Below are 103,934 nucleotides of genomic sequence, written 5' to 3'. Positions count from 1 at the left end.
AACTTGGGATGACCCGTCTCTGGGATTTTTTCCCCAGCCCCGTCCTTCCCAAATACTTTGACCCTCCTTCAAGGTAGCTAACAGGTATGTGCCCTCAGGATATTTTTAATCTGGTGGCTTTTGGTACCACTCTCCATAATCCACTGAGATCCTCTGTGTAAGAATAAGAAGTGAAAGAGGCACCACTTTTGAAGCCTATGCAAGGGGTGGGGTAACTAGCTGAGGTAGAGATGGGGAGGGGCCAGCAGTATGAGTCTGGGTCTCACAGTGCCCAATTCCAGTTCCATGGAGCCCACACAGGAGATCACCCCGTATACTTTTGGCAAGGTTCCAGGCTAAAAGCAAAGTGTTGGAGTCAGGAAATGAGAGGTGAGGGGTGTACTGGGTGGCAGCAAGTGTCTGAGGCCTCCCACCACCGCCAGTCCATCTGCTGATGTAATTCCCTTGTGAGGGAGAGGTCCATTTCAGAACAGAGCTCCTGGATGCCTCAGCCCCTAGACTAAGGAAGAGAAGCTGGGGCCAGGATACTGGGTCCTTCAACAAAGGGGAACTTGCCGAGGTGCCGGCTGTGCCTTAGCTGTTCACTCTCCTAGGTCAACCTCTTCCAGCTCAGGATTGCCCTGCCCAGGGTGCTTCCAGTCCCACCTCGTCTTGCTGACTCAGTACTCCTAGTGCCCACAGGTGTCTGTCCAAAAGGACCTGCCCCGTGTCCTCTACGCCCATCTCTTGCACTGGCCCAACTTGCAGGGTAGTGAACTAAGACCAGGTTGGGGCTGGTGTTTGTAGCACCTGTGTGATCTTTACTACCTACAAAAATGTCAAGCAGATCTAGTGGTCAGGGGACCCTGAAGCCCCCTTGGGGGGGGGGGGGCGTTACTTTGTGGGTCCCAGTGAAGATGGGCAGTGAGGCAACCACTGGAGCTTAAGGCCCCTTCCCTTTCTGCCTTTTCTATATCCCTCCAACCAGTTGAAGAATTCCTCCCCAACAGTGGGCAAAGGAACTTCCCTATCAGCCATGGACCCTCCAGCTCCACTCACTGCTCATTGCAGTTCCCAGAGTCTCCTTGAGGCCTGTGCCCACTTCTGCCATCCTCGATCCTTCGTGAGTGTCCCGGGTAGAGCAGAATGGGACAAAGAGAGTCAGCCTGGCTCCCGGGTCAGCCTTTCACTCATTCAGCGACCGTATGCCAAGGGCTTGCCATACAGACGCGAACAAGGCATTGTTAGGCATTGGGAGTACAGAGAAGAGATTGATGAGCTAGAATATGAAAGTCAAGGGAAAGTTTAACAGAGAAGGGGGAAGAATATTCGAAGGAGAGGGAACGAATAAAAAGGTGCAGGGAAAGTGTGTTCAGTGGTCCTTCAAAGTAGGGTGGGAGACACAACTGACCAGATTGGGTAGCCTGGAGCCTAACTGTCTGCTAAAGACCTTGGGCTTTATGCTCTGGGTAGTGGGGAGTGATTGAGGACTTTAAGTAGCAGAGTGCCATGGGATGATTATTCAGAAGGGTGGTAGGAAGTGAAAACGGGCTAGAGGGAGGACCATGGAGACTGGGAAACTATTAGGTTAGTCTAAAACAAAACAGAGTTGGCCTGAACCTGGGCAGGCCACACCCTCAGCAGTTTCCTAGCTATCTGAAGTCTGGGATGCCTGTCAGCACAAGAGACAGGAGTCAGGGGTGGCCTGAGCAGTGGAGAAAGCACATGGCATATGCCTCTCCCTGGCCTGCTCTTGTTTGTCTCCCTAGTGTCCCCGTGTGGTGGCCCCATGATGCCTGATCTGCCACCCAACCCAGCCTCCACCACAGCTACCCACTCCCTATGACCTCATACCCTGGAAAGAGCTAAGCTTCCAGACAAGGGGCTGGCAGATGACAGGCCTTCAGCCCCCATAAGTCCAAATGGCAGCACTTTCCTCCCCTCCTCCAGGCCCCCTGCAGCCTTGTCAGGTAGTTTCAGCTAATACCCACCCACCAGCAGTGAACAGCACCCAGACCAGCACTGTAAATGGGGCAGGCCTAAGGGTTGGCTCCTAGAAGGGAGGCAAAGGGCCCAGAGAGGCTGGGACCTGGGAGGAGACCTGGCCTGGCCTCTGTGTCCCCTCTCCTCTTCCCGTGGGCTGTCCTGTCCATCCCACTGCAACCCCAGCCCTCCCACTACCTCTCGCGCTGATTCTGCAGGCAATGTTGTTAACGAAAGCTCGGCCTCTCTGTACACCGGTGCCAAATCCAATCTCGGAGACAGAGTTTTGGGTGAAATAAAAAAGACAGCTTTACTACTTTGCCAGGCAAAGGGGACACACTGGACTTCTGCCTCAAAAAACTATGTGTCCCAACCCGGGAGGATTTTATTAGGGTCTTATATGGTTCAGAGGTGGGGGGGTGGTCTCTGCCAAGATTAGGGTGTGAGCAGGACTGGCACTCCCTTAATCTCCTCTCAGGTGGTCGGTCTCCTAATCTTGATGAGCTTCTCTGGTCCCTTTAATCTTGCCTCAGGTGGTTTCTTGGCAGCTCCCCCCCCACCCCTTGATTAGCAACTGTTCAAATCTGGAACTCAGGGAAGGTCATGGAGGCTGAAGTCTTTTTTTTTTTTTTTTTTTTGCGGTACGCGGGCCTCTCACTGTTGTAGCCTCTCCCGTTGCGGAGCACAGGCTCCGGACGCGCAGGCTCAGCGGCCATGGCTCACGGGCCCAGCCGCTCCGCGGCATGTGGGATCTTCCCGGACGGGGGCACGAACCCGTGTCCCCTGCATCGGCAGGCGGACTCTCAACCACTGCGCCACCAGGGAAGCCCGAGGGTGAAGTCTTGCCTACAAGAAATGGGGGACGAAAGGGCCTCCGTGGCTGGGAGCCCCCACAGGGCCCCACTCGGTTTCAATGTGAGAAGGGCAAGGGTGCCCAAGCCTCCAGTTCCCTGGGTTCCGGGCACCTTTAAGGACTCACCTCCAGCTCTCTCCCTCCCCACAAATACACATATAGACACAGTTGTCACAGTGGAGGCATGAGAAATGGAATGTTTCCTGCCATATCAGTAAACAAATGATGTCACAGTCGTCAGCTTGCAGCCCTCCAACGTGAGCTGGTGAGCCCTGAGGAAACTCAGGGCTGAAAAGAATACCTGCCATCTAGCAGCCATCAGACTGCAGCCACTCCCTATGGTGAGCACGGAGGAAACTCAGGATGTGAAAATACAGGATACTGGCCCCAGATAGCTGAGGTGCATATCAAAGGAATGATTTCAATGAGCCCAGAACTCCTGCATCTTCCCATACATAGAAAAGCACTAAACTCCTTAACTTGGGTTATCTGGTTTTCTTTAACCATAATCTTTTGATGTTCCCAGCTACCTGCCCTTTGTTGCAAAATATCTTTATAACCTGGCTCCCCCCTTCGCCTCCGCTGAGCAGTTCTCTCAGGGTTACTTGAGATGCTGCCTCCCAGGCTTGAAGTCCTAAAAATTCCCGCTGAATAAAACATAACTCTCAACTTTTAGGTTGTGAATAATTTTTTAAGTCCATAGGCATATCATCTCGTTTTTGACCCTGGACCTTCCCCAGGCACCACCTCCAGCCTCTTATCAGGAAATCACATCTCCAGACTCCTTATGTTCTGTCTCCAAGTTTTAGCTGGTAGTGTTAGGGTTAGAGTAGGATAATCAAACAGTTAGCTCAGAAACCCCATTAGGGGATTGTAGATAGAGAGAAAACTTCGGGGGGCTTTGGCAGACCACAGTAAGATTAATGATCACTCAAGAAATGAATGGGAAAATCCTGCAACAATGTGGGCTTACTTGACTCATAAACCAGAGCAAATCATTTAGCATCAAAGCCAGATTGGCTCGCTTAACAAAACCAAGCTAACTTGATTAGCAACAAAAGCATACAACAGGAGAATGAGACATGCCTCAAAACAATTAAACAATGGTGACTTGAGACCCACATCCTTCCCAGTGAGCTCAGTAAGTTAATGACCCACAAGACATGCTCTTGGCCCCTAGGACATGCTCTTTGCACACAAAAAAACAATCATTATGGAAAGAGAAAGACCCTCATTGTACTGAGACCTGAAATAATTTTTCCAAAGTGCCATGGCAGTCCTGGCCTGACCATGTAGGGACAAAACTCCCCTGACAAAACTGGAGGAGGAGCTGATGATGGAAGCGTGACACCTACTCAAGAAAGACAAAGAAGGTCTTCTCCCTCTCCCCTCTCTTCCTTTGATTAGAAAAATGTAACCCACTAAGTACTAGGGGCAGCACAACGCTCGCCTGCCTGCTTGTTAGCCTCACAAGCATCCTATTCTAATAAATCACTTCTTATCACTTTGCCTCTCACTGAATTCTTTCTGCATTGAGACATAAAGGACCGGACCTCTTCAGAGCCCCCTGAAACACCACCTATCTGTTTCAGTAGTGCCAGTGGGAGAGATGTTGCAGGTGACCTCTGGCTGCCCTATTCTCCTGCCTGGGTGGTCTCTCTGACCTTACCACACCCATTCTAGTGACTTGGCCAGGCAGGATGACGGCGAGGGTGGAGACTGAGGCCCAGGATGGCTCTGGAACCTGTGATGGTGGCAGCAGTCTACCACCACTAATCCCCAGACAAGGGCCTCTTACTGTGTAGGGCAGGCAGGCCAGTAGACCTGGGGCAGCAATGGCTCCATGAGCCCTCTTTAAAGGATTCTCTTAATTCTCCATTTAGGCTTGATTTATTTAATTTCTTTACCCTTTAGTGTAAGGTGATTATCAATTTAAGATTTAAACACATCTTTGGTGTGATATTATGAGGTATAAGAAATATATATTAGGGGCTTCCCTGGTGGCACAGTGGATAAGAATCTGCCTGCCATTGCAAGGGACACAGGTTGGATCCCTGGTCCGGGAAGACCCCACATGCCGCGGAGCAACTAAGCCTGTGCGCCACAACTACTGAGCCCGCGAGCCACAACTACTGAAGCCCACGTGCCTAGAGCCAGTGCTCCGCAACAAGAGAAGCCACCACCCGCACACCACAACAAAGAGTAGCCCCTGCTCGCTGCAACTAGAGAAAGCCCACGCGCGGCAACAAAGACCCAACACAGCCAAAAATAAATAAATAAAAATTTAAAAAAAGGAAATATATATTTGGTCGTCGGCCCCAGTTCCTGGCACAGAACTCCTAAAACCCTTAGAGTTTCCTGTGATAAGAGCAATAAAGGTGTCTTTTGTTATGTTAATAAGGTGACTTTTGGAAAGCTCCAGGTAACCTAAGGGGGGAGGGGGGGTAGTTGCCAGGGGAATCGATCAAGTGGTTAGAGGGTTGGAAATTCCAGTCCCACCCACAAACCTCTGGGGTGGGCAGAGGGGCTGGAGATAGAGTTATGTTAATACGGTGGTTTGGACCTCACCAAAGGATGGGAGCTGCCAGGAGAGCCAACCTTGTGATTAGACGGATGGAATTTTCAATCCCACCCCCAATCTCCATGGAGGGGAGAGGGGCTGGAGGTTGAGTTCAATCGATGGCCAATGATTCATGCCTATGTAATGAAGACCTCACAAAAACCCAAAAGTGTTGTAGGAAGGGGGACCCCTTTCAGGGCAAGACAAGAGTGGGCTCTTGTCTTACACTGAGAAATGAATTGTCCAAGGAGACACAGGTGCTGACAAAGCAAGAGACTTTATAGGGAAAGGGTGCCCGGGCAGAGAGCAGCAGGGTAAGGGAACCCAGGAGAACTGCTCTGCCATGTGGCTCGCAGTCTCAGGTTTTATGGTGATGCGGTTAGTTTCCGGGTTGTCTCCGGCCAATCATTCCAACTCAGGGTCCTTCCTGGTGAGGCGCGTATCTCTCAGCCAAGATGGATTCCAGCGAGAAGGATTTTGAGAGGTTGGTAGGACATATGAACTGGAGTCTCCTCTCTCCTTTTGACCTTTCCTGAATTCTTCCCGTTGGTGGGTAGCTTGTTAGTTCCGCATTCCTTACCAGGACCTCCTGTTTAAGATAATTCATGCAAGTGGTTACTACAGTGCCTGGCCAGGGCGGCGGTTTCAGTCAGTCATTCCCCTAACAAAAGGACTGAGAGCTTACAGAGCCTCCTTGACCTTCCCTGAGTTCCAAAGTATAGATTCAAACAGTTGCTTATCAAGGAAGGGAGGGAATGCAGAAATGAAGAAGAAGCAGTCAAAAAACAATAGTGCAGCCATAGGGCAGGATTCTGGTTCCTCCTCAAGGGATATACATAACAAAATACCTTTGAGTTCTTCTGCTGGAACAAGGCCCCCACCCAGGTGGAGGATGGTGACTTCAGGCTGAACACAAGACTCCTGGAGCACCACCCTATCACCTCACCACCAACCAATCAGAAGAGAGTCTGCACACAGCAGAGGATAACAAAGACTCTGGACCCCTCCCCAGATGATTCTCCCTTTAAAAACTTCATGGTCAAAGCAGAATCCTCGGAGTCAATCTTTGGACATGAGTCCACCATTTCCCCAGGTTGCCGGCCTCCTGAATAAAGCAAGCTTTCCATTCCTACCAGCACTTGTCTCTCCAGTATTGGCTTTGGAGTGGCGAGCAGCCGAACCTGCGTTCAGTAACGCTAGGAGGGTGTCGTGGGAACCTCTGACTTATATCCAGTCTGTCAAAAGTACAGGTAACAACCTGGGCTAGTGATAGAGACTGGTGTCTGAAGTGGAAAGAGTGGGGGGATGGAGGGGCACTGGTGGCAGTCATAGGACGATCTTTAACCTGCTGTGGACAAAGAATGTCCTGCCTTTTCAGTAAACAAAGGATGTTGAGGCCATCAAGCCCTTAGCCACTGCAGCTGTGCGAGGGTGCACCCTGAGGGGATTCTGGATGGAGGAAAACAGGATACTGGCCCTATCCTTTGATAGTTAAGGGGTATATCAAAGGAATAATTTCAATAAGCCCAGACTCTTTCATCTTCCCATACACAGAAGAGCTCTAAATTCATTAACCTGAGATGTCTGTTTCTTTAATTAGCCATAATCTTTTGATGTTCCACTAAGTAGGGGTTTTTTGTTTGTTTGTTTTTGCAGAAACTCCTATATAGCCTGGTTCCTCCCTTACCTCTTCAGAACAGTCCCTCAGAGTTATCTGAGGAAGCTGTACCTCGGGCTTAAGTCCTCAGTAATGCCCCAAATAAAACATAATTCTCAACTTTTAGGTTGTGCTTTTTTTTGTTGTTGTTGTTGCGGTACGCGGGCCTCTCACTGTTGTGGCCTCTCCCGTTGCGGAGCACAGGCTCCGGACGCGCAGGCTCAGCAGCCATGGCTCACGGGCCCAGCCGCTCCGCGGCATGTGGGATCTTCCCGGACCGGGGCACGAACCCATGTCCCCTGCATCGGCAAGCGGACTCTCAACCACTGCGCCACCAGGGAAGCCCTAGGTTGTGCTTTTTGTTTCTCAATCAACACTGGAATCTGACGCAATCTCCAGTAGTGTCAGAATTGAGTTAAATTCTCCGACACCCTGCTGGTGTCTGAGAATTGCTTGTTTCAAGTGTGGGGAAACCCACACAGACATTGGCATTGGGTCAAAGAAACCGAAAGACATGGGGATAAGAGACACACACAGTGAAAAAACTTATCTGGAAGTCTTGGGTGAAATGAGTTCCCCCAAAGTGTTCTGAAGACTTACCCTTTAGATTTTGTGTGTGAAAGCACATCCTCTAAGGGAACTTAATTTCAGGGGGGACACCAGATCAGCAAATGGAGAAGAGAGAGGAGATGACGGAAAGCTAGACCAGAAAGATTCAAGAGGGGGACAGTCCTCCTCAGCCTCCACCTTCTGACCCCTTTGGGATAAGCAGGAGTCCTGGGGTCTGACCTGATCCTGGTCTGAGAATGAAGGATGTGGAGGCGGTGGATCCCAAGTACCAGTTAATAAAACAGCAGGGGGCTTCCCTGGTGGCGCAGTGGTTAAGACTCCGCACTCCCAATGCAGGGGACACGGGTACAATCCCTGATTAGGGAACTAGATCCCACATGCATGCCGCAACTAAAAGTTTGCATGCCACAACTAAGGAGCCCGCGAGCCACAACGAAGGAGCACACCTGCCGAAACGAAGACCCAGTGCAACCAAATAAATTAAATAAATTAATTAAATAAATATTAACCAAAAAATACAGCGGGAATCTCAGGCCTCCTGGCTGCCTGCCCCTTCCCCACTCCCACCCCTACTGCTGCCCTTTCAGCTCTGCCATTGAAGCATTGTAGGGCTCCCCAGACAAAGTTCTCACCTCCCAGAAATCAGGGTAGACCAGGCAATACCCATCCCTTAACCTGGACCTGACAGGCCCGAAGAAATCTGACTCTCAGGTCCCCCTCCATAGTTAAAGCTGCCACCAGACACCATTCTGTGCCCCACTCCAAACAGGAAGGACCTTCTGACAACCCTGAGCACCCCCCTGCCACGCTCGGGCTCCACGTGGGATGTCGGGGTGCTGCTAGCCTGCCAGGCAGAGGGCACAGTGTGGCTGTGTGCCTTCCCGCAACAGACCCCTCCCCCATCTCCTCTGCCTGCCTCCTCTTTTTTTTTTTTTTAAGTTTTTTTTTTTTAATTTATTTTATTTTTGGCTGGGTTGGGTCTTCATGCTGCACGCCGGCTTCCTCTAGTTGCGGCGAGCGGGGGCTACTCTTCGTTGCGGCGCGCGGGCTTCTCATTGCGGTGGTTTCTCTTGTTGCGGAACATGGGCACTAGCCACGTGGACTTCAGTGGTTGTGGCACGCAGGCTCAGTAGTTGTGGCTTGCGAGCTCTAGAGCACAGGCTCAGTAGTCGTGGTGCACAGGCTCATGTGGGATCTTCCCGGACCAGGGCTTGAACCCGTGTCCCTTGCCTTCGCAGGCAGATTCTTAACCACTGCACCACCAGGGAAGACCCTGCCTCTTCTTTATGAAAGTTGTAGTCTCCCAGGCCTCCCCTGGGTCACAAAATCCTAGCTCAAGAATTAATGAGTGAGGGAATTCCCTGGCGGTCCGGTGGTTAGAACTCTGCTTTCACTGCCGAAGACATGGGTTCAGTCCCTGTTGGGGGAACTAAGATCCCACAAGCCGCGTGGCAAGGCCAAGATAAATAAATAAATAAACAGTACAACTTTAAACATTAAAAAAAAAGAAGAAGAATTAATCAGTGAAAGGATGTGAACATGTAGGGACAAAAATAACAGTTGGTCCAGGAGAACTGGTAAGAATTTATACAGTACATCAGCCATATGCTGGTCACAGAATCTTTAGTTCCTCCCTGAAGTACCTAGATAAAAGTATCTGATGCACATTTCCTGAGCTGTTTTACAGATGCTAAAACCCCCACCAAATAGAAGAAGTTAACTACTTGCTGACCATGAGCTTGCAGTCCCCAGACCAGCTGGCGCACGAGGATTGAGAATGTTAACCCCTGTGACACCACCCTATTACCTCACCATCAACCAATCAGAGAGTTATGCGCATTCTGATCACATACCCTGTGACTCCCCTCCCTCACCTTTCCCTTAAAAACTCTTCCCTGAGACCCTTCGGGGAGTTAGGGTCTTTTGAGCATGAGCCAACCTGTTCTCCTTGCATGGCCCTTGCAATAAACCTCTCGCCGCTCCAAACAATGATGTTTCAGTTTGTTTGGCCTCACTGTGCATCAGGCACACAAACTTGGGTTTGACAACAGCGGTACTGCCTGAGCCAGTGCAGCGCTCAGCACAGCACAATGCAGAGGTTTCCCGTGGACATACTCCCAGACCCACCTTCAGGTAGCCAGCAAGGCGGGGGCAAGTCAACCTAAGCACTTAGAGTCGGTTGAATTGGCAGATGCGGAACACGTGGATACGGAGGGCCTACTGTAAAAGCGACTCCTTAATAGTTTGGACAGTAATTGCAGTGGAGCAAGAAAATCTTCTTGTTTGGTTTTTCTCCCAAGATAAAAACCTGCGCAGACTTGGAGGCACTTTTGCCAGTGTTACACAGATGGTTCAAAGTTTTTAAGGCTCTCAGAGTCCAGGTTTCTTTTCATTGCAAGTATGTGAATATATCTCTGTAGCTACAGTCTGTATTCAAACTACTGGAATAAAATATCTGCCAGTCAAAAAAAAAAAAGGGGGGGACCAAACTTCCCTGGTGGTCCAGTGGTTAAGAATCCGCCTTCCGATGCAGGGAACACGGGTTCGATTCCTGGTCAGGGAACTAAGATCCCACATGCAGCAGGGCAACTAAGGCCGCGCACTGCAACTAGAGAGAAGCCTGCATGCCACAATTACTGAGCCCGTGTGCCACAACTAGAGAAACCCTTGCGCTGAAACTAGAGAGAAGCCCGCGCGTCGCAATGAAGACCCAGGGCAGCCAAAAAAAACAGGGGTTGGGGAGCTCAGAGACAGAAGAGAGGGGGAGTTTTTATGACTTACATCTCCTTCAGCCTCTGCGGAAAAGCTAAGGACCAGAGGACTACTGCTATGTGATACTGGCACAAGCAGGGGGGGGGGGGTTTGCACTGAGTACCTTGTGCCATGATGCCTGGAATTTGATAAGTGTTTAGAGAATGAATAATTGAACCAGCACTGGCCTTCAACCTGTTATCCAACTTCAGGGTTTCTGGAAGAGCCTTGCCCAGTCTCCCTCACCGAGGTGTCCAAGGAATCAAGAAAAGATGGATTCTAGAGTCCCTTTCAGCACTAATTTTCTCTGAGCAGGGTTATTATGTAATCTGGCTGATACGTTAGTGTGCAGGCTGACCTGGAGGGTACAGAGACTAGAGGCAAGAAGATCAGTCAGGAGGCTGGTACAATGCCCTCTTGAGATATAAGAGCTAACTCAAAAAAAAAGCTAAGTCAATGTGATAAGGAGTGAAAAGGAAAGCATAAAAACAAAACACAGAGTGATTTTCTTCAGAGAATCAGCCTTTGAAGTAGGATTACTAGATAATATACTAAAAAATTATTTGTTGTTTATCTGAAATTCAAATTTACCTAGTGTCCCAGAGTTTTTTGTTTGCTCTGTTTTCTAAATTTGGCAACCCTACTTCAAACAGTTACCTGAAAGGGCTGTGGCCTAACTTGGGGGCTTCCTGTCTAGACACAGATCATAAACCTCTTTTCCAGCCAAGGCCAGCCCCTGTTCTCTGTCCCTGGCACAGGCCTCAAGGACTTGGCCCTTTTTCCTTTCCTCTTCAACATTCACACCGCTTTGCCCCGGGCTTCCTCTTCTGAAAGCCTGATTATGAAGCAGGCTGCCGTTGCCCTAGCTACCCCCCTTCCTTGCCACTTACTCCCCAAATAAGCCCCCAGCCTCTCCTGAGAGTTTTACCTCTAATCACTAGAGGGAAAGATAGAGGGAAACAAACACAGTAAACAACAAAAACTGTACAAGGCTTTAAAAGTTGCCACAGTTGGGGTCTCAGGTTTGCAGCTGCTGACCACCACTCTCCCACAGTGATTTAAACACCTTTATTCCTGAGGACGAAACTGTCAATGAAAAACTTAATCAGTAGTCAATCTAAGAAATGGAAATGGAAAAAGAAATAAAATGGAAAATTTTATTCAAACCAACCTGAGGAGATATATATATATATATATTTTAACATTTATTTATTTATTTGGCTGCACCGGGTCATCGTTGCAGCACACAGGCTCTTAGTTACGGTATGTGGGATCTGTTTCCCTCACCAGGGATTGAACCCAGGTCCCCTGCATTGGGACCGTGGAGTCTTAACCACTGGACCACCAGGGAAGTCTCCAACCTAAGCATTATAAGCTGGAGACAGTCTTTCAGAAACTCTGAGGACTGTTCCAAAGAGCTAAGGTGGGAGGCTAGGACTTTGTGCAATCAAGCTCACGTCTTGGTAGACGGTGACTGCTATTCTCCAGAAATAGAGATCTTAGTTCATGGTTTAGTGCTTTTCTAAGAATGGGAAGATGCAAGAAACTGAGATCATAACATTTTCTCCTGAAAACACATAACTGAGGGCCAGTTCTGCCAGTTTTCCCAGAGCACGAAGTGCCTCATCCTGATTCTAAATTCCCTTCAGGGTGTACTGCAGGTCATTGACCACAGTGGCTAATGACTTGATTCTTATAGAACTGGCTAGTGGGCAACATTCTTTATTTTACAATCCTCTACCTTTCAGTCTTTATTTCAACCAAGGTTTGGGAGGCATTTCATGGCCAGCTTATTTCATGGTGCTAGGAATGCTCATTCCCATGTCAGGAAAGGATTTCATTGATAGGCCAATGTGCTATTACCGGACTAGGCCCTGTCAACAGTAACCAAAAGCCTCTGGACTGTGTCTTACTTGTTTGTTACGGTCTGGATAATGATTCGCTCTTGTTGTTTCTTCCTGTATCTAGAGTTACGCTATTACAATCATTGATCTTATAGAACTATACATTTGGTCAATTGTTTCAAGTTGCCTAGTCATCATTATTTTTATTGGAGGTTCAGTCACACATTTGGTAATGCAAGAAACAATAATCTTGTAAAATAGGCAGAATACAAGTAACATAGTTAGTAACATTAATGAGGTAATAAGTAAACATTTAAGCTAAGAAATTCCATTAGGTATCTTCCCCAGGTCATTTGACCTAGTCTGTCCTGCAAGCAATCTCTGTCGTTAAGGGAAATGATATATTGGTATTGTACATAAAGTTTACCAAAGATATCTGCATGTACAAGGTGAGTGGTGGGTCATCCTGATGCCTTACAGGATTGAGAAAGGAATGTTATCTTCTAAGGAGTTACATGGTTGGCGTCAGAAGAAGAAAAATTTATCTTTATGGTTGAGCTGGTATTTCTGACATTGGAGAGATCTGGTTAATGCATAATGCAGACGCACACTGCACACTAGAGGGAAGAAAAGAGGCCCAAACAGGGAGAGCTTTTTTTTTTTTTTTTACTAGACCAGCAGGGAATTCCCAAGCAGAGAACATTTTCATGTTTAAATTTTTCTTGTTTGCCTTAAAATAGGAGCTTTATTTCATCAAAGCTCAAGGCTGAACATTCTGGTGCCCATTTATTGTGAATCACTGGAACACATTAGGGCTTAAAGGACAGAGGGCCGTGCCTCTTGTTGAGAATTCAACAAGAGATGTAAACGCTCTGGAAAGCCATGAAAAACAAAAGAAAAGTAGGGAAACTTTTGTTGGTTTTTTTTGCGATACGCGGTCCTCACACTGTTGTGGCCTCTGTCGTTGCGGAGCACAGGCTCTGGACACGCAGACTCAGTGGCCATGGCTCACGGGTCCAGCCGCTCCGCGGCATGTGGGATCTTGCCGGTCCGGGCCACGAACCCGTGTGCTCTACATCGGCAAGCGGACTCTCAACCACTGCACCACCAGGGAAGCCCCAACTTTAACCATTTTTAAGTGTACAGTTCAGTGGCATTAAGTAAACTCACATTATGTAACTATCACCACTAGTAGTCTCTAGAACTTTTAAATCATCCCATACTGAAACTCTGTATCCATTAAGCAACAAGTCCCCATTTCCCCTTCCCCCCAGCCGCTGGCAACACTGTTCTTTTTTTTTTTTTTTTCTGGAAAAGTTTTATTGTGCACAGAGGGGAAGGGCTCAGTCCTTCTTGGCTGCCGTCTTCCTCATGGCGGCCAGGACATTGCTCAGCTCCTCTCTCTTCCTCTTGGCACGGATGTGTGTCCCCACCCTTTTCTTGATGAACTTGAGGGCCCACTTGTCCTTGGCGACCTTGAGCAGCTCCATGGCCCGCCGCTCATAAAGGGCAAAGCCGCAAACCTCCCGGATCATGTCCCGCACGAACTTGGTGTGCTTGGTGAGGCGCCCGCGGCGGCGTTTGTGCCTCGGCTTGCTCACGTTCTTGGCCACCTTGTTGCCCGTGCTGAGGCATGGGGTAGCGCAGAGCCATGGCTGCCGCTCCTCAATGGCTGCCACGGCGGAAGGGGCAACACTGTTCTGATCAGGACATAGAACTACATTTTATCTCCATGAATTTGACTGTTCTACAAACCTCATACAAGCAGAATCATTAAATATTTGTCCTTCTGTGTCTGGCTTATTTCACTTAGCATAATGTCACGTTTAACGCATAGCATGTACCAGAATTTCATTCCTTCTTAAGGCTGAATAGTATTCAGATGCAGTTTTGCACATACTTCAGTCATTAAAAAATACACTTAAATTTAGAAATATACTATACTATGACTATCATCTGGCTTTCCCACAAAATTAACATGGGAAAGCTATGGACAACTAGGGACATAAGCATTTATTTTTCACCTTTGGAGAAAACAAAACGTACGCGTCCCCAAAATGGTTCCTTCTAGCCCTTGAAGTCTGGAGACTTTCAAAACCCGCCACTTCATGGCCTACAAAGAACTACAACTCCCGGTAGCTCTAGGGCCCGGCCCTTCGCCCCGCCCTGCTGGCTCCAGAAACTGCGTTTCCCAGAAACCCCAGGCCGGGGTCGGAGCTGGCACTCCCCGGGCGCCTCCTAGCGGCGCACTTCGGCGGGGTTTCAGTTCCCGGCGGCCCTCGCGGCAGGTTCCGGCCGTAAGGGCAGTTCGTGATGTCGGGGGCTGGTTCCGCCGCTGTGTCCGGGGCAGGAACCCCCGTGGCGGGGCCCGCAGGCCGCGACCTCTTCGCCGAGGGGCTCCTCGAGTTCCTGCGACCGGCTGTGCAGCAGCTTGACTCTCACGTCCACGCCGTCAGGTGCCCAAGAGGGAAGGTTGGGGCGGGACCTCTCCTCGATTTGGTTTTGTAGGGGCGGGGCCAAGAAAGGGCGGAGATAAGACGAGTTCGGTGTTCGGATGGGACTAAGAATTTGGGGAAACTGATTGGAGGCGGGGCAGACCGGCGGAGGGCCTGCCGGTGGGGGCAGAGGCTGGCTTTTCTGAGCACTTAGGTAACACATAGGGGACTAGGTTTTTGAGTTCCATTAACTGACCGTGTAAGCCTTGTACCTCTTTGCAGAGAGAGCCAAGTAGAGCTCCGGGAACAAATTGACAACCTAGCTACCGGTGAGTAAGCATCCCTGTATACCTGGGATCCTACAACTCACTACAGGACCTTATGTTTTGCCAACCTCTGGGGCTGGGTTTCTGTCACTTGCTTCCAGGGCTGCCGATGGACTCCTCTTAAGTTTCTAGTGACTGTGCCCATGTGGCACAAGAGTGCTTTCCATAGCATTTACTAGCTTACTTGTTCCAAGAACGAGAAGGCCATTAGGTGTTTAGTTGCATCTTCCTTCCATTTCCCAGAACTGTGCCGTATCAATGAGGATCAGAAAGTGGCCCTGGATCTCGACCCCTATGTGAAGAAGCTCCTTAATGCCCGGCGACGAGTCGTCTTGGTTAATAACATCCTACAGAATGCCCAGGTAAAGGAATTTCCTACCAACAGTAATTCTTTGTTCTTCTAAGTCCTTAAGGTATTCTCCGATTTTCAAGGGGTGGCATGAAGTCCCCAACACAGCGAAAGTCACCGTAATTTTTAGTCTTTTTGGGGAAAGGGAGTTGTCAACTAATGCCAGCCAAAATAGAACTTACTGTTCTTATCCTTAACCCCCAGTTACTCTCATTTATGTTCTTACATACCTTAGAAAACGTAACGTTGAGATGAAGCAAGCCTAAGATATTTTCCAGCCTCGTTGACAGCAAGCTCTAAATCCTTTCACAGAGCAGTTAATTTGATTCCCAATCTTGTTTTGTAGGAACGGCTGAGGCGGCTAAACCACAGTGTTGCCAAGGAAACAGCCCGAAGGAGGGCAATGCTGGATTCAGGAGTTTACCCCCCTGGTTCCCCAAGCAAGTAACAGGCCAGAAGATGGGCCCATAGTCACAGAATAGCACAAATACCATTCCCCGGCTGCCTGTTTCCTCCAGGACTCCCTGTAGGTGTTGGGACATCAAAAGGGCAGCCCTGTGGTTTGTTTGAAGCACTTCAGTCTTACCCATTTATGTGGGGCCCAAAGAAACCTGTGTAGAGCAGGACTCAGGATCCCAAAGGATTTATTATGGTTCTTGCTTCCAAGAATGAGCTGAGGCCTCTACATTTTTTTTTTTTTAAGCTCCATACTCCAGGCCCACCTCCTCTACCATCTCCGGGCCTCATTAACAAGGGAGGGGCTTCCTCTATTACGTGCGAGGTTGTTGGACCTGGGCAGAATGTCGTCTACCTGTGACTTCCAATATTCCTTTGTTTACACTAGAAAGGGCAGGCAAAGTCAAGGTGAATGACCACCTACCTTCTTTTGTTGACTGCACTGGCTTGACCACTGTAGCAGTGTTACTAAAACCATTTAATTCAATAAATGCTTAAATGGTATTCCAGTTTACTCTGGTATATGGAAAGGTTCCAATAGTCTTCTGCATTAATTCAAATATAGATTCAAATTGAGATCTAGTGTTCACAATGAAAAGACTCAAGTATCATTTTCAATGAAGAGTTCATAAAGCAAAAAAAAGGAAGCAAAACAGCTTGCCAGATACCAAGGAAAAACAAGACCAAGAGCCCTACTAGGAAGTACTTTAATCTTTTTTCTTAGTAAAAAAAAAAATTGCAAACACTAACAGTTCACAACATTTCAACAACAAAGTACTGGTTGAGAGAGGTTTCCAGAAGCTCGGGATTCTAGAGTATTAGGGATAAAAGTTGGTACCCTGCTTCACTATAGATGGATGGCATAGGTCATAAATGGGAGACTTCTGGCTACAAAGCCAGTTTCAGAATGCAGTGGAATGACAATTCCTTCTATAGTGTCCTCTGAATCTTCCTTCCTGTCTCCCCTATCCCTCAGAAATGCCACCACATAAAGCCCAGCAGCAGTTAGCTTAGGCTCCAGTCTTCTTGGGTAAGAAAGGGGGTGAAGAGACAGGGAGGTCATTCCTGAGTCTCCATGCTTTCCTCTTCCTCTCCTTGAGGTGGTTCTTCTGTATTCTCCTCCTCTTCCTCTCCTTCCTTCTTCTCTGGTGGCTTCTCATAAGCCTTTTCTGAAGGTGTCACTATCACTCCATCCCAGGTAGATATTTCAGAAGCAAGATCTAGAAGAGAAAAAAGGTGACTTCAGACAAGTAGCCCAACATAACAAGTCATGACCCACACAGTGGAAACAGTAAAACATGAGTAGTGTAGAGTTTCTTTGTAGATCACAGAGTACCGTAAAGAACCCCTGTCCCACAGTGGTCACTCACAGCTGGCATCACCCTCCTGGCCAAGGATCTTCCTAAAGCCACCATGTGAGAGGATTCGGACCAGAGTCTGAGCTGTGTAGCAGACCATATCCTGAGGGAGAGCACAGTAAGGGTAAGTTAGCAATGAAAATCAAAATACCTTATTTGACTAACATTCTCATGAAAAGTGAGATAAAAACAACTTCTAATTTCAAGACCAAAGTCTGTGAGAACCCCCAAATCCCTGACCACTAAAAACCACATTCCCTTTGCCTTCTGACCAGATATTCAAGAGTGGGGCACAACAGACCATTTCAGAGCTGTCCCAATACCTGCTGTTCCAGAGTCATGACTGTGTGTACTCTGAAGTTGCCACTCTCACAGGGGTCAGTGATACCCACCGACCCTGGCAGGAAGAGTCCTGCAGCCAGAATCTGCAAGCATCGTCTGAAACATGGAGAGGTATCAGAAGAACACACAAGACAGCTTACATCCAGCCCCAAACCCAAAGCAGCATGCTATACCTGTAGGCCACATTTAGGGCCAAAGGCTGTCTGGTGGGGTTGTTCATCACAGCATAGTGCCCCTAGAAGAAAGTGAATCTGGTAGGTGTGCCATAAAGTGGCAATTCTATCTTCAAACAAAACTTTAAACCATCAAGAAGAAAACTGGTTAATGTCTAGCTAAAATTTTAACGCTGAGAAGCAGTTCTGAAATGACTGCTCGTTCAGTAATTTCTCTCCGTTACCACATTAACGAAATGACAGCAGTAATGAGAAAAACAAAGGTGCAGTAATAACTACTCATTTAACTGAATACTCCAAAAGCCCAAAGAAATAATAAACATTGAATCTTTATTGGATTACTTGTCCACTAATGAGATTTCTTTGTTTTTCTTTCCCCTTTCCGCCCCTCCCCCCCATTTCTTTTTAATCTGTACCAAATTTCATATTCTGGTAGGTTTCAGAGGAACTACTGTAACATAGGGAGGATCAGGAATTCCAATTGCCCTTCATTACTTACAAGTAGGTCAAGTATCCAGGGAGTGAGGGGCTCAAAGCCAGGGAAACGAATCCTCAGGTCCTTCAGCAGCCTGATGAGCACTTTAACTCTGAAGGTAAGAGGAACCAGGATTAAAAGTAATAACGGATCATGAAACAAACTAGTGAATATAACAAAAAGGAAACAAACTCACAGATATAGAGAACAAACTAGTGGTTACCAGTGGGGAGACGGAAGAGGGGAGGGGCAAAATAGGAATAGGGGATTAAGAGGTACAAACTACTATGTATAAAATAAGCTACAAGGATATACTGTACAACATGGGGGATACAGCCAATATTTTATAATAACTATAGATGGAGTATAACCTTTAAAAATTGTGAATTACTATGTCGTATACCTGTAACATAATACTGTACATCAACTATAACTAAAAAAAAAATAAAGTAATAAGATTTTTTACTTCCACACCTAAGGTACAGAGATGAAGCTATTTCCAGAACTATACATTCCCTTCCCTCAACCTAAGTTTGCTTACTTAAGGTAAAAATCAAAATCCAGACAGAAGATCACAGCCAAAAATGTTCTGTGAGAGGAAATATTGGGGTGGGGGGGGTGGGGTATCCTGCTGTTCAATGTAGTTAGAAGGATTAGGATATATCTTCACTCAAACAGGGAGGGACTCACGTAGACTGAGAAGCATTTTCCTCAAACCAGCGGGCATGTCGGATGGCTGCTAAGGCACTCTGCAACACCTTGATATCCACTAGAAGACAAGCATGACATCCACCAAGATGAAACATTCCCATTACTGAGCAAGCAATTCAATCCCACTGCCACAGTCCAAGAATGTGAAAGGAGGACAGGATAACAGAGTAATTCCTTAAACCACCCCCCGTGTTCCCCAGATCAGCAAGTCACCTGTCCAAAAATCACTATTCCTCCCCCAAACCAAATCTGGAAGCATGAAAGAGCCCCAATTTTCTCTGAAAGCCTACCCCCTCCATAAATATTTCCTCAGTCCTTTTTCTTAAATCGTCAAACTGCTTTCTTGGCCATGCTGGCTTTGACAATTTCACTAGCAAGCTGGTAAAAACTGTTTCCAAATTACAGAGGAAGACAGCAAAGTTTGGGGGTAAACATAGTTTGTTGCTATTCCATATGTGACCTTTTGGGACCTAAGTAAACTCAACAACACTTTATACCATGTTTTGAATTTCCCCAAATTTAACAGCAACAGAATAAAAAGACTAACAGTGGAGTTCTGGGTCCAGTTTTCGGAGATTGGGTGGCACTGTTGTAATGAGAATCTTCACTGTAGCATCAGAAGAACTGATTTCAAAGCCAGTTTCATTGGTCAGCATGGTCAAAACTGCAAAAAGAAAAATCAAAAGCTGAAACTCATATTTCCATTAGATGACCAAAGGTAAATCCAGGATGAGGGTGGGGGAACAGATAGGGTTTTTAAAGTTTATTTACTTATTTATCTTTCTGGCCGCACTGTGCGGCATGTGGGATCTTAATTCCCCGACCAAGGATGGAACCCATGCCCCCTGCATTGGGAGCTGGGTATCTTAACCACTAGACCACCAGGGAAGTCCCCTAGATCGATTTTTAAAAACACCAACAGTCCAGAATCAGAACTGAGAATACAGAGTTTAAAAGTAACGGACATCAACTGGATTTTGAACGCTGGCGAACTCTGCCCAAAACTTCCCCAACCTAAAACTCTACATTCGCTCTTCCTTCTAGCCTGACCTGACTTTGTTAAAATGACATTATAATCATAGAACTGGCTCCTGTGACCACTAAATTACATGTTCAGCAACAAACTCAAACCTTCAGAAGGATCCTGTGCCCTTAGGCTCTCCACGACCTTGTTCCCTAGTGCAGCAACGGCTTCCACTAGATTGAAACAACAAGAGATAATGAAGATTACAATTATTTATGTAGATTTTTCTATACATCTCTGCACTCTGATTTCTGCTGGAGCAAGGACAAGCAGCTGAATGAAACTTTTACAAGGGGAAGCTAACACAGAGACAGAGAAACTGGAAGGCTCAGGGAACAGGACACCTCCTCCTATATACACACACCTTTTTCCACAGCAGGGTTTCTTGTCAGTGGGACTAATGCCATATTGGCCTGGATAATTCTTTGTTTGGGGTTGGGAGGTAGCATCTGTCTTGTGTACTGCAGAATGCTTAGCAGCAACCCTGGCCTCTACCCAAAAACATTAGCCCCAAAACATCTCCAGACAATGCCAAATATCCCCTGGGGAGCAAAATCACCCCCAGTTGAGAAACACTGCCTTATAGTAACTGGCCATATTCTTTCAGATACAACACACATTTAAAAACTAAATTTCCCATTTGTCTTCCAAACAGCCTTTCTCACAAGAAATTTGGGCTTTAAAGATCCCTATGCCTCAAATCCAACTGCTGTCTTCTGCTCCTAAGGCCAGAGAGAGGTACACTCACATGTTGGCAAAATCTTTAGGATCACCACCAGGTCAGCCACATTGTGTCCTGTAGTCATCGTTCCCTTTTTATACGATCCGACTTGTCGGACTTCTTCAATTTGCTGTTGGAAAAGGGATTTCAAGAAGAAAACTCAGAAGTGAGAAGACTGCCTAGTTCCCCTCAGAACTCAGTTACAACACAGCTTATTACCCGGATTTGGAAGTAGCAGAGTTCAAATCATATCCCCAAATAAGCACATGAAAAGCCTGGTTCATCATGGTTAGCTGACAGTAACGATCTAAGTCTGGTCCCCAAGATCAGCACTACAAGGGAATTCCACTGTACTTTTCTATTTTAAGAGTGGCTTTGAATAGGCATCTGCAGAAATAAGAGACAGGAGCCAAGGAAACTTCCACAAGGCTCCCCTTTCCTAGGACTAAATCATCAAAAACTCACCACTTCAAATGTCCCTGGAGCCACAATCAAATTGTCAATCACATTGTTAATTTTTGTCACCAGAGAAAGGATAGAGGCCTGAAAGACAGCAGGAAACAAAAATACCCTCAGGTGAAACACTGTAAGCAACTTCTCACCAAGCTTGAATATTTTCCCTTAATCCCTTCAACAGGAGATGAAGCAATACCTGCACGGGCTCTGAGAATATCCTGACCCTTCCAGCCTTGAATACTTTTTGATCCCAAAGATAGATTCCCCAGTAAAAATATGAATGCACATGTAATTTGTTTATATATTCACCTGGCGCTCTCCCTCTACCCACAAAGAGAAATAAGGAGAACGATTAAACTTTCTGTGGAGTTTAGGCTCTGATAACAGTAACCTCACCAGTACTTATTTACTTCTTTAGCTTTCTTTGAGGAACCTCAGGAAGGAAGCCAAAATATACCTGTTCAGCAGAGTTAGGAGCAAGGTCCTGATTCCTCTTCAGCAAGGCCTCACTGAAGGAAGTTTCATCAGGCGCTGGCTTGACCCGGGGAAAGGCCATTTCACACTAAACCAGAAATAAACAACTACATACTACTTACCAAAAATAATATACAACAGAGATTTTCTTTCTGTTGCCACAACACAAAAAAATTGAAAACAGAAAATTCTACAGCACTTATTTTTACTCCTTAAGATGTTCAAACAAGGACAGAAGCTGGAGGGAATATCCATAATTTAAGCTCCTACTACTGTTACACTAACAGATAAGCCAGAGATACCATTAACTGTTCAGAACAAAGATTATAACCATGTTACTGCCCACTGTGGCCGAGGGACTGTCTTCCCCTTCCAGCTTACACTGTTTACGTATGTAAAGCGACATACGGCTGACTCAAACCCACCCCCAACTCCACTCACTAATCCCTTTCTCTGCAACTACCACCTGACTTCATTAATAGGGAGACGCTGGGCTCAACCACAGTTGAACAATGGCCAAGGTACTCACCAAATAGAAATCAAATGGGATATGTGGCACAAAGGGCCTGAACCTAAAATACGAAAAACAATCCAAATTACTCACCACAGAAATCAAACCGATTGCGCATAATGGGGCCAAACTCATTTACCAGGAGAGCATGCAAAGAATGCTTCTAACCCACAGCTGGATCTCACAAAGGCAGGTAAGATTAGTCCACTCCAAACTCCTATTTAGATGACTGAAATGGAAACTAACAGCTGCAGAGATGCTAAAAACTGGCACTCACCCTCCTCCGGGGCCTCCTCTGGAACCAAAGCGCCCGCCGCGACCGCGGCCTCTGTCACCCCTAGAAATGCATGAATAGATTTTAACTTTGTTTTGACCTCGTTGAAGCAGTCTCCACCATACCGGCCACATGATTTCGAGTTAGCCTACCTCCATCGCTCTGCACTTCCCTTTGGAAGCCAAGCGATCCCATTCCCACTTACACTTCTCCCCCCCAATTCCAAGTGCCCAGCCTCATCCCCCATGACCTCCGCCTTCTGGATAAATTAATCACATCAAACCTCACATTGAATGCTGACGGGGCTCAGTGAGCCCTACAAGAAATGCCCCATAATTGCTGGGACACTCCAACCCTAAGACTTCAGAGACTAACGTGACTGCTCATTTATTCGCTCACGTGGTAAAAGCATCAGGCATATCCTATATGTCAAGCACTTGGCACTGAGGATGCATGAGGCACGTTCCAGCCTTCTCAGTCTAGATCGGGGGGGTGGGGAGTGCCCCTCCTGGGACCTGAGGACACCCCCTCATCTGAACACCCCAGAGACCGAAGTGTCGAACCTGCCTACCCACTCCCGGGCCCCACCCCCATTCCCGGCCCGAGTTTCCCCGCCTCCTCGGGCCCCGACCTCCCCCACTCTCCCAGCCCAGGAGCTCTCAGGTTTCCGTGCAGCCCCTAGATACACGGCCCTTTCAAGTCCTCCGACTTCTTTCAGCCCAACTTCCCACAGTTTTCGGTCGAATACCCGAAACCTCTCTAGAGCACCCCACAGCCCTTACCTCATGGCGTCCTAGAGTCCGAACAATGGAGGCCACACCAACCGCCCCTTTCCTCCGAGGAGCAGACAACTGGAGAGGCGGCCTGCCGGCGTGTCCCAACAAACTCCGGCGCGATTGGCTCCCGCCGTACTCCGCCGCTTGTGCCTATTGGTTTACTTTGGTAAACCGGCTTATGAACCAATGAAAAGCGCCTACTGTGTCAGGAACTAGCCAATAAGAACGGACTTGACAGTAACGACTTTTGCAGACACTAGGGGGTGCTGTGTAAATAAATCGGGATGGGTAGCATTCAGAGAACTTTCTGTACAGTTCATGGAAAATCATTTTTCGAAGCAGCAGAGTGGCGCAGCGGAAGCGTGCTGGGCCCATAACCCAGAGGTCGATGGATCGAAACCATCCTCTGCTATCGGTGTGCTTCCTTGTTTTTCCTTCCTAGCAGTTTTAATTTTAAATTTCTTCAATAAATGTAACAGCCATACTCCTACTTTTTCCTCTCTCAAAAATGCAGGCTTTAGAAGCTGTTTTTGCCATCAGCAAGCGAAATGGAACAGGAAGGGACTTTATGTGACTGTGAACACTACACGTTTGGATGTGGTTCACAGAGGCTAGAAACTTTAGGCAGGAGAAGCGGCTTTGAGTATGTATATTGATTGAATCGGAGGGGGAAAATACTGATGGTGAGGGACTAGCAGGGAAACTGAGACAGCCTTTGCAAAAAGAGCTCAGAAAAGAGCGCAAGGGAAGTGACAGGAGAGAAGGACAAGACCCCCTGCCATTTGCCCAGTTTCCCCTCATTTCTCTTTTCCTCACTCTACAACCTCTCTGGCGGATTTCACCCTTATACGAAGTTTCACAGCCACAGATATGGATATACTATGGTTGCATTTACATCAAGCATATTACTATGTGCTTTTCGTCCTTCTATAATCCTGTTTCTCCCCCTTCTTGCCTTGTTTTGCATTGATTACTATTTATTATTCCTTCCCTGCCTCTGTCAATTGGGAGTTACACACTCTTTTTCTACTCTTTTAGTGGTTACCCTAAAAATTACAACGTGCCTCCTTGAACTGGCAAGGTCTAATTTTATGTAATACTTTTACCCTCCTCGTGAAAAATGAAGGAATACTTTAATTCCATTTGCCACCGTCACTCCCTCCAGAACTATATATATTGTTGTGTGACTTTTTAAAGTACTATATTGATACTGATATACTAATTGTAGTATTATTTACTACAGCAAAATGCACAGATCTTAAGTCCACAGATCGATTAATTTTGAGTAATGTATTCTGCCCATCACACAGATTAACATAAAGAACATTTTTATCACCTCAAAAAATTCACTCATACCCCTTTGCCCTTCCCTTAGAGACAATCACTATTCCAATTTCTATTATCATAGATTAGTTTCGTCTATTCTTCCCATAAATGGACTCACACCCTATGTACTCTTTTTTGTCTAGCTTCTTTTGCTTGACACATTTCAAGATTCTTCCATGTTTTTGCATTTATCAGCAATTTGTTCCTTTTTATTTAGGAGTAGCATGCCATTGCATAAATATTTCACAGTTTGTTTACCCACTCTCCTGTTGATGAATTCAGGACCTCCAACTGGCTGAGACACAGGCGAGCACATCTGGGCTCTTTCCACTTTGGAGCCATTATGTATAAAGCAGCTATGACCATTTTTGTACAACGTTCTTGCGGTGAGATGCAATTGTTCCTCTTGGGTAAGTGTAGGTGTATACGTTTACAGAATTTAAATTCCGTGTATATGTTCAATCCCACAAGACATTAATGCTTATTAATTAAAGCAGTGGTCGTTGAGATTTGCCATTTTTAATGCTCTTTATTCCTTCCTGTATCCCCAACACTCATCTGGAGTAATATTCCTTCCGCTTGAGAATTAGTGCCCTTCTGCTGGTGGCTAACTTTCTTGGTTTTGGTTTTTCTGAATACATCTTTATTTCACCTTTGTTTTTGAAGGACATTTTCTCTAGATATGTAATTCTAAACTGGAAGTCATTTTCTTTCAGCACATTTATAATATTATTTTACTATTTTATGGCTTCCATTTTTGCTGTGAAAAAAATGTTGTTAATCAAATGGTTGCTCCTCCGAAGGCAACCAATCCTCTTTTTTCTGCCTATTTTTAAGATTTTATATTTGGTTTAATTTCCTGCAGCTTCACTCTGATGGCTCCAGGTATGGATTTCTTTTTTTTCTAATCTTGAGATCTGCTGAACTTCTTGAATCTGTGGCTTGATGTATTTCATTTATTTTTTTAAGTTTCTCAGCCATTATCTCTTTAAATATTGCTTCTACCCTATTATTTCCCCCCCTCCTAAGCTCCAAATAAAGGTGTGTCAGACTTTCTCATGGTATCCTTTATATCTCCAACCCCCTCTTTTATATTTTTCATTCCTTTGTATCCATGCTTCATTCTGAGTGGTTTCTTCTGTCCTTTCTTCCAATTCATTACTTACTCCTCAGTTGAGTCCAACTTGCTCTTAAACTCATGAATTGGTTCTTAATTTTGGCTTTTGACTATTTCAGGTCTGGATTTTCTGTTTACTTCTGGTTTATCCTACTCCTAGGTTTCCCCTAGAAGTGCAGCCTTTCAGGATCCTAACCCTAAATAGAAAGGTGGTTTACCTAAGTAATTACCTCTGGGGACATTTGGACTCCAAATTTGTCTCACTTGCCCCACACAGCCTATTTTCTGCCACCAATTTTGGATCAGCGAATGACTCTAGGGTAAAAGCTCTCCTATTGCTGGTCTGCTTTCCTGTCCTTTCATGCTCTCACTGTCTTTTAGTTCGTTTATTTTAAAAAGCATTTCATCTAACATTTTTAGTTGTCTGCAGCTCAGCTTGAGGATTGGACAAATTATTTAAGTCACCATTGTTGAAAGAGAAGCTCAATTACTAAGTTGGATTTCTAGTCTAGTTCTCCTGAGCTCCAGTTCCACTAATCCAATGGCCTATTGGACACCTCCACTTGGATATCTACAGGCACTTCAAAAGCAATAAACTAAAATGGTTATCTTCGCCCCGAAACCTTTCAGCTTCTTTTAGCTTCTCAACTAATGAGTCAATGTCACCTAGATTTCAGTTATTTGTATGTTCTTCCTGAATTCCAGTTGATTCTACTTAAAAAGCATCTCCCTATAGTGAACAAGACCGTATTATACATTTAAAAATTTGTTAAGAGGGTAGATCTCATGCTAGGTGTTCTTAACACACACTCACGTGCACACACACACACACACACACAAAAGGACACAAGGAAATGTTTGGAGGTGATGGAAATGTTTATTACCTTGGTGTTGTGGTGATGTGTTTCATGGGCATATGCATATGTCCAAACTCATCAAATTGTATACATTAAATATGTACAGCTTATGGTATAACAATCATACCTCAATAAAACTTAAAAAATTTTTTTCCAACCTCCTATCTACCTCTATAGCCTCTGGAGCCCTCGTTATAGAACAAAGACATTATGCCTGTCCCACAAAAGCTTGCATGATCTGCCCTCTGCTGTCTTTTCTTGCCTCTCCTCCTCAGTCATTCTTACACCCATAAACCTTACATCCTAGATAGATCAGGGTTGAAAACATGCACTGCTAATGAAGCCAGTAACGCAAATGAGTGAACAGGGTGAATAGGAACCGTGATGAGCTAGACTCACTTCAAAGAAGGAATGGATACTTGGTTCCAGATTATTGTTCATGGAGAGATGCAGGACCTAGATTACCAGCTCTCCAATATTTCAAGACAAGTCAGAATTCCAAATATTCATGTGCCATCTGCTGATTTTAAAATGTGGGCAATTAAATTATATATATAATATACATATATAATATATAACATATATATATTTGAGAGAGAGAATACATGCCAGACAAAACATGCCTGCCGTCTGAAGTTGGTCCATGGGCTACTGTTTGCTCTAGACCATAAGAATATTCAAAATTCTCCTAAATATGTAGGAAACAGACTTCAGTATTCTGCTGTCTCTGCACAGAATACCTTTCTCATCCTCCTACCCTTGTTGAATTATTTCTCGTTGGAGATTTTCCTGGCCCTAATGCAAGCAAAATAGCCCTTATCTGGGCCTTTTAGCAATTTACCTATCTCTCTGTTGTAGTATTTAACTTTATGGCTATTTAACATTATGGCTATTTGTCCCAAATAGAGCTCCTCAAATGTATGGACCATACATACATGATATATATGAGATACATATATATACACACACACACACACATATATATATAGTCTTAATCTTTATACCTTCAGCCGGTGCTTAACACGTACTAGGTCCTCTGGAAATCTGCAGTACGGAAGAAGTTTCCTGATCTTTGGTCTTGCCTAGGTACAGGCTTGCAGAGGTTGGCAGCGCAATACGGTCAACGACTTCTGCTGGCCATTAGAGGGCAGACTGATTCCACAGCTCTCCGGTCCCCAACCCAGCCGTCAAGTGCCCCAAAATACTCTCCCCAATTTACCCCGCCGCTTGTCATTTCCAACACTGTCTCCCACCGCCCCGACAAATCCCATTTTAATAATCCTCCTCAAGACAAACACACACTCACACGCCGGCAGTGACCCTGAGATCACACCTGTTCGTTCCTCCAGACACCCGCAAGCTCTCCCTCCCCGTTCCTACAGCCATTGGGGAACTAAAGAGTTAACTCCGCCCTTCTACCTGGTCCTTCTTCTCCGCTAATCCGCTCAATCTGTAAACCGGAGGAGGGGGTGAGATCCTAGATGGACTGGTTACGGGGACCCTGGATTCACCTACTTTAACGCCTTTTCCAGAAACCGTCACCCTCCCGCACCACCCCGACACACATCCAAACACACACTTTTTCCTACCAAGATCCCAAACCAGCACCTCTTTCTCTCTTCCCCAGACGGAACCAGGTAGGAGGAGAGGGAAAGGTGGGGCGCAAGAGGCCCTCTGTTGTTCCCACACACTTCTCTATTCAGTTCTTCCCGACCCCGCAACAGAGCCCCTTCTACCCGTGCCGCTTCTCGGAGGAGGAAGAAGTTTGGCCACCGAGAAGCGCGAAGAGGGTCTAAAGGAAAGTGCGCAGGCTGAGACTCGGAAGAGCCCGCGACTTCGGGGCGGGGACGAAGGAGTTAAAGATCCAGGATTGGTTCTAAGGTCACGGAGTCTGGGAGGGGAAGCGGCCGGGAGGGAGGGTTCGGAGCTTGGCTTGGGTCCTCCCCAGTCCCCCCCGGACTGCCGGAGACTTGGGCCGGCCGGACGCCCCTTCTGGCACACTCCCTGGGCCAGGCGCTCACGCACACATACAAACACTCACACTCTCCTTTCCCTCCCTGGCGCCCTCTCCCATCCTTCTCCACGGAGCGCTCGCGCTCTCGTTTTCTCTCTCCTAACACACACACACACACACACACACACACACACACACACACACACACACACACACGCTCTCGCTCACACTCGCGTCCTCTCGGCCCCCGCGCTCTCCTCGCACCCACCTGCTCTGCAGCGCCCTGGGCGCACCCCTCCGTCGCGCGCCCCTGGCGCTCCTGGCGCAGACTGTCACAGCTAGAAGGAGCAGCGTGCCTCGGGGTGAGCGCCCCCGCCCCGCTCGTCCTCCCTCCCACAGGGGCGCTCCTGGTGCCCAGGACGGGCCGCTGAGCCGGAGGGGACGCCAGAGGCCATGGTGGGAGCGCTTGTCCGCCTCGGTGCCCGCTGAGGCCATGCCGCGCCCCGGCTGCCCCTCCGGCGCCCGCCTGCGTCTGCTTCTGCTCCTGCTGCCGCTGCTGCTGCTCCCGGGCAGCTACGCGGGCAACCTGACGGTGGCCGTGGTGCTACCTCTGGCCAACACCTCGTACCCGTGGTCGTGGGCGCGCGTGGGACCGGCGGTGGAGCTGGCCCTGGCCCGGGTGAAGGCGCGGCCGGACCTGCTGCCGGGCTGGACAGTCCGCACGGTGCTGGGCAGCAGCGAGAGCGCGCTGGGCGTCTGCTCCGACACCGCCGCGCCCCTGACCGCCGTGGACCTCAAGTGGGAGCACAACCCCGCGGTGTTCCTGGGCCCCGGCTGCGTGTACGCCGCCGCCCCCGTGGGCCGCTTCACTGCGCACTGGCGGGTGCCGCTGCTGACCGCCGGCGCCCCGGCTGTGGGGTTCGGGGCCAAGGATGAGTACGCGCTGACCACCCGCGCCGGGCCCAGCCATGCCAAGCTGGGCGACTTCGTGGCGGCTCTGCACCGACGGCTGGGCTGGGAGCGCCAGGCTCTAGTGCTCTACGCCTACCAGCCCCGCGACGACCAGCCCTGCTTCTTCGTGGTGGAGGGACTGTACATGCAGGTCCGCGACCGCCTCAACATCACGGTGGACCACCTGGAGTTCGCCGAGGGCGACCGCGACCACTACACCATGCTGCTGCGCACCGTGCGACGCAAAGGCCGAGGTGAGACACGGGCACACCCATCCGGCCGCTTTGCCTCCGGGCCTTCCCCGGGACATCCTCTCTCTTCTCCGGGCCAGACTTCTCCTTCCCGCGGCTCCTCATTCCTGTCTCAGCCTCCTCCGCCCTTTCCACCTCTGAGTTTCTATTTCCCTCTCTTTCTCCATGCCCCCCCCCCATCCAGTTCCTAGGCTCTCCTCTCTTCTCACCTCCGCACTCCCCCACCTCCTTCCCACCGGTTCCTGCGGAGTTAACGGGAGGGAGAAAATGCCTCCAGCCACCATGACACTTAGTAGGGCCCCAGCTTAGTTCCTATCCCTCATCTCTCCCCCATTTTCCTTCTCTTCCCAGCAGGCTTCTTCCCTCCTCCAACTCTCCTCCCCGTGCTCCCACACGCCCTCTCCTCTTCCAGTCCCCTCTCCAGCTGGCCCTTCTCTGCTCTCCCCCGCTCCTGACCTCACCTTGCCCACCTTTGGCTCCATTATTCCCTCTCTCCCTATCTGGGCTCCTTCCTCCTCCCTCTCCCACCGCCTCCTCCCTCCCTTCACCTTCCTAAGGCCACAGCCCAGACTGAGCCAGGAGTTCCACTTAACTACCTCAGGGTCTCTGAATTTCCTCCCCTGGGTGCCCCGGCTTCAGTTCCCCCTCCACTCCCTGACACTTAGGCTCTTCTCTCTCTCTCTGACCCCCCTTCCTCCCCAGTTGTCTACATCTGCAGCTCCCCAGACACCTTCAGAACCCTGATGCTTCTGGCCCTGGAAGCTGGCCTGAGTGGGGAGGACTATGTTTTCTTCCACCTGGACCTCTTTGGGCAAAGCCTGCAAGGAGCACACGGCCTTGCTCCCCACAGGCCCTGGGAGAGAGGGGATGGGCAGGATGTCAGTGCCCACCAGGCCTTCCAGGTGAGTGTTCAGATTGGAAGCCCAGGCTGTGGGGCTCTGGGCTGGTGGCACATTATGTCTGGGTCCTGGGTCCCTCAGTGTCTGAAAGGATTCCAGAAAAGAGGTTCTGGATGCTCATAGAGAGTTAGGTGACAAAGGGCAGGGGGCTGGGGCAAGGGGTATACAGAGGGCCAGGGGACTTCAGAACCAGGAGGCTAAAAAGATGAGAGAATGCCCTTGAGGTGGGATAATGTTCACATCTCACAGACCATCCGGACTTGGAAAAGCCATCCCAGTTCATCCCCTGCTTTGAAGCAGGCAGCACCTCGCGCAGAACATAGGGTCCAATTTGACGTTGAGCAAGTAGAGATGCAGCTCTGGGAGGTGGGCACCCAGGGTACTGGCAGGACTGGAGTCAGCACCCAGCTCTCCCCTCTCCACTGACCCCTTCCTCAGGCTGCCAAAATCATTACCTATAAAGAGCCGGATAATCCTGAGTACTTGGAATTCCTACAGAAGCTAAAACACTTGGCCCATGAGCAGTTCAACTTCACCATGGAGGATGGCCTGGTAGGAGGGGTTCCTGGGACCCTGCAGCGTGGACCTCCAGCCCCCAGTTCACAGCCCTCTGCCAGTCGCCGCCCTGCTCTCTCAGCCATCCCCGTATTCCCAGGTCTCCCCTTCTTTCCCTTCCCACTGTTCCCATATCTCTCCTGATGATGGAGGGGGGCATTGACAAATTGTTCAACCTCTGAAACTCAAATCCTTATCCGTAAAATGAGGATGCTACGTCCTGCCCTATCTGCCTAGCAGGATTCAGAAGCAGTGATACATGCGGAGCGTCTTAGAAGTAGTAAAATCTCTCTGTGCTGTGAGCGTGTTTTCTCCCATCCTCTTCCAAGCTCCCAGTGCCTCCCATTCCCCACCCCACAGCGCCCCACTCTGTGCCCTTCATACATCCCACCCCAGCCCAGCTCTGCCTGCCCCTGCAGGTGAACACCATCCCAGCGTCCTTCCACGACGGGCTCCTGCTCTATGTCCAGGCAGTGTCGGAGACTCTAGCACATGGGGGAACTGTCACCGATGGGGAGGGCATCACTCAGCGGATGTGGAACCGAAGCTTCCAAGGTCAGGCACTGGAGGTGGCAGGAATGGGCTACCTTGGGGTGCCCCAGGCAGGAAGCAGTGAGAAGCCCCTAGCCCTGCAGTGCAGGTAGTCACTTGCCCACACCAGTCTCTTCTACCTCTCTTCTTCTTTAGGCTCTTTTCCCCATGTCCCTAGTGCCATCAAGAAGTCTTCCTAAGTGCCCAGATCAAAAGATCAACAGACAGAGATGAGGCGTGGGACCCATGAAATTCCACCCTGTCAAAACACAGCCATCTTCCTCCATACCCCCAGGTGTGACAGGATACCTGAAAATGGACAGCAATGGAGATCGGGAGACCGACTTCTCCCTCTGGGATATGGATCCTGACACTGGCGCCTTCAGGGTAAGGCTGTGCCCCCAGAAGACAGTGCCAACTGGGAATGACATTTCACCCTCCCACCGCCCTGGATAAGAGAGAGCCCTGGATAAAAGAGATCCAGCCAATCTGGAGGAGCAACCAGAACGATAGGGACACACAGGTGTTATGCTTGGGGAACTCCATGTCTGAGGAGGGAGCACAGTGCTGCCCTCAGGAAACTCCATGTCTCCAAAGGCAGGCAGGATCCCCTTCCAGCGGAGACAGACTGACTCAGGGCCAAGATGAATGCACATCATCTTGCTCTATAAGTGCAACAGGAACAGGAAGGGGTTGAGACCACGGGCACCAAGGAGCAGATCATCCAGGGAAGGCTTCCTGGACGAGGGGTGCCTGGATTAGGCCTGGGAATGTGGACCGAGAACACTGCATTTTCCTGTCTCCTGTGTGCTTCAATCCAAAATTATAAACTCCCTGAGTGGAGGGCTGTGATTCTATACAGAGTTTTCTTTATAAAACCTTTAAGTCATTTTCAAGTTTGTCCCCTCTGATAACATGGGGCATGGGTATGAGGCTCTCTGTATCCAGTCACGGCAGGGACTCGTTGAATAGCTGACAGTGCAGACACAGTCCCTGGCAGCAGAGATGGGGTAGGTGGGGGGCAGGATTTCTCCCTTGGACGGGAGGCCTCACCAAGGGCCCTTGCCCACCAACCGCTCCTGCCCTCCCATAGGTTGTTCTGAACTTCAATGGAACCTCCCAAGAGCTGGTGACCGTGTCAGGGCGCAAACTGAACTGGCCTCTGGGGTATCCACCTCCTGATGTGCCCAAATGTGGTTTTGACAATGAGGACCCAGCCTGCAACCAAGGTGACTGCCCCTTGCCTTCCAAGCCTCCATTATGGAGATGCTGCCTCCTTCCTGCTCAGGGAGTCAAATACGTGCTCCTCTCCCACACTGAGGGGGTCCTGGAGAGACGACTCCTGCCTTTTTCTTCCCTTCATCCATCATCCCAGTTCACTGATTGAATATTTTTTTTAACTTTTTATTTTATTTCATTATTATATTACTTTTATTTATTTATTTACTGGCTGTGTTGGGTCTTCGTTGCTGTGCACGGGCTTCGTCTAGTTGTGGCGAGCGGGGGCTACTCTTTGTTGCGGTGTGGGGGCTTCTCACTGCGGTGGCTTCTCTTGTTGCGGAGCACGGGCTCTAGAGCGCAGGCTCAGTAGTTGTGGCCCACGGGCTTAATTGCTCCACGGCACGTGGGATCTTCCTGGATCAGGGATCAAACCCGTGTCCCCCGCATTGGCAGGCGGATTCTTGACCACTGCGCCACCAGGGAAGTCCCTAATTGAATATTAAAAGGTTCTTCAGGGAATTCCCTGGTGGTCCAGTGGTTCGGACTCCACGCTTCCACTTCAGGGGGCCTGGGTTCGATCCCTGGTCAGGAAACTAAAGATCCCACATGCCTGTGCGGTGCAGCCAAAAAAAATTAAAAATAAAAAAAATAAAGGTTCTTCCTCCTGCTGTCCAATGTCGAACCCAAATCTCTCTCGCTGCAACTTGGACTCTCCCCTACAGACCACTTTTCCACCCTGGAGGTGCTGGCTTTGGTGGGCAGCCTCTCCCTGCTCAGCATTCTGCTCATCTCCTTCTTCATATACAGGTAAGCCTTGGAATGAGGGTGGTGATTGAGGCTGGGAGACCTAAAGAGCCAATAGCAGAGGAGGTGGCAGGGACCCAGAGGGAAGAGGGAGGGGTAAAGGGACAGCGCAGCAAGGCCCAGGGAGATGGGGGAGAAAAGAGACTAAAAAGCCTCAGGACACCTGGAAGAGAGAAGGAGGAGGGGACAGAGGTGGAGTGGCCAGGGAGGATCCGGGAGATCCAAGAAGGAGCAGATCTGTTGGGGGCATCGCAGGGTGTGGATTCCATTTATCCTCCCTTCCTCCTGGTACAGACCAGATGGGAAGCAGTGGACCAACACCTGTGGGGTTGAGCTTATATTCGTTGAGCAGGGATGAAGGCTCTGCTGTGTACCAAGTGCTGAACCCAGAGTGGAGGAGAGAGAGAAGGAAGCCCCACTCCTGCCTTCCAGTGGAAAAGTTAAAGACAGAGGGAAGCGGGGAGGGAGAGAAGGAAACCAATGCTGGTCAAGCATATACTGTGTGCCAGGCACTTCCACACACAGTTTTTCTTTTCATTCTTGTAACAATGCTTTGAAATAAATGTCGAGGTCCCCAGTTTCCAAATGAGGACATTTAGACATGAACCTGAGACTCAGAGAAGTGGAGTGACTACCCCAAGGTCCCCAGTGAGGCAGAATTTCACCCAAGCCTCCTGACTGTCAACCAAGCGGATGTTAATTGCCCCACCCATCTCTTAGCAACTGCAGTGGTCCCAGGGCTCTGAGGAGAGGCTGCTGAGCACCCCCCAACCCTGGGTCAGGGGCTCAGACATGGACTTAGGTGCACATTTCATGCCTCAGAAAGATGCAGCTGGAGAAGGAACTGGCCTCAGAGCTGTGGCGGGTGCGTTGGGAGGACCTGCAGCCCAGTAGCCTAGAGAGGCACCTCCGGAGTGCAGGCAGCCGGCTGACCCTGAGCGGGGTAAGAACTCCGGTACTGGGGGGAGGGGGCAGAGTTGGGAATGGGCGTGTGGGTAGTGCCTGATGGGTAGGGTAGAGAGCAGGCTTCTAGTCCCAGCCCTGCCTTCAATCGCTCTATGACCTTGGGCAAGTCACATTCCCTCTCTGAGACTACCGCAGGTAATGATTACATCTACAGAGCTCCCTCACAGGGGTCTTTCAAAAGTTAGAGATAGCATATGTGAAAATACATTTTATTTTATTTGTTTTTTTTTTGTATAATCATCTGAAAGTTTCTGCATACTTTTTTTTTTAATTGGGGTATAGTTGTTTTACAACGTTGTGGTAGTTTCTACTGTACAGCGAAGGAGTAGAGTTCCCTGTGCTATACAGCATGTTCTTATTAGTTATCTATTTTATACATATCAGTGTATATATGTCATCTCACCCCCCACGCCCCACCCCCCTGAAAATACTTTTTTTTTTTTTTTTTCCGGTACTTGGGCCTCTCACTGTTGTGGCCTCTCCCGTTGCGGAGCACAGGCTCCGGACGCGCAGGCTCAGAGGCCATGGCTCACGGGCCCAGCCGCTCCGCGGCATGTGGGATCTTCCCGGTCCGGGGCACGAACCCATGTCCCCTGCGTCGGCAGGCGGACTCTCAACGACTGCGCCACCAGGGAAGCCCCTGAAGATACATTTTTAAAAAGTAAATAAATGAGGAAAGGATTTTATGATGTGGAATGAGAGGCAGGGCAACACAAAGATAAGGCAGGGTAGTGAAGACCAGAGCTCAAGCAACCAGGATGGAGAGCCGGGTCCATGGGCTGACCACCCCTCCTGCACTCCGTCCCTTCAGAGAGGCTCCAATTACGGCTCCCTGCTGACCACAGAGGGCCAGTTCCAAATCTTTGCCAAGACAGCATATTATAAGGTGGGTCTGGGGAAAGACCACTGGTCCTCAGGACTGGGGCAGGGCTTTCCTATGATGGAGGACTGGAGACGGTCTTAGCACAGGGGTGGGCTGTCAGGGCTGGGCCATCCCCTTACAGTGACAATCTCCATTCCTCACTCAGGGCAACCTCGTGGCTGTGAAACGTGTGAACCGTAAACGCATTGAGCTGACGCGGGAAGTCCTGTTTGAGCTGAAGCATGTAATGTGGGGAGGGAGGCAATGGCCTAGGGAAGAATCTAGGGACACAGGGGAGGTTGGCCAACAGAATGGGTATGGAGGGACTGCAGGGTATCCTAGGAAGGGATGAGCACTGTAGCCCTGGGATGGGCCCCTGTGTGTTGTGGGTACGAGTAGGGGAATCATAGATGGGAGAAGGGCTGGAGATTTTGTAGGGGCTCCATTGGATAGGCTTAGGAAGCAGAGGGAGTAGGGAGCAGGTTCTGAGCAGGAGTGGGAATCACCGGGGAAGGTCCTAGAATGTCTGCAGAGAATGCATAGGGACTTAAGGAGAGTGAGGGGTCCCCAAGGGTGGGGGCCACTTGGCAAGGAGTGAGGTCTCTGTCAGGCTCTGATGCTGGCTCTCACCTGCAGATGCGGGATGTGCAGAATGAACACCTGACCAGGTTTGTGGGGGCCTGCACTGACCCCCCCAATATCTGTATCCTCACAGAGTACTGTCCCCGTGGGAGCTTGCAGGTGAGGCAACAAGGGAGTGTCAGGACAACTAGGTCTAGCCCCGGGTCTGCCCCTGACTCAACATAAGGCCCTGGGCAAGCCTCTCCTTCTTTCTGACCTTTATTTTCCCCATCTGTAAAATGGGAGTGGGGGGAGAGTGGTGGCACTGGAGTAGACCCAAAGCTTTGTCCCGTTCTGCCAGTTTATGTCAGTGGAACCCCTGCACTCCTCCTCCTGGGGGCATGTGCAGGGTATAGGGCTGACTCTCACTGCCCAGCAGGACATCCTGGAGAATGAGAGCATCACCCTGGACTGGATGTTCCGGTACTCGCTCACCCATGACATCGTCAAGGTAGGCCCAAAAGGGCCCCCTGGGTGTTGGGGGAGGGGCCAGGCAGTCTTCTCCCCTGGCTGTGGTTGGTTGGAGGTCTCACTCATGCCCGAGACCCCTGCCTCCCCAAATTTCCCAGGGTATGCTGTTCCTGCACAATGGGGCCATTTGCTCCCATGGGAACCTCAAGTCATCCAACTGCGTAGTAGACGGGCGCTTCGTGCTCAAGATCACTGACTACGGGCTGGAGAGCTTCAGGGACCCGGAGCCCGAGCAAGGACACACCCTCTATGCCAGTGAGCCCCGACCTGACTCTGACCCCTACCACCCCCCCCAGCACAGCCCAGTGGGGCTGCTGATGCCTGGCCTATGGTGGGCTCGGGCCCACCTTTCCTGACTCCCTGCTCAATTCATCATCAGTAGAAAGCGGAGTCAGACGAAATGGTCTCAAGGCCCCTTCTAGCCCTAGCGACCCCTGTGATGTCTCCAGATCAGTCCCAGTCACATCCTCTGGGACCTTGTTTCCCCTCATCCCTTAGCTTTGGGGCCCTTCACCCTGTGACTCCTGACCTCTGACCTGCAGAAAAGTTGTGGACAGCCCCTGAGCTCCTGCGAATGGCCTCACCCCCTGCCCGGGGCTCCCAGGCTGGTGACGTGTACAGCTTTGGGATCATCCTTCAGGAGATTGCCCTGAGGAGTGGTGTCTTCCACGTGGAAGGTTTGGATCTCAGTCCCAAAGGTGAGAGGACCGTGCTTCCCCTAATGCTGCCACAGTCAACTAACCCCAGCTCCAGAGAGAGGGAACCCTGGAAATGCCGCCACCCTTTGCTCCACTGCTGCCAATGACCCTGAGCATGACTAGCCCAGTTCCCTGCAGGGCTCCCCTGCCCCGTGCCCTGGTCCTGGACCTCCCCACCCCGTTTCTCAACAGGCCCCGGGCTGAACCTACCCCTCGGCCTCTCTTCCCCCACCACACAGAGATCATCGAGCGTGTGACTCGGGGCGAGCAGCCCCCCTTCCGGCCCTCCCTGGCCCTGCAGAGTCACCTGGAGGAACTGGGGCAGCTGATGCAGCGCTGCTGGGCCGAGGACCCGCAGGAGCGGCCACCCTTCCAACAGATCCGCCTGATGCTGCGCAAATTTAACAGGTCGCTGGCATTAGTCCTGAATCCCCCCAGCCTCCTCTCTCCCCCACAGCGACCGCGTGCCTCACACTTTAAGTCTTATCCCTGTGGTGGCAGAGCCCACGCACAGCCCCCGCATACACAGCCTGCTCCAGCCTGCCACAGCCTCGCAGCCCCCTCTGTGAATACTGTAGGACCCGGCTGGTCTCACAGTCCCCTACCTCTCATACCCCGCTCCTCCAGCGGCCCCTACTCCATCAGCCTTCAGTGGCCGCAGAGTAAATGGCCTCCCACCTCCTCCCTACACCTCTCTGCCCTCCGTGGGAGCTCCCACCCGGCCCTTTGATCCCCTTTCCCAGTGTGCCCCTGGGGGCTGGTTCCTCCAGGCACACCCCTCTGCCAGCCTGTGTGCCCTCACTCCGTTCTCGAGTGGTCCCTGTCCCTTTCTGCCTCTTCTACCTCCTTCTAAGCCACTTGTGTTCAACAAAGATGTTCAAAATAGCCAATATGTCTGAAGCTTGAAACTTGACCCTGGGGTCTCAGGGATGAATTGGACTTTCCTCCGACCCTTTTCCCCTGCCACCCCCATCCTGCTGTGCCCCCCAACCCTGACTCTCGCCAGGGACTCCACTGCAGTGGGCTGACATTAAGCCTGGGTAGGGTGAGAGCCTGGGGGAGCCGCTTCAGGGTAGGGCGTGCCGCTCCTCTCTCACCACCACCCCTTCCGCTGCCCCTGTCCCCAGAGAGAACAGCAGCAACATCCTGGATAACCTGCTGTCGCGCATGGAACAGTACGCCAACAACCTGGAAGAGCTGGTGGAGGAGCGGACCCAGGCCTACCTGGAGGAGAAGCGCAAGGCGGAGGCCCTGCTCTACCAGATTCTGCCTCAGTGAGTGCCCGTGCTTGGTGCTCCCGCCACCCCTGTCCCAGCCCCACCTCACCTTCTGATCCTGCACCTGTCCCTGACCCCTCAGCTCAGTGGCTGAGCAGCTGAAGCGTGGGGAGACGGTCCAGGCCGAAGCCTTTGACAGCGTCACCATCTACTTCAGCGACATTGTGGGTTTCACAGCCCTGTCGGCGGAGAGCACGCCCATGCAGGTAAGTCAGGCACAGCCCCAGGTGTCGGAGCAGCCAGGTGTGCTCAGCTTGGCACCTGCATCCCACAGGCCTGCCTTCTGGTTCCGCTTTTCCCACCCGAGCCCAGGTGGGGCCCCGGGGCCCCTTACTCCCCACCCCTTTTGGCTTCTCTTTTCTTCCAGGTGGTGACCCTGCTCAACGACCTGTACACTTGCTTTGATGCTGTCATAGACAACTTTGATGTCTACAAGGTGAGTAAAGATGGGAGGGGACAGACAGACGGATGTGGAGGGCAGAATGACATAGTCTTAAGCAGGAAGACCAAGAGACGTGGACAGTGTCACAGGGAGGTGTCACAGGGAGACCCAGGAACAGGCAGAAAAACCGCGCGGGGGCTGGGGGATGAGCGAACACAGTGGCTGGTAGATGGGGGGTGGGGACAGGAAGGCGGTGCCCACAGTGTGGGGGCCGCACCGGGAGAAAGTTCCAGTCCTCAGGTCCGGCACCCTCTCGCGGCCCTCACAGGTGGAGACCATTGGTGACGCCTACATGGTGGTGTCCGGGCTCCCAGTGCGGAACGGGAGGCTGCACGCCCGCGAGGTGGCCCGCATGGCCCTGACGCTGCTGGACGCGGTGCGCTCCTTCCGCATCCGCCACCGGCCCCAGGAGCAGCTGCGCTTGCGCATCGGCATCCACACAGGTGAGGCCGCCAGAGGGGCGGGGAGGGGGCTCCCACAGGCTGGAGCTGCAGATGAGAGACGAGCCGGCCGCGTCGCCACCGCTCCCCGTGCGCGCGAACACCTACACCTCTGGGCTCCCACCGACAGCAGGTCCCACCTGCTGCCTCTCCTGGAGCGCTCTAGCCCCGTCCTATGGCCACCCTCCGTTCCTCCCACCTACTTCCCTAAACTGATGGGTTTCCCTCACTGATGGGCTTCCGCTCCCTCCAGGACCCGTGTGTGCAGGTGTGGTAGGGCTGAAGATGCCCCGTTACTGTCTTTTTGGGGACACAGTAAACACGGCCTCAAGAATGGAGTCTAACGGGGAAGGTATGCTGGGTCCCCGAGGCGGGACAGGGAGGGAAGGGTGGCTGTGGCTGAGGAAGGCCCTCCTGGCAGTGGGTGCCTATCCAATCCATGTTCTGTCTCCTCCCAGGCTCCCTTCTCATAAGGGTTCAACCTGGCCACATCACCTTGAATCTAATCAGAGACTCAGGTCTCAGCTGCGCCCTCTTGGCAAATGATTGAAAAGTCTTTCCAGGCCAATGTCCAGCAGTTCCCAGCTGGGAACTACCTTTAGGACCCTCTTGGGTGTGGTAAAAATGGCTCCAGAGCAGCCCACTTGGGTGTGAGTCTCAGCTCTACAACCGACTCAGCTGTGTCAGTTTGCTACACCTCCCTGAGCCTCTGTTTTCCTCACCTGGAAAATGAGAATTAAATATCTACCTCAGAAGAGTTACGTGAGAAAGTCATATAACACGACTAGCAGATAATTGTCATTCAACTTTTCTGAGCCTTAGCTGTTTATCTTTTTTTTTTTTAATTAATTAATTTATGGCTGCCTTGGGTCTTCGTTGCTGTGCGCAGGCTTTGTCTAGTTGTGGCGAGTGGAGGCTAGTCTTAGTTGCGGTGCGCGGGCTTCTCATTCTGGTGGCTTCTCGTTGCAGAGCAGGGACTCTAGGTGTGCGGGCTTCAGCAGTTGTGGCACACGGGCTTCAGTAGTTGTGGTTCGCGGCCTCTAGAGTGCAGGCTCAGTAGTTGTGGTGCACAGGCTTCATTGCTCCGCGGCATGTGGGATCTCCCCAGACCAGGGCTCGAACCCATGTCCCCTGCATTGGCGGGCAGATTCTTAACCACTGCGCCACCAGGGAAGTCCCTGTTTATCTTTAAAATGATGCCTGTCTCAGTGTTCTAAAAAATAGCCCAACCCCTGGAACACAGTAGGTACCAAATAAATGCTTGCTCCCACCTCTTCCCTTGGGCTTGCTTCCTGTTGATCTTCTGCCTCCTGCTGTAGTCAACACAATTCAATTCAGTAAATATTTATTGAGCAACTACTGAGTACCAGGCCTTGGAATACTAAGACGACCCAGACCAAAGCTTGCTAGGGAGTCCACGCGGACCCCAGCTAAGCCTCGTGGTGGGCAAAGGGCTTCTTGGGAGCCCAGAGGGAGTCTGGTTCAGCAGATATTCCCTGGACACTGTGTTGAGGGCGTCGAGGTGGAGAAAGCTTCTCACTGAGGTTCAGTCCTCAAGGAGCACATTCTCAGAAATCGTTTAACAGCAGAAAAGGGCCTCTGCGATGCAGACCCCAGGAGTGGTAGGGGCGAGTTCAGAGGGAGGTCAAAGAAGGGCTGTGGGGAACAGCAGTCAGGAGTCAGGAGTCTGGGCAGACCTCAGCAGATTTGGGCAGGTCTCCTCCCCGAGGCCTGGGCTCCCTCAGCCCTGAAATGAGGGTGTTGAGTTAAGGAACGATGATAGCAAACACTCGTATAGTGCCTCCTAAGTGCCAGACTCTTTTAAAATGCGTAATGAATAATGTTAAATTTAATCCTCACCAGAAGGCTTTGAGATGGGTCCTGTTGCTATCAGCATTTTGTAGAGTAGGAAACTGAGGCCCAGATAGTTTATACTACTTCCCCGAGCAAGTGTCCAAGCTGGGATTCATCCTAGGCAGAGCAGGCTCCGATGTCTGAGCTCCTGACCTCTACACTCTATTGTCTGTCTAGAGCCTGGTGATGCGCTGGAGTGCTGTCCAATAGAACTTTCTGCAGTAATGGAAATGTTCTATGCTGTGCTGTCCAATATGGTAGCCTCTGAGGCATTGCATTTTTCACTATATTTCAATTACAGTTTAAATAGCCACAGGTGACTAATGGCTTTCATGGTGGACAGCACAGTTCTAGAGTTCTTAGGGAGAGGCCTGTGTAGTCAGACACTACATGGAGGGGGTGGGACTTTGAATTAGGAGGCTTTCTGGGCCAAAGGAAGGAGGGAGAGCATGTTTCTAGCCCCACAGTCCCTGATCTCCTGCTCCCATCTCTTGCTTCTCTCATCTCCCTTCTCCTACCCAGCCCTGAAGATCCACTTGTCTTCTGAGACCAAGGCTGTCCTGGAGGAGTTTGGTGGTTTCGAGCTGGAGCTTCGAGGGGATGTAGAAATGAAGGTAAAAAAGGAAGTCCCTACCCTTACCACCCCTTAGGGTCCCCGAAGGGCTTACCCTCCCCCAGGCCCCTTCTCAAGCAGCCAACCCCACTCCCAACATTTGGGAAAGTGGATGAGTCACTCCCCACCCCAAACTCCTCTTTTTCCCTCCAGGGCAAAGGCAAAGTTCGGACCTACTGGCTACTGGGGGAGCGGGCGAGTAGCACCCGAGGCTGACCTGGCTCCCCTCCTGGCCTTCCACACCTCCCTTCCCTGTGCCAGAGGTGACAGAGAGGTGCCAGGCCTCAGCCTCGCCTGCAGTATCCCCACCATTGCCAAAGAAGTAGTTTGAACAGCTCAGATGTGCAGACCCCAGTGGAGACACCAGACATTACCTCTGAAAGTGGACTGGTATTGGGGGAGAACTTGGAGCTCACAGGACTGGACCAAAACTCACAGCCATGCCCAGGGACACACACACACACACACACACACACACACACACACACACACACGTAGGCACACGCACCCACTCTCCACCCTGACTCAGGCCAGGCCAGGCTGGGACGTGGATTCCTGGATCCTCCTGCCCCTCCCTGTGCCCTCTTCCCTCAACCGTGCTACACTGACTTTTATGGGGAGGAGGAAAAGGCAAAGGGATTATATGTGACTCAAGGGGCTGGGGGGAGTCCACATCTGGGCCTAGCCCAGATGGGCCACAAACACCACCACCCCCGTCCCCCACCACCCAACCTAGGATGCAATGCACAGGGGAGAAAGGGAAGGACAGAGGGCTGTGGGCTTGTGTGCCTTGCTTCTCCTGTGAGTGGAGACCATTAAAATCTTTATTCCAGTGACAGTGTGTTTCTTGAGGGAGAGCGGGTTGCCAGAAAACACAGTCATATTCTCCATCCTGTGCTTCAAATAAGGTGTTTCTCAAGTTGGAATGCAGTATCTGAAAAAGGCTGCAGTGCCCCTTCCGTTTTGAGGAGCCAGTGTAACAGCCTGCGAATTACCCCAGCAGTGCTGGTGCTGTTGGTCTCAGGACCCATTTACTCCCTTAAAAGCTACTGAGGGCCCCAAAGAGCTTTTGTTTATGTGGGTCATATCTATCAGTATATTCTGTATTAGAAATTAAAACAAGTCTTTATTAACTCATTTAAAATAACTATAATAAACCCATCACATGTTCAGTTTTTACGGCTTTATCAAAGACAGTCTTAAGAGAAACTGGCTTTTTTTGAAGACCACAGTGACTAGTTTGGTGCTACTGCCTTCATTTATGCTAAGACACCAGCAAGTTTTAACCCCACTGTTTTCGCACCATCAGTGCAAATATCAACACAGTCAATAAGGCAAATAACATAATTAGTAGGAGTGTGAAAATCTCGTGTGTGTGTGTGTGTGTGTGTGTGTGTGTGTGTGTGTGTGTGTGTTGAGGGATCTTAGTTCCCCGACCAGGGATTGAACCCGGGGCCCCTGGCAGTGAAAGCACCGAGTCCTAACCACTGGACTGCCAGGGAATTCCCATGAACATCATTTTGACCTCATCCATCCCCTGAAAGGATCTTGGGGACCCACAGAATCTGTGGACTGCACTTTGAGAACTGCTCTATTACCCAATGCCCAGCATACAGTAGGACTATAAGGAGTGTGGACTGAGTGGGGAGTCCTGGCATCTGCCCCAGGAGGCCTGGGAGCCAAGAAGCAGGGGTGAGGTGGGAACATATGGATCCCTTTTGACCTCAGTTGAAATGTGGGAATTGTCCACCTGCCCATCCACCCCCACACCAGTGTGGACAAATGTGAGTGATAGTTTACAACATGACTCTCAGCTGGGCTAAGGGCCCTCCTTTCCCTGCTCTAGCCACGCACCCCACCCCCTTCCTGAGCAGGCAGGCAGGAATGCGAATGCGGGGGAGAGGTGGCTGCAGCTTCACCTCCCCCATGGGGAAAGAAAGTGCCAGACATTTCTTCAGTACCATCCATCAAGTGCAGACAGGCCCCTCCTGCGACCTCCCCAAGCCTCTTTCTGGAGTCCACGCCCAGCGCCCAGCGGGACTGGAGGTCGGTGCGGGCTATGGAGAGCTTGGACGTCTGCCTTCGGGACAGGGCGCCCTGATACACAAATGGTGGTCTGGAGGTGAAGAAAGGATAATTCGTTCTCCCTTTGTCTAATGACCCTTCCTGATGTCCTGTGCTCTCTTCCCACCCTTTTTGGCCTCAGTCAGATTTGATTTATTGGGAGAAGGAGCTAACACAGTCAAGTCCTCAGCTGGGGATGAATAGCTCTGGGAGGGCCTAACAGAAGGGTGGTTGCCTTGGTAACCACAGCACACCCACCTTCCTGGTGGGCCCTGGTGGCCATGTTGACTCCCAAGCCCCCATTCCTCCTCGCAGGTAGTGGCAGTCCCAGAAGGGAGTAGAAATACTAGAGAACTGTGGGACCTAAGAAGTCAGATCAGGGACTTCCCTAGTGGCACAGTGGTTAAGAATCCGCCTGCCAATGCAGGGGACAGGGGTTCCAGCCCTAGTCCAGGAAGATCCCACATGCCGCGGAGCAACTAAGCCCGTGCGCCACAACTACTGAGCCTGCGCTCTAGAGCCCACAAGCCACAACTACTGAGCCCGCGTGCCACAACTACTGAGCCTGCGTGCCACAACTAATGAAGCCTGTGCACCTAAAGTCCATGCTCCACAACAAGAGAAGCCCGCGCACCGCAACAAAGAGTAGCCCCCCTCGCCGCAAGTAGAGAAAGCCCGCTCATGGCAACGAAGACCCAATGCAGCCAAATATAAATTAAAAAATAATAATTAAAAAAAAAGATCAGGCTGGAGGCTGGGATATCTAGAGAGACTGGGGTTTGGGGAGGGGAGACTGTAAGAGATGAGGTGGGGAAGGTGGGGAAGGTGGGGAAGGAGGGGCGGGTAGCTGATTGACTGAGGAGCCCCAGTAAGACAATTGTAGGAAATTGCCGGTCAGATCCTTCCGGGGCAGCCTGGCTCCACTGCGGGCGCTTGGAGGGGAGGGGGCTGAGGGAGTGGGCGTGAGGAGAGGCCCAAGGAGTCGATGACTTCAGCAGCTCAAGAACTTTCACTGGAACTGAGGAGATTTCCTTCCGGAGGAAGGCCCCCGAAGCCAGGAAGGACTGGGAAAGCCATTACTGAGGGGAGGTGTGGGGGGCTGGGGTGGGGGGCGGTGTTCTGAGGGTAGCAGTAGCGCCCCTCCTGCTAGCCAGGGAGATGGATTTGCGCCAGAACCTCCGCCCACGTGGGAGGGGCTGTCTAGCCTCGCTGAGTGTCCCAGGCTGTCCTGCGTAGGTCTGGGAGGGTGGGGGGCAACAGGGTTTCCCTGGAGTATGATAAGAATAATAACAACAGTAATCATTGGCATTCGATTGTGCCTTGCAGTTGACAAAGGCTTTCACATACATTATCTCATCAGCCCACATGACACCATTGGAAGGGAAGGGCAGGGAGTGCAGCTGAGGTAGGAGGGCCCAGCTGTGGTCCAGCTGTGGGTAGGAGGGCCCACTGTAGAGAGTGTGCAGAGGGAACCAGCCCTGTGCAAGGCTGGAACCCAGAAAAAAAAAAAAAAGCTGATAGAAGGAGACAAATATCCTCCCCCTACCCCCTCTTTTCTCTATATCAAAGAGCTTGGGTAATTTATTTATCATAACAGTACATTTAGTGATAATTTTTTTTTAATGATTTATACCTTTCAGGACAGATCCATGGAATCTAATTAGCAGTGGAGGCCGGTTTGGCATCCTGAAAGTCATTTTTTCATTAAATTGCAAGAGCTGTAAAAATACAAAAATAAGTAAATTAACCATAAAGAAAAACCCTAATGCTGTCCAGGGAGATTTAATCTCATTGAGCTGGAACACAAGAAAAATTCCAGGTGAGGTGTTTACCATCAAGATGCTGATGAATTTGGATACTGGTGAGGATGATGAGGCCATAGGAAGAGAGGAGGTGCGGGGGCAGGAACCCTGATAGTGCTAACTCCAGGTTTAGTGAGTGGGACCAGATAGGGAAAAAACCCATCCACCCAGTTCCCTATCACACATGTTGTACCAGTGAGTGGGTAGGTGGGCTTATTGCCCTTTAAGAACCTTTCCACAGCAAAGATTCCATAACCAAATACATCTGTTAATCACTGTGGTACCCCTTCTGGACTTGATACAGACATCCCACTGTTACTCTCTGCCTTTGGCTTTCAAATGTGGACTGCCTATGGCATACCTTCACTGCTGATAATGTCCTATGATCAGGTTGGCTTATATTTTCTCAGCCCACCAAACTCCCAGCAGACCAGAACCAGGCCAAAATTCCACATCTCAGTATTCAGAACTGGAGGAATTTCAAACGTCTATCAAGTGAGAGGCAGTGTGATGCTGGGTAAGAGACTAACTCTGGATTCAAACCCAGCTCTGCCACCTATAATCCATGTGGCTTTGGGCAAATTTCTCAACTTCTCTAAGCCTCAGTTTTCTGCTCTAACATGGGAATGGTCATAATAAGACCTACCCCACAGGGTTGCCTGGAGGATTATAAGAGGTTTTTCCCACTACATGCTTAGAACACTGAAGGGCAGGTAGTAAGAACTAGTTGTTTACTAGTGTTATTAAGAGTCTACATTATGCAAACCATTATGCTAGATGTAAGGAGTTCCTGATGTCCAGGGAACAGTTGGAAGCAAAATGCAGCACATGATTAGACCCCTCAATGAGAGGTAAGATCTAAAAATCTTAGAAGAAAAACTAGGGGTTATGCACTCCAACCGCTTATCCAGGGCTGAAATCCTTTTAAAAACATCTGTGTAACTTCCATGTTCTATTGGAAAACTTTCAGGGACTTGGAACTAAGACCATTCTATTTTTGAACAGCTGTAATTAGAATGTTCTTCCTGATATAAGAAGATGGAGATATTTCTATCATCAGAATTGCTTTTGAGGAAATCATCTTTGTTTATGGACAGGGAAGCATGCTCATTCTCCTTCAGCTGCCACCTAAGGAAGGCACATCTTGTTGGATGAAGGGTCCTTTGTTTTGTTTTTTTTAATTTATTTTTATTTATTTATCCTTGGCTGCATTGGGTCTTCGTTGCTGTGTGCGGGCTTTCTCTAGTTATGGCGAGCGGGGGCTGCTCAGCAGTTGTGGCACAGGGGCTCAGCTGCTCCACAGCATGTGGGATCTTCCGGGGCCAGGGCTCGAACCCGTGTCCCCCGCATTGGCAGGCAGATTCTTAACCACTGTGCCACCAGGGAAGTCCCGGGTCCTTTGTTTTGCTGAGCCTGGAGCTGAGTTTTTATATAAATTGTGAAGCTCAGGACGAGCTTGTCTGATAAATCCACTTGTGTGACAGTTGAAAGAAGAAGCAAGGGTAGAGGTATTCCAGTAGCTGAATTGAGACTTTGCAGACCACCTATAGCTAATAGAGATTTAAAAAAAAAAAAAGACTAGTGTGATGGGAATTCCCTGGCCGTCCAGTGGTTAGGACTTGGCTTCCCTGGTCGGTCGGAGAACTAGGATCCCACAAGCGCCACCAAAAAAACCCAAAAAACAAAAACTTGTGACTTTACTGTTTTCTAGAAATGACACACACTTCTATAAAGAGGTACAGAGAAGATTGTGCCTTGTCATATGAAAAAGCCATCATGGTTCAGTGGTTAAGAATCTGCCTGACAATTAAAATTCTGCATTGAATAGTTATTGTTAACATTTGATGAACATCATTCCAATGTGAATTAAAAATTGTTTGGGGGCGTCCCTGGTGGCTCAGTGGTTGAGAGTCTGCCTGCCGGTGCAGGGGACACGGGTTCGTGCCCTGGTCCGGGAAGATCCCACATGCTGCGGAGCGGCTGGGCCCGTGAACCATGACCGCTGAGCCTGCGCATCCGGAGCCTGTGCTCTGCAACGGGAGAGGCCACAGCAGTGAGAGGCCCGCGTACCGCAAAAAAAAAAAAAAATTGTTTGATATTGGATATTTAATACAAATTCCCTTTATGTTTATGGAAAGGCCAATCTGCCTCTTACTACCTCTTCCACTGGCCCTACCACTGCCATTCCTAGCTCTGTAAAGTCTCCTCTCTCTTCCAACAACAGCTAACCCCTCCACCGCCTCCCCCCATTTCCCCGACTCCCACCCCTGCCCATACTGGAGCCTTAGCCATATAACATCACTAGTTTCTTTAGAGATTTCTCTAAGATCTGACTGCAAACTCTGTACCATTCTGGGTGAGCTCCTGTGGGTTCACCTGGTTCGTCAACCTCCCTTTGACAGCCTGCCTCCCTGTCAGGAGCAGAATCATCCAGGTGCAGTCTGAGGAGTACAGAGATCAGGCAACTCTCACCTCCTTGCCTCTGTCACACAATGGGCTATTATGGAACTTGTGGTCACACATACCTCTCCCTTCCCCCACCTCCACAGTTTTTCTCACATTGCTGCTGTTAATCCAAGTCTCTCCCACCTTGTACTCTGTTAAATTTTAAAGTGAAAAATACCCATTTTACTAAAGATTTCATATAAGAGATGAAGAAGAGTAGGGTTATGTCACTAAGAGCACAGTGTTTCTATCTAAATACTCATTAGACAGGCTTACTGTCTCCTCAGAGTCCCTCTCCAGCTGGCCCCCAGCCAGGATGGATCCAGGTTTTGTGGGGCTTGAAGTTTATACCATCTGGTAGGTTCTCTTTGAGAAAGAGAGTACAGGGCTTCCCTGGTGGTGCAGTGGTTAAGAATCCGCCTGCCATGCAGGGGACACAGGTTCGAGCCCTGGCCCGGGAAGATCCCACATGCCGTGGAGCAACTAAGCCCACGCACCACAGCTACTGAGCCTGTGCTCTAGAGCCCTTGAAGCCTGTGCGCCTAGAGCCCATACTCTGCAACAAAAGAAGCCCCTGTGCACCGCAACGAAGAGTAGCCCCGACTCACCTCAACTAGAGAAAGCCCGCGCGCAGCAACAAAGACCCAATGCAGCCAAAAAAAAAAAAAAAAAATCAATAAAATAAATAAATTAAAAATTAAAAAAAGAGAATACAAAATTAGGTATGAAATATTTAATTAGAATGTGAAGATAAATTACAACAAATTACAAATTTAAAATTTTGAAAAGCTTCCAAACATACCAAAACCTAGAAAAATAACAATATGTTTTTTTTCCATTATGCTTTATTACAAGATATTGAATATAGTTCCCTGTGCTATACAGTAGAACCTTGTTATTTATCTTTTTTTTTTTTTTTTCTGGTACGCGGGCCTCTCACTGTTGTGGCCTTGCCCATTATGGAGCATAGGCTCCGGACGCGCAGGCTCAGAGGCCATGGCTCACGGGCCTAGCCGCTCTGCGGCATGTGGGATCTTCCTGGTCCGGGGCACGAACCCGTGTTCCCTGCATCGGCAGGCGGACTCTCAACCACTGCGCCACCAGGAAAGCCCTTTTTGTTTTTTTGACTGAAGCATAGTTGACTGACAATGTTGTGTTAGTTAAGGTGTGATTTCAGCAAAGTGATTCATATATATATGAATATATATATAATATATATTATTCCTTTCTATATCCTTTCTATTGTTGATGGACTTTTGGATTATTTCTAGTTTTTTTTAAAAAAGACTATTTTTTAGAGTAGTTTTAGGTTCACAATTGTTTCTAGTTTTTTGCTGTAATAAATAATGCTACTGGCCACACCACTTGGCATGTGGAACTTCCCTGATCAGGGATCAAACACGCCCCGCCCCCCCCCCCCCCCTGCAGTGGAAGCGGAGAGTCTTAACCACTGGACCACCAGGGAAGTCCTATGAACTTTCTTATACATGCCTTTTAGTGGACACATACACTAATTTCTCTTGGCTGTAAACTTAGAGGGGAACTATTATGTCCTGGGACAGGCAACTGTTTAACTTTGGTAGATACTGTTCAATGGTTTACTAAAGTAATTAGACTAATTTCCACACCATCCAGCAGTGTATGATAGTGCCAATCACTGGACATCCTCACCAACACTTGGTATTGTCAGTCTTTTCATTCTCGTAAGTGTTTAGTGGTATCTCATAAGTTTCTTTTTGAAATTTTAAAAAATTGAAGTAATTTTTAATTTACAGAACTGTTGCAAGAAGGGTACAAAGAACTTCTGTACACCCTTCAACTAGATTTACCCATTAACATTTTACCACATTTTCTTTATCATTCTCTTTCTCTCCCTTTCTATCTACCTATCTGTATACATCTGTATATCTATATCTATAACATAAAGGGATAGGATTTTATATGTATAAGTATAAATATACATATTAATATATTATTTTAGATATGTATAAATTATATATGACATTCTCTTACATAACCATTAGTTATTTGTCAAAATCAGGAAATGTACTTCTATCTAGTCTATAGCATGTTTTCAAATTTCCAATTGTTCCAATAATGTACATTATAGAAAAAATTTTTTTTCACTCCAAGATCCAGTCCAAGATCACATATTACATATAGTTGTCATGTCTCGGTATTTTTTAATCTAGAAGAGTCCTTCAGTCTTAGGTCTAAATGACCTTAACATTTTGGACAGGGCAGTTATGTTTTAGAATGTCTCTCAATTTGGGTTTCTCTGATTCTTGCTTAAATCATTATTACTATAATTTTTGTCAAATGGTGATTTTTTTCATTGTAGTTTTTTAAAATTATTTTTTACTGTGGTAAAATACATGCAACACAAAATTTGCCATTTAACCATTTTTAAGTGTGTAAGTCAGTGACATTAATTACATTCACAATGTTGTATAACCATCAACATTATTCCCAAAATGTATTCATCACCTCAAAAAGAAAGTCTATAACCACTAAACAATGATTTCCCATTCCCACCTCCCCTAACCCCGGTAACCTCTAATCTACTTTCCATTTTTATGAATTTGTCTATTGTAGATATTTCATATAACTGGAATCATGCAATAGTTATCCTTTCCTGTCTGGATTACTTCACTTAACATATTGTTTTTAAGGTTCATCCATATTGTAACATGCATTTGCTTTATATTTCTCTTATTACTAATGATGTTGACCATCTTTGCATGTGCTTATTGGCCATTTGTATATCTTCTTTGGGCAAACATCTATTCAAGTCCTCTGCCCATTTTCTAATTGGGTGGTTTGTTTTTTTGTTTTTGAGTTTTAGGAGTTCTTTATATATTCTGGATATTAAACCCTCATATGACATGAAAATATTTTCTCCCTTTCTATGGGTTGTCTTTTAACTTTCTCGATAATATCCTTTGATGAACAAAAGTTTTAAATTTTAATGAAGCCCAGTTTATTTCTTTTTACTTTTTTTGTTCATGCTTTTGGTATTATATCTAAGAATCCATTGTCAAATTCAATGTCATAATGCTTTTTTTTTTTTCTTTTTTTGGGGGGAGGGCGGTACGCGGGCCTCTCACTGTTGTGGCCTCTCCTGTTGCGGAGCACAGCTCCGGACGAGCAGGCTCAGTGGCCATGGCTCATGGGCCCAGCCGCTCCGCGGCATGTGGGATCTTCCCAGACCGGGGCACGAATCCGTGTCCCCTGCATCGGCAGGAGGACTCTCAACCACTGCGCCACCAGGGAAGCCCTTCACTAATTTTTTAATATTAATTTCAGGAACTCACATTTATCTCTGTTTGTTTTAAATCCTTTCTATTGGGTTGGCCAAAAGGCTCATTCCATTTTTTCCGTAAGATGGCTCTAGTAGCACTTAGTTGTCTTTAACTTCATTCGAAACAATTTTGTTAGATTGTATGTGACAGCTGTCATATCAGTCTGCATTTAAAAAAAGACTTATCAAAATTGGTGAATTTTTATGTAGCCATTTTAATATTGAAGATGGAAGAACAAAAGCAACATTTTCGGCATATTATGCTTTATTATTTCAAGAAAGGTAGAAACGCAACTGAAATGCAAAAAGATGTGTGCAGTGTATGGAGAAGGTGCTGTGACTGATCGAACGTGTCAAAAGTGGTTTGCAAAGTTTCGTGCTGGATATTTCTCACTGGACGATGCTCCACAATCGGGTAGACCAGTTGAAGTTGATAGCGATCAGATCGAGACATTAATTGACAACAGTCAACGTTATACCACGCGGGAGATAGCCAACATACTCAAAATATCCAAGTCAAGCCTTGAAAATCATTTGCACCATCTTGGTTATATTCATCACTTTGATGTTTGGGTCAACATAAGTTAAGCAAAAAAAACCTTCTTGACCATATTGCCGCATGCGATTTTCTACTTAAACGTAATGAAAACGTTCCGTTTTTAAAACAAATTGTGACGGGCGATGAAAAGTGGATACTGTACAAGAATGTGAAACAGAAAAGATCGTGGGGCAAGTGAAAGGAACCACCACCAACCACACCAAAGGCTGGTCTTCATCCAAAGAAGGTGATGGTGTGTATATGGTGGGATTGGAAGGGAGTCCTCCATTATGAGCTCCTTCTGGAAGATCAAACGATTAATTCCAACAAGTACTGCTCCCAATTAGACCAACTGAAAGCAGGACTCGACAAAGTGTCTGGAATTAGCCAACAGAAAATGCATACTCTTCCATCAGGATAACACAAGACCGCATGTTTCTTTGATGACCAGGCAAAAACTGTTGCAGCTTGGCTGGGAAGTTCTGATTCATCCTCCGTATTCACCAGACATTGCACCTTCAGATTTCCATTTATTTCAGTCTTTACAAAATTCTCTTAGTGGAAAAAATTTCAATTTCCTGGAAGACTGTAAAAGGCACTTGGAACAGTTCTTTGCTCAAAAAGATAAAAAGTTTTGGGAAGATGGAATTATGAAGCTGCCTGAAAAATGGCAGAAGTTAGTGGAACAAAACGGTGAATACATTGTTCAATAAAGTTCTTGATGAAAAATTAAAAATGTGTCTTTTATTTTTACTTAAAAACCAAAAGCACTTTTTGGCTTTTAACCCAATAGTATAAGGCCTAGGCATGTAAATAAGCACATTTTTCATTATTAAATATCTTCTTGTTATGTTCAGTTCATTCCCTGATCTCATTAACAACCTTTTCAGTGCAATCTGGCAATCCAGTCTATTAGCTAGTAGTCTCAGCTTTATGTTTTTCTGTATATTTTATAAGCATGCCTTTTTAGTCTTTACCCAGATCCTTTCTTTAATTCATCATTCTGTCTGAGGTAGGGAGAAATCCTCCATTATCACAACCCAAAAGCCTCTCAGGATTATTAGGCATTGGGTTGTTTTTCTCCCTGATGGAGGAACTTTCTGCAGCACTGTGAGTCTTTTTATTTTTTCTTGATTCTAGGGCCTTATTATTTGATTCTTATTAATGATAACTATAGTTTCCCCTGCCTCCAAAAAAAACTTTCTATTTGTAATCTCAATTACCTTCAACACAGGGTAGATTTTGACAAATGGAAGGTCTTTTGTTCTAGAAATCAACTAGGTGGGGGCAGGATCAGGGAAGAGCTCAATTTCTTCAGAGGAGAGGAGGAGAATATTTTGAGGTTGTTAAATAGAATAAAGTAGATTTCCATGTTTTGATTTTGGGGAAAAAATTGCCAGGATATAAATGTTAATTGAGCAAGAAGCAAGAAATTGTAAAACATGATTTTATTTTTGCTAAAAACCAAATGAAAACAACCAAAGAAATAAACTGTGGATATGTGTTTATGCATGTTTGAAAAGTAGGGAAAGATATACAACAAATTAGTGACACTGATGACTCAAGAGAAGTAAGACTGGAGGGGTGAAAAGGAAAAAAGAAGGTTCACTTCAACTTTAATATTTGAATTGTTATGAGTTTTTATTATTGGCATTGTTTTTTTTTAAATGATAGGAATTTAAGGTCTTGGGAGACTATATTGATTAGGTAGGGATGAGTCAGATAGGTTTACTAAGGATTTGGGAAATTTAGAAAGTGCCTGAGAGGGTAGTTTAGTAAGATTAGAGAAGTGGCAGAATGTTGAATGGATTAGAATCCATTGTAACCCCTAAAGATATACCATATATATATATATATATATACATATATATATATATATATATACACATATATAGGCTAGAGAGGAAGAAATTCCAGAGATATTTCTTTTTTTTTTTTTTAATTTTTGGCTGTGTTAGGTCTTTGTTGCTGCGTGTGGGCTTTATCTAGTTGCGTGGAGCGGGGGCTACTCTTCATTGAGGTGCGCGGGCTTATTGCGGTGGCTTCTCTTGTTGCAGAGCACGGGCTGTAGGCATGGGGGCTCCAGTACTTGTGGCACGCAGGATCAGTAGTTGTGGCCTGTGGGCTCTAGAGCGCAGGCTGGGTAGTTTTGGTGCACTGAGCTGCTCCGCGGGATGTGGGGTCTTCCCAGACCAGGGCTCCAACCCGTGTTCCCTGCATTGGCAGACAGATTCTTAACCACTGCACCACCAGGGAAGCCACCAGTGACATTTCTAAGAAAAAAAATCAAACAGCCTTTAGTGACTGAATACGGGAGGAAAATAATGAATGTCAAAAACAAGCTTCCACACTGGGCTTCTGGGGGCAAATGCTGACACGATCACAGATAAGGCAGGAGGACAATATAGGGCTTCCAGAAGCCTTTCTAATAATGAATCCATGCACGATTCTAATGAATCAGTGCACGATTCTAGTACACAGGTGGGTCCATGAACTTTTTTTTTTTTGGCAACGTCCGGCTGATAACTGCATTTGCATGAACGCATACACTGGCTTGTGTGACGTACTCTTAGCTCCGGGAGCTGGCTGCACACCATCCGATGACACTTGCTCTGGGACTGCTTAAGGGTTAGGGCTCCACTTCCTCCGAATTGATAGTGAATGCACTATCAATTCGTAGCTAGCCTTCGGGTTTCCCAAAGCTACCTAGGAACAGCGCCCGGTTCCCGTACCCACCCGAGCTTCCGAATAAGGGAGAAAAGAGGGCGGAGGCCAGCGCCGCGCACGCGCTTTAATACACGCAGGCGCAGCCTCTCTCCTTCCTGATAATCTCTCACAGCCGCCCCACCTCCGGGAAGTAGTTCCGTCCCGCCTCCCGAGTGCAAAGGAGGGATGCTATTGGGCACACCGGTTGTCCATCAGGCCGGTCTCTCTTCTGCTCAATACCATTGGCAGCCCGGGAAAAGGCCAGCGGGCCGACGTCGGCCTACCCCTTCGAGACTCAGCGCCACCGCGGAAGCCGCTATTGGCGGAGGCCAGGGACCGCGACTGCTCACTTCCGGCGCGGGCCTCCACGATTCCTCCCCCTCCCCCGCCGTCGCCCTCGGTCTTCCCACCCCCCGCCCTTCCACCATGGCCGCGTCTGTGTGGTGTAGGGAGAAGCTGGTCCTCCTATAGCGCTTACTGCCTCACCCTCACTCCTGGGGGCCGGAACCAAAGGAACCTCGCTCCCCAACCCTTGGGGCACCAGCCAGGAAGGTTTCCTACCCCATGCTTCAGGGGCAGGACTCCTCTTTCCCCCACCTCCTGAGGCAGAAACTTAGGGTTTTCTCTGCTTCTCTTAGGGTCAGAAGCCAGAAAGGGCTCCTCTTCCACTTCTTCAGGGACAGAGCCTCTCCTACCCTTCCTGTAGGGGTGCAGACCCTTACCCCAGCATACTTAAGAGCTAACGGTGTTTCCTCAGCACTGCCACTCCAGAGGCAGGACCTGGAGGCCCGTCTGCCTTGCCTCCTGCACGGGAGCGGCCCTTCGGAGAGGAGGGAGGAGTGGAGAGGCCAGGGAACCTTTCCTTCCCCTCCCCCACTTGTCCCTCTTTCCCCCCAGTCCCTGGCAATCCCCAATTCCCCCTTTCTAGGACTTCCCATCCATCCACTCCCTGGCCTTTTCCCGTCTCCCGGCTGCAGCCATGGAGTTACAGAAGGGAAAGGGGGCGGCAGCAGCAGCAGCAGCAGCAGCAGCAGCTGCTTCGGGAGCAGCGGGAGGTGGAGGAGGAGCGGGAGCAGGAGCCCCAGGAGGGGGGAGGCTGCTACTTGCAACCAGTTTGGATGCCAAGGATGAGTTAGAGGAGGTAGGTGTGGGGGGGTGGGGAAGGGAGTTAAGAAATGGGGTTGAGGAGGGAAACTGGAGCGAATACGGGGTGGGGGTGGGGGAGGAGGCCTTCACGTGTTTTCTAAGACAGCACAAACACTGCAGCAGACTTCCTGCTTGTGAAGGAGGAAGTGTGGGCCAACTTCTCGGACAGGTCGAAACAGCAGCTACTAGTGTGAAAATGGTGGGGGGGTGTTGATGAGGAAGGGATACAGCATCCAGATCAACTGAATTTATCTTTGACATTCCTTTCTCATTACAGGCCACAGCTATTATTAATATTTACCCTGTTTCATCTTAGGTCATACATTGAGTTGAGATGTAACGTATGTATGTGTAGGTGTCTGGGGGGCTGATAGGAGCTTGCAGTAGACCGTGGACCCTTCCCGTTAGATAGTATTGACTTCATGCAGACACCATCAATTGCCGGTGATGTTAACTGGGCATTGAGAATGAGTGAGGACTTAAGGAAAAGTGAGTTGTGTTTTGTTAGGTAGTGGGGTGAGGTGCGGGGTGAATGGGACCTAGGGGCCTCTCCTTCAGAACCAGATAGCACACACACAAAGGAGAGAACACATAGATGCTGAGAAAGAGGGTAGGATGAGGCGATGCAGTGGGCCTGAATGGGGATTTTAGACTACTGAATAATTGACCCGACCCTCCCCGACTTGTTCCTCTTGCCCTGTCCCTGACAATCCAGAGTTGATCATTTATCCCTTTCCACTGCTATACATGAAAAGACATACTTAGGAATATGAGACCCAGAAGTGGGACATGATTGCTGGACTGTTTGTAAGACCTAATGGATTCAACTTAGTGGTTATCCAGGGACAGGATGAGTAAATTATTAGGCTCTGGCTCTTCACTGGCCATTTCCCTGCTTCTGACTTTGTCACTGCTCTGTATCAGATGTTAGAGGGTGGTCAAGCAGATAGGTGGAGTTCATAGTTTAAATTTGAAAAAAATGTTGGTGCAGATACAAGATGGTGGAACATACATGCAAAAAAGCTTTGTGAATCAAGGAGCAGCTGGATAGCAGCTTTGTGAATTATCCATCGCAAGTGTCTGTTCGCAGACCGGCTGGCTTCCCATCATGCTTCTCCCCCATAATTCTGTGTGCATTTAGATGAATCAAAGTTTGTTTTCTGCTGTTGTTTTTATCAGCTAAGGTAGATATAATTAGGAACATAAACAATACTTCTAAAAGTAATGTATTCCCAAAATAAATACAAGTGACTTTGCCAGGATTGCCTGGTAATTTAAATTATCTGCGTTTTTAGAAATGGCCACTGTCACTGTCAAAGTATTTATTGAGCCCTGTGTTCTATCTAGCACTGAAACTCTAGAATTGTAGCAAGAAAGTCATGGACTACCTTTGATCCCTACACCAGTTGGGTAGAGGAGAAGAGACCCCAAGGGTGACGAAACGGTTTATTCCCCACCCTGATTGCTGGAAAGGTAGTCCTGCTCTAATTTGTACCACAGCATCCTGTTCTTTTGAGTAGTGATACGTTTGCTAGTAAGCGAAATGATATGGCAGAAGGGGACCACAAAAGAGAGGAAGCATTTATTTTCTTGCTTTTTTGGACTGCCTTGAGAGTGAAATTTAAACTGTTTCCAGAGAGAAGGGGGAGGGAGGGTCTCCTTTTTTTTTCTGATATCCCTTGTGGTGTAGATGTTTCCCAGAATGTGTCGGCCTCCCCTCTTTCCTTCTTTGCCCTTTGTTCTATGCATTTGAATTTTCCAACAAGTCTTGCCACTGTTTTTAACCCCATGTATTTGGTTCCCACTAGACCAGAGTGTCTCTAAGGTCAAGACTTACTGGTTTCTTCCTCTGGGTCTCCGCACAGATCTCTGCACACGGAAGTTATCAAAACCTGGTGTTGACTGATCTCAGCTTGTTCTGGCTTGGTTATTTTCCAGCATAGGCCCACCTATTGCCCAGGAATACAGAGGCAGTAGCTTCCTGACCAGATATATACTTACTCTGTGCTGAGTCTGATAGGAAAATAGAATGAGGAAGACCCAAGGCCTGCCTTCCAGAGCTTATCATCTGAAGACTGAGTTAATACGCTCATAAGAAAGGTAAAAACAAAAACCCAGCGAGGGTAGTGAAGAGACTGGAGTCATTACAGCTGGGAGTGATGAGAAAGCCCCTTAGAGGCCTGGAGTATGAAGCACTGGTGAAGAGCATCCCAGGCAGGGACTGTGGCTTTTCTACCCAAGGGAGCATTTGTTGTATCCTTTCTTCTCTTTGGCCCTGTTCTTCTCTTTGAATGGGGAATTCTTGCCCACCCCCATCCAGATTTGAGGAATGAGATGAAAATAGTGCCAAAGATTGGAGGGGTTTAAAACATGTAGCTCCTAGTTTCACAAGCCTTCAAAGCTCCCGGTCACTCCTCTGTGGAGAAGGACCCTGTCCACTTTGAAATCAGGCTAAAAGCAGAAGCTGTGGCCCAAACAAGTTAGAACTTCCTCTTAAGCTATGGACAAGTCTCAGGGTTGCATTTGGTTAGAGGTATGTCCCGTCCAGGTTTTCTCCAAGGAGTAATTCACATCCAGTCTGTGAAGATTCTCCAGGGAATGGGCTTTGAGTCATCTCTAATTTTTTTCCCCTTAAATCCTAATTTCACATAAAAGTGACTCTTGTTTGTAGAATACTTGGAACCCAGTTCGTTCAGTAGTTCTTTACTAATGTGGGTCCTTGGGGATTTTGTAGGTCAGATCATATTTTCTTTTCCTTAAGCCTTTGGATTTTAGTCCCTCAAGGCCACTGACTTCCCGTAGAGGGGCAGTATTTAATATACAGCGTTTTTTTTAATTAATTATTTTTAGCTGCGTTGGTCTTCGTTGCTGTGTGCAGGCTTTCTCTAGTTGCGGCGAGCGGGGGCTACTCTTCGTTGCAGTGCGCGGGCTTCTCATTGCAGTGGCTTCTCTTGTTGTGGAGCACAGGCTCTAGGCGTGCGGGCTTCAGTAGTTGTGGCTTGCCGGCTCTGGAGCGCAGGCTCAGTAGTTGTGGCGCACGGGCTCAGTTGCTCCGCGGCACGTGAGATCTTCCTAGACCAGGGCTCAAACCCGTGTCCCCTGCATTGGTAGGCAGATTTTTTTTTTGGAAGATGTTGGGGGTAGGAGTTTATTAATTAATTAATTTATTTTTGCTGTGTTGGGTCTTCGTTTCTGTGCGAGGGCTTTCTCTAGTTGTGGCAAGCAGGGGCCACTCTTCATCGCGGTGCGCGGGCCTCTCACTATCGCGGCCTCTCTTGTTGCGGAGCACAGACTCCAGATGCGCAGGCTCAGCAGTTGTGGCTCACGAGCGTAGCTGCTCCGCGGCATGTGGGATCTTCCCAGACCAGGGCTTGAACCCATGTCCCCTGCATTAGCAGGCAGATTCTTAACCACTGAGCCACCAGGGAAGCCGAATATACAGTTTTTAACAAACTGTATGTTCACCTGGCCGAGGGAGGGGAAACTGAGAGGTTAGCAATCTTCAGACTTCAGTCTCCAGCTTCAGGTGTATACTTGCAAACTAGAAGACCTCCCCGCTTTCTACCCCCACTCCATCTACTGCGCTGTCATGGAAACCATGGTCAGGTAATTTTAGTACTAGAAAAATTATTTTAGAAGCTCCTAGAGATGGTAAATATTTACTCAGCTCTGAGGTGCCGTTGTGAAGGGCTTACTCTGAACAGAGTCATTCTGCCAGCAGTTGTTGGCAGGTGCGTGTGTGATTCCATCTTTACAAAGCGCCTCTGGAGACTGGGGGGGAGAGGGGTACTGCTGGTTGATTGTAGGGATCTGGCTTCCTGCAGCCCTCTTTGAGGGGATGTGGTCCTTCAATCATTCTGAATGATTTGTAATTAGTTCTCCCATCGCTGTTTGGGAAAGTAGTTTCTGTAGTTCAGGAAGAGCAGCATCTTTTATATACTTCTACTGCCTAGGAAGGACTGACCCTCACATTTCTTTCCTCATTGCTTTTATCCACGCCTCCAAATTCTGGACTCTCCCACTTTCTACATCCTTAGCTGGGCCTCACTGTTCCAAGAGGCCACTTTTATTTCTTGACCGGGCAGTGACCCATAGAGTTGACTCAGGCCTCTGAGTGGAGCTTAGAATATTGAGGAGGGGCCTAGAGAAACCTGGTTTAGTCCAAGGTCTCTGTGTTACATCACAGCTAGAAACTAGGCCAGCCCATAGGGCTGTGTATCCAGCTTTGTGTGAGGACCTTGGTGCAGGGTCCATCCATCAGGCCTCCTCCCCTCTCCCGTTACTCTTCTCTCATAGAAGGCAAAAGTAGGAGAGGAAGCTTTGCAGCCTGGTCAGGGACTTACCCACGTCCTGTAGTAGGAGGGCTCAGTTTTCAGGGAACTTTGAGGGCATGCCATTAGAAGTAGTGGCAGGGGGCGTTGGGGGGCTGTCTGGTCCTCATGGACTTAGTTGTGTGATCGCTGAGCTTTTTCACAGATGGAATAGAGTCTAATTCAACTGAGGCTACCTGCTAGGTGCTTTCACGTATGTTATCTTGTTTAATCCTCAGAGCAACCTTGTGATATAGGCTTTGTCTCTATTTTTCAGGTAAGAAAACCAGGGTATTATAAGTAAAGGATTAAATAAGTCTTGGTAAGTTAGGTAACTCACCCAAGATTAGCCTAAGGCTTGCCAGTGGTGGAGGGACCCTCTCTTCCTTGCTTGTCAGTTGGCTCCTCAGCCAGCTGCTCTTTTGACTTCCCTCGCATCTCTGTTGATTCAACAGAGATTTCTTCCTTTTGGTAGGAAGTAATATCTAGGGTTTTAGGATGCTGTGCTGCTGCTTGCTCACCGTCTTCCTCCACTCTGAAACTGTTTGTTAACCCAGGCCGGATAAGCAAGGCCTCCCAGAGCTCCCAGCAAGAACACCCTGGATTTAGCAACTGGAGGAACTGGTCCTCCAGTCATTGATAACTATCTTAGGAGGAGAGGGATAAGATTTAAAAAGAGAAAATACAACCTGAGGTTTTTTTCCTCCCTCCCCCTATCATATAGGAGCTGGGCTAGGTAATGATGGATCTCAGAGTTTGTGGGAGAGGTGGGCTGTGAGATTTACAGCTCAGCTTTCCTGTGATCTCACAGCTCCTTTTCACAAGTACGCAGGTGCTGTTGATTAAGGCTCAGCGCGCTTATCTGACCTAATTTGGAGGATAGTCAGACCTGATGCTGGGTAGTGATGTTGTCAAACCTGGGTGGCTTTGGGCCTAATTTAGGTTGAATTTTTGTGGCTATGGGAGCTCCTTGTCTTAACACTCAGTTCTGCTTTGTTCTTAGGTAGGGACGGACGTAGGCAAACTCAGGATGATGGTCAAAGGAGAAACATGGTGGTCTTTCATTCCTAGACCTCTTTCCTGTTGCCCTTATTTGTCGGTTCTTGACAATGTGGTAGTTCTCAACAAGATGTTTTGTGATGACCTTTAGGATTGGGGGAGGTAAATTGTCTGCCTTTGTCCCTGTTTTGCTAGCATCATTATCACTGGGAATTGGTAAGTGGTTTTCTTAAACAGTTTTGGGGTTAATCCTCAAGATAAAATTTTAAAAGACTCAGGAAGTAGTTTAGGTGGTAATAATGGAGAGGCTCACTGACTTAAATGAGATACATTTTGTCAATATTTTCTCAGTGCTTTGGAACAGGATCAGTGACTTAAGATCTCCTTAGAAGGTTGAGCACATGCTGTCTTAGAGTTAGCCTTTGTAATTAAGAAGGGTCCTTGGATGGACTTTAATGCAGCTCTCCCCACCTTTGTTTGACTAGAGACCCAGGAAGGTTTTAGTTTGGCCTTTTGTTCTTCATTAGTCCTTTTCTTTCCTACACTCATTTTTATGTTAAAGTTTGTTTTTATCTTTTTGGAGGGACATTTCAAACATAAAAAAATAGAATAGTATAATTGCCCTGGAGCCATCACTCTGCTTCAGTACTTATCAGTACATGGCAATCTTGTCTTATTTCCCTTTAGTCTCCTCTGGATTATTTTGAAGCAAATCCAAGCTGTATCGTTTCAGCTGTAGATATTTCATATGTATGTCTGTGAGAGATGGACTTTTTTCTTTTTAACATAGCCACAGTATCATACCTAAAAACATTAACAATAATTCCTCAATGTGACAATATACTCATTGTTCAAACTGTCTCATAAAATTTTTTTTTAAAGGTTTTTTCCTTAAGTTCCTCAGGTGCTTTATTGTTTGGTTTTTTTTTTTTCCCTGTGGCATGGCTTGCGGGATCTTAGTTCCCCAACCAGGGATTGAACCTGGGCCCACGACAGTGAAAGTGCAGAGTCCTAACCACTGGACCACCAGGGAATTCCCATAAATTCTTTTTATAATTGGTTTTTCAGATCAGTAATCAAACAAGGATCACACATTTATTGCATTCAGTTGATATATCCCTTTAATTTTTTAATAACTATTTTAAAATAATTTCAAGCTTAGAGAAAAATTGTAAGACATAGAACTCTCATATACTCTTCACCCAGATTCACCAATTGTTAACATTTGCTGCATTTGCTTTTTCATTATCTCTCTATATACATGTTATTATTTTAATGTTTTGAGAGTAAGTTGCAGCCGCAGTGCCACTTAAGATTTAAATACTTCCGGGAGTATTTCCTAAGAACAAGGATCCTCTGTTACATAATACCTGTTTTATTTTTTTTTTTGCGGTACGCAGACCTCTCGCTGTTGTGGCCTCTCCTGTTGCGGAGCGCAGGCTCAGCGGCCATGGCTCACGGGCCCAGCTGCTCTGCGGCATGTGGGATCTTCCCGGACCGGGGCACAAACCCGTGTCCCCTGCATCGGCAGGCGGACTCTCAACCACTGCGCCACCAGGGAAGCCCGATACGTTACTCTTATAGTACATATTCATATTTTACCAGTTGTCCCAATTATGTCCATTATAGCAGTCCAGGATCACACATTGCATTTAGGTGTACTGTCTCTTTAATTCTTAGTCCTATCTCTGTCCCTCACCTTAAACACTTTGATAGGCCAGTTATCTTATAAATCTCTCTCAATTTGGGTTGTCAAAATTTCTTCATGATTAGACTGAGATTATTCATTTTGGGCAAGAAAACCATAGAAGTGATGTTTAGCCTTTTCAGTGCACCATATCAGAGGCGCGTATGTCAGCTGTCAGTCTGTCTTGTTATTTGGGATATTAGCTCTGATCACTTGGTTAAGGTGGTATCCTTCAGGATTTCCTACAGTTATTTTCTCTTTGTAATTAGTATTTTGAACCTATGTAAATATTCTCTTGTGAAAGTTTTGCCTCTGGTTTTACCATTCATTGATGATATTTGCCTGAATCAATTATTATTCCTGTCATTCCTTCTGCAGTTTTAGTTGGCATTCCACTGTAAGGAAGAGCTTTCCCTTCTTTATTTATCATGTATGTACATATCTATCTATCAGCACAGACTCATGGATTCTTATTTTATTCAAGGGGTTGAAATCGTAAGCCTCTTTTTTTTTTTGGCCACACCTCGTGGTTTGTGGGATCTTAGTTCCCCTACCAGGGATCGAACCGAGGCCCCGGCAGTGAAAGCACAGAATCCTAACCACTGGACTGCCAGGGAATTCCCTTAAGCTTCTTTTAATACATGGGGTTCTCCCTCCCTGCTTTTTTCCTTGCAATTTAAATGTTAAAGAAATCAGGAAGCCTGTCATGATTTATACATTCTGGACTTTGCTGATTATATCCTCATGGTGACTTGACTTGTAAACTGGTAGTTAGGTCTAGAGATGTGATGAGATTTAAATTTTTAAAAAGCTTTATTGGGGGCCAGAAATACATCACAGGTGGTGGTATGGAGCACTCTGAATTTTTTTCTCACCCCTTCACAGAGGTTGGAAAGATGTATGAGCATTGTGACATCGATGACTACTGGTGTCTCAGAGAGAGAGGCCAATGACGCCCTCAATGCCTACGTGAGTATAATACTCTCCCCGTACCCATTTCTGCTTCTTTGAAAGCTTTCAGACATGATCAAAAAGATGGAAAGAAAAAAAAAAAAAAAAAAAAAAAGATGGAAAGACTTCAGTGGTTAAGAACTAGGGGGTTGAAGTTAAGGTCTTGGTTTCCTGAACCAGGCTTCCCAACTCCTCTCTTTCTTTCTTTTATTTATTTATGTACTTTTTATACAGCAGGTTCTTATTAGTTATCTATTTTATATATATTAGTGTATATATGTCAATCCCAATCTCCCAGTTCATCCCACCACCACCCCCCTCTCCTCTCTTTCTTTCTTAATGTGGGAATCCCATCTGTTGGAGCCTTAGGTGTCTTTGAATAACAAGTTTAAAAAATAACTCATAGTCCTGTGGTGGCTTTTTTCTTTGTAAATCATTCTCACATATTTGATCTTTTACATTTCTTAATCAGTCTGTGAGGTTGAAAGGATTCAAAGTAATACATGTAAAGGATTTAGAGTAGTTTCTGGCACATAGTGAATGTTCAGTAAATATTTCTTACTTATTAGTAGTAATTATTCTTATTATGTCTTCACCTTACAAATATCAGGGGTTCAGTGATTTGCCCAAGGTCTTGACTTGGTAGGTGCACTTGTTAATCCATGAGTGACTCTTTGTAGCTCCCTTTCTACTAAAGGCTGTTACGGTCTGGTAAAGGTGTGGAGTAGGGTTTTGTTTTTTTTTCTCATTTTAAACACTCTTTATTTTCTGCCTCTATCCTTCATCAAGCCTTGGAGAAAGCAGTATGGGTCCATCCTTTCCCTCCACCTCTCTCCTAAAACAGATGCCCCATCACTTTTAGGAGAAGGGAATCATCAGATTTAAGAGCTGATGATTCTCCTTTGCAGGTCACTCAAGAGTCCCACATTTTCTGGGAGCAGCTGTGCTCAAGAACTTCCCTCCTGTGAGTGACAACTAGTTTTTTTTTCCCTCATATCCCAGGTATGCAAAGGCCCCCCACAGCACGAGGAAATCTGCCTGGGCCTCTTCACGCTTGTCCTCACCGAACCTGCCCAAGCCCAGAAGGTAAGACTCCCTTCTCTGGACCCACACTCCCTTCTCAGATATGATCTGAGAATATGGTAGAACTTATGGTTTAACTGGAATAGTACCATACCCTTTGACCAGGGCTAGATCATCTTGTTCTCCAAATATAGTTGCAACTCCCTTTTCACTCAGTAAATTGGTCACTCTGACTAAAGTCCTTTCTCTTTTTCCAGATTCTGAAGCTAAAAGGCAAGAAAAGGCAGTTGTGAGAGTGAAAAAGCATTTAGAGAGTTTTAAATTGTAGACTTAGGGGCTTCCCCGGCAGTCCAGTGATTGAGACTGCCCCTTCCAATGCAGGGGGTGTGGGTTGGATCCCTGGGCCGGGAGCTGAGATCCCACATGCCTGGCAGCCAAAAAACCAAAACATAAAACAGAAGCAATATTGTAACAAATTCAATAAAGACTTAAAAAAAAAATTGTAGATTGATGAGTCAAGGCTAAAAGAGGTGGGATTTAATCCAGAGAAGAGCACAAATATAAGCAAGTCTGTTGAGAGTTCTTATCCAGAAGAGCGTGACTTGTAGTTTGCAGGTTTTATCAGTGCAGGTGAACAGAAACCAGGTTTAACATTGCAGCAAGTAGGATTTAAATTAGACAGCTTGGGAGTTCCCTGGTGGCCTAGTGGTTAGGATTCCAGGCTTTCACTGCCGTGGCCCAGGTTCCTGAAAGCCACGCAGGGCAGCCAATAGATAAATAGATAGATAGGTAGATAGATAAATAAATAAGTAAGACAGCTTAATGTTAGGTGAGGCAGTAATAATGTAGTGATTAAGAGTACACTGGAAAAAAAAAAGAGTACACTGGAGTCAGACTTCCTGAGGAATACCGTATGAAAATTAGTTTGGGGTTCTTCACAAATAGAGGAGTCTCCTTTATGTGGAATGGTTTAAGAGAAGTCCTTCCTGAGGCGAGGGACTGAGCAGGATGATCTCTTTGGATTCCATTCTTTCTATAAGAAAGGAGCAAAATCCTGTCTTTTGCCTCTCTAGATTTCCACTTTCTTTGTCCTTGAATCTTGTGTGATGGTTTAGAAACATATGTCTGGTATCTGGCATTAACTGCACGGCACTGACAAGAGAAGAGCTTGGAGAGGGGGAATTCACTGTTCTCCTTGCCCCTTCCTTGAACAAAAGGAGTGTGGAAGGAAACAAACATGCTCTATGTCCAGGATTGTGTTCGGCTCTATCCAGACACATTTCATTTATTTATTTGTTTTTTCTTGGCTGCGTCTGGTCTTCATTGCGGCACACGGGATCTTCGTTGTGGTGCACGGGCTTCTCTCTAGTTGTGGCATGCGGGTTTTCTCTTCTCTAGTTGAGGCGCTCCAGCTCAGTAGTTGTGACGCGCAGGCTTAGTTGCCCTGCGGCATGTGGGATCTTAGCTCCCGGACCAGGGATCGAACCTGTGTCCCCTGCATTGGAAGGCGGATTCTTTTTTTTGTTTTTAAATATCTTTATTGGAGTATAATTGCTTTACAATGTTGTGTTAGTTTCTGCTGCAGAACAAGTGAATCAGCTATATGTATACATATATCCCCATATCCCCTACCTCTTGCGCCTCCTTTCCACCCTCCCTATCCCACCCTCTAGGTTGTCACAAAGCATCGAGCTGATCTCCCTGTGATATGCAGCAGCTTCCCACTAGCCATCCATTTTACATTTGGTAGTGTATATATGTCAGCGCTACTCTCTCACTTCGCCCCAGCTTCCCCTTCCCTCCTGGAAGGTGGATTCTTTATCACTGGACCACCAGGGAAGTCCCAGACACATTTCATTTAATCCTCTCAAAAAGCTATGTGAAACTGGTGGCTTTGTTCTCTTCCCCCAAACCACTCCCAGTGTACCTGTAAGAAACCTGGAGGTCAGACACATTGTCGTTTGTTCAAGGAAAACCAAGGGAAAATCATTCCCAAGGACAAGGACGGATGCCCATGGTCCCCTGGCCTAGCTGTTGGAATTAACCTCAGGGGAAGGACTTACGGGCGTGGCAACCTGATGTGTTTGTACTCCTGATGCCAACTGGAGCAGGATCTGGGGTGAGGGTGGGTGGTAGGGTAGCAAGTATTCACAAGTTGGTGAATGGCCTTGGGAACCAATGCCCTTGGTTTCCCAGGCCATTTCTGGGCTGGGACATTGTTGAGTTAAATTGGCATTTCAGGGACTTCCCTGGTGGTTCAGTGGCTAAGACTTCGCCTTCCAATGCAAGGGGTGCAGGTTCGATCCCTGGTCAGGGAGTGGAGATCCCTCATGCCTCGCGGAAGCAATATTGTAACAAATTCAATAAAGACTTTAAAAATGGTTCACATCAAAAACATCTTTAAAAAAAAATTTAGCATTTCATTTTCATACTGAATTTATCATCGAGATCCTTGAAGACAAATGAATGTCTCCAATCTAGTGTTGTTAACCAGTAATGTGATCCAGCCTAGCCCCTCTATTTTAAAGAAAGTGTTGGCAAAGATGGCGGTGAAGGGTTGGGGTTAAGGTTTAGTTTTCTCTCACGTGGTGGGTTTTTATACGTACAATTAAAATCTTATTTAGTCATCTTAGTGCAAATTCATCTTGCCCGCTGGTTTTATTTGTGTTTCAGGTGAGATCTGAATCAGCTAGGGTACATCAGTAAACTTCAGTGAAGGGGGCAGGGCCCTGTAGTATTTCTAGCTCTTTGCCTGACCTGGCAGTGAGAGGCCACAGGGCTGTGCGTTATAAATGCTTATTATGTCATGAATTTGGCCATCCAGACATGACAAGGAACTAGAGCACCTTGTCTTTTTTTTGCTCTATGACAGCCCCATGAGGGTGGCCCCAGGCCCTCACCTTGGGTCTCATAGTTGGTTGATAGCTGCACCAGGATTATGTGCACATGCTGGAGGTTTCCAAGTACATCCCCTACCTAGGAGCCTTCTAGGCTGACAGGCCCCCAGGTCAGGCCTTTTCAGACAAAGGGGGTGGAGACAGGACTTAGGAGGATACAGTTTTTTTGTTGTTGTTTTTTGTTTTTTGCGGTATGCGGGCCTCTCACTGTTGTGGCCTCTCCCGTTGTGGAGCACAGGCCCCGGACGTGCAGGCTCAGCGGCCATGGCTCACGGGCCCAGCCGCTCCGCGGCATGTGGGATCTTCCCGGACCGGGGCACGAACCCGCGTCCCCTGCATCGGCAGGCGGACTCTCAACCACTGCGCCACGAGGGAAGCCCAGGAGGATACAGTTTTAGGCAAGTGAGGAACTATCAGGCACTGACTCATTCAGAGGCCTTGAGCCAGGTCAGAGTATGGTAGAAGAATCTGTGACCTCTTACTGCTTTAATCCTTCTCCCTAAAAGGGTGATTATCTTACAGAGTACTTTCTGTACTGCAAAAGTTTTAGGTAGGAGTTACTGATGAGGACTGATCCTAATGCATTGTTTTAGGCTTCAGTTTAAAACAAGGGGAGTGGGAGGTTCCTTAAAAAACTACAAATAGAACTACCATATGACCCAGCAATCCCACTACTGGGCATATACCCTGAGAAAACTATAATTCAAGAAGAGTCATGTACCAAAATGTTCATTGCAGCTCTATTTACAATAGCCCGGAGATGGAAACAACGTAAGTGCCCATCATTGGATGAATGGATCAAGAAGATGTGGCACATATATACAATGGAATATTACTCAGCCATAAAAAGAAACGAAATTGAGCTATTTGTAATGAGGTGATAGACCTAGAGTCTGTCATACAGAGTGAAGTAAGTCAGAAAGAGAGAGACAAATACCGTATGCTAACATATATATGGAATTTAAGAAAAAAAAAGTCATGAAGAACCTAGGGGTAAAACAGGAATAAAGACACAGACCTACTAGAGAATGGACTTGAGGATATGGGGAGGGGGAAGGGTAAGCTGTGACAAAGCGAGAGAGAGGCATGGATATATATACACTATCAAACTTAAGGTAGATAGCTAGTGGGAAGCAGCCGCATAGCACAGGGAGATCAGCTCGGTGCTTTGTGACCGCCTGGAGGGGTCCGATAGGGAGGGTGGGAGGGAAGGAGACGCAAGAGGGAAGAGATATGGGAACATACGTATATATATAACTGATTCATTTTGTTGTAAAGCAGAAACTAACACACCACTGTAAAGCAATTATACTCCAATAAAGATGTTAAAGAAAAAAAAAAAAGGGGGAGAGTGTTTCCTAAGGGTTTATTTGGAGTTAATTCTGTCACTGGAACAGAAACCTCAGGGTGGGTTGGAGATTCTGCTGTTCCTACATCTCCATGGCCTGAGAGGTGGGAGGTGGGGATCCTGGAGAAGGTGGTAGTGGAAACTGAGTCTTGAACACATCAGAAGCCTGCTCTGGGAAGGCATGAGCTGAGCAGCCGCTGTCAGTGCTGGCAGGCAGGTTCAAAGAGTTAGGACCAGCTCTCTGGGACTTCTTAGTAGGTGGAGCTAAACACGAGAACTTAGTTAAGGAGAGAGCAGTCAGGTATTGGTGGAGAGTGGAACATGCATGGCGTGGATCTTGTTCCAGTTCTACCTTCTTAACTTGCGTTGGCAGCTCTTGTGTTTATATTCTTTGAGTTTATTTCCTATTTGATGTCTGAACTGAATAGCTGGGAGCAGGCCTGGCTGGGGGACTGCAATGTGGTGGGAGGCTAAGTTGGAGGCCTTAGCTTCTGTGCAGCCTCTCGCTGTCAGTAGATACAGGTGATAGGAAAGGGTTTAACATTGATGCCAGGTTCCCTCTTCATCAAAGGTCAAGTCCAGGCCCTGGCAGTTCTTGGTTCATGCTTCTCTCAGCAGGCAGCTCCAGAAAGAAAGCTGGGGGCTATGAGGGCCTAGGCTGGAATATCACTACTCCCAACACAGGACAGATACACTACCTCAGCACCATTCTGTCACCTCTCCTTTCTTTTGAGAGAATACCTCTCCTCTGTTTCCCACTGAGTTTTTTTCCCCATCTACTTATCTTCCAAGCCAGGCAGCAAACTGGCACAGAGTTTGGAGAGACAACTGCAGCATCAGGAATATGATACTCCTGGTACCATGAGCTGCCATGTGTTACCAGCAGTTGTGGTTGATAAGGTCCCAGATGGAGCATGGAATTAGGCAGACAGAATCTGCTTGCTTCATCTGACCCTGTGTCTCCTGAGGGGCTGTCCTCCTTCCCTGTCCTGGGTCTCTTCTGCATTTCTGGGATTTCTGCTTTTGTTTTGAACAGACAGGGCTCCTCTCTGTTCTCCTCTCTGCTCCTCCACTACTGATTAGTAGTGTCTCTATCTTTGGCCTGACATAGGTTTCCCTTCTGCCTCTGCTTCCCTCAATCCTCTGCCCATCCTGTCACTCACTCCTCCAGGGGAGGCTCCAGGGCTGAACCACATTTACTGACCGGCACTTGGCAGTAGGTCACTGGGTTCTCTTATCTCTTTCTTGTTCCCTTGCTTGTACTGTTGATCTCCCAGCCCTCCTTCTGCAGATGCATTCAGAAGATAATCAAATTCTCCTTTGGGTTTGAAAAGTTTATGGCACATGGGGAAATCTCTAAGTGTTCGTATTTTTATCAGATAGATTGTTTTGACTTAAGGACAATAGAGGAAGTGGAAGTAGCAATAGCTAATCTCTTAGGAGTCCCTAGACACACCAAGGCCAGGGAGCAGGGGTCTTGAGGAATATCAGCACTTCTCTTTTGAATGCTTAGGATGAACGAGTTTAGAAATGTAGTAGTCACAAAGCCACTCTAAACGCTTACCTACATCCCCTCGTTTCCTTTTAGTTATTTCTAATGGTGGTATGGGGTGGTTAAGAGCATGGAGGGTAGAGTTGCAGTGCTGGGACTTGAGTCTTCCTTTTATCTCTAATGTGACCTGGGGCAAATCACTTTGACCTCTCTGTGCCTGTTTCCTCATCTGTAAAAACAGAGATGTTAATAAATAGGGTGATTATGTGATTCAAATGCAATAAAGAGAATATAAAGTTTGTGCACAACGCCAATGCATGTTCCCTATTAAAATTGCTATTATCGTTGATGCTGTCCTTGCTACTGGCCTTCTAAGGTTGTGGGATACTGCCTATCTAAATTTTACCCTTTGTGCTGAGACCCGGACAGCGTAGAACTCAGCAGGCTAAGGAGATTGCTAATGAGGTCCCCTAAGATGGTCCTCCAGGAGTCTGGTCTCTGTAGAGAGACAGGGTGAGAAAAGCTCTAGCGGGAAGAGAAACAAGAGCTCTCAGAGGAAATTGGCATGCTTTCCCTCACCTCCCCCAGAGTTGGGTGTGCTTAAAACCCCTCCTTTTTTAATACTTGGCAGAAGCAAAGGGCAGCCCAGAGAAAAGTAGAAAGGTGTTTAGTTAAGGAAGTTTGGTTTGGTTCTGCCCTTTCTTTCCGGGGTCATGGTCTCTGAAGCCTCTTTCCTTAATACTCCTAGCCTTTTACTTCATCTGGCTGTGTCAATACAAGTCTAAAAATCTCTTTGAGATCCTTTCCAAGCTATTCAACCAAACCCATTCTGCAGTGACCTTTTACTGGCAGATGAAAAGCAGATGGCCTCCACCTGTTTTGCTCAGCTGGTGGCATCAAACAGTATGACGCTTCCTAAGAAGGGAGGTAGGGGACAGGGAGCCTTTCTTAGCAGGCTTTTCTGCCTTATTAGAGTAGGTCAGTCCCTTTTCCCCACCCTGTGTGACGGAGCAAGGGGTAGGCTTGGGGTGGAAGGATGGCATCCAGAGTGGAAAGTCTTTGCGTTGGTGGTACAGTGGTGAACATAGCTGCCTTCCAGAGTGGAAAGTCTTTCATTGCCACTCATATCGCATTGGTGGTATTCAAGTTGGAGAGGCCGGGGGCAGGGGGCCCACAATGAGTGGGATCAGGAGCCTGTCCTCAGCTTGCTGGCTGCTCACAAACCTCACTTCTCACAGTGTTACCGGGACTTGGCTCTGGTGAGTCGTGACGGCATGAATATTGTCCTGAATAAAATCAACCAGATACTTATGGAGAAGTACTTGAAGTTGCAGGATACCTGCCGTACTCAGGTAAGGCCAGAAAGAAAAGAGAGATCCAGCTCAGAGACTTAACAGAATGGATCCTCTCCTAAGGGGAAGGGAAGGAGGAATCGGGGGTAACATACCACTACCTTTGTACACCTAAATTCTAATGTGATTGGATTAGCCCTTTTCTCAAATTCACAGAACTTTCTCTTCATCTGTCTTTTCCTCTCTCCTTTAGTTGGTGTGGTTGGTACGGGAACTAGTGAAGAGTGGGGTTCTGGGAGCCGATGGTGTTTGCATGACATTCATGAAGCAGATTGCCGGTGAGTTGGATGGCAAGAACGTAAAGAAGAAAGGAGAGCAGCCCAGAGCGTAAATCCAGGCAATGGAGAATGATTAAGTACCTGAGGGACTTGATTCCTGGATTGCTTAGACTCTTTCCTTTTGACCCAGGCATCTTCTGGCCACGTATGTTGCAGAAAGAAATTGAAAAATTACTGGGGGCCTTTTGAAGCAATAAGTCTTGCCTCCTTTTCCTTCCTGCCAAACTCGAGGCCTGGTATAAAATAGTTGACCTGTTGTAACCAGTCCTCACTCTGGGGTTTCGTGGCATATTGGATCAGGAAGAATCTGGAAGGAATGGGGAGAGAAGTAAGGGCAAAATAATTGGTTCTCATCACACTGTACTTTCAGAAACCCAGGCATCTTCTCTGGCTCCATCTCAATGTTCTGAACACTTGGGGCCAGTTTGAGGGACGAACTGTGTCACAGAACAGACCCTGACATTTAGGTTTTGTTATCTTCTTGGCATCAGTGACATCTGTCTGAGCCACTGAATATCCAAGAGGCCTGCCCCTGCTACTTCTATCCCCAAAATTACATGTGTTTGTTTAAAAATGACCCTGCCTCTCTATCTCACCATTGCCCCTTGGTTCTTTGCTTCCTCTTCAGGATTTTGTACAACACTGATGCTCCTGTTGTGACGTGTATAAACCTTAATCTATGTGATGTGTGACTCTGTGAACATGGAATTTTTAAATTAGGACCTGGGGCAAGGCATAGCATTGTTGTACTGGCTGTTTTTATCCACTCTCCTGGTACTTTCTTCCCTGTTTGGCTTCTCCCAAATAGGGAGTCCCCACTTCTCATCCTAAGACTTTGGTCTGGCATTACTGAATGTTTAATTCAGCCCCAGGAAGTTTCATAGCAAGCACTCAAGACGGTGATACCTGGAAGCAAGAAACCCTTGGCCTGTCATGAGCCTGACACAGGATTTGGGACATCCAGTGGCTGGACCGCAGCTCTTGCTAGCCACCTGCACTTCTCAGGCCCTGTCTGAAATACCATCCTTTCTTTCCAAGCATGGGCTTTTCATATCTCCTTCCCAGACATTCCCTTTCAGGGGTCAAAGTATTCCCATTCCAACCCCCTGTCTATGGAAAAGTAGCAGTTCTGGTTTCTGGAAAAATCCCAAACTTTCCCTTCCCTTCTCTCTGGAGTCAAAGGGGGAAACTTTAAAGTGTGACAGAACAGAAGACAGTCTTTCCAGCACTCAGAACATCAGTGATGGGATAACAGTTAGGGATGGACCAGTAGGATGGTGAAGAAGTGTACTGGATTAGCTGAGTCACTAATCAGAGCCATTCTGATTCTCTGTTTTCTCCCCCTTTGATCAGGTGGGGATGTTACGGCAAAAAATATCTGGTTGGCAGAGAGTGTTCTGGATATCCTGATGGAGCAGAGGTAGAGTCTATCGTGAAGGGTGGGGCAAGAGCCAGATATGGCCTCAGTGGGTGTGAGTGTGGGGAATGGGGATGCAAGGGTTGTGTGAGGACTGTTAGTGGCCCAAGAACACCTTAGGTTAGAGGGGATGAGGTGGGGGAGGGAGAGACCAGTGTATTTGTGGCAAGTGAAGGAATTAATGCCATGGTATGGCTCAGGGATGAAGGAGTGGGAAAGAAGGTCTTTGCTAAAATCTCTCGGAGCCCAGGAAAAACTCGTTTCATCTGATAAGGGTTTATTTTTGATCCAGACCTCCATGGAATGTTTATCTTTTGGGGGGAGGTGGGGGAGAATGAGCTCAGCAGAGTAGGGCCAGCCAGCCACCCAGGCCTGGCAGGTACCCCTTTTCTCCCTTCCAAGACTATCCATCCTACCCATGCCACCCTTTTGTTGAAGTGGCACAGGCGGTGGTGGGAGTGAGGAGGCCACTGAGACCAGTGGTGCAGAGGGCATGAGGCTTTCCAGCTGATTCTTTCCCTTCCCCATCAAAGTAAAGGACCAGAAAATATGAGGGCTGTTCCATATATGAACTTGTTTGGGGGTGAGGCCTACCTCTGAGTCCTGTGGCCTCAGTCTTCCTGTTGCTTGATTTCAGAGTCTATTCTGGGAGAGGACACCAGAGTAGTCACGTGATTGAGAGGGCTGATAACCTCCATATTTCCGATGGTTTAGAAGAATGCACCTCCTCCTTATTCACACTTGTGAAAGAGGTGGCTGTGTTCTGTGCTCTGCCGGAGCTTGCAAGCTGGGCCAGGTCTGCCGAGCAGTGCCACCTAGTGCCCTGGGCCTGGATGCGCAGCTGCAGGTGCGGCTGGCGGCACTTCTTCCGTCTTTGGTACCAGCACACAGCACATGAGATCCTAGTGGTTTCTTACCAGGTCTCTGCTTCTCTTAGGTCGCTGTACCTTCCTAACGCCCTGGGTCAGAGGGTTTCACTTTCATCTCTCTTTCTGTTCATTACCCCATCCCAGGATTCAGTTACATTCATCACTAGCAAATCTTTCTAAAAAGTGATTTTTCTCATTTTGTCCCTGGTGCCAGATACCTCCTGTTCCCATACCTTAAAGCAGAATTCCGCTCATTTGGGCAGTTAGAGTGCAGTCTTAGTGTACAGGTGTCAGATAACTGCCCTACCTTTTCTCCTGCCCTCCAAAAAACTCACATCCTTTGATGCAAGTGAGTCCCTAGAAGTTTAAAACTGTCCTCTTCCACACCTTCCCTGTCACTCCTTCCCAAGTGTTTCTAGGGCTATGGAATTAAAAGATAGCAGGTGTGGGAGGGAGACCCATCCCTGTGTCCTTGGCTGCTGCTTTCATTCTGTGAAAGGAAAAGGCCAGAGTCTCTTAATTAGGTGGCTTGAGCACTTTTCCGGAATCAGGATGTTGCCTGGTTGGATTAATTAAACTCCCTGTCTTCTTCCTCTGGTTCCCTGCCTTCCAGCAGGGGTGCCAAAGCCCTTAAAAACTACTTGCTTGGGGGAGACAGCTCCCCAGTTTTGGTGCTTTGAGCCAGCATTGGAGTCTTTGTAATCTCCCCACTGTGTCTTAACACCCCTTTTCAAGCAGCAGGGAACGCACAACTCTTTCATTTCCCCCTTTCCTCAGGGAACGTCTAAAACTCCCGGGAAAATAGGTTTGCTATCCAAAATCTCGTTCTTCTTTTCAGGTTATGATTTAAGGCAGGTGACTCATTGACTGGGAGTGTGGGATCAGTGACTAGAGAGCAAGCCAGGGGAAGGTTTGTGACATGGTGGGCTGCTAATGACAAGCTGACACTGTGTGTTCTGAAATCTCCAGGGTCCTGAAAGGGTCTTGGTAATCCCCAGAGGTCCTTGGGCCACACTTTACGAACCACTGACTGAGGGACACTTCCAAACCTTTTTCTTTGTAGTCTGAGCCAGGCAGAAGCTCTGGCTTATCTCTGTCCCTTGTACCTCGACAGTGCTTGGCACACGATAGGCACTCAGTTAATGTTTGAGTGACGGAGTCAACAAACAAAATTATTTTACTGGAAGCTGAGTTCTTACGTGGTAGAGAGATTGCTTTTATTTAGCACTTAACCTTTATCGGGCACTTGGTAGAGTGGGAGGAAGTTGTCCCTACCTTAGCCAGTTAATAGTCCAAGATAGTTAACGACAGCAGGAGTGGCCAATTAAGGAACCAAAAACTTACTCCCAGTGTTAGTCATCAAACATCTGTGAGGCACTGGAGCCAAGTGTGGGGGTGAATTGGGAGGGTCTAGACGGAGTACAGGTGCCAGTGTCTTCCCTCCCTGCAGGGAATGGGTATTGAAGAGCAGCATCCTCATTGCCATGGCTGTTTACACATACCTCCGCCTCATCGTGGACCACCATGGGACCGCCCAGCTGCAGGCCCTGCGGCAGAAGGAGGTGGACTTCTGCATCTCACTGCTTCGGGAGCGGGTGAGGACAAAAACAGTGTGGGGAAGTGAAACCCAGGATGGGACACCTCTTTCTGTTCTGTGTGGTGACCTGGGGTCAGAGGTGTTGTGTTGGAGAGATGGAGGTGGTTCAAGGTCGGTTGTTTTTTCATCACTCTAAGACAGATGAGGATAGAAGGGTGGAGAAATTAGTGTGGAGTAGCCCTGGTTCCTAGAATGCTGCCGGTTACGCTGGCATCCGAGGGATTTTCCTGGTCAGCTTCATGAACACTGTTGCACAGCACACCACAGACAGAGGCTGTCTTGTGTTCCCACTGTTATGTTGTCTCCCCCACCTACCCACCTGGGTAATTGCCAGGATCACGTGGGATTGAGAATTGTCCACTGTCAGATCTCCCAAGGGAGACAGATGCTAGAGTTAAGCTGTCTAATGCAGTGGCCGCTAGCCACATGTGGCAATATAAATTAAAATGAATTGAAATTAGGGCCTTCCCTGGCGGTCCAGTGGTTAAGACTCTGTTCTCCCAATGCAGGGGGCGTAGTTCAATCCCTGGTCAGGGAACTAAGATCCCGCATGCCACACAGCATGGCCTAAAAAAAAAAATTAATTGAAATTAGATAAAAATTTTAAATTCAGTTCCTTAGTTGAATTAGCCACATTTCAAGTGCTCATGAGCCGTCTGTGGCTAATGGGTATCCTTCTGGACAGCACAGATAGAAATCATTTCCATTACCATGGAATGTTCTGTTGGACCAAGCAAGTTCTGGGGTAAGATGTCTGGGGTTCAACTTGCCAGCCCTAGCCTTTTTGAGTCTTAGTATCCCTTGACCTGGAGTGAAACAATTCTCGGAGGACAGGGCAATGGATTAATGTGAAAACCAGCAGGGCTTCCGCAGTTTCCAGTAACCTCTCATCCTTGATATCAGTCCCCCACTTCAGCTGTCTTCCCCTGAACAGCTTGGAGCCAACCCTTGGTTCCAGAAAAAATCGTATAACCCCTTCGACCCTCTTTCCTCCCCTGCCTAGAACATGTTGTTCCTTCCTCCCTGCAACAGGTAAACAATCCATGTTTCTATTCTCTTTCCTGTTTCCTGCCGTCCCCCCCATCTAGTTCATGGAATGTTTGATGATTGGTCGAGACCTCGTAAGACTACTTCAGAATGTTGCCAGGATACCAGAATTTGAACTGCTTTGGAAAGATATTATCCATAACCCTCAGGCCTTGAGTCCTCAGTTCACAGGTAAGCAAGGGTTGGGGCAGCCTGTCCTTGAGAGGTGGTGTCAAGAGGGCAGAGGTTGGTGGATAGGAGAGCGTTGGCAGTCAGATTGAGGAAGCTTGGGACTGGGCAGTCTCTGCCAAGCACAGCTGGGTGTAGGAACGGCAGGGCACACAGGCAGTTCAGGTGCTTCCCTCCCAGACAGCCCCTACTCGGCAGGCTCCAGCTGTCATTTAAGAGAAAGTGAAACAGAGAGCTGTGATCCTCCTCCTCCTGTCCCGGCAGCTCTTTGGCTCAAGAGGGGAGCCGATGACCGGTTTCCAGCTTCACTGAGTCTGTCAGGGGTGTTAGAGGTCAGCTTGTGAGACTGAGTCAGCAGAGGGGCTGGAATTCGTCCTGTAAGCGAAGGCTTCTCCCCAGGAGCACTCATGCCTCTGAATTCCAAGGATCCAGCTTGGCCAAAATCCTCTTTGGGGGAGGAAAAGAGTCTCTGTGTGCCTCTGCCAGCAAGGCCCTTTACATTTCCCTTCCCCTTCCCAGGGTCCTCATGGTCTAAACAGTGACTGTGCAGCTTCGCCCACCTCGCGTCCAGCACGCACGTGTGTGCGCGTACATGTGCACACATAACATTAGTGCAGTAGTCAGGAAAGGAGAAGAAAGCCCTGGTTTTACCTCATGTTGTGCTGCTCTTATATTGAACGTGTATTGAGTTGTTTTGAGTGCCTGCTGTGTGCTAGGCTCATGTATGTTAACTCATTTAATCCTCAGGACACCCCTGTAAGATGGATATTTTACTTTCCATGTTTACAGGTAAAGAAAATGAGGTTCAAGGAGATTAAGTAATTTGCCCAAAGCCACACAGCTAGTAAGTGTCAGAGGCAGGATTTGGATCCAGGTCTGTCTGACTCCAGAGCTCGTGCTTATGCCACAACCCACATTGATCCCAGGACCCAGTGATGGGACGGTCAGGAGCAGGAAGAGAGGCTAGGGCTCCCCGTATTTTCCCCTAACTTTCCCACATGTTGCCACCTGGAGTGAAGTGAGTAGGGGGCTCTGGACGGCCAGTAGAAGAAAACAATGAATATATCTTGGTCCTGGGGATGGTGGTTGGTTGGAGCAGATCATTCAGGTGCTGGTTAGAACCCCAACTTATACCTGTGCTCGACCTCTTGGTCATGTCTTAGAATTTCCCCATGAGCAAGACCACTGGCCATCAGTACCTGGCTCAGGTTGCCCACCTGCTTTCTATTCCTTCTGGTCCTCAGCCTTCTCTTTTCTCTTCCCTTGCACCCTTGGTTCAGGTATCCTACAGCTTCTTCAGTCAAGAACATCTCGAAAATTCCTAGCATGTCGTTTAACCCCAGACATGGAGACTAAGCTCCTCTTCATGACATCCCGGGTAAGCTAACCTACTGCAGCAGGAAGAGAAGCTGCAGGTGCTGGCCTAGGCTTCTTCCTTCAGCCTGTAGATGTCTTACGCTTGGTTACTGCCGGGTGGAGGGGTGGTCAAGTGTGTGATTGGGCATGGAGCTAAGAACTGGGGATACAGTGTTGAGCAAGGCTTACAATTCCAGTTCTTGTGAAGCTTTCGGTTTACCTACAGCAGTTATTAAACCAATACTTGTATACAAATAATGTAATTTACAAGTGTGAAATGTGCTATGAAAGGGTAGAGTGAGAGGCTCATTCTGGGAAATTAAACTCACGGTTCCTCTGGGTGAACCATGACCTCTCAGGAAGAGAGCTACGGCCTTTTGGTTTCCAAACATGGCTGAATTATGGCAGCATTGCTTGAGGAGCATGTTAAAAATACATCTTCCTGGGCTTCCCTGGTGGCGCAGTGGTTGAGAGTCTGCCTGCCGATGCAGGGGACACGGGTTCGTGCCCCGGTCCGGGAAGATCCCACATGCTGCGGAGCGGCTGGGCCCGTGAGCCATGGCCGCTGAGCCTGCGCGTCCGGAGCCTGTGCTCCGCAACAGGAGAGGCCACAGCATTGAGAGGCCCGTGTACTGCAAAAGAAAAAAAAAAAATACACCTTCCTGGGTCTTACTCTCCCAGAGAATCTACTTGTGGAATCTGTATTTGTAACAGACTTTCCAGGCAGCAATCCCTCTGCAGCCAGTCTGGTGTTAGGGAACCACTGCTCTAGCCAACTTATGGTTTCCCAAGTCATACAGGAGAACTGTCTAGATCTGGGCTGTCGCATGTGGTAGCCACTAGCCACGTGTTGCAATTTAAATTAGTTAAAATTAAATATAATTTAAAATTCAATACCTCAGTTGGAGTAGCTACATTTTAAGCGCTCAATAGCCACCATCTAGAAAGTTGTATTGCAGAAAGTTCTATTGGACGGTGTTGGTTTAGTGTTTTTTTGCTTTTTTTTTTAACCTTTCTGCTCTCTATTTTGGTTGAATTGGGAATAGAAGAGGAAATCTAGATCTTTCCCCTTAGGGTTGCTATTTGTATCCACTTAGAGTCTGTTTAGGGGAAGGACTTGATGCAAGGTTTGGAGAGTCTGTATACTTTGGATAATGATCCTGTTAGGTCATTCAGCCTCAGGAAGCTTTCAGTCAGTGCTGCGGAGACAACATTTTTTTTTTTTAAATCAAGGAAGATTTAAATCAGGATGTCTTCCCAAAGGCAGGGAGACTTGAGAGACAATACGAATTAATGAATAAGTTGTGGGAAGAAATTGAGGTCTAGGTCAAGCCTAGAGTTGAATGGTGCTCATTTCCCTCTGTCCAGAGACCCCACCCTCCCTTCCCAGCTTTCTTTCTAACGTCCTCTTCCCCCAGGTGCGGTTTGGTCAACAAAAGCGATACCAGGATTGGTTCCAGCGCCAGTACCTGTCAACCCCAGACAGTCAGTCTCTGCGCTGTGACCTCATTCGCTACATCTGTGGGGTTGTCCACCCTTCTAATGAAGTGCTGAGTTCAGATATCTTGCCCCGGTGGGCCATCATTGGCTGGCTTCTGACTACATGCACGGTGAGGGGCTGGGCATGGGGTGGAGGCTGCTGGGTGGTGAAGGGCCCCTCTTTCCCTTGTGTCTCACACTTCCATGCTTCTTCCTGACCCTCTGGGCCACCCGACCGCTAAGGACCCTTCTTTCGCTCTCTTCTTCCTGAGTGTCTCAGCCTTTGCCCCGCCTCCCTTAGTGTCTCTAGAAGCTTACTTACACTTTTTATTTCCCATGTGGGTTTAGGGTTGAACAGGTTCGTCTATACCTTTACTGCCAATCTCCAAGCCTGGGTTTCGGAGGCATCCCTGTCTTTCCTATCAGCTTCCAGAAACCACATGTGATTATTCCTCTGAATTGCTCCTGACTCAGATTCAGGTCTTGTGTTCCTTAGACCCTCACTTCCATGCCTTTTGGCATCAGCTCTGGATACTTCCCTTCTCCAAACATAGTGAATCCGCAGTGGAGCCATTTCCTTCCCAGCGTTTCCTCCCTGTGCCCGGGGTGGGAAACTTGTTCTCTGGCATCTAGCTGCCCTCTGACCTCTTCTGACAGAGTTCCCCCTCCCCCGTCTGACTGGGTCCTTGGAATGTGCTGATTCAGATATAACAACAAGCTATGCCTAAGGGTCTTTCCTTCAGGAATGTGCCTGGGGAGCTCAGCACAGGCAGCTGCGGGGCTAGTCTGAGTGTCTCAGCTCAGGGGTGATCAGGGGACTGCCCCGCTAGGCCCAGCTGTTCTCCCTGTGGGATCAAGGATGTGTTCTACTGAATGCGTGAGAACCCAGGCCATTGGTTGGTGAGACCACAGGGTACTCACACTCATATACAGATTTGGGTGCCTTCAACCCTGCGGGGGGTTCTACCCTGTCTCACTAGAAACTGTATTTCATGGATGGAGCAGTCATGTGGGCCCTGGAATCTGCCTTGAGCTTCTGAAGGAAAGGGAGCTGGTTGATGAAACTAGCCCTCTTTTTTCTTCTTTTTTTTCCAGTCAAACGTCGCTGCCTCTAATGCCAAGCTGGCTTTGTTTTACGACTGGCTGTTCTTTAGCCCAGACAAGGATAGCATTATGAACATAGGTATGTGACCAAGACCAGGCAGCAGCACTCCCCATCCCCCAAGCCCTGCTGCCTTGTCTCAGTGATAGCGGCCATAAATCTGAGGGCAGCGTGGTGTGGAGGCAGCTTATCTGGGAGCAGTTCCGTTGTTCCTCATCACTGCTCCCTTGACCTAAAAGGAAAATTGCTTTGATGAGGCTAAGCGATCATTCCACCCCCTTCGCCCCATAGCCTTAGGCTTGGGCTTGAGTGGGGAGGGCCCAGGCAGAGGAAGAGGCTGTGCTAGCTCCTGCTTCTCTTCTCCTACTACCTCCCTCCTCCAAGCTGAATGCTGGGGACAAGAAGGGAGATGAGGGCTATGAGCTGTTTTGGGGGTTGTCTGCTTTTGGGTCTGCTCAGCAGGATGAGGGGGGCGGGGATAGACATAGCTTTCTCTGGAGCCATTCATACATATTGATACCTCATTTTATGGAGGTGGAAATAAGACTGTCTGATGTGGGGGGACCCTTTAATTCCACATTCTCCAGAGCCAGCCATCCTGGTCATGCATCACTCTATGAAGCCCCACCCAGCCATCACTGCCACACTCCTGGACTTCATGTGCCGTGTAAGTGCCATAGGCCTTTTTTTCTCCCCATGCTGCCTGAGCAGAGTTAAGTGTGTGTCCCTTCTAACCTTGTAGGTCAGTGCATAGGTCTTCCCAGTGCCCCTTGACTGTGGGAGCAGAAGTGGGTCATGGCCATGGGTCCTATCTCCCAAGTTAGTGAATGCTTCTTTTCCTCATTCCCACTGTCTCCAGTTGAATCTTTCCATGTCTCCACTGGGTTTCTCAGCTTCAAGGATGATGACTCAAGGTAAAATCTGGTCTCCTTGAGGAGCAGCTAGGTTGAGTAAGAGTTTCCCATTTTAGCAGCACAGGACAATCAGGAACATTCCAGTCCTTTCTGCAGCCATACTTCCCAGTGTCTCCTGATTAAAACCAAAGCAGCTTTTTAGATCTAGTTCAGCAGAACACTCTGGATGGAAAGTCCTGTGCTCATTCGCTCCTCCTCTTCTTCCCTTCCAGATCATTCCCAACTTCTATCCACCATTGGAGGGCCATGTGCGGCAGGGTGTCTTTTCCTCACTCAATCACATTGTGGAGAAACGGGTCCTGGCGTAAGGACTTTATGTGTCTGTGGGGCAGGGAAATGGGTTGTTGTCTCATTTTTCACTAGGTCGGGCACATCCAGATACTGCCGTACCACTGCTGACCCTTTCCCTCAAGAGGTATAAAAAGTACTGGCTCCACCGCAGACTGCTAGGCATATGTCCTCTTGACTCTTAGAGGAATTTCTCTCTTGCAGAGGGCACCAAATGCCTTCCCTGTGCCCTGGTGACCCTTCCTAAGGATCTGAGTATGGCCCAATTGTCCCAGTTGGGCTTAAACCTATTTGCTTAACTCCATGTTGCGTTAGAAGTGAGGCGCTCTGATATTGACCTTCATTCATGTTCCCCATTAGGCATTTGGCTCCCCTATTTGACAACCCTAAATTGGATAAGGAGCTGCGGGCCATGCTGAGGGAGAAGTTTCCTGAGTTCTGCAGTTCTCCCAGCCCACCTGTGGAAGGTACAGACCCATCCATTCCATCACCTGTTTCAAAAGAGGGATGGAGACATCCAGGGTGCTCAGACTAGAGCCCTTGTTTAGGATGTCATCCCTGTGTAGTGCTCTACCCTGTGACACTGTCCCATTCAATTTTTCTTTCCCTAGTTTTTTCTTTTATTCATTTTTGTGTCATCTTCCTTGGTTCTCCCTCTCCATCTAATCTTATCTGCTTTTCACTAAGTTCTCTTGCTCTCTTAACTCCAATTTTTTTCTCTTACTAACCTCTCCTCAGTAGGTAGAAGGGCTTCATGGAATGTGTGTTTATCTCACTTAAGCTTTGCCCATCTCTTCTCTCTTCTCAGCCCCAGGTCCTGGCCTCTGATGAGAGGCTGTCATATTGGGTCTCAAATCTTGCTTCCAGTTCCAGACACACACGCACGCGCTCGCGCACACGCACACGCACGCACACACACACACACACACACACCCTTCCTTTTCTGTTTTGGGGTAAGGGCTTAAGCCAAGCAGAGCTTCCCAACTTAGTTTTAAATTAAAGAGCACTTGGGACTGTACCTGGTCTTATCTACTCGCTGATCCTCAGCTGAGCATAGAGGAGGCAGGTTCTGTGCTGCTCTCATTCCTAGCAAAATCCCCACCAAAAGCCCTGGAGGGTTAAGGACAAGATGCCTGTCCTTCCAGAATTCATATTCCATTTAGGTCCTGAACTCCTTTTCCTCCCACTTGTCCTTTAGTCTCCCTTTCCCAGGAGCATGGGACAGAGGAGGCCATCAAATAATGCCTTGTCTTTCTTTACTCCCAAGTCAAAATTGAGGAGCCAGTTTCCATGGAGATGGACAACCACATGTCAGACAAGGATGAGAGTTGCTATGACAACGCAGAGGCAGCCTTTAGTGATGATGAGGAGGATCTCAACAGCAAAGGTGAGGCTGGCAGCAGAGGTAGTTCAGGCTTGTGTCAATCCCGAGAGGACTGGTTGGCAGGAGCAGCCTCTCTGCAGTCTCTCTGTCATCTTTGCCTCTGAGTTAGTTTTGTTAACAGAATTCCTGGATGAGACTCCAAGGTGCAGAACCCTGCACTTGGCACTGAAGCAGGAGGGTAAAAAGGAGAAGTGGTCCCTGCCCTCTCTTGCTTCCTGAGGCTAGAACACGCACACGCTCAGGGAAGTGCTTCAGGCACTCACAGCTCTGAGTGAACGGTGCACACAAGGCGCATGTCAGGAGGGCCAGACTGTTCAGGGGGCTGTCTCTGCTTCTCGTGTCTGGGCCAAGTGAATTCTTTCCTAAATCACTCTCTTCAGGAAAGAAGAGAGAGTTTCGCTTCCACCCAATCAAGGAGACAGTGGTGGAAGAGCCAGTCGATATCACCCCTTACCTTGACCAGCTGGATGAGTCCCTGAGGGACAAAGTGCTCCAGCTTCAGAAGGGGAGGTGGGTGCCCGCCCTGCTCTCAAACTCCGGAGGTCCAGCCCTGGGCTTCTACCTGGAGCTTAGTGGGGTGGCAGAGTGGTGGGTTTGGAGGGGATGTGGTGGGGGTGTGTGGAGAGGTGGTTGAAGCTGCATGGGAGATGCCTTCTGCAGTTTGGGTTGGAGGGTGTGGGCTGGGAGGGGGCAGCCATGTTCCCCAGCATCCCAGGCTCTCACTCCAAGGTTCTGAGTAGAAGAGCCTCTGAGACCTGAAGCGCAGGACTATGGGGATTTCCCGTGTCTTTGGCCTCTGCCCAGAGAGCAGCAGATTCTGCCCTGAGGCCTCCTCAGCCACAGCCTGATTCCCACAGAGCTCCTTTGTTTTCTCTGTGCACGGGAGTGTGCTTGAGCACGCTGTTCTGGGTGTGTGTCCTGCCCTCTGCTATCATTTACGTCCCTGAGATTTCCTCTCCCTTCTGCACTGCAGTGATACAGAGGCCCAGTGTGAGGTCATGCAGGAAATCGTGGACCAGGTCCTGGAGGTGAGGAGGAACCCACCCCCTAAGGGAGGAAGCAGCCCAGCCTGCCCAGCTTAAAGCCCCGCAGGCATCTGACTGCCTCCTTCCCCTACTCTAGATGGGTCCCCCTCGGATGGGGGAGGGGCCGGCTGATCCTGGAGGGAGAAGCCGATGAGTTCAGAGGCTCTGGGTAGTGGGGGCAGTGAGGCTTGGGCCTGGGTGGTGATAGTCCCTCCTTGTCTTACCACCCAGGAAGACTTTGACTCGGAGCAGCTGTCTGTCCTCGCTTCCTGCCTACAGGAGCTCTTCAAGGGCCACTTTCGAGGGGAGGTGCTGCCCGAGGAGATCACTGAGGAGTAAGGCTCATCTTTCCTGACTACTCCCCCACCCCACCCCCACCCCTCGGCCTCAGGGAGCTAGAAGGATGACCCAAGTCCTAGAGGCACCTTGCTGAGGACTTGGGAAAAATCATCTCTTCACTTGTTTTTATTCTCACACATACTGATTCATTTAAACGAGGATTTATTTTTTGCCTGCCAAACAGCGAGCGTACTGGGGCAGTGCCCTAGCACCCCTCCTGTGCGTCCTGCTCCTGCTGCTGCACCCAGCAGCCCCAGCCTTTGCTGCTTCAGGTGGGATTGGACCCTTGCCTGGAACCGCCCTGAAGGGCAAGAATCTCACTTGCAATGACAACAACTAGATTTTGGCTCAGTGTTAGGAACCTGATTTCTCTGTAAGCAAGCCTCCGGGGCAGTGGGAAGTTTAACGTTGGTTAGGAAAGGAGCAGGCTGGCATCTAGCCTCAAGCTGGTTGTCCATAATATCTGCCTGCAAGCCACCCTTCCTCCCCTCACATGGACTCTCATATATCACCCTTCTCTTGTAGGTCCCTGGAGGAATCTGTGGGGAAGCCTCTCTACCTAATATTTAGGTAAGCCTCTCTACCTCATGTTTAGGTCCAGCTGTAGGAGATGCTGCTCTGCCATCCATCCTCCCTATCAGCACACTTATGCTTCTGTCCTGGGGTAATGGGGCTCCCTCTCCAGGAGGAGGGGTATGCAGTGGGCACAGACAGCCATGGCCCCTGAAGTGCCATAGGAGAGTCTCCCCCAGGTAAAGCTGTCCTCTGTACTCCCATCTCCCACTCCAGGAACCTATGCCAGATGCAGGAAGACAACAGCAGCTTCTCTCTGCTTCTGGACCTTCTCTCTGAGCTGTATCAGAAGCAGCCCAAGATTGGCTACCACCTGCTTTACTACCTAAGGGCCAGGTGGGTGTGGTCCCCACGTTTAAGAAGGTGCTGGGAAGCATCCTGGAGAGCCTCTGTCCTACCATACCTGAGTCCCCGCCCCCTTTGCTGTCATCACCAGGGCCTTCTGTGTGTGTGTGTTAATAACAGCTTTAACGTGTATAATTCAGTGGTTTTTAGTATATTGACAAAGATGCACAACTGTTACTACTGTCTAATTTAGAACGTTGTCATCACCGCAAGAAGAAACCCCACACCCATTAGCAGTCACTTTCCCATTCTCCCTTTCACCCAGCCCATGCAACACTGATCTGCTTTTCTGTTTCTATAGATTTACTTATTCTGGATAGTTCATATAAATGGAATCATACAGTGTTTGATTTTTCATGACTGGCTTTTTTCACCTAGCCTAACGTTTTCAAGGTTTATCCCTGTTGGTAGTGTGTATCCGTACTTCATTCCTTCTTATGGCTAAATAATCCACTGTATGGATATACCACAATTTATTTACCCATTCACTTGTTGACGGACATTTGGGTTGTTTCCACTTTTTTGTCTGTTGTGAATAGAGCTGCTGTGAACATTCATGTACAGCTTTTTGCATGGACAGATGTCTTCAATTTTCCTGAGTATATAGAATTTTTGAGTCCAATGGTAACTTTTTAAATTTGTGAGAAACTGCCAAACTGTTTTCCAAAGTGATGCGACCATTTTATGTTCCCACCAGCAGAGTGTGAGCGTTCTGATTTCTCCACATGCACCCCAACACTTGTTGGCTTTTGACTATAGCCAGCCTAATGGGTATGAAGTGGTATCTCATCATTGTTTTGATTTGCATTTCCCTGATGGCTAATGATGTTGAGTATCTTTTCATGCGCTTATTGGCCATTTGCATATTTTCTTTGGAAAAATTTCTGTTCGAATCTCTATTTTTTAATTGGGTATTTGTCTTTTTCTTGTGGATTTTTAAGAGTTCTTCAAACATTCTGGATACATGTCCCTTATCAGATGTATGGTTCGCAAATATTTTCTCCCATTCCGTGGGTTGTCTGTTCAGTTTCTTGATGGTATCCTTTGAAACAGAAAAGTTTTAAATGTTGATCAAGTCCACTTTATTTTTTCTTTTGTCACTTGTGCTTTACTCCTATGTGTTTTTCTAAGAGTTGTGTAGTTTCAGTTCTTACATTTAGGCCTGTGACCCATTTTGAGTTAAGTTTTTTGTATATCGTGTGAGGTAGGAGTCTCGGGGTCTCTATGTGTTATTGCCCTCATTGCTCACAGCCCAAAGAGCAGGAGAGAAAGCTTTCTCTAACCTGACCTGAGCCCTCTCTCTCTCTTGTTCTTTACTGTCACCAGATAGTAGCTTCTTCACTAATTGTGGTTTGAGCCCTGTCTGGAACACTGGGGAAAGATGGGGAGAAAGAAGAGTGTCTCCTAATTCCCATAAGTCACCAAGTCCTTGGGGGGGAGGCAGTGGGGAGGCCATGAGAGAGATTAGCCCAGGGCATCTTGGGCAGCAAAGGGATTCTAGAGTGAGGGTCTACTTAGGAGATGTTTGAGACTGTGGGCTGGGGTCAGGCTGCTGGTTGAGGCCCAACTGGTCTTGCAGCAAAGCCGCCGCAGGGAAGATGAACCTGTACGAGTCATTTGCCCAGGCCACCCAGCTGGGCGACCTGCACACCTGCTTAATGATGGACATGAAGGCCTGCCAGGAGGACGACGTGCGACTGCTGTGCCACCTCACACCCTCCATCTACACAGAGGTCAGCACCTCTATCTGTATCCACGGGGATGGGGCAGCAGTGCCGGCGGGCTCACGGGAGACTGCATTATCTCATGGCACACGACCCTGACCCTCCTCTCCCCATCCCTGCTGGCCTCGGTAGGCCCTTTGCTCCCACACCACAGCCGTCCCCTCCTTCTGCCTCTCTTTATCAACTAGAAAAATCTCTAAAACCCCCAGAATTCTTGTTGTGTGAGTTGGGGTCTGGGCCTATACACTTGTCTCCTGTGCTTTGGCCCCATCCTCTGGACCCAGGACAGGGCCCCCGACCAGATCCGTGTTCACGTATCCAAAGCCCTCTTGCCGTCTGATGGCTCACCCTCCAATCTCTCTAATGGTTCTCAAAGACCGGGGCCTCTGTAGTGGAGACTCACCTTTAATTTCCCTGGTTCACTAAGAGTCTCCTCTAGGAACTGGGACATAGGAGGAGGTATCAGCTCTTCCTCCACTTGATGAAAGTTACCAGGAACAGGGAAATCAGGGCATAACAGGAGGAAGAGTGATGTCAGCCAAAAACTGGAGGGAGGAGGGATGCAGATGCCCAGCTCCCTCCCTGGTGAACTGGCCTCTCCAGAAGGGACCCTGCCTACCCCATACCCTGCACACTCCCCAAATATATACACTCTCTACACCTTCTCGTCTTTGGCAAGAGTTAGTATAGACTGGATTTCTTTGCTGCCAGAGATGCAAATGCTAATTCTGTCACCACTCCACAGGGAGCTAACTAACCACCATGTCCAGTCCCTTTCAGCTCTAGCTTTGTCTCTAGATGGCTCCTCATTCCTTTCCTTACACATGGCACGTACACACACACACACACACTGTGTGCACACACAGATTTAAAAACTTGGGTTCTTTAAGGATTAAATTCCCAGCTTCATAACTCTTGGATCTTTGTTTAGGGATTTATATTAGGACCCCATGTCTGGCTAGCCCAGCATCCCCTGAGCATGTGGTAGGGAGAGGCGATGAATTATGAGGTGAAAGCTGAGGCGTGCATTTTGGACTTATGCCCTACTTTCCCTCTTTTTCCTCCAGTTTCCAGATGAGACCTTGCGGAGTGGGGAGCTGCTGAACATGATTGTGGCTGTTATTGACTCAGCACAGGTGAACATAGAGCTGTCAACCCGAGAGGCCTGGGGAAACGGGGTTCTGCCTCCCCCTCAGCCTGCAGACAGGGAGCCTGTGTTCTCAGGCACCCTGCTCCTGGCTGCAGCTCTGTGCACCTTAGGCCCTGGGGGCTGGGAAGAAAAGCGGAGCCCCTGGGAGGCGAGCGGGGGCCATGCCAGTCCTGCTTGGAGTTCCCCTTATTGTCCACATTTTGGGGGCACTCCCGTTCTTCCGGGAAGCCGAGGGGATTGTGTTTTTAAGCTCTCAGTCTGTCTTCCCCTTGGCTCAGAATGAAAATGGTCAGACCATCTCTATTTGACCTTTCTATCATGCATAGGTCCCTACGAGGCTGTAGCTTGGCCTGTGTCCCTTCTCAGGCCTCAGCTGGGGTCCCGTTTCTGCTCCTTCTCTCTGCTCATTTGCCCCATTCATAGATGGGGAAGCGTAGCACTCAAGAGCCCTTCCTCCTTTGCTTTTTTCCTACCCGCACCTGTAATCCCGCCCCCCACGGCCCTTCCCTCAGCACAGGCTGGGATGGCTCAGAGGCCCAGACTACATCCAAGTAGAGAAGCTGCCTGTTCTCCCTCCGCCATCAGGACACAAGGGGTAGTTTTTCTTAACTATTTTTGCTCCGAATAGGCCTGTGTTTACCACTGAAGCCAGTTGCTCCTTTGCCAGTCCCCTTCATCCTTCAAAGCCCCTGGCATCCGTCATGTGCCATTTCCTCCCCATTCCTTTAAGACTAGGTTTTCACTTCCTCTGGTTTTTTCCCTGAATGAGCCCTCCTGCTTCTGCTTCCATACTAGCTTCCTGGCCTCTTTTAGAACCAAATGGGTTCTGCCTTCTTCCTCTTCTCCCCCTTAGCTCCAGGAGCTGGTCTGCCATGTGATGATGGGGAACCTGGTCATGTTTCGAAAAGACTCAGTCCTCAATATACTCAGTAAGTGAGCAAAGCCCTGAGGTGCCCAGGGAGAAGAGAGAGGGGTGGCAGCCCTGTGTATTTTCTAGTAACAGGAAAGCTGGTTCCGGGGCCGAGAATGAGATAGAATGTCATTCCACCCTGCCGTGTGGCCTCAGGCAATGTCTGTCTGGATCTGTTTTTTGCTCTGTGAAAGTCCCTTGGTCCTCCAGCCTCAAGGCTGATGGGACTACAGAAGCTGTATGAGAAGGCTTTGGAACTATGCTTTGTGTGAAAGGGAAAGTTTCTGTAGTCTTAGGATCACTGTCTCCACCCCTATACCATCCCTGCCAGGGGTGCTGATAGTGGATTAGCCCTGTGTGTGTGTGTATGTGAGAGAGAGAGAGAGAGAGAAAGAGAGAGAGAGAGAGAGAGAGAGGGAGATTGAGAATATGAATGAGGTTATCTCTTCTCTGTCTCCTCAGTCCAGAGCCTGGACTGGGAAACCTTTGAGCAGTACTGTGCCTGGCAGCTCTTCCTGGCCCACAACATCCCCCTGGAGACCATAATCCCCATCCTGCAGCACCTCAAGTACAAAGGTGAGTCGGGTTGTGGGTGTGGAACACGGCAGGGAGAGGGCACTCCCAGTCCAGCTGCTGCAAGGCTTAGGCCTCTGAGCTCCTTTCTAGATGAGCCCAGATCCACTGTCCCCCTTCCCGCCAAAGTGCCAAGTGCGAAAAGGCAGGCTCCCTGTCAGTCGCTTCTGCCCTTTAGGTGTATCCTGCAGGCCTTCTCTGAGCCAGGTGCTAGACTGGGGCTCAGGGGGCTCGGGATTTTGGAGGAGTGGGTTAGGGGCCTGCTCTTCCTGGTTTCTTGCTGATTATCTTTGCTCTTTGCAGTGGCTGTTGGTTGGGGGATGGGAGAGGTGCCAGGATTTCTTCCTGGAATTTTGCATTCCTCTGAACAGCCTCTCCCCTCCCCCACAGAGCACCCAGAGGCCCTGTCCTGCCTACTGCTTCAGCTCCGAAGAGAGAAGTGAGTTCCACCCTCGGGGGCTCTTTAGTCCTCAATCTCAACATACCAAGAGATGCTGCCATATAAAGGGCTCCTGTCCTGCTCCTCTGGCCGTGTTTTTTCCTATTGTTGACATCTGCTTATTCTACCCTTCCCCCAAAGTGATTTACAAATAAGCAGCTCCCTTGGGATCTGGGCTTCCTCTCGACTTTACCCCCCTGCCCACCAGGAGCTGCCCTCAGAGGTGGGGGCCGGACATCCCCGTTTCCTGCTGCCACAGCAGTTCTAATCCCCGGTGGCTCCTGCTCCCCTCCCCCGTGCTCCTGAGGCCACCACGCGGCTAATCCAAGAGGAGGAAGGGTCAGAGTAGGGGGGTCAGACACCATCCCCTCGCTCAACCTGCGGAAAGCAGGGCCAGCTGGACCCCCGTGCTCCCTGCCAGGGGTGGGGCAGAGAGGGCGAGAAGGCAGAGGCCCCTCCCTCCATCACAGGCACTTTTCCAGAAGCCCCAGATAAATGGGGCCACAGCTGTATATCTTTTCCTTCCTACCTTCTTGCCTTCCTTCCACCTTTTCTCTTCTCCTGGCTGGGAGAGTAGACACGGTCCAGCGTTTCCTAAAGGAGGCGAGAAGGTTGGAGGGCTGCGTGTGGGCTGTGGCTTCCCGCCACCTCCCCTGTACCTTCCTCGGGCTAGACACCAGGGTGGCCCACCCACCCAGTGGGGCAGGGGTTGGGGAGCACGCACACACCACACACTTGTCCTCCTACCTGCCTGGCCCACTTCCTGACTGTCCTGGGCAAAGTGCGGGAGACTTAGTGGGCCTCCCTGCCGACACATGCACGCGCACACACGCACCTTCTACTGTCACAGAAGCTGAAGAGTCTCACTTCTCGTCTCCTGGCTTCCGCAGAGGATGAAACCAGGCATTCCTTGGCCCAAAGAGAAGGAGGAGAGGGATGTGAGAGTAGGAAGCTGCCGCAAGTTGGGGGTGGTGCAGGGATGGGGAGGCCGAGGTCTGGGGAAAAAGCCAGTGGGAGAGCTCCAGGGGCTCCTGTGGCCAGCTGTGTGAGCAGGGCGCCCCGCTCCCCTCGCCCCCAGGCCCAGCGAGGAGATGGTGAAGATGGTGCTGAGCCGGCCCTGCCACCCCGACGACCAGTTCACCACCAGCATCCTGAGGCACTGGTGCATGAAGCACGACGAGCTGCTGGCTGAGCACATCAAGTCCCTGCTCATCAAGAACAACAGCCTTCCGCGCAAGAGGCAGAGGTGGGACCCTCCATGCCAGGGCTGCCCGCTGTCCACAGGCCGGCACCAGGGCCGTGCAGTTCGGTCCCTGCCTGGCTTGTGGGCGACATCTAGTGGTGTGAAGCTACCTGGCGTGCAGGACCACTGTGGCCCCTTCCCCTCCTTTCCTAGTGCCCTGTCTTTGGTCCCTGTTCCAGGCACACCTCCCTTACCCTGCCGGGCCCTCCCAGCCCTCCTATCCCCTTCTCCATATGGGCTGCCTCTGCCTTAAGGAGGGACCTCAGTGGGGGAGGGTGTCTCATTCTCCTGGAGCCGTCACCCCAAGCTCAGACTCTGGCTCTTGTGACCTCCCTGCAGCCTGAGGAGTTCCAGCAGCAAGCTGGCCCAGCTGACTCTGGAGCAGATCCTAGAGCACTTGGACAACCTGCGTCTCAACCTGACCAACACCAAGCAGAACTGTATGCTTTCTGCCCTCTCCGAGCGCATGGCACTGCCCTGGCTCACACCATCCGTGGATCCGGGTGGGGCAGCTCTCAGACACCTCACTGTTCCTCCCTCCCTGTTCTCCCTCCCTCTAGTTTTCAGCCAGACCCCAATTCTGCAGGCTCTGCAGCACGTCCAGGCGAGCTGTGACGAAGCCCACAAGATGAAGTGAGGCTCCTTGCACTTTGGGCCTTGGGAAGTAGTGGGAGAAGGCCTGGGTGAGGGTGGCCTGCTGGGGACACAAACTTAGTGACCAGCAAGACCATGGAGTTGAGAACAAATGGAGACCCTGGCATGGGGTCAGAGAAAAGGATGGGAGGATGGCCATGGGGCCAGGACCCCCACCCTCTGAGAGCCTGTTCTCTCCCTTAGGTTCAGCGATCTCTTCTCCCTGGCCGAGGAATACGAGGACTCTTCCACCAAGCCACCCAAGAGCCGGCGAAAAGCAGCTCTGTCCAGCCCCCGAAGTCGAAAGAATGCCACACAGCCCCCCAATGCTGAGGAAGAGTCAGGCTCCAGCAGTGCCTCGGTGAGACCCCTGGCCGTGCAAGCCATGCACAGGAGGAAAAGGAGAGTTGGGGTGCAGGTAGAGTTGGGGCCAGCCGCTGCCCAGGCTAGTGATTCCCTCCCCTCCATCTCTTCCAGGAGGAAGAAGACACAAAACCAAAGCCCACCAAGCGGAAACGGAAGGGGTCCTCTGCAGTGGGGTCTGACAGTGACTGAGGCCCTGTGTTCCCCATTCCACCCCCAGTTGGACTGCCCTCCCCTCCTTGGTGAATCAGAGGTTAATAGGGGCTGGGGAGATCGTAGGGGCAACACCCTGTCCCCATCCCAGAGCTCACCCTGGGAGAAGGACGAGCTGCCTCCTTCAGCGCAGCCTGAGAAGCTGCCGTGCAGCCCCCCAGTCCCTCCTCCCTCCTCTCTGGGGCCTCCAGCCGCATCACACTGCTGCTCCCACTGATACTGGGGTTCCCACTGAAACCAGAGGCTGTACAAAACCTGGACTGTGGTGGAAGTCTTCAGCCTCCTGCCCCCTCCCCCAGCTTCCCCCAAAAGTGTTTCAGTAGAGAAGAGAAATGGCAGAGGGGCAGCTGGCCAGAGAGGCTAGGATGAGAGTGAAAACTGTGTGGGTGCCCCTTCCAACTTCCCCCTTCAGGTCTTGATTTGCTCTGAACAGGCATTATATAGTTGCCCTCCATACGCCAGTATGAAGTGGGCATTTAATCTGTGACATGGTCAAGTCGCCTTTTCCTCTCCATGGGCCAGATGCCACAAGTGTTTGGGAAGGAACCTGAGAGGGAGGCCACAGCCCCACCTGGAGGCTTGTGCTGGCCTGAAGCTGGCACCTCAAGTCGGGCCAGAGCCCAGGGAGTCCCAGAGACATGTTCCACAGAACTGTCAAATGGTCACATTTCCTTGGTTCTGTCTTTGTTTTCTTTCTTTTTTTTGGCAGAGATAATCGCATTTTAAAAGTTGTTTTTAAATGACAATAAAACAAGCCAGAACCTCTTTTGTGCCGGAGTTGCTGCCCCCACTTACCCTGTGCCCGTACAGGTGGTCTTGATTTAATGGGCACCCCCCCCCTTCACAGCTTCCCCTTCTCTCTTCCTGCCCACCTCCTTCTATGTCTGGAGCAGAAGGCTTGGCTTTACTGCCCCAACCTTTTTGCTTCTCTGCCCCCATCCTGGCTGCCACTGGCTGTGCAGGCCAGGCGCTGACCTGGCCAGGCAGAAACTGATGCTGGCACCACCTCCCAAAAGGCTGTTTGTCTTTACCCATCTCTCAAGAAACCAGAGGCTTCCAAAAGCCGGTATTTGTCATACTCTGTGCTTACCAACTACTGGAGGATTAAATGCTTGGGGGTGAGGGAGAGAGTTCAGATACCTGGGAAAAAGAACTCTCTTCCACAGTCTGGCCACTTGCCCATCCATGTGTACCAGCAGAAAAGAGCTCCTTGGCTATGCTTTTGTTCCCCTGCTGTCCTGGGAGGTTGTGAGGGGCAGGCTGAGGAGAGAGGAGTGAAGTTGGGCCGACTGCAGACAGCTCCTCCTGTTCAGCCTGCAAATTTGTCTTTTACAGAATCCAGGTTCTCCCTTCCCTCAAAGCTGCTACTCCTTCCTTTGAACGTTTCAACTCCCGGAGGCCTTTTTTCCTTCCTCGCTCGTTCCCCAGTTTTCTCTGCCGCAATTAAAACTAGGATGGAAAGCATTAGCTGGCTGGCCCCAGTTATTGTACCTTTGCCCAAGGGGAGGGGCTTCCGCCGTGGCCCCTCCAGAAATCTGGCTGTCTGGGCCTCCACCTTTCCCCTACTTCACTCTCGGCTCCCACCCCGCTGGCGTTGCTGCTGCTCCTGGCGGCTGGAGGGAGGGCATAGCTCCGGCTTTCGTGCGGGGACTTGGAGCACCATGTGGGCAAGGGGCCGAGTTCTTCAGTCTCTTTTGGGAGAGCAGTGCCACCCTCCTGTCACGGGTGAAAACGGGAAGAAAGGGAAAGATGGACTTGGATCCTAGTGCCCTGGCTCTCTGGCCGGGGGTCCAAAGTCCAGCCAGATGTCTAGACCTCCCTTCAGGAGAAAACCTAAAACGGCCCCGATCCTGGGATTAAGAGAAGGCGTGAGCACCGCCCAGGACCTGGTAGGGTGCGGGCTGCGAGTCGTCCGGGAGGGAGCGCGCCTAGGGCGGAGCGTAGCTGTGGGGAGGGCCGGGCGTGCGGGGCCGCCCCCCACTGGTACTCCTCCCGGGCCTCTGCTCTCCGCCCGTGGGGAGGGAGGTGGGGGGCTGGGTGGGAAGAGGCGTGTGCCAGCGCGCGCGCTCCCGGGAAGGAGAGGTCTAAGCACTAGAACCAGCGGCCCCAGGTTTTCAGAAGAGAGTATCTGGGCAGTCTGCGAGCGGCTGGGGCCAGACGGGGCCGAGTCGAGGAAGCGGGCACGATGGCCGCCCTCCTGCTGCTACCCCTGCTGCTGCTGCCGCTGCTGCTGCTGAAGCTGCGCCTATGGCCGCAGTTGCGCTGGCTCGCGGCAGACTTGGCCTTCTCGGTGCGCGCCCTACGCTGCAAACGGGCCCTTCGAGCGCGCGCCCTGGCCGCGGCTGCCGCAGACCCGGAAGGTCCAGAGGGGGGCTGCAGCCTGGCCTGGCGCCTCGCGCAGCTGGCCCGGCAGCGCCCCGCGCACACCTTTCTCATTCACGGCGCGCAACGCTTTAGCTACGCGGAGGCCGAGCGCCAGAGCAACCGGGCTGCGCGCGCCTTCTTGCGCGCGCGAGGCTGGGACGGGGGGCCCGGCGGCGGCGACAGCGGCGCGGGGGGCGCCGGGGAAGGAGAGCGGGCGGTGCACGGCGTACGCGACTCGGCGGCCGGAAGCGGAGCTGCGCGGCCCGTGCGGGAAGGGGATGGCGCGGCCCCTCTGGCACCTGGGGCCATCGTGGCGCTGTTGCTCCCCGCCTGCCCAGAGTTCCTGTGGCTCTGGTTCGGGCTGGCCAAGGCCGGCCTGCGTGTGGCCTTTGTGCCCACCGCTCTGCGCCGGGGTCCCCTACTGCACTGTCTCCGCAGCTGCGGCGCTCGCGCGCTCGTGCTGGCGCCAGGTAAGGCTGGAGCGCTCGACCGACGGGGGCGGGGCCAGCCACAGAAAGGGGCGTGTCGGAGGGGCGCAAAGAAGGAGTGGGCTGGGAAGGAGGCCAGGGGTTCGGAAAGGGTGAGGAGACGGGTCTCTGGGTTCGCGAAGGGATAAAGCTGGGTCACTGGTTTCCCAAGGATTTCCGAAGACTTGGGCTCCAGGTCCCAGACCCATGATGGCGCGTCCGTACCGTACTCTTCAGCCTCACTCGGGAGCTCTGCGAGGTGGGGGTGGGGGAACAAATGGAGTAAAGTGTGGGGAAGGCTTCTGGGTAGCGGTAGAGCTGTGGAGCTATGCTTTCCCGCCCCATCCAGAGTTCCTGGAGTCCCTGGAGCCTGACCTGCCAGCCCTGAGAGCCATGGGGCTCCACCTGTGGGCTGCAGGCTCTGAAACCCATCCTGCTGGAATCACCGATTTTCTGGCTGAGGCCTCCGCTGAAGTGGATGGGCCAGTGCCCGGGTACCTGTCTGCCCCCCAGAACATAATGGACACGTGCCTGTATATCTTCACCTCTGGCACCACAGGTGAGGGCTGGACACGATATTTACCTCCAAGAAACTGAAGACAAGGAAGGCAGGGGCCTGGGAATAGGAACTGTGACCTCCTCAGCTCGTAGTCCACTTCTCCAAAGCCCCCAGAGAGGAGGCTGATCCCAGCGGCCATATTTTCTGTCTCGCCAACCCTCCCACCCCTCTTCATTTCCCCACCTCTCCGAACTTACCACATTTCTAGGACGACCTGGCCTGCCTTCTTAGTTTCAGCCTTGCCTCTGCCACTTTCTGTGGGAAACCCAACAGGGCCAAAGCGGGAGACAAGGCTTGGAGCTCAGACCCTTCCCCTGATCTCCCGCTCCCCCCAGGCCTCCCCAAGGCTGCTCGGATCAGTCATCTGAAGGTCCTGCAATGCCAAGGATTCTACCAGCTGTGCGGCGCCCACCAGGAGGATGTGATCTACCTTGCCCTCCCACTCTACCACATGTCTGGCTCCCTGTTGGGCATCGTGGGGTGCTTGGGCATTGGTCAGTCTCCCCCACCCCAACCCCCCATTCAGCCCTCCGGCAGATGTTTATGCCAGCAAACATTTATTAAGTACCTACTGTGGTGTGCTCACCTGGGGATGCTTCCTCAGTCCTTCAGGGTAGAGAATCCAGAGGAAGGAGGCAGGGCCTCCTCTCCAGGAGCTCCTGGTTCAATGCAGAAGCGTCACCTGCATAGACCTACAGGCTGAGCAACTAGGGCGGCCATGCAGTTCACAGAACTCCAGGCGCCAGGGGAGGGGAGGGCTGTGACTGTCAGCCCAGGAAGAGGCAAATGGAGAAGAGGGTTGTGGCTTGGGGGCAGGGTTCAGACGATGGACTGCTTGGGGATGGGAAGTAGGGTGAGGGCATTAACGGTGGGAAAGGATGAGGGCCAACTTGGCCTTTGGAAAGTGTGAATGTCACAGCCAGGCCTTTCCGGGGAACTACAGTACAGTGACGGCTGATGCCTGAGAAGGAGGGGGTCAGGACTCCTCACGTGACCCCCCACCCCCCAGCTCTTAACCTCACCTCCTTCCTTCCTCCTCACCCTCTCTGATTCTGGCAGGGGCCACAGTGGTGCTGAAGTCCAAGTTCTCAGCTGGTCAGTTCTGGGAGGACTGCCAGCAGCACGGGGTGACGGTGTTCCAGTACATCGGGGAATTATGCCGATACCTTGTGAACCAGCCCCCGGTGCGTGGGCACAGATCCTGGGCAGAGCCACGAAGGCAGGGAGATGGGCAGTTGGCAGGGGACACTGAAACGGTTGTCTGGGAGTTGGAGGGAGAGGAAGCAAGAAGAAAATGGAAAGGGAGGGTAAGGAGCCTGGGCTGGTAGGATTCTGGTGCTTAGGGCACCTCAAGGAGGTCACGGTGGAAGTGGTGCAAGGAGAGTGGGAGACAGGGCTGCACCTGGGGGAGCTGGCATCTTGGTGTTGAAGCTCCTGCCCCTCCCCCCACTTGTCTCAGAGCAAGGCAGAACATGGACATAAGGTCCGGCTGGTGGTGGGCAGCGGGCTGCGACCAGACACCTGGGAGCGCTTTGTGAGGCGCTTCGGGCCCCTGCAGGTGCTGGAGACGTATGGACTGACAGAGGGCAATGTGGCCACTTTCAACTACACAGGACAGCGGGGTGCTGTGGGGCGCGCCTCCTGGCTTTACAAGGTGAGTTACAGGAGGAAACTGGAGAACCTGTGGAACGTCGGGGGGCTGCTGGGGAGGGGGCTCGTGCAACTGAAATGACCCAGTGCCTGGGTCTCCCTTCCCCCAGCATGTCTTCCCCTTCTCTTTGATTCGCTATGATGTCACCACAGGGGAGCCGATTCGGAACACCCAGGGGCTCTGTGTGGCCACATCTCCAGGTTTGTGTCCAGGCGGGGTGGGTAGGGGTGGTGGAGCTGGCTGGCAGAGGAGGATTGGACTTGGAGAGTGTGGTGGGCGGCGGCCCCCTGACCCCAGTGACTCTACCAGGTGAGCCAGGGCTGCTGGTGGCCCCCGTGAACCAGCAGTCACCCTTCCTGGGCTATGCTGGGGGGCCAGAGCTGGCCCGGGGAAAGCTGCTCAAGGATGTCTTCCAGCCTGGGGATGTTTTCTTCAACACTGGGGACCTGTTGGTCTGCGACGACCAAGGCTTTCTTCGCTTCCACGATCGTACTGGAGACACCTTCAGGTATCTGCCCCTAACTCTCTGATTTCTCTCCTGGGCATCCCATCTCTGTGACCCAAACCCTCTAAACCTCCACTCCCTCTGCCCCAACCCAGCTTCTCACCTAAGCTCTCATCTCCAGCCTCCTAAACACGTCTTCCCCAAGACCTTCTGGCACCTCGCCCTCATCCCTGACCTCTTTCTCTCCCCACCAATCTCATTAGGCCCTGACCCCTGACTCCCAGTTTCCAATTTCTGCTCTCTGGCAGGTGGAAGGGGGAGAATGTGGCCACAACCGAGGTGGCTGAGGCCTTGGAGGCCCTGGATTTTCTTCAGGAGGTGAACGTCTACGGAGTCACTGTGCCAGGTGCCCAGCCATGGGGCGGCGGGGACCCGGCCCACCACCCTGAAGTGGTATTCCTTGGGCGCAGGGAGCATGAGGCCTCGTGGTGGTCAGCTACCACGGCTGACCCTGCCCCCCACGCCCACCAGGGCACGAAGGCAGGGCTGGGATGGCAGCCCTGGTTCTGCGTCCCCCCCACTCTTTGGACCTTGTGCAGCTCTACGTCCGTGTTTCCGAGAACTTGCCACCTTATGCCCGGCCTCGATTCCTAAGGCTTCAGGTAACCAGCCACTCCTGCCCTGACCCTTTACCTCACCCCGTATATCTGCAGCAGTCAGTGGCTCCCAAACCCCACAAAGGGACCCCCACGTAATACATTCTGTGAAGAGAAAGAACAGTTCCTTCCCAGACACATGCTTTTCACCCCCTCCATCCTCCAGGCCTGGCCCCTTCTCTTCCCTGTCACCCCCTCCCCTAAACCCTGACCTCATCCCCCCCTTCCCCCAGACCTGCCCCTTAACGAAACTCAGGCGATTTCCCTGAGCCACTGGGGCAGAATACCCCTTCCTTCAGCCCCCTTTGACCCCTCCCCCTCCAGGAGTCACTGGCCACCACAGAGACCTTCAAGCAGCAGAAGGTTCGGATGGCAAAGGAGGGCTTTGACCCAAGCGTACTGTCCGACCCCCTCTACATTCTGGACCAGGCTGGGGGCGCCTACCTGCCCCTCACACCTGCCCGGTACAGTGCCCTCCTGGCCGGGGACCTTCGCATCTGAGAGCCTCCACACCAGTGTGCCTGAGGGAGGGACTTTGTGGGGTGGGGTTATTGCAGGTGTATCAGCCGCCGTCAGGGATCTCTTCTATACCAGGTTTGTAATCTTTATTTTGTAATAAATGTGGCCAGAGCCCATCTGGTTCTGTCTTTCTCATCTACAGTATTCGCTTCCCTGTCTGTCTGTGGAACTGCTTTTCCCGCAGACATTTTCACCCGCCCGGAGCCACAGGCGCTCCTGCCCTGACCATGTGGCCTGAGCTCAGTGTCTGGACCTCAGTGTTTTTCCTCTCAGGTGACCCCGTGTGATCCTTGTCCTTGGAAAACCCCTGATGACTGATGTCTGTCTGTGCTTGTGGATATCCTGTCCCAGTTTCACTCCCTGAGTGCAGGGCCCCCACTGCTCTCTCTGGGGAGCCAGAGGACCCAAGGGATTGGTTCAAATGGCCGAAGTGGACAGAGGCACAAATGCTACCCCTGTGGACAGCCAAAACATCTCCACAGACTCACGTGTGGTTGGGGCCTGGGGAAGGGTCTCAACCGGGACAAACAGAGGTTTGATTTTGGGTTAAAGGAACCTCCCTCTCCCCTCACTGGCTGGCTTTGATAAGGGTGCGGCCACTCAGGCCCCCACCTCAAACGTTCCCGATTTTACCCACTCTTAGTTCTATATTCCCAGAAATAGCAGCCCAGGGTGGGGCCCCTCAGGTTCTGGGGAGACTTTGACTGAGGCCCGTCTTGGAGCAGGGCTCAGAGTGCACGTATGCACGTGGTGGCAGAGGGATGGGGGAATCAAAAGGGAAAAGTCCTGTCCTTGGCCCCTAAATGAGGCGTCAAAAAAGTTAGTCAGGGGCTTCCCTGGTGGCGCATTGGTTGAGAGTCTGCCTGCCGATGCAGGGGATGCGGGTTCATGCCCTGGTCCGGGAGGATCCCACATGCTGCGGAGCGGCTGGGCCCGTGAGCTATGGCCGCTGGGCCTGCGCGTCTGCAAAAAAAAAAAAGTTAATCATCAGGGAGTTCCCTGGTGGTCTAGTGGTTAGGATTTGCGCTTTCACTGCTGTGGCCTGGGTTCAATCCCTGGTTGGGGAACTAAGTTCCCGCAAGCCACTCAGCCAAAAAAATAAAAGAAAAAATATTTCATTAATAATTGTTTATATTGCTTACATGTTGAAATACTATTTTGGACGTATTGGGTTAAATAAAATATATTAAGATGAATATACTTTTATAAATTTGGCTACTAGAAAATGCAGAATTACATATCAGCCACGTTATATTTCTGCTGAAAAGCGCTGGCCTAAGTCCTGTCCCCACGTCTCCCTCTGCAAACACACAAATACTGAGTGTAATATGTCAGCTGTCCCTGTTTGATGTCTGCTTTTGTGCAGCTGCACTTTAGCAAGGACAGTGAGAGGAGGGGCTTCTGTTCCAATAGGCCGATCCAGGTGGCTGGGCCTGGCACGCTGCCCTCCAGAGTCGTAGCTCTTTGAACCAGCTTTGTCACAGAGGCTATATAACTAGTGCTAGAAATTGAGAGCTGCAAGAACACACAGTCTGGATCCGAAAGAATTAGGTTTTCCGTTTACCACAATTAAAAATAAAGTAAAATGCACTTTAAAAGAATTGTTTTCCTACCCCACCCAAAAAAAATCCAGTGAAATAAATAAAATGGAATTATGAGAAATTTGCCAAGATCAAATAGGTTGGTCCTCAGGTGGTGAGTTCCCTTTCTGAGGAGTCTTGTCCCTGAGACTTTGGACGCTGGAGTGGGAGGGTGGTGGAATCAGAGAACTGTCTCACCCCATCCTCAGACCAAGGCAATGGTCTCAGCTTTGCGTCTGTGGATTCCCCGGGCTACTTAGGCCACGTGTCCTTGACAAATACCGGGCACTGTATTTTACCAGTGTAAAAAGGCACTGACGTAGGCAAACCACGCTGTCTTTTTACAGCCCGTGGCTAAGAATAGTTTTTATATTTTTACATGGCTGAAGAAATCAAAAGAAGACTATTTCATGACATGTATGGGATTCAGACTTCAGAGTCCATGAGTAGTTCTATTGGAACAGGCCACGGGCATTCCTATACATACTGTCTATGGCTGCTTCTGTACTACAGAAACAGAGTTGAGTAGTTGTGACAGAGACCATATGGCCTGAAAAGCATAAACTATTTACCGTGTGGCCCTTGACAGACTGCCCACGCCTGTTCTAGGGCCTCATCCCTACCCCGCAGCCGGGCTGCAGTTTTCCCCGCGCGCAGGGACAGGGAGTGTCAGGAGGAGCCCCCCGGCGATGCTTGGTGACCGCTCCCTGTAGGGCTTGGCAGAAAGCTCCCAGGACGGGGTGCTGCCTGAACCGATTATGTGGGGAAAGGCAGTAACGCGCCCCTAGTCCTGCTCATTCCCGAGCGCCCACGCGCTGGCAGGCTCCAGGTGGCGGCTAAGCACACTTGCGGAAACCTAAGCTGGGCCGCAAGCAGGGATTGGCGCCGGCTGACTCGCCGCAGCCCACGTCCCCGCGCACGAGGGAGGCGGGGCAAGCCGGGGAATGGGAGGAGTCATCCTGCATGGGCGGGGCGAAGCCCCTACGCGCCTTCCGACGCAGAAAGACGCCTGCGCACTGCCGCCGCCCCGAGCTCCCGGTAAAATTAAGAGAAGAACGGAGGGGCAGGGTCAAGGTAACTGAAGTTCTCTTTGGGCCTCTAGGGAACAAATGCGGAAACTTTTTTTTTTTTAATTGAGCTATAATGCAAGTGCCATAAAATTCACCCTTTTAAAGAGTAAAGTTGTATTCATAGAACATAGCCACTATCTAATTTAGAACATTTTCATAACCCCCGAAGAAATCCCTACCCATTAGCATTCCTCCGTCACCCAGTTTCTGGCAACCACCAGTCTGCATTCTGTCTCTATGGATTTGTCTATTCGGAACATTTCATATAAACGGAGTCATATATGTGACCTTTTGTGTACTAGTGGCTTTCACTTAGCGTAATATTTTCGAGGTAGGTTCATCCCCGTTGTGGCGTGTATCAGTACTTCTTTGCTTCTTATGGCCTAATAATATTCTCTTGGAGGTATATACCACAGTTTGTTTATCTGTTCATTAGCTGATGGAATTTGGGCTGTTTCCACTTTTTGGCTATTTGAACAGTACTGCTGTAAACATTTGTGTACAAGTTTTTGGACAAAATATTTTCAATTCTTTTGTGTGTATACCTAGAAATGGAATTGCTGGGTTTTATAGAAACTCTGTGTTTGACTTGGAGAGGAACTACCAAACTATTTTCCACAGTGGCTGCACAATTTTACATTCCCACCAGCAATGTATGAGGGTTCCAATTTTTCTACATTAAAAAAAAAAATATTTATTTACTTATATATTTTGGCTGTGCCGGGTCTCAGTTGTGGCATGCGGACTCTCAGTTGCAGCATGCATGTGGGATCCAGTTCCCCGACCAGGGATGGAACCCGGGCCCCCTGCGTTGGGAGCGCGGAGTCCCACTCACTGGACCACCAGGGAAGTCCTTCTACATCTTCACTAACACTTTTTATTGTCTTTTGACTGTAGCAGTCACGGTGGGTGTGATATGGTATCTTGTTGTGGTTTTGATTTGCATTTCCCTGATGGCTAATAATGTTGAACATCTTTTCATGTGCTTATTGGCCATTTGAATATTTTCTTTGGAGAAATGTCTTTCCAAATTATTTCCTTGTTTTTTAATCGTGCTATTTGCCTTTTTACTGTTGAGTTGTGAGAGGGTTTTGTTTTGTTTTTTGTTTTGTTTTTATAATGTACTGGACTCAAATTCCCTATCTCATATAAGATTTGCAAATATTTTCTCTCATTCTGTGGTTTGTTTTTTTGCTTCCTTGATAGTGTCCTTTGAAACACAAAGATTTTACATTTTGATGAAGTACAGTTTGTCTACTTTTTTATACAGGGAGAATATTGCAAGAGTTAGTTTTTCCCTAAGGACAAATAAAGATATAAAGATATGTTACATTTCATTTGGTAGTGTACATGTTAGTAGAATTG

At 49.4% G+C, this 103,934-nt stretch overlaps 5 protein-coding genes, 1 long non-coding RNA gene and 1 pseudogene across 10 annotated transcripts; 4 read left to right on the top strand and 3 right to left on the bottom strand.

Moving 5' to 3' along the window:
* Window positions 1-13,486: 13,486 nt before the first annotated feature.
* On the bottom strand, window positions 13,487-13,850 carry LOC309823427 (large ribosomal subunit protein eL36-like; annotated as a pseudogene). Its single transcript has one exon. The product of its transcript is annotated as a large ribosomal subunit protein eL36-like (transcript).
* Window positions 13,851-14,472: 622 nt separating this feature from the next.
* Window positions 14,473-16,285, top strand: SNAPIN (SNAP associated protein). The gene is made up of 4 exons (XM_082679425.1): window positions 14,473-14,653; window positions 14,915-14,961; window positions 15,202-15,320; window positions 15,654-16,285. Exons 1-4 carry the CDS (start codon window positions 14,511-14,513, stop codon window positions 15,753-15,755), a joined length of 411 nt encoding a protein of 136 aa, XP_082535551.1. The 5' UTR covers window positions 14,473-14,510; the 3' UTR covers window positions 15,756-16,285.
* A 167-nt stretch (window positions 16,286-16,452) lies between these two features.
* On the bottom strand, window positions 16,453-23,158 carry ILF2 (interleukin enhancer binding factor 2). Its single transcript, XM_082652892.1, has 14 exons — window positions 23,065-23,158; window positions 22,286-22,345; window positions 22,027-22,069; window positions 21,481-21,585; window positions 21,033-21,110; window positions 20,595-20,697; window positions 19,954-20,019; window positions 19,370-19,486; window positions 18,802-18,880; window positions 18,136-18,223; window positions 17,637-17,698; window positions 17,445-17,559; window positions 17,134-17,224; window positions 16,453-16,983 (listed from the first exon to the last, which is right to left on the bottom strand). The coding sequence occupies exons 1-14, from the start codon at window positions 23,067-23,069 to the stop codon at window positions 16,823-16,825; spliced, it is 1,173 nt and encodes a 390-aa protein (XP_082509018.1). The 5' UTR covers window positions 23,070-23,158; the 3' UTR covers window positions 16,453-16,822.
* Window positions 23,159-28,805: 5,647 nt separating this feature from the next.
* NPR1 (natriuretic peptide receptor 1) lies at window positions 28,806-42,675 on the top strand (the record flags this gene model as incomplete). 2 transcript variants are annotated; one of them, XM_082669111.1, is made up of 22 exons in its annotated part: window positions 28,806-29,517; window positions 30,217-30,416; window positions 30,852-30,965; window positions 31,388-31,523; window positions 31,795-31,886; window positions 32,593-32,728; window positions 33,443-33,527; window positions 34,347-34,467; window positions 35,302-35,376; window positions 35,519-35,596; window positions 35,989-36,093; window positions 36,353-36,424; window positions 36,543-36,699; window positions 36,987-37,142; window positions 37,382-37,550; window positions 38,270-38,416; window positions 38,502-38,625; window positions 38,787-38,855; window positions 39,130-39,304; window positions 39,555-39,653; window positions 41,678-41,769; window positions 41,922-42,675. In XM_082669111.1, the coding sequence occupies 22 exons, from the start codon at window positions 28,806-28,808 to the stop codon at window positions 41,982-41,984; spliced, it is 3,177 nt and encodes a 1,058-aa protein (XP_082525237.1). In that variant the 3' UTR covers window positions 41,985-42,675. The 2 variants fall into 2 exon arrangements, with proteins under 2 accessions (XP_082525237.1, XP_082525236.1); XM_082669110.1 differs by having other exon boundaries at window positions 36,323-36,424.
* Window positions 42,676-55,037: 12,362 nt separating this feature from the next.
* On the top strand, window positions 55,038-94,023 carry INTS3 (integrator complex subunit 3). Of its 2 annotated transcripts, XM_082648381.1 has the most exons (30): window positions 55,038-55,765; window positions 63,652-63,735; window positions 64,720-64,803; window positions 71,716-71,829; window positions 72,023-72,107; window positions 73,461-73,527; window positions 75,844-75,988; window positions 77,079-77,208; window positions 78,486-78,583; window positions 79,980-80,171; window positions 81,136-81,223; window positions 81,730-81,809; window positions 82,269-82,360; window positions 82,705-82,811; window positions 83,612-83,731; window positions 84,109-84,238; window positions 84,702-84,756; window positions 84,985-85,088; window positions 85,618-85,662; window positions 85,882-86,001; window positions 87,590-87,743; window positions 88,802-88,870; window positions 89,738-89,813; window positions 90,257-90,370; window positions 90,758-90,806; window positions 91,885-92,052; window positions 92,389-92,489; window positions 92,610-92,682; window positions 92,887-93,043; window positions 93,160-94,023. In XM_082648381.1, the coding sequence occupies exons 1-30, from the start codon at window positions 55,604-55,606 to the stop codon at window positions 93,235-93,237; spliced, it is 3,141 nt and encodes a 1,046-aa protein (XP_082504507.1). In that variant the 5' UTR covers window positions 55,038-55,603; the 3' UTR covers window positions 93,238-94,023. The 2 variants fall into 2 exon arrangements, with proteins under 2 accessions (XP_082504507.1, XP_082504506.1); XM_082648380.1 differs by having other exon boundaries at window positions 92,389-92,682.
* LOC309818610 lies at window positions 86,336-97,794 on the bottom strand. Of its 2 annotated transcripts, none has more exons than XR_014296364.1 (4): window positions 97,235-97,794; window positions 91,642-91,715; window positions 91,336-91,400; window positions 86,336-87,052 (listed from the first exon to the last, which is right to left on the bottom strand). It is a non-coding gene; the product is annotated as an uncharacterized lncRNA (long non-coding RNA). The 2 variants fall into 2 exon arrangements; XR_014296365.1 differs by lacking the exon at window positions 97,235-97,794 and adding an exon at window positions 95,922-96,041.
* SLC27A3 (solute carrier family 27 member 3) lies at window positions 95,305-100,056 on the top strand. The gene is made up of 10 exons (XM_082648388.1): window positions 95,305-96,092; window positions 96,439-96,648; window positions 96,984-97,142; window positions 97,708-97,832; window positions 98,108-98,302; window positions 98,409-98,499; window positions 98,609-98,807; window positions 99,053-99,150; window positions 99,276-99,406; window positions 99,725-100,056. Exons 1-10 carry the CDS (start codon window positions 95,444-95,446, stop codon window positions 99,899-99,901), a joined length of 2,034 nt encoding a protein of 677 aa, XP_082504514.1. The 5' UTR covers window positions 95,305-95,443; the 3' UTR covers window positions 99,902-100,056.
* Window positions 100,057-103,934: the final 3,878 nt, after the last annotated feature.

The sequence above is a fragment of the Grampus griseus genome (genome assembly GCF_964374135.1).
Source record: "Grampus griseus genome assembly, chromosome: 1".
NCBI lineage: Eukaryota > Metazoa > Chordata > Mammalia > Artiodactyla > Delphinidae > Grampus > Grampus griseus.
This window is presented reverse-complemented; position numbering and strand designations above follow the sequence as displayed.

What these genes read in the sequence shown, in the direction of transcription:
- SLC27A3 (XM_082648388.1), top strand. Translation starts at nt 95,444, where the DNA reads ATGGCCGCCCTCCTGCTGCTACCCCTGCTGCTGCTGCCGCTGCTGCTG. An exon ending in CTGTGTGGCCACATCTCCAG is followed by an intron (nt 98,500 to 98,608) that starts GTTTGTGTCCAG and finishes TGACTCTACCAG; the next exon opens with GTGAGCCAGGGCTGCTGGTG. An exon ending in CTACGGAGTCACTGTGCCAG is followed by an intron (nt 99,151 to 99,275) that starts GTGCCCAGCCAT and finishes CACGCCCACCAG; the next exon opens with GGCACGAAGGCAGGGCTGGG.
- SNAPIN (XM_082679425.1), top strand. Translation starts at nt 14,511, where the DNA reads ATGTCGGGGGCTGGTTCCGCCGCTGTGTCCGGGGCAGGAACCCCCGTG. An exon ending in TCTCACGTCCACGCCGTCAG is followed by an intron (nt 14,654 to 14,914) that starts GTGCCCAAGAGG and finishes ACCTCTTTGCAG; the next exon opens with AGAGAGCCAAGTAGAGCTCC. An exon ending in ACATCCTACAGAATGCCCAG is followed by an intron (nt 15,321 to 15,653) that starts GTAAAGGAATTT and finishes CTTGTTTTGTAG; the next exon opens with GAACGGCTGAGGCGGCTAAA.
- INTS3 (XM_082648380.1), top strand. Translation starts at nt 55,604, where the DNA reads ATGGAGTTACAGAAGGGAAAGGGGGCGGCAGCAGCAGCAGCAGCAGCA. An exon ending in GTGGAGAAACGGGTCCTGGC is followed by an intron (nt 82,361 to 82,704) that starts GTAAGGACTTTA and finishes GTTCCCCATTAG; the next exon opens with GCATTTGGCTCCCCTATTTG. An exon ending in GCAGCACCTCAAGTACAAAG is followed by an intron (nt 90,371 to 90,757) that starts GTGAGTCGGGTT and finishes CCTCCCCCACAG; the next exon opens with AGCACCCAGAGGCCCTGTCC.
- ILF2 (XM_082652892.1), bottom strand. An exon ending in AGAGGAGGCCCCGGAGGAGG is followed by an intron (nt 22,070 to 22,285) that starts GTGAGTGCCAGT and finishes TTCGTATTTTAG; the next exon opens with GTTCAGGCCCTTTGTGCCAC. An exon ending in ACTGGACCCAGAACTCCACT is followed by an intron (nt 18,881 to 19,369) that starts GTTAGTCTTTTT and finishes CTTGTCTTCTAG; the next exon opens with TGGATATCAAGGTGTTGCAG.